This window comes from Lycium barbarum, chromosome 9 (genome assembly GCF_019175385.1).
Source record: "Lycium barbarum isolate Lr01 chromosome 9, ASM1917538v2, whole genome shotgun sequence".
Taxonomy (NCBI): Eukaryota; Viridiplantae; Streptophyta; class Magnoliopsida; order Solanales; family Solanaceae; genus Lycium; species Lycium barbarum.
Window position 1 is genome coordinate 33,828,379 of NC_083345.1, and position 144,179 is coordinate 33,972,557.

The window sequence follows — 144,179 nt, forward strand, 5'->3', positions numbered from 1 at the left end:
CATTGCTTAGCAATATTATTACGTAAAAATTGCATGTCAGGTAAACCATACGTAAATTTTCCAATAACTGCATATTGGAGATTTTCCTGCATAATCATACTATTAATTTCATCCATGTTGTATTGGATTGTAGGTTCCCCATGAATATAAATTATTGGCTTCAATGGAATTTGAGGAACAGTGATCGTTTCACCACTGTTGCATATGCCGCAGCCTGTGGATCATCATTTGCATTCAAAGTTGCTGGTTTTAGAATTTTGGAATAGTCTAAGATGGGTTGTGGTTGGTTGGGGTGGAGCAACCTCAGAAGGAGGCTGTTCCATGGCCGGAGTTGCCATTAATGGCCAGAAAAAGCTAGGTTTAGGCGTGAGGCGTGGGAGAGAAGAGAGCGTTATGGTTTCCGGAAGTCATCGTACAATGACTCTAACATAACTATCTAAGAAAGAACCACTGTCTAAAAATAACATAAATGTTTGAAATGAAATAGACATCTAAAATAGGAAAGATCTTTAGGCGGCCTGGCATGGATAATAGCTCACCCTCGAATCTGTCAGAAACTGGCCTCAAGCTAAATATGAGGTCTCGTAGAAGTCTCTGGATCACAATCTGCACTCAAAAGAATGCAGCAAAGTAGTATCAGTACAAACACTATGTACCGGTAGATATCATAGGCCGACTAAGATTAGTATCATGCATACAATCACAAAATTAATAAAATAGACAGATAGGCACAACAACACATAACCACACAAAACCATCAACAAGAATCATCCAATCACCGAGATATCAGCCAACACAGGGATAGATAAATCCACACAAATAGAAATCAATAAGAGTAACTCAACCCACGTAATCACTAAACACAATTGTAAAACACAAACTATCTCAACTCTGTCACATATCCGTACGCACATGCTAAATGGTAGTGTTTGACCCATTAGCCATGACCTTCAGGGGATCCATGGTGTCCATGTACCCTCGCTCCGAAATCTTACCTTGAATCACGAGCCTTTAACTTAGGCCACATCCTCACCCCCTGTCAAATGTGCCTTTTCATATTTATATATCTTTCTCATCACAATGTATTTTCGTTCCACAATCAATAAGGAATGTGAACAATCAAGAATCAATATCAGGGAACATAAGTCACCATATCACAAGTCATATCAATACTAAAATCAATTCATCAATAATCATGAATAAGGGATTACTCCAAGTCAACAAGAAGAGTATATATGAACTCCTTCTTTATGATTTCATATCAATTCATCATATAATTAATCAATCTATATCAAATTGTAGGAATGATCAACCACACTTTATGTCCGAAGCCCTAATCATGCTTCTCCTATCAATTTCGTTTCACATATAATCAACTAATCAAAGTCTAACTCAAGTAGACCGTAACCTACCTCAAAGCAAAGTTGGAACAATGTAATCACTCCGTGATAGCTTTCCCCGCAAAGCTTTCGAACGTTCAAAGTCTAGAAATATAGAGCTATATGAGTATTCAAGTCATCTACTCAAACAATACAACACCTTGGGGAAAAGAACCCAATTACATTTTACACTTTTTAGTGGGTGAACTATCACTAAGTGTGAATTTATCATAACATCAACCCCAAACCATCACACTATTCCCATTCATGGGTTCTCTAATCAGTTCAACCCTTTTTTTCTAGCAGTTTTTATGCTAAAGTTATCATCTTTATAAAACCCTAGGTTTCAATCAACAAGTTCCACCATTAATAGACAAGTTCTCATCCTAGAAAGCGGTAATATATACTCCTAGATGAATAAACAAAAATAAAATCAACAACCCATTTATTAATCAAGGGTTTTCTTAAGTTCTAGGGTTTTAGCCCTTTCATTCACTATTAATGGACCTTTTACACCAGTTTTCACCCAAAAATTCCAACACCAATCCAAGGCCCTACAGACGCAAACAAAATATGTATAGATACATAAAAACATGCTACGGACTCACCTGCAACCTCGAAATTCCCAACGGAGGTCTAGTTTTCTAAGTCACCCCCCATAACGACGTAGCAGTCGTTACATCTGGTTGGTCGGTACCAGGCCAGCCGGTCGGTACCGGGCCTGAACGATTCGGAATTTTCCCCCATGTCTGTCCCACGTCCCATCCCCAACCCCCTAAAACCCATCCCCTATAAACCAACGGGACCGGGATAGTATGGTACCATATGTGGAAAGCAAATAAAAAATAAAATATGTTAACAAATCACGTCCAAAGATAGTGCACTGAAGCTGCAAAGTTACTATCTTTACCCCATACATATCAATGGAATTTTAAGAAAATATCAAAAGATAAGAACAAGTAATTAAAAAGAAGACAAAATTAAAATAGTTTCAATTTTTGCTCTGATACCAACAATACAGAGCCAAAATATTTTTCTTAGATCAAATAAATTGACTCTGATACATATAAGTATCTATTTCTATTATATAAAAAAGGCATAATGGTCGTTCAAGAGTAAAATAGAAATTTTATAGCTAACTTAATGATATTCTACATATTTTTCCTATAAGTCATGTTTCACGGTACATGCTCATTCCTTTTCTCTTCTGCGTGAGTTGATTTAAAAAATAAGAACCAACCAGATTTCTCTAAATTTTCAACGTGAATCCCACAGTCCCCCGCCCATAATTATCCTTTAAGTTTTTTCACTCTTCTGTAAATGCACAATGTCTATGTTGACTAATCTGTTAATAATATAAGAATACGAGACTATCTGGAAATACTCATTTTTGTTTATTTTATTTTGTCCACTCAAAAGGTAACTCAAATGATGAGTCTTTTTAGCTACAATATACACTTAACTATTGTGAACATATAATTATTGAACATATAATTAAAATAATATACATAGTTAGTGTAATTATTTTTTACTATATGTTACATAATGATATCTATAAGTAAGCCTTCACAGTCACAAATTGAATAAATACATTTTATTTCTACATCATTTTTTCACGACTAATTTTCAAACATCAATAAATTATCTTAAAATTTATTTTTGTAATCTTATATTGTTTTATTTGAAAATAAACAATCACGACCCTAATTACCGATCGTGCAGGCACCTCCCTTATTATCACTAGTAGGCGAACCCTTACCCGTTAACCCATTAATCACAGCCAATTTCAACCTCTTTAATCATTTATACTCTAACAATCAATAAATAAGTGAATGAATAAATAGTCTAACCAAGTCATAAATGATAAATAATATAAGTGCGGAAGTCTAACTATTAAATTCCCAAAATCTGAAAGTCATCGTACAAGGACTCTAACTAATAATGTCTAAAGAATGAAATATCTGTCAAATAAAATAATAAATAATGTACGAAATGAAAGTAGACATCTAGAAAGAAAGATCTTCAGGCGGCATGGCATGGGTAGAAGCTCACCCTCGGATCTAATCAAGCAAACTAGCTTCAAGCTAGAGATGTGATTTGGGTGATGTCACGACCCGACTAGGGGCCATGACGGGTACCCGGGGCTAACCACCGAGCACCACTCATACTACTAGTAATCATATTCATCCTGCGATCATTCATTTATCTCATGCTTATACTCATAGAAGAACCATTTTCACTTGAAACATATTTACTTTTATATACATAAGCCCTTCGGCTATCAAAATAATATACATACAATAAGGACGTCGTGAGACCATACTACCCACACATATGTATCTACGAGCCTCTACTAGAATACTAGACATATGGACGGGACAAGACCCCGTTGTGCCCAAAACATAAAAGTGGTATCAGAGCGCTTCAGTCCTTGGAAGTGTCTACGAACCGTGTCTAGTAGAGTCTTGTTTATGGTGTGTTGCGCGCCACATTAATAAACAGGAGGCTACAGGGCATTTAGGAAAAATGACCGTTCTTCTCCTTATGAGATCGTGCGATAGAGCTGTGTTATAAGATTTTTTCCTCCCTAATACTGTGTTATGATTTCAGAGATGCCGGTAAAGAGAAAAGCTAAACTCGCCCAGAAGGGCAAGACTACGATAGAAAGGCGGGTAGAAAGGGAGCCGCCAATGAATGTACACGAGGGTGAATCACATAATGAGGCTCCATCTAATACCTCTCCTACTCCGCCTAATTTAGAATAACAAGAGGGAGGCTTCAGCTCCAGCTACTATGCCTCCACTTCCTCCCCTGGCTACTTCGGGTCAACAAATGACCGAGGCTATCCATTTATTGGCGCAGTTAATTGCTGCCCAGGCATAGTGGCAAGGTACAAGTTCAAGTGACAGGGCAGTTAGTACTAGAGCCCGTGATTTTATGAGTTTGAATCCTCCGGAGCTTTTCGAGTCAAAGCAGATGAAGACCCGTAGAGTTTTATTGATGAAATGTTGAGAACATTGAAAATTATTCATGCCTCCGAAACTGAATCTGTGGAGTTGGCATCTTATAGACTCCGGGATGTGGTGGTCTTATGGTATAATAATTGGATATCATCAAGAAAAGAGAATGCACCTCCTCCAGTTTGGCAAGAATTCGTAGATGCCTTTATCCGCCACTATTTGCCACCCGAGGTCCGCCGAGCTAGAGCGGATAGATTCTTAAATTTGAAACAAGGAAATATGAGTGCCCGAGAGTATAGCCTTCAGTTTAATTCATTGGCTAGATATGCTCCGACTATGGTGGCCGACATGGGAGATAGAGCGCACAGATTTATGAGTGGCTTAGGGCCACATTTGTTCAAGGACTGCTTGACATCTTCATTACAAGATGGGATGGATATTTCTCGCATTCAGGCCCATGCCCAGAACTTAGAAGGGCAACAACACCCACAAAGGGGTGAGCGTGATAATGATAGAGGGCAAAGCAAGAGGGCCAGATCTATGGGTGCAGGTAGCGACTATATAGGGGGATCGAGGCAGTCATATCCTAGACACTCAGGCCAGTCAGCGACTAGTGCACCTCCACAATTTGCAGGTAGGAGATTTGATAGATCCATTCATTCAGGGCAGGGTCAGAGCTCGAGAGCTTTAGGTTCCCAGTTTGGGGGTGATTATAGTCAGAGGAGACCACCAGTACCACGATGTAGCCAGTGCGGTAGATTATATTCTGGACAGTGTCACCGAGGTTCAGATGCTTGCTATGCCAGTGGCCAGGTTGGGCACATAATGCAAGATTGCCCGTCGATGAGTGGTAGAGTTGGGGTTCAGCCCACAGGATCAGCGGCTAGTTCTTCTTCTGTACGCCTGACAGGGCAGACTCCCCAAATTCCAGCAGGTCGAGGTAGAGGCAAAGGGGGAGCATCTAATTCAGGTGCTACTCAGCCCCGTATCTATGCTTTAGCCGGACGACAGGATCTTGAGTCCTCCCCGGATGTGGTTACAAGTATATATCCGTATTTTCCCATGACGTATATGCATTGATAGATCCGGATTTCACTTTATCTTATATTACTCTATATGTTGTTGGTCATATTGGGGTGAAACCCGAGCTAATTAAACCTTTTGAGGTATCTACTCCGGTTGGTGATCCCGTGATAGCTAGACAAATATACAAAAATTGTGTAATTGTGATATGCGACCGCCAGACTGAAGTTGATTTAGTTGAGCTGGAAATGCTAGATTTCGATGTGATTATGGGTATGGATTGGTTGGCCTCATGTTATGCTAATGTTGATTGCCGAATGAAGGTAATTCGATTTCAATTTCCGGGAGAGCCCGTGCTTGAATGGAAAGGTAATACAGCATCTCCAAGGGACGGGTTTATTTCCTACCTTAAGGCAAGAAAGATGATAGCTAAAGGCTATATTTATCACTTAGTCCGAGTTCATGACACCAACTTTCTAGTCCGTTCCGGCGGCAAATGAATTTCCGGATGTATTTCTAGATAAACTCCCAGGTCTTCCTCCGGAAAGAGAGATTGATTTCGCTATTGATGTGTTATCGAACACCAAGCCTATTTCTATTCCTCCTTACCGAATGGCTCCTGCAGAATTGAAAGAGCTAAAGGCACAATTGAAGGATTTGCTTGAGAAGGGGTTTATTAGGCCCAGTTCATCACCGTGGGGAGCACCAGTCCTATTTGTGAGAAAGAAAGATGGTTCCCTACGGATGTGCATTGATTATAGGCAATTGAATAAGGTAACGATAAAGAATAAATAACCTCTTCCGAGAATTGATGATTTGTTTGATCAATTACAGGGTGCCAAGTGGTTTTCCAAAATAGATCTAAGGTCCAGTTATCATCAAGTGAGAGTTAAAGAAGAAGATGTTCCCAAAATAGCTTTCTAAACGAGATATGGGGCCATTATGAATTCCGGGTGATGTCATTTGGGTTAACTAATGCCCCGGCAGTGTTTATGAATTTGATGAATAATGTATTTAGGCCTCTTTTGGACCTGTTCGTGATAGTGTTCATTGATGATATTCTGGTATACTCTCGAACAGAATCAGAACATGCAGACCATTCACGTATTGCCCTTGGAATTCTTCAAACTCAAGAATTGTATGCAAAATTTTCAAAGTGCGAGTTTTGGCTGAATTTTGTGACATTTTTGGGTCATGTTATTTTAGATGATGGCATCCAAGTGGATACTCAAAAAATTAAAGCTGTGAAAACTTGTCCAAGGCCTACAACGCCTACAGAAGTTCGTAGTTTTCTGGGGTTGGCAAGTTACTATAGGAGATTCGTAGAAAGATTTTCCTCTATTTCAGCCCCATTGACGAAGCTAACCCAGAAGTCAGCTAAATTTTAGTGGAATGATTCTTGTGAACGCAACTTCCAAGAGTTGAAGGACAGATTAACTTCGGCCCCGGCCTTGACACTCCCAGAAGGACCAGATGGTTATGTTGTATATTGTGATGGGTCTGGCGTTAGGTTAGGATGTGTATTGATGCAGCATGGTAAAGTCATTGCTTATGCTTCGAGACAGCTGCGGAAACATGAAAAGAACTACCCAACTCGTGATCTTAAATTGGCTGCAGTTATCCATGCACTAAAGATGTGGAGTCATTACTTGTATGGTGTTCACGTTGATATTTACACAGATCACAAGGGTCTTCAATATATTTTCAAACAGAAGGAGTTAAATATACGGCAGAGGCGGTGGTTAGAATTACTGAAAGATTATGATGCGAGTATTTTATACCACCCCGGGAAGGCAAATGTAGTAGCTGATGCGCTTAGCCGCAGATCAATGGGTATCCTATGTGAAGCTCCTCCGGAGAACAAGGAATTCATTTGTGAGCTCCACCAGCTAGCTAGCCTTGGGGTTCGTCTAATTGATTCAGGCAGTGCAGGAATTGCTATCAATAATCCAACTGTTTCATCCTTGGACAAGGAGGTGAAAGAGTGTCAATATGAAGATCCTCAGTTGAGCCACTGTAGAGACACATTTCATGAAAAAGAGAAGTCTCCATTTGAAACCTCTATAGATGAAGTTCTAAGATACCGAGGCAGGCTATGTGTCCCGAACGTTGCAGAATTACGTCGTCGAATTCTAGAAGAAGCTCATTATTCTCGGTATTCTATTCATCCAGGAACGACAAAGATGTATCTTGATCTCAAGTTAATGTATTGCTGGGATGGAATGAAGAAACACATAGCAGAATTTGTAGCTCAATGTCCAAACTGTCAACAAGTAAAAATCGAGCATCAAAAGCCAGGAGGGTTATTACAAGCAATAGAAATTCCAACCTGGAAATGGGAAGTGATCAACATGGATTTTATTGTAGGGTTACCTCATTCCCGAAGCAAATATGATTCCACATGGGTGATCGTGGACAGACTCACGAAAACAGCTCATTTTCTTCCAGTCAGAACCATGTACTCAGCAGAAGATTATGCAAGGCTATATCTTAAGGAGATTCTACGACTTCATGGTGTCTCGGTGTCCATTATTACTGACAGAGGAGCAGAATTTACAACCAAGTTCTGGAAATCCTTCCAAGAAGGTTTGGGTACTCAAGTAAAGCTTAGCACGGCATTTCATCCGCAAACTGATGGGCAAGCCGAACGTACCATTCAGACCTTGGAAGATATGCTAAGAGCATGTGTTCTAGATTTTGGTGGTAGTTGGGATGACCACTTACCCCTTATTGAGTTTGCATATAACAATAGCTACCATTCCAGTATCCAAATAGCTCCATATGAAGCTCTATATAGAAGGAAGTGTAGATATCCAATTGGGTGGTTTGAAGTAGGAGAAGTGCAGCTAATAGGCCCTGAGTTGATTCAACAAGCAATAGAAAAGGTCAAGGTAATCCGAGATCGGTTGTTGATAGCCCAAAGTCGCCAGAAATCTTATGCGGACAACCGTCGACGAGACTTAGAATTTCAAGTTGATGATTGGGTATTCTTAAAGGTGTCGCCAATGAAAAGAGTGATGAGATTTGGTAAGAAAGGGAAGTTGAGTACTCGATATATAGGACCTTATAAGATTGTCCGCAAGGTGGGCCAAGTAGCCTATGAATTTGACTTACCCTCAGAACTTGAATCAGTTCATCCATTTTTCCATGTCTCAATGCTCTGTAAGTGTGTTGGAGATCCTACGAGGATTGTTCCAGTAGATGATATTCAAGTGACAGAGAGGTTGGCTTATGAAGAAGTACCTGTTGCCTTACTCGGTAGGCAAGGACGGAAACTTAGAAATAAAGAAGTAGCCTCAGTTAAGGTCTTATGGAGAAATAACAACCGAGAAGAAATGACTTGGGAAGTGGAAGAGAATATGAAATCCAAGTACCCACACTTATTTCAGCCCTCGGAAGAGGTCCAAGATGAAATGTCAAGATTATGAGGTATGTATGTTTTCTTTTATGCTTTTGGGTCGTGTGTGGCCAAACTTTATTTCTATTATGTTGTAGTCCTGTGAGGCATTGTTATTATGGGTTGTTGTGACAGGATGGTAGTGTCATATTACAGGGGAAACTCTGGCAAAATTTTTGTAGGATTCCCGAGTGCTTAACATTCGAGGACGAATGTTCCAAAAGGGGGAAGAATGTTACACCTCGGAAAATCTTCCGTTGATGCACAATGAATAGACTAACAAAGGGAACGAAGTATATGATGTTTCAATGAGTAAGAAATAACATTTGATGATCCTAATTTATATTTCAAAGACATTCGAGGTAAGAGAAGAAAGTTTGCCAACAAAGGTAAGGTGTACGTTATGTATCGGAACAGATTTATGAGTAACCAGTTAATGATGACTTAATAATATCTTGGAGAAGAGATATAATGTCCCGTAGATTGTTAATGAGGTGTTAAACAAGTGTTAAAAAGGTTCCATAAGGATTGGAGATCAAACGAGTCGACGCGAATGAATTTCGCAAAGCTGGGCAACATACGGACCGTATAAAACATACTGGTCGTATGTTAGGCCGAATGTTCTGCCCAGAATAGCAACCCTCACTGGACCAAATGTACGGCCAGACATACGGTCCATATAAATTATACAGACCGTATGTTAGTCTGTAGAACTGAGTCGGGACAGATTTTAAAAATTGATATAAGGGACTCAATCTCATTTATTTCATTTCATTTTCTCACTCCACACTTCAAGAACACTCTAGAAAGCTCTCCATCCTTCTTCCACAAGAACTCTAGAGAAATTTATGATCAACTTCATCAAACCAAGAAATCAAGTGTAAGAAACTCATTGGAGTTCATCCAAGGCAAGAAATCCCATTGGAAGTGAACTAGGGTTTTGGCTCAAGTGAAGTATTTCCACTCAAGGCTTATTACCACACTATCTAAGGTAAGTTTTATGATCATTTCATGTTGTTTAAGGTATTGAGAGGTTGAAAGACTTGGATTGTAGAAGGAGATAGAAAATAGGTCATGAATGTGAGAATAGAGGCATTTTTGAGTAGTAGTTTGAAATGAGTCATGATATGTTGCGATTATAAATATGTTATAAATGACATTAAGAACATGGGATAAGCATTATATGTGAGAAAACATACTAGTATACTACGACCATGATATGTATTGAAGTGAAATTGTGAAATTGTGAAATGTGGATAAGGTAGATGAATGAAGATTGTTGGTTATGATATTGTGAATGTATTATAGACGTTTAGGAGTTGATATATGATATGGGGAAAGTTGCATAAACAAAGGAAATGCTGCCCAATTTTCTCTAGCTTTAGTTGGGCATGTTCATGTGATTGATTAGCTAATGTTAATACGAACTCTCATGAAGGTAGAAACGTGAGCATTGAAGGGGAACGATCAGGCAATAGAATAGCTAAACAAAAAGGTATGTAAGGATAGTCCTTTCCTTCCAAGGCATGAATCTTCCTATCTTTCTACGACTTCTCTAAATACATGTATACAATGGAAATTATGAGTCTATGTTCATGAAAAGCCTTATATGAGATGAAGTAAGATAATGACGATGATGAGCTTAAGTCTAAAGATTCTAAAGTTCATGATATGATGCTCCTATAAAGCTAATGATCCAAATTATGATTTATTGATGTTGTTCTTTGTGCCACACTCACCTTATATGCTAATTCCTTCAAGGTGAGGCAGAATGCTTATGAATGCTCCATAATGGAATCGGGGGTTCACGACCTTATGTCACCCCGGTAAAGTATAGTTGTCCTTGAGTTTTTATGCATTCATTATGATGAGTACATGATGATAATATTACACCGCGCCTATATGGCTGGGCAAACACCGCTAAAGCGGGCAGCATATACACCATGTCTAGATGGCATGGGCAGACACCACTGGTGGGCGACATGAGATGGTTACCCCGGACGCGGAAGGCCTGGACGCAGGCTAATGATGATCACACCGTACATATATGGTCGGGAAGCTTATACATATATATGTGCATACATGATATGATGATGATGTTTATGAAGTAAGTCAGCATACATTATTTCTATTAAAACTGACAGTCAGTCACAGATTGTTCTTCATTTGATATCCCTCTATTTCATTGATGTATCGTTATTGTATATGCCTTACATATTCAATACAATATTCGTACTGACGTCCCTTTCCTTGGACGCTGTGTTCATGCCCACAGGTAGATAGGGAGGTGATCCAGATTCATAGGAGCTATCAGCAGACTTTGAGAGCACTCCTTTGTTCCGGAGGTGCCATTGCTCATTATTTTGTGTACATATGTTTTGGGCACAACGGGGTCCTGTCCTGTCCATATGTCTAGTACTCTAGTAGAGGCTCGTAGATACGTATGTGTGGGTAGTATGGTCTCACGACGTCCTTATTGTATGTATATTATTTTGATAGCCGAAGGGCTTATGTATATAAAGGTAAATATGTTTCAAGTGAAAATGGTTCTTCTATGATTATAAGCATGAGATAAATGAATGATCGCAGGATGAATATGATTACTAGTAGTATGAGTGTGCTCGATGGTTAGCCCCGGGTACCCGTCATGGCCCCTAGTCAGGTCGTGACAGGTGAAATCTCTAGAACACATTCTGCACTAAAAAAAAAGGTGCAGCAAGGTAGTATCAACACAAAAACTATGTACCAGTAAGCATCATAGGCTGACTAAGATTAGTTCACACATATAAATATAAAATCAACAAGATAAACAGATAGGCATATAATTGTAACGACCCTCCAAGTCGTTAGGCAAAATCTTGGATCACCCTACTAAATAGAACCTTCCCAAGGGTAGAACAAGCTAATAGAAACTCGAATGTACAAGTCTAAGAACTGAAAACTTGACTTGTTGTGATTATTGTTTGGTTGTGTCGAGTCCATTGGGGGGGGGGGTGATGTAGGAAATTAGACCTCCGTTGGGAATTCCGAGGCCACGGGTGAGTCCATATAGTGTTTTTTATATTAATGTGCATGTTTTGTTTGTGTTTGTGAGGCCTCGATGAAATGTTGCATGGTAGAGTGAAAAACTTTGGAAATTAGTGAGCTCACTGGTTCAGTGGTACCGCTGCAGCGAAAGAATTACCGCTGCGACGGGACCACAACAGCGGCTGGCCTCTCGCCGCCGCGGTCATCGGGGAAACAGGGTGTCCGCTATGGCTGACACTGAACCGCTGTAGCGGGACCAGGCTCGCCACAGTGGAGGGACAATTTTGTTATGGTCCGCTACGGCGGGCACTTGCCTGCTATAGCGGGACCGCTGTAGTGACGGGTGGACCGCCACAGCGGTCGACAGGGACAGAATCTTGATTTTTAAACACTTGTTCCAAATCCTTTATTCATAAAAACTCCAAAACAGTTCCCAACAAGCACCTAGGGCGAAATTTTAAGCTAGGGCAAGAATATCCTTGAGAGGTAAGTCTCAACCATTCCTTTCATCATTACACTTTCATCTCTATGATTATCATCCCTTTTATAAGTCTATAATGGTGCATTGGGAATAGTAACCTTAGAACTTATAACCTTAGAACTTAATAGACTTTCAATAATTGATGGGGTATGATTGATATTGTGTGTTTATCATCTAATGGCTTGGGTTATCACTTTTTAATCAATAATTGAACCATTAGAGACATGAACTAAGTGAATTGAGACTTATGTTTCATAAAAATGGTAGCTTGACTATGGAAACTGTTTGTAAGAGGTAATTTGATTAAATAGCCTTGTAAATTGATAGTTCGTGGTTGTAAGGCCAATGTTAGATTGATTTACACCTAGTAATCATTCACCCATTACAAGAGGGTAAGGTGGAAGGGTATTCATTGAATTGATATTGTTGACTAGAGTAATTGTGACTTATTTAGCATCTTAATTGCTAGACTTTGAGCGTTCCGAGGCTTTACGGAAGGGAAAGGCTATGGCGGAGTAATCTGTATTGTTCCAGCTCTATAGTTGAGGAAGGGTACGGTCTACTTGAGTTAGATTTTGATTAGTTGATTGTATGTGTTGTGAAATTGATAGGAGAAAGCATGTGTAGTTTTCAAGCATAATGTGTGGTTGAAATTCTTATATGTTATTGATCGAGTGACTATGTGGGCTTAGTGCCACTATTCGATATGTTGGGACCTACAGGTTGATGATATTGTGGTGAGAAGTTACTATGATCTTCTTAGTGAAATTGAGGTACAAAATGACAAATCGATCATTGAAAGCGATGTGACAATAAATATGTATTTATATACGAAAAGGCTCATTTGATTGGGGATGAGGATGAGACCTGGATATGAACAGGCACATTTGACCAGGGCTGAGGATGTGGCCTAGTTTTAAGCTCGGGTCCGACGAGTGAATCTAGAACGGGTGGTACATGGACACCATGGATCCTTTGCAGGTCATGACTACTGAGCAATGACATCAGTTAGCATGTATGTACAGCGTTATTTGGTCGTTGTCAGTAGACTTCTTTCCATTGTTTGCTTCCGTTGATTTGATTGGATATCATTGGGTAACTTGCTTGTTATTATCATTGGTTGACTTGTTGTTGGGCTATTTGATTATGTTTTGTTGACTGGTCTGTCTATTTTATTGATTTTATGAGTCATGCATGATACTAATCTTAGTCGGCCTATGATATCTACCAGTACATAGTGTTTGTACTGATACTACCTTGTTCCATTATTTTGAGTGCAGATTGTGATCCAGAGACTGCTACCCGACCTCACATTTAGCGTTGAGGCCATTTGCTGATAGATTTAGGGTGAGCTTTTATCCATGCTAGGCCACCCGAAGATCTTCTTTTCCTAACGTCTATTTCCACTCCAGACATTGATGGTTATTTATTTCAGACAGTATACATTCCTTAAACATGTTTTGGATTAGAGTCCTTGTACGGTGACTTTCGGATTTTGGGATTGTAATAGTTAGGACTTCCGCATTTCCGTTATTAATGTATGGCATGACTATTTATTGAATTATCTTGTGTTTATCTGTTATGAATTGGTTAAATAAAAATGGACTTGAATGAGTAGTTGGTTAGACGTATTGGTTCGCCCACTAGGAGTTAGCGTAGGTGCTAGTCATGGCGGGTTAGGTCGTGACAATAATACTCATATCCAAGTCACAGAATATCCCATAACTAAATCACAGCCATAACTAAATCACAGCCTAAGATGAAGCTTTTAAACCACAAGTCTGTCCAGTCTCAATAATCTCACCCGATAATCACAAGTCCAAGTTCCGACCCTAGGTAGAGTCACTAATCCACAATTTCACTCAGTCAATGATCATATCTATACCACAATAGCCGTTTCAACAAACCATACCAAAATCAGAACTAAACGAGTCATATAATAATGCAGAATAAAATGTAATGAAGTGCAATGCAAAATATAATGATGTGCAATGCAATGCACTGGCTGGCCAAATACTCCAAACCTGTACACACATGCTAAATGGTAATGTTTTCCTCAAATAGTCATGACCTGCAGAGGATCCATGGTGTCTATGTACCACTCGTTCCGGAACGAACCTCGGACCACGAGCTCACAACTAGGCCACATCGTCACCCCCTGTCAAATGTTCCTTAATAAATGTATATGTTCTATCTCAAAATCTCATCAACAATGCCTCCTAATCGAATCACAATGAATAACTCAAGAACACATATCAAAGCCAGAACAATGAAGTACAGTCATAGTAACCCAATTCATAACAAGAATCACCAATAACTCTGCTAAACCATAGCCTAATTATACAACTATCTCAATAAATCAGTGAAGGGTATATATGAACACCTTCCTTTCAACAATTCCAAACCATTTCCATAATGTATGAATGCAGAAATGGGTGTAAATATGGTAAATCAATGCACTAAAATAATGATAAAGGTACTAGAAGTCATAATGCCATAAGTCATATTAAGACTTAGATAAATCGACTCAACTATATGCATGATCAATCAATGAAATCAAGTGCAAATAAAAGTGCAAGTCACAATGCTATAAGCCTTTCCAAAACTTTAGATAAGTCAGCTCAACCATGGAATGAATCATTCAAACCATCTCGATCAACATAAAGAGTCTATGTCCCTCTTTACTTCCAAATATAATTAATACACATCACAACTATGTCTTGTGTCACCGAGGTGCTCCATTTTCTCATATATCATCATCAATATCAAGTTATAATTCAATATCAATATACATATGGAATGAGAATGCATGCCAAGTATAATATCACCATCAACCGTAATCCATACGGTAAGTTTTCATCTGCGTATTATGATAAGTTTATATCACAATTCAAGTCTAAACTCATTATCCTTCCTTTCTCTGATGATATGTGTCACAATAAAAGAGAATTGGGTACAACATGTATCACAACACAACCATTCAACTAGTAAGTCTAATCACAATAATAGGGTAGCAAGCCACCATCAACAATAACCAAGCTAATAGAATTCCATCCCGAATCGCCACAGTATGAATACAACTACACCTTCAAAATGCGTAAATAACGGTAACAAGCCCACATAATCAGAAGTCATACCAACCTAGCTAATATTCAACCAAACACTATGCCTGAAGACTTAATTATGCTTTCTGTCGTCAGTTCTACACAATATATACGTTTCGCTAATCAAAGTCTAACTGAAGTAAGCCGTAACCTACCTCGAATGCAGAACAGGAGCCACGAACTTCTCCATACAAGCCATCTGTTTCTGAAGCGCCTCAAAGCAGTCAAAGTCTAGCAATATGATGCTAAGTAAGCGATAAACCTTCTATTCAAACAAGAACAACAATTTGGGAAAGAAGACCCAACTACTTCTACCCTTTTCAGTTCGTTAATTAGTCTTTAAGACCATAATCATCCTAATTATAGTCTCAATCATCATATTGAACCAGTTAATGGGTTTTCTAATCGATTTAACCCTCCTCACATAGCTTTTAGGTCAAAGATTCCATTTTTATGAGAACCCTAGGTTTCAATTCAACAATTTCACCATTTAATATCAAATTATCATCCTAGGAAGTGATTATATAAACTCCTAGATGAACAATTATCAATAATCCATTCATTATTCTTAGGGTTTTATAAACTTAGGTGTTCTAACCTTTCAATTCTCCATTAATAAGCTTTTAATGATGCTAGAAGTTATCATGATTGAAGAACGAATAAAATTAATGGTGGAAAGTTACCTTGATGAAGGAGTAGTGACCCAGCCTTAGAAAATTCGCCTCAAGGGTTCTTGGGAACTGTTCTTGGAGTTATGTGGGGAGTGGGGTCAAAATAAAGTATATAAACAGGGTTTCTGATTTAATGAGGACCGCTTCGCTGCAACGAGAACCACTTCCGCTGTAGCTTTCGACCTTTTGCTGCAGCGGCTTGGTTACAGCGGGAATCCTTCCACTGCAGCGACGCCCCTTAGGCAGTGAACACGGAAATTTTACTAACCTTTCACCCGACTTCTCACAATCAATCTGAGGTCCTAATAACACAAGCTAATCATGTAAACCAATGTAAAAATATGCTACGGACTCACCCACAGCCTCGGGATTCCCAACAGAGGTCAGAATTATTAAGTTAACACCCAAATGAACACACAACAAGTTCAAACAAAACACATAGTTAACCGAATCAAGTTTTAAACCTTTAATTTATACTTTGTGAGTCGTTGTTAGCTCATTCCTAGCCTCGGGAAGATACTAGTGAGGGTAAAAGGGTCAAAACTCTCCATAATGATCGAGCGGGTCGTTACATAGACATAAAAATAAATACAATTTTCTTATCTCCTAATCTCTTTCATTAATATATATTATGCTATTTATTTTTACTTATATATTATACTAGTATAGTATACGCGCTTTGCGCATAAATTTTGCATTTATTAATAAAAAGCGTATAGAATATTCTTGTAATTATAAATAATATCTATTTAACTTAATAGAAAGGAACTATCAAGATTGATGAGATATAACCAAATAACGTTTCTGTACTTTATAAAAAAAAATGATGCAATCATAAATATATCTAATTGTTCATATTTATGTTTCAGACCATACCCAGTCACTCCAATTCAAATATTATGAAACCATCAAAGTTCACATGTTCTAACTTTTAAATAACCAGTGGATTTTCTTGTATGCTTTAACACTTTTTGTAACTCAAATAATTATGCAACTTTTGAGTAAAATGGAATGCACTTACGAATTATATATATATATAAAAAAAAAAAAAAGGGAACAAATAGAGTGTATATTCCTATTCTGTCTTTTCATTTGCACTTATCAATAAAACCCCAATATTTATTTATTTTAAAAATGTTTTTTAAAAATTGTATATATCTTAGCTATTATTATAAAAATATAAAAGTAACAATTAAAATATTACTTATAAAAAACTTTTACATGTTTAATTTTTTGAATATAAGCATGAAATATTAAATGTATTAGGGATTTTTAGTCGAACTAAGTCTATCATGAAATCAACGGATGTCAAAAATTAATGGCATATACTCACCAGCCACACCAAAATAGACGGAGGACTCTAGGGGCCTTTTATTTTAATTTTTTTTTATGATTTTCTTTCCACCTAAATTCAGATGTGTGTAAATAGGAAAAATAGACGGATAATTTTTTAATTTGATAATTAATACTCTTCCGAATAGTAGTCATTTTCGTTGAAAAGAAAAAGTGAAAATAGCATATGTTAATCTCTCGTTTCAAATGGCTCAGTAGAATGCCCACCATAACTTGAATTTATTATTTGCATTTGCTTTATTTTCTATTATTACTTTTGTACTTTCAACTCACATATTCCATTCATGATGCATTCAATGATAAATTCGGTACTTGCCTTAATAGTTGATATAAGGTAAATCAACATTCTTCGCGTAGCGTCGACGAAAGAAAATTCAAACAAGGAAGAATTTATACGAACAACTATTTTAGTTGTAGTGTTAGGACTCCAACAACTTTGCCAAAAATAAGTAGGGTTTTTATTATTTCGGTAAACTTTTTTTTTTTTTTTGTTGCTAAAAATAAGGCAAGTTTATATTTCAGTTTTTATGTTGAAAGGAAATATATATTATTAGTGTTTAGTAATAATAATATATATATCTATATATATATATATATATAAGAAAATAGTAAATGTCGATTTTGTCTATTGTAGAGTCTTTTAATGAAGGACAAAAAGTTCAAACAATATTTCGAAAGTCCTTCGTGCTTTTAATATAATATAGATAGACCGATGAGGTAAAGAAGACTATATTTTTTTTATATATAAAAAAAATAGAATACTTATAATTTATGTAGACTTATATTTCAAATGTTTATTATTTTATCACCGGTTTGTTTCATTTTAAACGAATTAAATAAAATATTGAATTACTAAGTTTATCATTGATAGTATTTATTAGCATCTTTTGGTTCTCTTTATTTGGGGTAATATATAGTCTCATCAGGTATGCAAATTTCGTTGAAACTTTTCTTTGCTTAAAACATGAAGTAAAGTCATATTTAGCATGTTGTAAGAATAATATGATTCATTTCAACTTTCACTAAGTATGCGGTTATTTTCATTAGTTAAACACCTGCAAGACGACTTTAGATGCATTCAAAATTAGTTTATAGATAGATTTGTATGCCTTTAGCTTCGACCAATTCTAGAAAATTTGTTAATATATTTGATATTTTTAGCTTTAGTGTATTTTCTTGTAGATTTTTCAGATGCAATGTGAAAAGAATACCATTAAAATTAGTTGCTCAATTCGACGTATAAATTTGAATTGATGTTAAAATAAGTAATAGAGCATATAATATCTATTTATTAATATGGCAACTTAAACAAGTTATAAATTATTATTGAATCATATAAAAATAGAAAAAACAAATTTTTGTAGTGTTATCCCTATTATCATTATCATTCTCTATTGTTCTTCAGTGAAAATATTGATGATTAATTTATTTCTTAAAAGATAATTAAACACCTATAAATATAATTTAAAATTATAATGTTGGACTCCCTCGGTTTTAACCGACAGAGTCCGTCGATTTTTGTGTTCCGAGATACTATTTTCTGACATTATCAAGTTTGTTGGTTTTTCCTAAGTTTTACCTATAACCGACGGACGTCCACCAGTTTTGTCCCAAGGTATTTGACTTTTTCTTTAATAATTTGTAACTCTAAATATGAGTTCTCGTAAAAAAAATAAAAATTCTCATAGCTCTCGTCAAATCTAAAAAACAAAATTTGGAGAATATTTTTTTCAAAGGCTAAAATTTATAACTTTTGGCGAATTTAAAGGACCAAAACTATTAAGTACATAGTTAAGGGACTATTTTGAACCTACCCTCGTACTAAGGGACCATTTATGTCGTTTTGTCTTGTTTTTTAATAAAATATAGTGTCATATGTTTGGTAGATAGTCGAAATTATCTCGAGATTATAATCTCGGAACTAATTTATCTCATCTACTGAGATTACTAAAAGATGGTATAAAATAATCACAGTATAAATAGGATAAAAAGGTATAAACTGGATATCCAGCACTAATTTTTGTATCATATTTGGTCATAAAAAAAAATTAGTGCTGGATATACGTTCTACCAAACGACCCCAAAGTGTGGAACGTCAATGGAGACACTAAAATCAACAGTTCCCAACACCCTTAAGCAGCAAATATCCAAAAGCACACCCACTGAGCTTCCATCAACATGCTCTTCCCTTCTTGATTTTTTCCATCATTTGCCTCAATTTCATCAGGTTCTATACTCATACCTCTCTGGGTTTTCTTCTACTCCTGTTTCAAATTATCCGTCCTGGTTACTAAAATAAGTTGTTTTAAATTATTTATCATTTTAAAAGTTCAAGACAAAATTAATTATTTACTATCTATTCTAGCCTTAATGGAACTAATGAAGCTGACACTATTTACATTTAAGGGAGAAAGATTATAACTTCCACGTAAGTAAGAGTAAGATAGTCAAAGATTCCCCTAATGAATATTTTTCAAAGGTGTGTAAAACAAACAAAAAAAAAACAACAGATAATTTGAGGGGGGGGGGGGGGTGTATTTCTCTCTTCTGTGTTGCTGTTGTTCTCGTTTGAATTCAAATTGTTATATAATGGAACTACATTCATAAGGCCCATGTTTGAACCATGTTCTTTTTATTCTTATCTTTTGGATACCACTTGTACACCAGGATTATTAATCTATTCCATTGTAGTCCCTCCGTCTCAAATTATCTGTAGTGATTTCTAAAAATAGTTATCAAATTATTTGTTGTTTTATAAGTTCAAGACAAAACTAATTATTCCATTTACGTGACACACTTTACTTTTTAGTTTGTCTCAAAAAGAATGTCACATTTCTATATTTAGAAATATTTTAACTTTACGAGATGATTTACCGCAACACAAATATCTAATACTTGTTTTGGAGCATAAGTTTCAAAAGTTTTCATTTCTTTCTTAAACGCCGTGCCTAGTTAACTGACGTTACATAAATTGGGACGGAGGGAGTATGTTTTTTCCATTTCACCCGTAGTAGCTGTTGTTCTTGAAGACTACAAACACCTCAATTATGGGGTGATGTTATGATTGTTCAAATCCTAATGAAGGGTAAAGTAGTTAAAAACGCATGTAAAAGAGAATGACGACAGATAATTTGAGATGGAGGGAGTATGTGTCTCTTTGTTTCCTTGTAATTACATAATACTTGTCTGCATGTGTCTACACGATTTGGAGAAAACAGTGCCCTTTTTGTTCTTGGTAATGCTCTAATACTAATGCTTCATCATTTACATTATGGTTTTTTTTTTTTTTTTTTTTTTTTTTTTTTTTTTTTTTTTTTGGTTTTCTTGCTGTTCCCAGATGATTAAAGATTTGACAGACCCTACTATGGCTCTATGTTGCAAGGACCGGAGTGCTGCTTTGGAAGCAAAGCTTAAGGGCAATGAATGCTTCTCCAAAGGAGAGTATCCTAACGCATTGCTTTTCTATTCCCAGGTCTGACAATTTTGGTTTTTCTAAATTGTATAATTGATGTAGATAGGACAATTGGACAAGCTTTTCCTAAATTTATTATCAAATTGATTCTCTGATTTCATAACCAACTAGAGTGTAAGGCAGACATCTCCTCAATCACAACTTGTTGACAGCCTAGATGAGAAAGAGCTTCACCTCTAGTCTTAGGAATAGAAACAAATCACTGTGATGATACAAACGCAAAATGAGTCGGTGACAAATGGTGATAGTGGAATCCCCAAAGGAAATCAACACCTAATTCCGTTGGGATTCCGCATTTTGGAAATCAATACCTAATTTACTTGCTACCTAACATATTACAAATATTCTAGAATATTCACAAGGATTCTAAAAAGGTTCAAGGGACTAAAGCTTTTCTTAGTAGGAATCCCTTTCTATAATCGAGTTAAAGGCACCTATATACTCACTCATAAAGGAACTCATCAAGTATGTATTTCTAGTCAATGCATGTAGGACTAGCTAATTTACTGCAAGAGAGAAAGGAATTACAAAACAGGAATCTTTCCTATCACCAGGTACGATTGATGAAACATTATTGACATTCTATTCGAATCATAAACTTTTTGTTGTTTCAGAAGCTCTAGCCATTAGGAGATCTCAGTTTTATAAGTGAAATATTAGATGCTTCATGTCTGTATTGCAAAGGAAAATTAAGAGAAGGTCTGTATTGCAAAGGAAAATTAAGAGAAGACTTAAAGTCATCTAATATTCCCTCCAATGCCTTGTTCATGTGACCACTGGTAAGTGAAAGAAGCAGGCAGTGGAGTGAGACTAGTTAGAGGTGGAGAGAACTTGTCGTCACCCTTATGAAATTTCTAGTGATGGACTATCGCTCTTCTTATTTGGGGTGCTTAGCTGTGGGGAATGAACATGCACAAATATGTCAATTGACCTTCATCCACAACACATTTCAAGAACTGCATTCCTTTCACAGTCTTTCCTACTTTCCTTCTCTTATTTCTTTTGCATTTTAATTATCACTCTTCTTCTGATAAGTATTGGACAATTCCTAATAGAAGATTGTTTTTGCCACTTTTGTGGATGGGATAGGCACTGCGTCTTGCTCCAGTAGATTTGGATGATTTGGAGATAAATCTGGTAGCGCTACTGTATGTGAACCGCGCTTCTACTTTGCAGGTGAATCCTAAATTTCATTTACTTGCAGGCTGTTTGATGCTATTCATTCATTTGTTTTTAAATTGGTTCAATGGTAAGGACGCAACAGGTAACTGTGGTATGGGCGCATGTCACAAGTTCAAACTTTGTAGCAATTGACGCGAAAAATGATAGGAAATCTGGTATTTAAGTGACAGTAGGGTAGAGGGATGGGCCCATACTCCTCCGAGTATCGAAACCTATGGGCCAACTAACTCACATGGAATTTCTCAGTTATTAAAAAAATATTTATTTTTTAGATTGGTTTTTGTTTTTGTTATTTTTTTTTTCCATTTAGCAAACTATTCTCGTATGATTTCATTGGCACAATATATTGATCATTAAGGTAAAAATAAAAAATTGGATTTGTTGACGACTTGACGGTAGTTTGATGAATTCTGGTGGGACTTTAAGTAAAAGACGGTCTGAACTATGTTCTCGCTGAGAAGTTAAAATTGGCCAAATATAATCTGAAGGACCGGAAATAAAACTCTTTAGAGAATTTAGAGAATAAGCAAATAGTTCTGCTGGATAAACTGTTGGAGTTTGATAGACTTTCAGAGGGCAGGTATCACACGGGTAAAGAAATGTCAAAGGAGATAAGAGGCATTTATGGAGATATAGGAAGAGGCAGAAAACCAGGAAATATTCTTAGCTAGAGAAGTTCAGGTGCTAGTGGCTGAAATTTGGAGAAAAAACTGTCAAGTTCTTTTAGAAGATAACTAATGCTCATAAAAGGTATAACCTTATATTGACTGAATTTAAGTTGAGAAATCGTAGAAGATCAGGAAGTTATCAAGGAAGAGATAATCAGATCTTACAGTTATATAAAGAATGTGAGAGCTGTTGGATGGAACAGAGATGCAGGAAGGAACTAAAGACTTTGTTGAAAGAAGTCCCTGCCAGTGTATGCTAGGTGATACGAAAAGAAAGAAACCCAAGATGTTTTGAAGGAAGAGCCACTGCTGTACATATGTTGAAGTATAGATGTCCAAATCTGTTAGCTCTCAGGTGAAGATTGCATGATGTATATGTGGACTAGAAATTATGGACTTTTATCAGCTATACTACAGTGAACAGTTCTTTTGTAAATGGGTAGACTGAATCTGTAATGACCAGCACTAACTTAGTGCTTAGCTGATTAGATTAATAAAATCTTACTTATCCAAAAGAATAAAAGTAAAGGAAGTTCTATCAGTAAGGGCACAGGGAACTGCAAGGTTTTGCTTTCGTCCACTTTAGAGGTTTTGGAGTTGCAAGTGTCTCATGGCCGTTGAATGTGAAGTGTAAAAATGAGAATTAAAAGCTAGTGCGTGGTTGCTAACTATCTTTTTCTAATTCGTGTTACCATCTGACATGGATTGGAAAAATTGAATTATCTTTTCTGCACGTATCGGTTCCTTGTGATCTACCCCTAGCAACTTTTTGCTCTCACTTCTTACTGTTTCTTATTAGTATTCCCCTATTACAAAGTAAATGACGAAAAGATTTTTCTGGTCGCAGCTCAATTGCAAGATGACGCTGCTTTGTTTAACTTATATCATTTTGCACCTTTCATTCATTTGAGGGTGAATATCTTTTCTCTTTACCGTCATTTATAATTTGGTGTCAGTCTGTTCTTTAATAGGTTTACTTTGTTACCTACAGTTGTCCTTCAAGTTTTCATTCTCACAGTTAATACCTTCTTCAAGTTTTGATTCTCAGAGTTAATATTTCTCTGCTCATTCTTTTGAGGATGAATCTCGAAATTAGCTGCTAATTAATTCCTCATTTCTGATTACCTAAGCAAGAGAAGTATCCAAAAAGTGTCTAGAGTCTCCAGCCTCTAGACTTTCTTCTATTTGATGATCGCGAGTCACCTGTGACGTGGGGTTGCTTTTACCTGGACATACTCTCGTTTTGAACTAATTGATTTCTTACTGAAAATAAGCATTTCATGGTAGGAGGTTCTTAATTTGATAGTTCCAAACAATCAATATCCTAACCTGTTTTTCAGGATTAATTATAAAGTCACCTTGTATTCTGAAATCTGAATATTTTGTTTCTTGTTTCATTAGCAATCAATACTTTGCATTCTTTTATTTACCAAACCGAATGTTTATGGTCTTCAGAAAATGGGCTTGCTTTTGGAGTGTTTACGAGATTGCAGCAGGGCCCTTAGAGTATCTCCACGCTACGCAAAGGTGAATGCAGTTGTACTCGCTTTGCTCCTTTTTTCTTGTGGTCCGGCCCTTCCCCGGACCCCGCGCATAGCGGGAGCTTAGTGCACCGGGCTGCCCTTTTAAAGTGCTCAAAGTTTTCCATTCTACTACTGTATATTGTCTTTATCTCCTTTTTCTCATTTGAATGAAGAAATATACAACCTCTTTTTGGTCACAGCGAGCAGTTGATCCTTTACAGTAAGAAGAGTTTGGAATGTCAGGGCTGTTTATTCAAAAGGAAAACTAATTTAGTTTTTGCGGTCCTTGCTCTGTTTCTTTTTGACTAATAAATAATTGGCTTCTTAAAGCTGATCTCAGATAACTCCAGTGAGTGCTTCATATTACATTTGGCAGAACATTCATTTTTTTCCTGTCAAGCATCATACTCCATCCTATTCCATATAATCTTCATGTTATTTATAGTATTTACTGCTGACAGAGGATCAATGTATAGAACGGTTAAATACCATTTTTTGGGGATTTAAATCTAATATTTATTTACTGTCTTTAGTTGCTCGATCAACTCTCTCTTTCACATCTCAACCAAGTGTAACTGTTGACTTTCAATTATACTTTACTTTAGGCATGGTTCCGGAGAGGTAAAGCAAATATTTCTTTGGGTAAGTTTGAGGATGCAATTCGAGATCTGAATATCTCATTGAAGGTAGAAATCTCTTCAAGTGGAAAAAGACAGATTGAAGTAGAACTAAAGATTGCTCTAGATAAATTCAAAGGAATGGGGAGCTCAGGGAAAAAAACCAACCAGAATCAGTCTAGAAGTTCCTGGTAAGAATCTATTGGTGACAAGTTAACGACATTTAATGTTTGTTTCTTCTTAGAAGACCAGCTGTTAATCCTGTAACTGACTAATTATGTTTTTTCTTCCCAAATAGAAAGGACTAGCTTTTAATCCTTGAAACCTTCCTAAATAGTACCCAGTGGCAATTTCGCTGTCTGTTGTATAATATGTTTCTTTTGAATGTAAAAAGTTATGCTTGCACCTTCATCATACTTCACTCCTTCATATTCAAGGTTACATGTATTAAGCTGGTCTCATTAGTATAATTATTTGATGTGCTTGAAGATACACTCTGATGCTGAACAGCAGATATCTGTTTTATTAGAGCTTAGGTCTTACACTTGAGGAAGCAATCTTCATTCTGTTTCCTTTGTTCTACTCCAGCATTAGATGTGATCTTTAGATCAGCAAACTATGCTTTTTCTGCAGTGACTCATTTATCAATTTTTTTTTTATTTTTTTTTGATCCATGAGCATTTAATTCAAAGAAAAGTGCACCCAAAAAGTGCATGAATATGTACAAGCAAAAATTAGTAACCCTTTATAAACGCAGGGAACTAGAAATACAAGGTGTTAGTATCATGAACATTTAGCATCTCACACCATAGTCCACTATATCAAACTTAAGGTGGACTTGATCTTTAATTACCTGCCAGTATTCAACTTATAGATTATGGTGACTCCATTTCCACCATGTTTATGCCTACTATCTGTTGTCTTATCTTTGAACAATGAAGAAAGTATATAAATCTTGCCTTATCAAAATAAAATTAAAAAAACAATAAACATAGTATACTGTTGCACTCTTTTCTTGGCATCTTAAAGTACAATTATCTTTCTTTATTTTACTCAATTTGTTGGTAAAGTTTGTGCACATTCTAGTATGAAACACCCGGATTCTAATGCTGATTGAGCACCATCAAATCATCATTCTCTTCATCATGTATTGTTGTGCATGGCGTTATGTTTACCGAAAACAGGCAGCTCTTGATTTTCTTTGCTATATGGTGACATGCTGCTCTTCTCTTTTGATTTCTTATAATGTAGGTCTTATGTGACAGATGAGCCAGACCAAGTAAAACTTCAGTGTTTGCTTACTACAACCAAGGGGAGGGGAATGTTTTTTGTGGAGGATGTTTCTGAAGCCTCCTTAGTTCATAAAGAAGATCCTTATGCTGCGGTATAAGCCAAACCCTTCGCCTTTCACAATGTCAATAACACCCCCACCCCCTTTTTTTCTGATAACGGCAGTGGTTGGGCTAGCTTGCGCACACCTCGACCAATTTCATGCGGTACCTCCTACCTCCCGCTAGCACAAGTAACGGGTAACTCTGTCCACTAAGACTTGGATAGATGTGAAGAATTCACCTAGTATTTTTTGCCTCTGCTAGAATTTGAACTTGAGACCTCAGGGTTCTTAACCTACTTCATTGACCACTAGGCCACATCCTTGGGTGCAATGTCAACTGCTCTTCTCTTTTTCTTGATGAGTTTAATTTTGCCAGAGGGGTCCATAATCTTTTATAATATTCTTGGCATCCAAATAATCATTTGCTCCTTCTACTCCCCCTTTATCTTTATAGGGACTCTGATAAAGCTCTCACTGTGAGAATTTTTTTGTTTGTCACAGACCAGTAATAGACATAAAATTATGAAGCACTAACCATTTGCTCCAAGACTATTTGGTTCTTACCATGTTGAGTTTAATGCAGATTATCTTGAAGAAATGTCGGGAGACTCACTGCCATTTTTGCTTCAATGAACTGCCAGCAGATGCCATTTCTTGTGCGTCTTGTTCTATTCCATTATACTGCAGTGACCGATGTCAAATACAAGCTGGCGGGCAAAAGTTTGATAGGAGCTCGAAGAGTTTTAATGGTCTTGAGGGCTTAGCAGATGATCTCAAGAACTATATGTCAGATGTTCTAGCAGGCATTTCAACTCTAGATACTGGGCATATTGCTGAGCACAGGCATGAATGTCAAGGTTTTCATTGGCCTCTGATATTGCCGTCGGAAGTAGTTTTGGCTGGCAGAATCCTTGTGAAAGTCATCGAGCAAAAGAAACGCACAAGTGCTGATTCTAACCTTATTGGGTTCCTGGTAAATGCTCAAATGCTGGAGCTTTGTTTTTCTTGTCTCTGTGTCTGTGTTTCCAAGAAGCATCTAATTTCATAGCTGATGACTGGATTTTGTAGGATCTTTCTCACAATTATATACAGCTCCCTCCTGAAAGCAAATTGGAGATGCATATCTACTCGATCATTCTATTGCACTGTCTTCAGCATTTTTACAGAACTGAACTGCCCATTAGTGGGATAATCGTTTCAAAGGCAAGATCCATTCTCCAGAAATTCCTTGCATTCTGAATGAAGAAATTGCATGTAGGTCTTGTGCTGATTGTATAATGATATTAAACTGCACATCTCTGTAACTAGCAAATATTCTACATTAATCATGCTCTAGGTTCCAGAGAGGAAAAAGAAAACAAGAAGAAAAGAAAAGCATAGGCCCATGAAGATGAACTGATTGTTTCTAAATATGCAGTTATTACCCAAAATTCCATTAGGTTCACTCTGGACAAGCTTGCTTTGTTATTAAATTTGCTTTTGTGGATTCGTAAAGTTATGTTAACGTTATGTCTCCATATACATTGCTTTTGATCTATTCCTAAAGATTGCTGCCTTTTCTGTTTACATTGTATAGAGGTCAAAATTTTGGCACGGATTGATAAAGAGAATATACATCTTATTTCCCTTCTGTTTTAGAGTACTTTTTGTTTCGGCTTAGGATGGTCCTCAATTATTTTTGTTATTGGTTTCGTGGTACTGGTGAATCTTTTTCATTTAAAAAAAAAAAAAATCCCTTAGGAAGGAGAGATACATTAATATCTTTTTGAGAACCAGAATATGCTGTACTACTTTATACATTGCCATATGTCTTGGTGGCTTTCCTACATATTTACTGTTTGACCTTCGGATGCAGCAGTATAACTCAGGCTGAATGCCCTCCTTTGAATCCGTGAAAATTATGTGGAAAAATCACTCTAGCATTAGATTTTGGTTGATTCTCACATCCATTGTTTTCCTTGCAGCTGGTTATCCTTCTTTCTCAAATCCAAGTAAATTCCATGGCAGTTGTCCGTATGCAAGCTCCAGAGGTAAAAGGGCCTGCATACAAGCCTGGGAATGCTTTAACCAGTAGTTTAGAACAAGTATGTACTTTCTACCACACATTTTCAATGTATGCATTAGTTTACTACACTTCTTAGCTTCAAGTGGGACTTGCAGGTCATTGCAGAGAGCATAGAATACCATTGACTAGTTCGATGTTATTTTCGGAAATTTGAGTTTGGTTAAAGCTTCAAGTTGTGGTTTTAATGTTTCTTTCTACAGGTTAAAGTTGGTCAAGCGGTTCATGTAGCTGGTAGTTTTTTCAACCACTCTTGCCAGCCAAACATCCACGCATATTTTCTTTCACGCACCCTCTATGTACGAGCCACAGAATACATTTTAGCTGGCTCTGAATTGGAGCTATCTTATGGTCCACAGGTACCAATGTTTAATTATAGCCTCTCTGTCTTGATATTTCAGATTTAGGATTTCCGTGTCTAACATAGCACCGTTATCTTGCTTTCCGAGGTTTTAATATCAGATCTTCAGATTTTCCTGTGAATGCTAAATAGAAGTAGTCAGCAATGGTCCCGCACAAGTTCCTAGGTCATTGCTCTTATTGTGATTTGGTAACTGAAGAAAGAATTCTGAGCACTAGATTAAGATTTCAGGAATGATCAAGAGACAAATGTATCATAGATTTCAAGATCTCTCCTGTAACCTTTTAAAAGAAAAAAAAAATGGAGGAAGAGGAGCGGGAGAGGGGAGGGGGAGGGGCAGGGGACGGGAGGGAGACAGAGAGGTGTTCTAGTTCATGCAACTGCAGCTTCTGGCCCTTTATTTTGTTTATGATCTTTCAACTGTCTAATGTTTTGTCAATTTGGGATGTGGTTGCTTTACAGGTAGGGCAGTGGGACTGCAAAGATCGTCAAAGGCTCTTGGAAGACCGCTACTCATTCACATGTCAATGTACTGCTTGCTCTGAGTTGAATGTTCCTGACCTTGTCATCAATGCTTATAGGTGCACTAAACTAAATTGTTTAGGAGTGATCCTGGATCGTACTGTTACTAGATGTGAGAAACAAAAACTGAAGCTCCTCCTTGATGCCCCTACAGTTTACAGTTCCAGCCCACATAAGCAGGTATTTTAGTGATGCAATTGTTTCTAGGACAAATTATTTCAATTATATTGTTTATTCAGCAAATTACACAAATAGTCGGCTGAATTCACTGGTTACTTTTCCTAGCTGCTATACATATATTACACACGGTTATACATATATTATACATGGATTGTACATATATTATACATCGGCCGGATTCACTGGTTACTTTTCCTAGCCGGTATAATGAATGCTTGTTATTGTTATTACTAGTGTGTGTACACTTCTAAGAATAACATTATTCACTTGCCTAACTTGAGCATTCTTAACATTGAAGGTTGAGAAGCTCAAAGATGCTAATATTAGTGAAGTGGCTCGCCGTGTTTTTGAATCTGATTATAAGTTGGAACCTCAACATTGCTTGGTTTGTGATTCATATAGAGATCTGGAAGCTTCATGTGCTGCAACCAGTCAAGCTGAGAGTTGTTATAAGAGGTACAGTAGACCTTCTCATTTATCGTGCTGTTCACATTAACTTAAAAAAATGTACTTCAAAATTAGAAAACACACATTAAGAAGTCATTGCGTTAGGGCACAGGTTTATTTGTATATGTTGTGTCTAAAAGTTGTCACAGCACTCTCCAAGTTTGACAAATTCATTGCCATGTCGATTTAATGCCAGCACTAGTTTAGCACATTGAAATGGATGTGTCCTTTAACATCACAGAACTGCTCTGGTGAAATTTGCCCTTTATTTTTATTGCTAAGTAGCTCTGATCCTTACTTGCCAAACAGACTGCAAGATGCAATAGCATCAAATGAAGTCCCAACCAATATCCTTCTAGATGCTGTGAGGTGTACGGATCTTCTCAGAAAAATATTCCATCCTTATAACAAGAGAATTGCAGAGGTAAATACTGGGGTCTACTCTATTCTGTCCTCTGTTTCAATGAGCAAAAGTTTGCTTGAGGTATTCACTGCATTGCCTGATGATTACTGTGAAACTAATATTTTATTCTGTTTATATTTTTCAGGTGGAGGACAATCTTGCTCAGGCATTTTCTTTGGTTGGAGAACTACAAGCTGCAATTGATCACTGTAAAGCATCTATACAGGTTAGCTTAGTACTCCCTTTTGATGCACATATGCGATCGATCATCTGTACATTTATTGGTTCCTGACGTATAATTATCATCTCATTCTAATTTACTGGAGATTCTGGGGGAATATTTTTCGCATTGGTTTCATCTTGGGGAAAAATTATTCACCATCATTTCCATTAAACAGAGTACTTTCATATGCTAGTGTTAATAGACTATTGAGTAAATGCTAATATAGGAAACTGGGCTCTTGAATGAGTAGCTGTAAGCTATTACTATGTGGATTGCACAGGAACATTATAATGGAAGTTCTTACTTTCAGAATAGAGTAGAGACTTTAGTTTTATCATCTTATCAGGACACAGACTTTTAGTTTACAGTCAATCAGTTATCATTATTACCAGAGTTTCATTTCTTAAATAAAAATCTGATGGATGTTTTATGAGTTGTAAGCAGATCTTGGAAAAGCTCTATGGTGCCAACCACGTTGCCATTGGAAACGAATTGATCAAGCTTGCCTCCCTTCAGATACTGGTGGGTGACACTGCTGCTTCCGGTAGCATAAGCAGAATCACTGCAATATTTTCACGATATTATGGATCACATGCAGATGACGTATATCCATATTTGCGACATCTTAAAGGTAGCGGAGATGTTGAAAAGAGTTAACATTTTATCCCGTTGAGTGCTCAAATAACTAAGCTGTGAAAAAAATTGCTTGTACTGGCATTCTCTATCTCCTTCATAGTATTTACAATATAGAGGAAGACAGTGACGGTATCGTTAAACAAATATCGAGCTTCTGTTTTATTCCAGCGGACCAATATTCTGTGAAATATTATGAATAACCTCAAGACAGCTGTATTACCTCTTGACATTACAGTCTGATTTCTGGTTAAAGAAACTAGTCAGAATGAAGCTTAAAGTGGGATTAAATATTTTTTAGTTTTGAATTTTGATATTAATTACTGGATTGTCGCGTATATCTGATGATCATTGTATACTGGGCCTGATATTTTCATTTTTTTGCGCGGATTGCCCTTCTTTTGGGGTGGTCTTTAAATTTTGCCCCTCATATTTGTGGTCTTTAAATTATGCCGCTCATATTGCTGGTCTTTAATTTTTGCCCTTCGCATTGCAACTCTGAGCGTTCACGCAGAAATCATGAGGTTCTGAGTTCGAATCCCCGCTCAAGCATAAATTTAAAAAAAATAAAAATTGCAAGGCAAGGTTTGGGTAGCCGGCATACACTTGTTAAGGAATTACCAAATTTATGTCGGACCCGGCATACTCATGCCTTATGGGCAGACTTGGCATAAGTATGCAGGTGGGGGCATACTTTTAATGGGAAAACTTTTATGCCGGACCCGGCATAAACTAGTGAAGGAATTATCAAAGTTATGTCGGATCCGGCATACTTATGCCAAGTCTGGCCATAAGGTATAAGTATGTCGGATCCGGCATAACTTTGGTAATTCCTTCACAAGTGTATGCTGGTGGGGGCATAGCGAAATTTAAATTCTGCCATGCGATTTTTTTTTTTTTTAAATTTTGACTGTGTGGGGGTTCGAACCTGGAACCCATGAGTTTTAGCCGAAGGGCAAAATTTAAAGATTTCAAATATTAGGGGCAAAATTTAATGACCACCCCAAAAGAAGGGCAATTCGCATTTTCAACACTTAGGAAACAACTAGTGGGGAAGTGCCTGTGCCTAGAACAGGCCCAACGACTCATTGCTAAAATGAATAAAATTTTGATAAACTCAAAATATTTTTATCTTAAGAAATATTTTTCTATCTCAAAAGAAATATGCTCACTCTTTCATATGTAGAAATAATTTATCTTTAAAATTCTTATTTTATTCTTAATGAGATGATTTATAATCGTATAAATTTGTATGACATGTTTCGAATTTTATTTTCCAAATTCTACACAAATCGGTGCAAGTTTTCAAGCATAGCCTAAATTTAATTTTCTTAAAGAAATGAACACGCAAAAATAACAAATGACATTTGATGTGATATGCTATACTTACAGTTAAGCATATTAGTTAGGTTAGCTTTTTACTAAACTATACACTTAGCTAATATGCAACGAAAAAGAGAAGCCCAGAATTATTCTTCTTTTTATTTCAATATGTTTTCCATTACATGGTATATATATATATATATATATATATATATATATATATATATATATATATTGGCTATTAACAAATATAAAACCACATTATAAATATAGCAAAACGTGGCAAGCACATACATATGCACTCAAGTAGTGATGTATCGGTGTCCAAATAACTGGGCTGATGATTGGGCCCACAAAGGACAAAAGAGTCTTCACAGCCAAATATAACAAAGCAGTTATTATAATTGCACATATCAAACCAATCAGAATAACTTGTAAAGTTGATGATAATTTGTTAAAATTTAAAAGATAAACACAAAATGAATTGAAAAGACAATAATACCCTGGGATAACAGGCAGGCATGTTGACCTGCTGCCTGCTTATCCGCCTTTATTAGATAGTAATATGTCAAAAGTATTAAACCAGTCAACAAATGAAAATGAGAGTAGTTTACGAGTAAAAGGCAGCTACTTCAGCGTTTGTCCCATGCTCAGAGCAAAAATTCCATGTGGCCTTGACATAACATCCAAGATATTATAATCCTGGTTATAATCCCAGGATAACCTGGTTTTGAACCAGACGACTCCTAAGAGTAATTCCCTGATGACATGCTTCCAGTTGTGGATTTGAAGCTTCATATATATGATTTAGACAAACTTTAATCATTTTACGAGAATGCTAAATTACTGAAATAGATTACATTGTTTTTGAGATCTTGTTTATCGCTTTTTTGATCCAATTCCAATTGACTTGAGCCAACTGTTATGTCGCTAGGGTTTTTGTAATTGGAATCGTATTAAGAGAATTGGGGAATTAGGAGAATTAGGGATTTAGGTGAATTGGGGGTTAAATCTGAAGGGCCACGTGTAGTAAATTGAAGGGGGACGGCTCATTAATGAGGCTCACATCCTACGGTGCAGATGAGAAGGGAAATAAATAAGGTGAACGGTGGAGATTAGTTCCTCAATAAGTGACAGCTGAGATGGCCAGCTGGTGCCAACTGTCAGGAAGTGGGACCCAACCAAATAAATAAATATCTCAACTGAAACAGGAAGAAGGCAGTTAACCATTTGATGGTATTTTCTTTCCCTCTCAAATTCTCTTCCTTCTCTCTTCAATCTTCACTCTTTCTCTCTCTAAAATTCTCTTATCTTCTCCACAGGAATCCAATCACGTTACAAGCCTTTGGCTATGGCGATTATAGCTTAGTTCATCGGGTTATCGTTGTGACTTGTAATCATTTGGTGATTGTATTTGATCAATTTGGTTGAGTATATAATAAATTCCCTGATTTGGCCCTAATTTTGGTTTAATTACTTCCGCACACTACTAGAATATTACAATTGGCATCAGAGCTCTATCATGTCCCATAAGAAGTTTACAAATATGACAATTACAGAAACGAGATCGAAATCTATGGAAGAAAATGTAAAAAAATTGGAAACGCAGTTACAAAATCACATCACAGAACCAGGTCGTAAATCTGAGTTCACAGATGCCAAAATTGATGACTTAGGGAAGAAACTGGATCTGGTGATTGAAAGATTTATGTCGGTACATGATGGTATACTTGGTAGCCCACCTAGGGCAACTGCACCATCAACTGCTGGGCAAACAAGTGGTAATGGAAACTCTGGCAACAAGAACAGAGACAATCAAACGATGGCACCTGCAGTAAGAGCACAAGTGAATCAATTTCATCACAAAGTATAATTTCCATATTTTGAAGATGGTGACTCTCAAGCATGGCTGAGAAAATGCAAACGATATTTCCACTACAATAACATAGTTGACCCTCAGGAGAAACTAGAAATGGCAGTTTTACACTTAAATGGTAGAGCAGAAGCATGGTACTTCTCTTATCACTTGAGTAAGGGGAATGTGGAGTGGGCAGAGTTTACTGAAGAACTCTGCAAGAGATTTGCTGAAGGAAGTAATATCATACTCAATCTCTTAGGTGAATTCAAAAGGGTGGAACAAAGAGGGTCAGTTAATGATTACTTGGAGAAGTTTGAAGACCTCAAAGCTTGGGTGCTTATGAGAAACCCAACTATTCCTGAGGAGTTCTTCTTAGGATTCTTTGTGAAAGGATTAAAGGAGGATATTAGGCCCATGGTGAAGATGCTTGACCCATACACACTAAGTCAAGCTGTAGATAAGGCCATACACTATGAAAAGCTGTTAGATACAGCTAATAAAATGAGTAAGGTGACTTGGGGCAAAGGACCATGACAAGCTAATAATTCCACCTACAGTGCTAACAGTAAGAGTGCACCAACAGGGGGAATGAATAATAGGTCCATGGAGACAAGGATTATGCTATAAGTGTGGGGATAAGTACTTCTATGGTCATCAATGCAAAAACAAGCAGTTGAATGCTATTTCTGCAGATGAAGGACAACAAGAAGAAGAGACAGAAAAGGAGTCGATAGTCACAGGAGAGGAAGATTCAACACCTTTCAATGAACAAGAGCTAGTGGAAGAGGCCATACGTTTGCATGCATTATCAGGGACTGAGGTTCCAAACACTATCAGCCTTATAGGAAAAGTTAAGAAGCAATTGGTGAGTGTATTACTAGACTCAGGCAGTACTCATAGTTTCCTAGATATGAAGACCGCTAAGGAAATAGGAAGTGCAATTAGGCAAGTGAACCCAATGAGAGTAACAGTAGCAGATGGCAACCAAGTTATGAGCCATCATAGTTGCCTAAGGTTCAAATGGAAAATTAATGGGATTGAATTTGAGGACTATGTTAGGCTGATTAATCTGGGTGCATCTGACATGATATTGGGGGGTGACTGGATGAAGAAGCACAACCCTGTGCTACTAGATTTTGAAGCCTATGAGGCCCAAGTCACTTACAAGGGGAAAGGGTCAGGCTGAGGGGTATGCATCATCAAGCTACTCTTAAAAGCATGACTTCTACCAGTGTTAAGCAACTCTTGAAGAAAAGTAAAGTGTTCTGGGGTCATCTATTTACTATCACTACAGAGGAAGTTAAAGAGATAAAGGAATTACCTCAGGAAATCACTGCTACATTGGAGTTGTTTGCTGATGTGTTCAGTGAACCCAAGTCTCTCCCTCCCATGAGACAACATGATCACTTCATACCACTGAAACCTAAAGCAGCACCAGTTAGTATAAGGCCCTACAGGTACAATTGTTTTTTCAAAAGAATGAGATAGAAAAACAGGTGAAAGACATGATGCGCAATGGGATTATTCAGCCTAGTCATTCTCCATTCTCTTCCCCTGTGCTATTGGTTAAAAAGAAGGATAGCACTTGGAGATTTTGTGTAGATTACAGGGAGTTAAACAAGATGACTGTCAAGGATAAATTTCCAATTCCCTTGGTAGATGATCTACTAGATGAGCTAAATGGGGCTGCTTTTTTTTCTAAAATTGATCTTAGGGCTGGTTATCATCAAATTAGGATGAATGTGGATGATATATACAAGACAGCCTTCAGGACACACTTGGGGCATTATGAGTTCAAAGTCATGTCATTTGGCCTAACTAATGCACCAGCCACTTTCCAAAGCTTAATGAATCATGTATTCAAGGATTACATTAGGCAGTTTGTACTTGTGTTCTTTGATGATATATTGGTGTATAGTGTCACAGTGCAGGAGCATGTGGGGCACTTAAAGAAGGTGATGTACATTCTGAAGAAGTAACAGCTATATGCAAAGAGGTCAAAATGTTCCTTTTGCCAAGAAAAAGTTGAGTATTTGGGGCATGTAATCACTGGGGAAGGGGTGTCTACAGATTCTGCTAAGATTGAAGCCATGTTAACCTGTCCTATCCCCAAGACCCTTAAAGCCTTGAGGGGATTTTTAGGCCTCACGGGGTACTATAGGAGATTTATCAGAAATTATGGGTGGATTAGCAAGCCTCTGACTGCACTACTAAAGAAGAACTCATTCAAATGGAGTTCTGAACCACAGGCAGCCTTTGAAGAGCTGAAGAAGGCTACGACTTCTGCCCCAGTTTTGGCTTAGCTGACTTTACTAAAGCTTTTATTGTGGAAACTGATGCTTGCTCAAAGGGGATTGGTGTTGTGTTAATGCAGGATGGAAGACCTATAGCATTTTTTAGCAAAACTTTAGCACCGAGGCACTGGGGCCTATCAACCTATGAAAGGAGTACTTAGCGGTTTTGTCTGCTGTAGATAGGTGGAGGCATTACTTAATGGTAGGGCATTTTATTATTAGGACTGATCATCACAGTCTTAAGTATCTGCTGGAACAAAAGGTTACTACAGCACTACAACAAAAGGGCTTGACTAAACTATTGGGCCTTAACTATGAGGTGCAGTATAAAAAGGGGACTGAGAACAGGGTGGCTGATGTCATTTCCAGGAAGAATGAAGAGGATTCTATGTTGAGTGCTATTACAGTGACTAAGCCTACTTGGATGCAAGAGGTGTGCACAAGTTAATGAACATGACCCTGTAGCTTTACAGTTGTTAACTGAATTGATCACCAATCCCTTTGGTCATGACAAATACTCACTACATCAAGGTATCATCAGATATGAGCAGAAACTCTATGTGGGCAAGGGAACTGATCTCTGATTGACTATATTTGCTGCCTTACATCACTCTCCTGTGGGGGGTCACTCAGGGCAACAAGCAACTTTTAAAAGAATCAGGATAATTTTCTATTGGCCTAGTATGAGAAAGGACATATTCAAGTGGGTGGCTGAATGTGATGTGTGTCAAAGGGTCAAGTCTGAAAATGTGCACTATCTTGGGCTGTTGCAGCCTTTGCCAATTCCCAATCTTCTTTGGCAGGATATTGGTATGGATTTTATTGAGGGGTTGCCAATTTCACACCACAGGAACTCTATACTGGTGGTGGTGGATAGATTTACCAAATATGGGCATTTTCTAGCCCTCAAACACCCCTACACTGCTCAAGATGTTGCTGAACTGTTCCTAAGAGAGATTTACAAACTACATGGGCTACCTAAGTCTATTGTCACTGACAGGGACTCCATTTTTACCAGTCAGTTTTGGCAGCAGCTCTTCAAATCCTTAGGTACAAAACTGAATATGACTACTGCCTATCACCCACAGTCGGATGGGCAAACGGAGAGGCTCAATAGGTGTTTGGAAACCTATCTGCGAGCCATGGTGCTCTCTAATCCTAAACAATAGTTCAAATGGCTACATTTGACTGAATGGTGGTATAATACTAACCACCATAGTGCCATTAACAAGACCCCATTTGAGGCTCTCTATGGATTTTGTCCTCCACATATTCCCATAGGGTCGTTACCCCGGCCAATTAACAGTCAGGTGAGCACATGCATGGTCCAGAGGCAACAATTACTACAGAGCCTCAAGGATAATCTTCAAGTAGCTCAAGCACGTATGAAATACTTTGCGGATCGCAATAGATCAAAGAGGGTTCTACAACCAGGGTCCCTAGTCTATCTTAAGTTACAACCTTATCGACAGTCATCAGTCCAGGTGGGACGGAATCTTAAACTAAGTGCGAAGTACTACGGGCCCTACAAGATATTAGAGAGAGTGGGTGCAGTAGCTTATCGTTTGGAGCTGCCGCCGGGGTCTCAAATCCACCCGGTGTTTCACGTCTCACAGGTGAAGCTTCGTGTGGGTCCTGCCATTACGCCTCAATCACAACCCCCGTCATGTGATGTAGAGGGTCGCGTCTTGGTGGAACCCTTGGCTATATTACGTCGGCGTATCGTAAAGGTCAACAATGCGGCATCGGTGCAGGTGTTAGTGCAGTGGTCGAACCTAGGTGCCAACGAGGCTACGTGGGAGGATTGGTCGTATATTAGCAGCTGGTTCCCTCAATTTGTGGCTCATTATCAACCTCGAGGACAAGGTTTTTTCGATGGGGGTGGAATTTGTTATGTCGCTAGGGTTTTTGTAATTGGAATCGTATTAAGAGAATTGTGGAATTAGGAGAATTAAGGATTTAGGTGAATTGGGGGTTAAATCTGAAGGGCCACGTGTAGTAAATTGAAGGGGGACAGCTCATTAATGAGGCTCACATCCTACGGTGCAGATGAGAAGGGAAATAAATAAGGTGAACGGTGGAGATTAGTTCCTCAATAAGTGACAGCTGAGATGGCCAACTGGTGCCAACTGTCAGGAAATGGGACCCAACCAAATAAATAAATATCTCAACTGAAACGGGAAGAAGGCAGTTAATCATTTGATGGTATTTTCTTTCCCTCTCAAATTCTCTTCCTTCTCTCTTCGATCTTCACTCTTTCTCTCTCTAAAATTCTCTTATCTTCTCCACAGGAATCCAATCACGTTACAAGCCTTTGGCTATGGCGATTATAGCTTAGTTCATCGGGTTATCATTGTGACTTGTCATCATTTGGTGATTGTATTTGATCAATTTGGTTGAGTATATAATAAATTCCCTGATTTGGCCCTAATTTTGGTTTAATTACTTCCGCGCACTACTAGAATATTACACCAACAGGCATCGTATTAAGAAATGATGGGTTAGTGACCTTGTCACTAGTTACTTGATAATCATCATAATTAAGCAACCACAAATGCAGATTTATTGGATAATCGAAGTGCATCTTGACTGAAACCACTTTGTGTTACTGGTTCCAATAAATGCCAGTGGCTTAATCGTAGTGTTGGTCGAGAAGAATTGATTATGGCCGGACTAGTCGTTTAAACTTAGTTTTTTTAACAAAAAATAAAACTATCCTGATATACCAACTTCGCATAAAACCTCAAAGTTTATGATCAAGATCTTCCCCTTCCGACTAGAAATTCTAATAAAGCTTCAAACCAAGTGCCAAATGCATCAAGAAACTAATTATGGATGACTAAATAGTACAAGGGAATGTAAGAAGGTCTAATTTGTCATTTGCATTTATTGACTTGGAAAAGACGTATCTTCAGCAAAACAAGGATCACGAAAATACCATAATTCATTCACATCTCACTTAAAAGACCCAAAAATAACTAGTAACATCCTCAAACAATCTAGCAGTATTCAGGCAAGAATCTAACAACTATGCACTAGAAAAGGACTAACAACCTAATGCATAGTTCAGTGGACTTAATGTCACAGCCCATTTCGCTAGTCATAATGCCACCCACACTACCCCTGGTGGGCGAACCATCCCCTTAATCACATTCACTGAAAGAAAGGCATGCGGAAGTAAAGGCGGAAATTATACTAAAAGTCTCAACAGATATTTATATCTATGACATAAGTGCGGAAATACTAAAACAATTACAACCCCATAACCTGGTCTAAACTCACACAAAAGCTTCTAATACTTAATACAACATCTGAAATACGGGGATACAAGTCTCAAAATACAAAGAAAAAAACTATTTGTGGAATCAGAAATAGACAGATAATCACAAGAAGTGACCCAGGACCACAGATCCGGCAAATGGCTCACCCTAAGATCTCCTAATGGAAAGCCTCGGATCAGTCTCGAGGTCGCGAACTGAATCCTGGATCAAACTCTGCACTCAACAAAAAGAGCAGCAAAAGTAGTATGAGTACAACACTAGTACTCGTAGGCATCATAGGCCGACAACAATTAGATAATGCATATAAGATGAAGAAATCAACAAGTAAGCAGATAAGACAATCAAGTACAGTCACAAAAGCATACTTCAAGTATAAGTTCAGAATGAGTCTACAAAACGCCAAATAAGCAGTCATGAGTAAATGAATAAATGTAATGCAATGCAATGGAACGCAGTGCCACACGAGCTAACTCTCCACTCTCGTACACACATGCTAAGGGCTATGCCTCAAAGTCATGACCCATAGGGGACCCACGAAGTCCATATACCAATTGCCACACAGGCCATCATTCTTACCAATTTCCACACAGACTATCATTCTTACCAATTGCCACACAGGCTATCATTCTTACCAATTGCTACACTGGCTATCATTCTTACCAATTGCCACATAAGCCATCACTCTAGCTCTCCGGCAAAGTCTTCGGAGGCTATCAATCACTTTCTCACCATCGTAACCAATCATGTATGTAAATGGAAGGCATGTCAATGCATGAAATCAAATTCAACAACATCACAAACCATAGAACCAATAGATGCATGTCATGAATGCTGAACACAACTCAAGTCATTAATATTATCCTTCCTTTTTTCATGAGATAAGTGAGATATCGAGTGACAAGGTAAATCAATCAATAATCACAACATATTAGCAAGGATGGCGACAAGCCCACATAACAACATCCATACCAAGCCAGTGGGTTAATGACCACAACCATGCCCGAAGGCCTATCATGTTTTCCCCGTCAATATCTACCATCTACATACTATTCTCTAATCGGAGTCTAACAAAGCTAAGCCATAACCTACCTCGAAGGCCAAGCGGGAGTCACGAGCAATCAAGCCAACACCTTCCCCTTGTGGAGAACCTCTGAACGATCGAAGTCTATCAAATAAGTACTCTACATTAGTATACGGATCTAAGGATACCCATATGCCACACTTCTAATTTGAACTAAAAAACGACCTTAAAAAGTGACCCGAGCCCACTAAGGCAAAACTGAAATTTTATTTGAAAACTAGTTTACCCAAAGCCTTACTAGTCTAAATCTAAAAGACCCTTTTAAAAAGCGGTCAAATTGCTCTTCAATTTCAATAAAACCCTCTCTTAGGATTTAGGGCTAAAATCCCTAATTTCACCAACCCAACATAAGTACAAGGTTAAATAAGGGATTAGACTAGTGGAAAAATACAAATTAGAGCTTAGAATCTTACCCCAAGAAGAGTTGAAGCCTAAACATCTGAATTCCCCTCCAAAAGAGCTCTCAACCCAAAATATGAACTTATGAATTCTAGGTTCGTTTTTAGGAAATAAAAGGGTTTCTGATCTCAGCTATTTCCGCTTCTGCGGACCTTTCCTCAGCAGGTGCGGGCTCGCACCTGCTGAGAAAAGGCCGCAGGAGCGATCTCCACTTAAAGTCTCACACGCGCAGGGGCAGGAAAGAATCCACAGATGTGCCCCCCCCCCCCCCTCCCCCACACACACACATATAAAAATCCCACGATTTCTCGCACCTGCGGACCAAACCCCGGAGAGGCGGGCCCGCAGGTGTGGTCCCCAACCCGTAGGTGCGGTTACACCAGCACCAGAAAAATCTAGTTTTTCACTAAGTCCGGTCCAACACTCGAAACTCATTCGGACCCCCCGAACACAAGCCAAATATGCTAACTCATCAGAAATCACGCTACGAACTCACTCACGCACTCATATTTCCAAAAGAGATCGCCTTGACCCAACCACACCAAAACCAACCTTTCCAACCAATGACCTAAAACGCAACCGGACACCTCGGGACCCGAACCAAAAGCCTAACTAAGTCAAAAATCACGTTCCCGACCTAACAGAGCTATCAGAATTCGATTCCCGACGCAATTACCCAAAAGTAAACTATTGGTCAACCCTTTCTCACTTATTAAACTTAGAAGACTCTAAAATCCTCAAAATCAACCAAGGCCCGCTTGATTGCCTCGGGAACCGCGCCACCCATTCCCACAAGTCATAAACTCTGAAATCAAGCTACGAGAAGGGTAATTTGGGGAAAAGGAGTAACATGTCTAATACGACCAAACGGGTGGTTACACTTAATAGATAGTTATGAACCCCTCACTATGTATGATTGTAAGCAAGTGTCAATGTAGGTTGATAAATTCTGGTCTAAATGGTAGGTTTTAAGAGGCCATGGAAGCTACTCTTATCTATGATAAATCAGAAGTAAATCAACAAGGAAACAATATTTGAAAAGGCAGGAATAGAACAAATTATAAAGGAACAGTTTGAACATCATTTGAAGTTCATTATGGAACTAATTGCAAGGTCACTAGGTAGTAGGAGTAACTAACATATGCCAAAACAGCAAGGATGACATATGAAGTAACCAGCTCAAGAAAGGTAAAAACTCACCTCTATTTGATGTTTACGCTAAGTCTTTGAATGCTATTCATGTATCTCATGCATAAATTTATGGTTAAGTAATATGTATTCTCACTTTGATTTTTAACTGCTAAGGTTGAATTGTTTGTTTTGGTGTAAACACTACTTCTCTCCACAAGAAATCTATTTGATCACTCGCCTTGTCTATTTGAAGCAGCGAGAGATTTGCTTGGGAAAGGTCAGACGATTTAATCCTCCAATTTCTAGTGTTAGCTAATTGTAACTGTGTGAAGTTCTTTCCTAATGAAAAGCCAACAATGCTGGCAAACTCTAGACAAAATCTCAGGATCGAAGGGACTGGGTACAAGGGTACAAAAGATAACCTTCCCAACTGACATTTCACGACGATATGTTGTTTATCTGGTTACTAGTAGAAGCACACAAAGTTAAAGCATGAAGGCCATTATTTGTCTGTAAGCTGTTAGCTACAACCTTTTTTTTTTTTCCAGAAAAAGTACCATATTAGTAATCTCCTTAGAATAAGGATTCTATAACATCTAAGATTTATTCCACTAAGCGGATAGCTACCGTTGCAACTGTAATATCTATTTCAAGGATTCTATAAATCTTAGATGAGAAGGTGACAAGGTAGTAGGAGTAACTAACATATGGCAACAAGGCAAGGGTGACACAGTCGTTCTACATGCTAATATGAGTTGATAAAAGATTAAACTCTAAAAACGTGTCTGACATAAGTTTTCAAAGAAAGCTACCAGGATTTGAGCTTCACAGTTAGTCATAAACACATGGAGACTAGAACATAAGGCTAATTAATCACAGAAACATATTCCAATACCAGCGCTTCAGCAGCTCTATCTCATTGAGGCTTTACCCCAGTTGGCTCACGAGAATTAGATGAATCAGCTATAGACCCACTGCTTCTATCAAGCAAGACAAGACTCTCAATATAGCTGCTCAAGAAAAATGGGTCCTTCTCACCGTCTTTAAATTCCTTCTTCTCGGGATCATAAAAAAGAACCCCACCAAAATTACGTAACGGATTCCAATAATTGTCTTCAGAACTTACCACGAACGCAAAACTATATTCAAACTCAGACTTGAACATCGCAGTATATATTTTCCTCCAAGACTTCTTGTTTCCATACTGGTTCATAACAGAAACAACACAACTTTCAAGCGTTACTTCACAACTCTTTCTGTACTGAAACACGGAAATGCGATCCCCACATAAGCTTACAGACAAAACCGAAGGAGAAACATGCACTAGCCAACGTGGCAGACCCATTTCACTAAATGTCTCATCACTTAGGTCAAAAACCAACAGGCTATTAGTAAATTTTCCATTTTTTTTCTTGCGATAAGAAACCCAATGAATAGCCCCATTTAAATAGGTAGTAGTGTAGAAATACTTAACCAGTTTACCATTGATTCCCTTCGAGTTAACTGTTTTCCATACACCAGTACTCAAACTATAGACCTCAACTTCAGCATTAGTCCCTTGCAGATAGGCTATCCTGCCCACCTTAAAATCTTGAGTTTTCAGATCAAAACCAAAACCAAGGCAAAAGTACATTTTAGGGGAAGAGATAACAATACAAGGTTTGGGGAGGGAGAGGGTTTTGCGGATGGTGGGGTTCCAGAGAATGATAGTATCTGTATAACCGAAGAGATCATCAGAGAGGCAAAACAGACCATTACAGTAACCCACAACTCTAAAGTGGATCCCAGTAGTGGTGTTCAAGGGAAACTTGACTTCTTTAACGAGGGGGGGATCTTCAAGTTGTGTTTTTGAAGGGTCATCAAGGTAGATAGAGTAGCGTTCTTGTTTCTTGGGTTTGGTCTTGGTGGACATGTGGCGGAAGAGGAGAAGCGGAGTACTTGCCATTGTAGTGGAGCAGAGAGGGTGAGCTGAGATGAAATCAGGTGAGGATATGAGGGAACACCGCTGCTTTGATACACACTTCAATGGTAACAGGTTTTCAGCAGGCAACCTGTAAAGGATTTTGGTTAGCAAGCAATTAGGCAGATAGTCAGACAATGTTTCAAGACTTTCTTTTTCTTCTTTCTGGTAGAATTTGGCAAGGAAGAAAGGATTATAAGGGCAACGTTAGAATCTTTAGAGGGACATTTCTTCATGTTTCAGCATATGATATGCATGGAGTACTAGTACTAAACGAAAAGTAATCATTTGCATTGGCATCCAGGTATTAGTACCACATAACTCATCAATTTTCTAAAGTTGAAAGAATATTTTATAAAATAGTGAAAGATAAGTTCTAAATAGAGTAAATCCTTTTGTTTTTCTATTTGAAACCATATGTTGATGTTCAACTAATTACAGTCTTCAGTAGATTAAGTAGAGTAAGTGCTATGCTCTGTCTCTGTTAATCTTTGATCAATCCAAGCCTATATGGAATTTCAGAATTTATTTTGTTTGACGTCCTGTACTCCCCCGGGCGGGAATAGATAATTGTTTTAAAAAAATAGCTTTCCGGCCCAGTACACCCACAAGGGGTGCTAGCTAATTAGACGGTCCATTACCAACTCTAAATCCTAACACTGTCTATATAAACACTTTATGTGTGTTGTGATAAAACCTTCGGAAACGACTAGAATTAGGGTTAATTCTTTGCATCTGTTAGAGGGATCTTTAGGCTAAGGAGAAACCCGTAAGTCTCCTAAACTAATTAAGATCCTCGTGGAGAAAAAACTAAAATCAACTTAAACGGAATGCTATATTTCAAATTTTGAGTTTTACTTATGATGTAGACGGAGAGAGTGAGACAGTATTGTTAAAAGTAACAAAAACATTGAGCTGCCATTTTATCTTAAGAGGACCAATACCTTGTGCCTAAGTACTATTGATAGCTTCAAGTGCTAGTGAATATGTACTCAAAATTACCTGCACTTTGGTCTATACCTTCTATACTTCTACAATATTGACACAGTTACTATCTATAAATAAATGACAATTTCGTGATCCCTTCTCATCCTCACTTTGAAATGGTGTTAAGCTATCTGACATTATTAATTTAAAACCCACACCTTAGATCAGTCGTACTTTCATTCTTTACGAATTTAAGCGGCCCCTGGTGCAGTTCTTAATAAAATGATTTATTTAATTACTGCATGTTTGTTGATCTTGATGATTGACTTTCTGAACATATTTCTTCACTTGGAAATGTGTATTTTATTGACATAAATATGATAAAGGCTTTTGATCTAAGTTGTCAGAACAGAGTGTGAGCGTGTCACGGGTTTGAATTCTATTGTTGACCCGAGCTTGATATTTAAGTGGAAAAGGATAGAGAGACATGCCTATTTTCCATCATGTTCCATACACCATAATTCATCAATGCTGATTTCACATGCCACCATCACTGCCGCTCAACTAAAGGGTATTTTAGTCAGAAATTATTTCATTAAACTTAAAAAGGCCATTTCCACAGAAGTATAAGAACTAAGGACCATTTAAATAGCAGCACAAAAGTATCTTTTTCTGTCAATGTCCTAGCAAAAACCCATCCATTGGTCATCAATGTACAGGGAACGAAATTCAAGCGTCTGAATCTTTGAGCAAGCTAGAAAAAGCACAACAAACCAGTTCAATAGTAAAATAAGCAAAGAGCTAAATGTCTTACAAGTAATATTTGCAAAATTTTGAGTCAGACACAGCAACATGCTCTGTGCAAAGATAACAAATTGAATTTGGTTAATCATCCTACAAAAGAAACTACATTTCTAACAGTGAATTTACAAAGTACAGAGACAAATGTAACCCCTCCCTACTTGTGAGGTATTCCTAAGTGTACAGCGTATCCGAAGGAAAATAAAGCACCAAAACAGAAAAAAGAAACATACACCCCCAGCCACTGTCAGAAGCAACAGCTGCAAGTCCCAATATTAAGACTCGAGGGGTTGGTCTGCTGTTGCTTTCTCATCGGAACTTAGAATCTTTTATTTACTTCCCTTGAATGCTGAAAGAGAAAAGAACGATCTTGATGCTGAAACACAAAACACCAAAACACCAAAACATTAAGGATATGAAGGACATATACATCACTAGAAGTTAAATTTTCAAGAACACGGGAAACCAAGACGGAAGTTAAAACTTAAAAGAAAAGAAAACCTTTTGTTGTACTTGCTGGAGCTGAAAGCCGGCTCGCTTGCAATTTCTGAGCAGCAATTTTGCCTATACTTGTTTGAGCTGCAAGTATGAATGTCCAGTCTATGTAAGGTTGATCGATACTAGAATTATGAAACAGAGCTCAAACACAAGCAAGATATACGTTAACAGAAAACTAAAACAGTCTACTAGAATACAAAAATAGAATGTGTGCTGTGGAGGGCAAAGAAATACCGGATAGCTCATAGTCTTCAGAAGACAACTTTGGTTGTCCAGAATGCTTAGCATGAAGTGTAGCCTTCTTCAGTAGATTGTCAGAACTACTTTTCGTGAGAAGTTTAGAATCCTCTGGATCATCCTCGCCTTCAGAGAAAAATGACGGGCTTGAAACACCAGTTAAATTTAAATCAGTCTTACCCTTACGAGCAAACTTTAGAAGCCGCTTCAATCCTTTTGGCACATCCTTCTGATATACCATAGTAGGAGGATTCTCAGCATTACCCCAGTCAATAACATCTTCACTGCTCTCTTCAAGCAACATTTGGGACAGAGAATGACGAACTCGTGGACTTGAGATTCTTACAGTTGCAACATCAGCCACAGATTCATTAGGACCAAAATCATCATTACATGGAAGGGCTTGATCCTCCTGCTCCTCTATTACCACCCAGGCGCTAGGGGAAATGTTCGATTCCTCTTCAACCTCTCTTTTCAGTGGAGATGGAGACTCTTCTTCCATCCTTCCAATATCATCTTCATTATCTGGCGTAACCTTATTGCAGCTCTCTCTATCTTCATATTCTTGAGGGCTGTTTAACTGAATTACAGAGTCTTCATCTTCATGGATCTTGACCTCCTCAAGACCCCTGTTGTCCAGTTGATTAAGAGGACGAGGACCAGAAGCAACAGAGGCCATCTCGTTCTCCTCAACTTGAACAAGGTCCGTAGATTCCCTCAAAGATTTTTCAGGCTGAGATGAAACTTTGGCTTTTATGACTGGTCCGGTACCCGAGCCCTTACGAAGAAAAGGCTTTGCCTCCTTTGATTCCAGAGGTACCACACTACTTTTCTTGGTTACCTTGTTGAGTCTAGATTTAGCAGAGGATGCAGAATCTGCAGGGGTAGGCTGAATCCTGGCTTTTGTAGGTTTGCTAGCTTTTGTCAGAGTCTGCTGCTTCTTGTCATTCCCATTTGTAACATTTTTTCTGATATTATTCTGGGGTGTTTTCACAGATTTTGCTTGGGGTTGTAACTTCTCAACCTTTTGGCTTGTCTGAGGAACTGCTGGTGTTGGCTGTGATCTTCTGCGGGTAGGTGTAGTACCTGGAGAATTTGTTACAGGAGGAGTTTTAGCAGTTGATGTCCCTGCAACTCTTGGTGACGGCAAAGATGGCCATGACTTCCGTGTCGCTGGCAGTTGCGATGCTTTTGATGAAGCTTTCTTTACAACAGTAGGTTTAGGAGTTCCATCTTTGGTCTTTGCAGATTCAGGGGATTTCTTGACTGTTCTCTGGGTTCTCTTAATATTTGGTTTTTTGCTAACATTACTTGCATTTCCTGTGACAATTTCAGCTTTTCTTTCATCAAGAATTTGTTGCATTGCTTTCAATTGTTTATCCTTCCTAGAAGTTTCACCACGAAGTTTCTCATCCCTCTTTTCTTTGTAATCATCATAGAACCCACCTCGACGCTCAGCGGGACGACTTTGGTTTTTTCTATCAGTTGCTGCCACGTTCTGATATTTGCTAGGCTTGGTTTCCATCATTTTTGTGAGCAATTGGTTTAGCTCTGCTTCTTTTTGTCGAGTCCATTCGACTGAGGCATTTAACTTTTCACCTATTTCTTCACTTTGGTTAGGGAAAGATTCCTCTCTTGCAACCTTTGGACTATATGCTTCTTCTTCAGGTAAGTTTTGTTTGAAATCAGCAGCAGCAGCCTCGGCGTCATGGCTTTTGGGAGGAGGATATGAATCAGGTTTCATGCCCAAAGTACTTTCAGTTTCTTGATTTTCCAATTTATTGGTAGCCTCAGAAACTGGATCATCAGAAGCAACATCAACAGAGCCTCTAGAACTTTCACACACGCCTGAACTCCATCTTCTCAATACCGCTTTATTAGCACCAACTGAGGCACTTAATAGTGACTTTGTCCTTTGATAATCAACACCTTGGCCTTTTTGTTTGCTTTCAAAGAGACTGATTGCATCTTGCACACTCATTCTACACGCATCCTTCTCAGCCTTTTTTGAGATTTGCTCAGAGTCTTCCTCATCACTATCGCTGGCAGCTGCATCGTTATGAGAGATTGACCTTTCTCTGGCAGGAAAGTAATTTAGACTCTTAATAGTTAAAGCAGTGGATCTTCGTGACCCAGAGCGCCCAATTTGGACTCTTCGCATTGGAGATGCAGACCTTCTCGGAGATGCAGATCTTATTAGAGTTCGACTTCTTTCCCCTGATGGTTGTTCCTCTTCACTTGTACAGGAAGATTCTTCGCTTCCTGATGAGTTTTGCCTCTCCATCTGTGCAGCTTTTGCAGGGGAAGCACTATATTTCACTGTTGTATCTAACTTTGATGGTCCAGATGTTTGAGATTTGCCCCTTTCTGAACCAACTTTGTCATTTCTAACATCAGTTTTTGAAAGAGACAACTCTTTACCCGGAAAACCACTAGCCCTGTTCTGCTGGCTCGATGAAATAAACTTCTGCAGACAGTTCCTGAAACGGACAACATACAATGCAGTCATTAACCTGTTGCACACATCTTCCAGAAGAATTAGGTTCAACTAGTTGAAAAGTGAAAGAAGAGTATCACTAACTTAACCACAATTTTAAAAGAAATGAATCTGCAACTGAAGTGTTAGCTTCCAAAGTCATGAAGAAAATGACCCAACCCCTAAAATTAAACAAAAAAAAAAAAAAAAGAGCAAAAAAGTTTACCAGATTTTCTTTGCCCGGATTATTAGGGCTATTTCATTGAGATTTGGAAAACGGTAATTACTAATTGAAATGAGTGATCATTAGATCACTAACAGAAACAATTCAGTTGGAGTAAGGTGACGCTTGAATTGGAATGTCTTTTTGCTTTTGGGAAAAAAATGGGCATTTATTTTGGTTTCTGGAGAACAATGTGCATGCATATGCAGGAGATATCATCACTAAAGCCCTAAAACATTTTGGTTGCTTTCACATTAGTGAGAAATAAAATGTTAGAACCAAACAAACAGTTTTATTTGCTACAAAACTTATTCTGCTGGGAAAATGGTTAAAAGAAAAATAAGGGACAAATTAAAGGGAAAAACATTTTCGGCTTTGGCTAAAATAGCCGTTTTCACTGGTATTTAGAATGTAATGAACAAGTAATGTTTGATTTCAGAAACAAAACGAGTACCGAGAATTGATTAATTAAATAACTGTATTAGTCAAATACTAAAATCAGCTGATCTAATCCAAACCTGAGACCTTCAAACTCTGCTAGGTGATAGATGAATCAAGGGTGGAAAAGTTTCCTCATTTTTTCCTTTTTGATATGGTAAACCCAACCCCCAGAATCCCCCTGCCAATTAGCACCCTTGGTAACTCAAAAACTCCCATCTCTTGGCCAGAAGTTGAGAGTTTTTGTCTCACTTGCTGAAAGGTTTTCCTCCCCGTTTACGATAAGTCAAAGCACAAAAAGAAACTAGGGTAAAAAGAAAAGGATATAGAATGTCGATATAGAGCACAGAAACTGCTGAAAAATGATTTGAAGGGATTAGACCCTAGTACTCCTATGACTTACCTCAATTCAACAGCTCCAAAATAGTAAGAGAACTTCTCTATGTTAATAGTATCCTCAAAAGAGCATGTAGTGCCAGCAGCTTGGTCAAAAGCAGCAGCTAATTCCCCTTTTAAAGCAGTCAACCTCAAATCCATCGCCCTCAGCAATTCATTCCTGTTGAACATTAGATTATTCGGAGATGGTAGATTAATTTTCTGAAATTTAGAATTGTAAGAGGCATAGGGACATACTTGGAAGCATCTGATGACGGGTTATCTTCTTCCTGTAGTGGTATCAAAGATCATGTTATCTTTCAATGGGTATATGCAATAACTCCAGAAAAAGAAAAAAAAAATCCAGGAATAGAGATGGATAATTTACTTGCTGAGATGATGACACTGCACCACTTGAGTACTCGCATTCTGCTAGAAGTAAGAAAAACAATATTAGTTGTTATTTTTTATTTCCTTTTTCTTCTGATTGAGACTAATCTAGGCCATATTGTCTAGCAGGAACGGTAAGACTGTATCACTAACCTTCTTCCCCGCTCCCAATACGATCCTGAGGACCCTAAAGGTATAACAAGCCCATTATTATTCTTCTTGTTACAGTTCAATAGATTAATTGAAGGGTCAGAACAATTATATAGAAAGATAAAAAGCACCTTTGAATATAAAGAATTATGAAACTTCCGAGCTTCTTCAAGCTGAGATATCTCATTTACCATAGCCTTGGCCATATCAATTGTAGACGATGAGCTGATAATATGAAGAAACCTGGAAATACAGGGATTGGAGTATGGGGATACAGAAAAATATTTAAAAGACAATTTGAGGTAAATGATGAGTTGATGACTGCGGGACTGATCAAAAAAAGTAAATGACGACGGAGTGTACCTGATCAATGTGGATTTTGTGAACCATTTAGCGTCATTAAGATTCCCTAGAGGTCTAAATCTAAAATTGGCATCTGATCCCTTAGAGTGCAAAGATTTGATTTTGGGCGAATGAAGTATCAACTGCTCCAGAAGTCCAGAGGCTGCTGTTTCTAACTTGTTTCTGTAGCAGATATGTGACTCGTACCTGCTCCAAAATACAGTAAAAATAGGAAGAAGTATTATCAGGAGAACCGTGACCCACAGTAGAATTCATGTCCAGTGCACCAATTGTTGGGCTTTAAGTAACCAAAGAGAACCCAACTGGTCTATTATCCTGCTACACTAGGTACAAAATAAATCGCGGTCCTAAATTTGTTTTCATAGTTATATTGGTATACCAGAGAATTATATGTCAAACATTCATCAAACCTCTTAAGGAAACCATTGCGAACTACCCGTTTCAAGAAGGGAGAAACAAAAAGTTAATGAGGTCCTCATGAAGCCACAAAAAAATCATTTCACAAAAATTATGAAATCAACTGCAACTAGAATACAACCAATGGAACTGAAAACAAAAGTCTGACCTGTTCTGGCTTGGGAAAATCTGAAATTCAACATAGTCCATCAAGACATCAGCATCTATTGGACCCTCCATCATTGGTCTCTTAAAAGCCTAAGCCTGGTGAAAGGAAACTGGTTAATTAGCTCAATGTGAAAATGGCTTGATTACTCTCAACCGTTTTAGCAGTAGCAGTTATGCAAGAGGAAGTCATTTTGATCGAAGAAGACTGAAAAAAAAAAAAAAAAAAATTTACACTAAAGATAGCAGTAAAGTAGCTACCAAGTCAAATACATCGCCAGGTCAAGATTTAAGGGAACATATTATAGTCTTTTTTTAATCAAGGGGAACATAATACAGCCTCAAGGGCCCAAAATCAAGCAAGTTGACCTTAAAAATGAACCAACCCCACATTGCCAAAAAAAAAATTCCTGACCAAACAATATGGAAATACTCAAATCACAACTGTCCATAAACAAAAGCAATGAAGAGCCAACATAATCACATTCAAAATCAGATCTACCATCAAACAACATCCATCTTTTCAATTTATCATTTCTTTTCAACTTCCTTTCAGAAGAAAAAAGATACAAACTTGGCAACCATTTAGAAAAGTACCACCAACCAGAAATGCCTGGTCCAAGAACTCAATGCAAAACATAAAGAATATCAAGTTTCAAGCTTTTAGACATTTACATGTACTTAGACTGTCTAATATCTACTTGGGTTTCTGCAAAAGAACAAAATGCAGGTGGAAAAAAGGAGACTTACAGGAAATAGAGCACAGCCCTCAAAGTTGGAGAACTTGTTAGTAAAGATCTCAACTGTGGTTCAAATCAAGAAAATAAAAAAGCTACAGTGTTTATGTTCTTTTCACTTTTTTCTTTGATAAAAGTTGTGGTCACAGCCCCAGTTGGAGAAAAAGCAAAGAAAGAAGAGAACTTTGAGCGTAAGGAAGAAGATAAAAAGAAAGGGGCAAAAAACTTACTTACAGACACACTGTGTGACTGTGTTTTTTAGAGAGGTTTGTTCAGTTGAGTGAGGGTGGGTGGGTGGGGTTGGGGGTAAAAGGGGGGTGGGGTAGTGGAGATTGGAGAGTGGGGATGAAAAGAGCTGATTGCGTTTGAGGAAAGCCCATTACTACAACAGTCACTATATGATGATGTGTTTATTATTTGCATCCAACGCTTATTTCTCTTCTCTTCCTTTTTCTTTATTTTATTATTCTTAGGTACTACTTTTCTTTATGAATTCAAACTTAGGTGGGTGGTCCTCTTTTGAAAAATTGACAAAAATGGTCCCTTATGATTTAGATAGGTTTAAAATGATCCTTTTAGATTATACTGTTGAGCTATTTAGTTAGTTAAATTTGTCAAAAATGATCATTTGTGTTTTTCGTCAAAAATATTTAACAAACTTTAATGTTAAATTTAACAGGAACTATGAAGAAAAATAAAGATTTTTACATTTGGAGGTGCAATTTTTACTATCTTTGTCTATTTCTAGAGTATGATATAGTCTTTTAAGATACAAATCGTGTAGTTTTTCATTACTTTTTAGTATTCTTTTTTTGTGTTTTGTGTGGCATTGTGATTTTTGAGATTTATAAGAACTTTTTGGTGTTTTATGTTAAAAGTAAGTCACAATTCCAATATATCTAACACCGAAAGTTTGTAAATGTTCGATTGTGACCAAAAGTGCTTACTTTGCAAATTTAAAGGACCAACACTGAATTTAAATATACTTAAAGAATTATTTTTAACCTAAACACAAGAGACAATTATTATCATTTTATTGACCACTCTTCTTTCCCCAATTTGATTTTTCCTTTTTCTCTATACAAAACCCCGCTACTCTTATGTTCTTCTTCTTCTTTTTCAAGATTTCTTTTTGAATATCTGTTAAAAAGAAAAAGAAAAAAAAACGAAAGCCAAAGTGCATATATCCTTTCTACTTTGCGTGTGTAAATAAGGCTTGTTAATTTCTTGGGTATTTTGCAAAATAAACGTAACAAAATTCCATGAGGATACCTCATTTAATTTCTGCACCGTCCATTAAAAGATGAAAGGCACACATATAATAGGTTACCCATATAAATATCTCTCAGGAAAAGTCCTCTTGGTATTTTGGCAAGTGCTTAAGGAAGTCAAACTAAGTAACTAACTGACGCATTCTGTTTAAATAAATACAAGCACCCATGTTCCACGCACCAGAATGTGCATTTTGAAATGTAAACGATACCTTGATAATGACTAATGACTTTTGTTTTATTCTTTTAAGTAAAAAAAAATGAAGATTTGGGGGAAGAGAAAGTCCAACGTAAGAATGAGAATAGTTGCAAACTTGCAACTCTTGACAGAATGATTCTTTTACCCAATGATAAAAGCTAAATCTTTTGATTACTGAAGTAGATCCTTTTGGGAAATTGCTACATCTTTTAGTAGGAGCAAATTGTAACCAAAAGTAAAATAGATCTTAATTAATTGAGATTCTCTTTTTCTTCTCATAATTACAGTATTCAGATCAAATTGTCGATGGTTACTTGCATGGCAGTCAGTCTATCTGCCTCCTGAGTCCTATGGGCTAGGTCCTCATCCCTTTGTGTGGTGGCCGCCTGTGCGGCTGCATCAGTGTCAGTAGCAATGTTTACAATGTCTTGTTCGGCCTGCCGCATCCTGCGGTCCAGGTCCTCCACCCTTTCAGTCACGGGTCGAAATCTGTTGACCGTCGTTTCCAAAATCAAGAGGCGGTCTCCATGGTTCACCATGGTCAGAAAATGATGACAATAGCAACGTGTTCCCTCGTCCGATGTCGAGCCTAAGCTCTGATACCAACTGTTACGCGGAGCCTTCCTGAGACTTCTTGGAAGGGCGACGTAAGGCTAAGCAACCGAAGATTCCAAAGTTGTTGTCCGCCAACCGGGGTCCCCTCCGCACGCTAGACGAGACTGTCAGTGCCGTGCGGGAAAACCAATGTCAAGAGCACTTGAGAGAACAGAAAAGTGAATTGAGAATGAGAAAGAAAGAGAGCTTGTTTGCATTAATGAAAATTGATTACAATGAGAGCAAGCGGTGTCGAGGGGGAGAGACACCAGTACAGAGAATTGATTGCTTGCTTGAAAGTTTTGATTGCTTGATCCCCCCTAATAATGCTTTAAAAATAAAAACCCAAGTCATAGAACTAGACATGGTTTTGCTAGAGAAACACAACCAAAAATACATAAAGTAAACTACTCTATAATTACAACAAAAGAGACCTAACTAGAGCAGGTCCATGTGCACCCTCGGTCGGGGCACTGTCATGCGCGCAGGGCACGGTGCGCGCGCGCACTGGGGCGCGGGCGCTAGGCGCTGGGCGCTGGCACTGTAGCTGGGCTGCACTGACACTGGGCGCTGGGCACGCGTTGGGGCACGGCCAGCACAGGGGCGCGCGCGAGGGACATTGATGGGGCGACATAGGCAGAAGCAACCTTGTCACTTGGGGCGTCCGAGACCACGGGGTCGTCCATGGCGCTAGGCGCTGAGAGGCTTGCCATGGCGCCATGGGGCGCGCCCAAGGGGTCATGGGGCATGGCTGGAAAGCCGCCCATGACATTCTCCCCCACCTGAGTTGGCGACGTCCTCGGCGCCTTGTTTGCAAGATAGTCATCGATCAGGTGCTTGTAGGCTTTGAGGCTGGTGCCCCTCTCCCATGTATTCTCTTCGGCATCACATCCCAACCATTTCACCAGGAATTCTTGGTGATCTTTTCTTGAGGCATGTATGACTCGATCGTTGAGGATGGCTTCTACTATCCTTTTTCCGGTTGCTTGTGGGCCTCGAATACTGGGTATTGTGAGCTGGCTGCGTGAAGGGTCTTCTGCGTCTTCTCGAAAAGGCTTTAGAAGACTGACATGGAACACAGGATGAATCTTCCACCAAGCTGGGGTATCCACCCGGTATGCTACCTTCCCAATGCGCCTCTCAATGGACAGAGGGCCAATGTATTTTTGCAACAGGCGGGGGTCATGGACCCCTGCAAATAGGTATCTCTTTGGGATCTTCACCATCACCTTGTCCCCAACCTGATATTCCACAAAGCGGCGATTTTGATCTGCATGCCTCTTCATCCGCTTTTGTGCCTTCACTAGATAGCTCCGCACTATCTCTAAATTCTGCTTCCATTCCTTCGAGAAGCTAGCTGCTCGTGGAGATTTGGTCATGTTTGGGGCATTCACAGTGTGTGGGAGTAGCGGTTGCTGCCCGGTAACAATTTCAAAAGTGCTCCTGTTTGTGCTAGAGCTCTTTTGTGAGTTGAAACACAGTTGGGCCGCATCCAACAACTTCACCCAATTCTTCTGCGAACCGGTGACAAAGTGTCGCAAGTATTCCTCCAACATGCCATTGAACCGCTCCGTCTGACCATCGGATTGCGGGTGAAAACTCGAGCTGTGACTCAATTTAGACCCCAAGCACTTAAAGAGCTGGGTCCAAAAGTTGCTGGTGAAGCGAGAGTCGCGGTCACTAACAATATCTTTGGGCAGACCCCAATATTTGACAACATGGGTGAAGAAGAGTCGAGCTGTCTCCTCTGCTGATATATACTTGGGTGCTGCAATGAAGGTGGCATATTTAGAAAACCGATCAACCACGACCAAGATAGTCGTGAGATCTCCGACCTTGGGCAAGCCGGTGATGAAATCCAATGAGACGCTTTCCCAAGGCCTCTTTGGGACCGGCAATGGCTCCAACAAGCCCGCTTGTGTCAAGCGATCAGACTTGTCTTTCTGGCATACTAGGCAAGTCTTCACATACTGAGCGACATCATCTGCCATCTGGGGCCAATAATATGCACGGCGTAGCAGTGCCATGGTAAGTTCTTCTCCTGGGTGGCCTGCCCATAGAGTATCGTGACATTCCATTAGGAGAGTTCTCCGCAAATCTCCTCCTTTAGGAACATAAAGGCGGTTTCCTTTTGCCTTCAAGAACCCGTCCTCCATGTAGAACTGGCGAGTTCTTCCTTGACCTGCTAGGTCGACCAAATACTGTGCCGAAGGGTCTTTGGTGAGAAGATCCTGGATTTGATCTTTTATGGTGGTACCTACTTCGCTCCCCCTGAGGGTGGCGAGCAAGCATACCGATGCTAGATCGGCCCTTCGGCTCAGTGCATCCGCAACATGGTTGGTCTTCCCACTTCGGTATTCCAGATTGAAGTGAAATTCCGCTAGGAGTTCCTGCCATCTGGCCTGGCGGCCATTTAGGCTTGGCTGGGTCATGAAGTGACTGACAGCCGTGTTATCTGTCTTCACCACGAATGGGGATCCCAGAAGATAGTGCCTCCAAAGGCGCAAGCAGTGAACGACAGCCAATAATTCTTTCTCGTGAGCCGCATAGCGCTGTTCTGCATCCTTCAACTTTCGACTCTCGTAGGCCACCGGGTGCCCCTCTTGTAGCAAGACTCCGCCCAAGGCGTAATCGGAGGCATCCGTTTCCACCTCGAAGGGTTTGGTCAAGTCGGGCAAGGCCAAGACAGGGCTACTAGACATAGCCGCTTTTAGTGAGTTGAAAGTGTCTGCTCTCTTTGGCGACCAGTCCCAAGGTGTGATCTTCTTGAGGAGTTCTGTCAGTGGTAATGCAATGAGGGAGTAGTTCTTGACGAACCGCCGATAAAAGTTGCATAGGCCAAGGAACGCCCTCAAGGCATGGATATCCTTGGGTGGTGGCCAGTCTGTGACAGCCTTGATCTTTTGTTGGTCCATCTTGATGCGACCTTCTTCAACAACATGCCCGAGGAAGTCAATCTGTTTTTGGGCAAAAGAGCATTTGGACAGCTTTACGTACAATTCATGCTCTCGCAACCGAGTTAGGACTTTCCTCAGGTGCTCCAGGTGTTCGCCTAACGTTTTGCTGTACACCACAATGTCGTCCAGGTATACTACCACAAATTCGTCAATGTATTCTCGAAAGACCTGGTTCATTAGGGTGCAAAACGTGGCCGGAGCATTGGTCAAGCCGAACGGCATGACCAGGAAGTCGAACGAGCCATATCTGGTTACACATGTCGTCTTGGACTCGTCTCCTTCAGCAATGCGGACTTGCCAATAACCTGTCCTCAGGTCTACTTTGGTGAACACTGTGGCGTCGCCCAGTCTATCAAACAAGTCCGCCATTAGTGGTATGGGATACTTGTTCTTCACGGTGATCTTGTTGAGAGCTCGATAGTCAACACAGAGCCTTAGGGTACCATTATGTTTCTTTTGGAATAGTACAGGTGACCCATAAGGTGATTTGGAGGGCACGATGATCCCCGTGTCCAGCATCTCTGTCAATTGTCTCCGAAGCTCGGTGAGTTCGGGTTGTGACATTCTGTAGGGTGCGCGGGCAGGTGGCTTCGTGCCAGGCACCAATTCAATTTCATGATCGACCGTCCGCCTAGGGGGGAGTCGCTTCGGCATGTCTTGTGGCATGACATCCTCAAACTCCTTCATGAGCTCCTTCACAGGCGTTGGAATGGGGCCTGAAGAAGACTCAATCTCTTCAATGCAAAGGGTAGCCAGGAACGTGGGTTCTTGTCGATGGACCCCCTTCTTCAGTTGCAATGCAGAGATATTTCCTGATGCCATCTTTATGGTTGTGCACGGGACCATGCAAGGTTTGGCCCCGTTTGCTCCCATCATCAGAAGCATGTCCGCATAGGGTATGGGGATGATGTTAGTTTGCCTCATGAATTCCAACCCCACTATCAAATCGAAATCGTCAATGATCACTACTCGCAAGTCGAACTTGCCTTCATAAGGACCCATCTTTACCGGCACTCCTTTGGCTATTCCGCCCACCAGTTGGGGTGGCGAGTTGATAGCTTTGACACGACCCTTACCCTTTCCAACAACTAGGCCAAGGCGTTCTACTTCTGTGGTGGCCAGGTAGTTGTGCGTAGCACCTGTGTCTATCATGGCCTTAATAGGCTTGCCATTTACTGTCAAGTCGACAAACATCAGGGTCTTCTCCTTTCTGGGAGGAGGCCCGTTGCCTGCCTTTGCCTTTCCCTTCTTGGCAGTTGAGCTTGGGTCTTTCTTTTTGCATATGCCGGCACTGGTGCCTTCTACAGTGTTGGAAATGGAACAAACAAGTGCATTGAAGGCACCTATTGGTTCTGTCTGATCCGCATCATCCTCATCATCATCCGTCCCATCATCCAAAATTCGATGGGCGTTCATCTGTGCCTGTGGGCATTCATTGTTCCAATGTGGTCCGCCGCAATGGTGACATCCTGAGGGGGGCTTCCGCCCCCGATCATTATTATGAGATGCAGCACTATTGCTGCCTAAGGAAGAACCTTTTGATTTGGTTTCACTACGATCTCCCCCACTTCTGCTGGGGCCGGCATTGTAGGATTGGCCCCCTTTGAATCCCCCACGGGCTGGTGGTTGAGGTTTATCCTTTCGAGCATCCACTTGATAGTCACTGAGGCATTCCGCAGCTTGGATGGCCTTGGGCAAGGTATCCACCCTCTGTCTTTGTATTTCCATGCGGGCATAGGGTTTCAAGCCTTCCATGAACGTGAAAAGTTTGTCCTTGTCGCCCATGTCCCTTATGTTCAGCATGAGGGCAGAGAACTCGCAGACATAATCTCGGACTGACTTCTTTTTCCTGAGTTCCCGAAGTTTCCTCCGTGCATTATACTCGACGTTCTCGGGGAAGAACTGTAAGCGGATGGCTGCTTTTAGTTCTTCCCATGTCTCAAGAGCATCCTCGCCCGCTTTTATGGCTTCATATTTAACACGCCACCAGAGTTTGGCGTTGCCCTGTAGATACATGGCAGCAGTTGCGACCTTCTTGGGCTCTTCCAGTTCACCCACAGCGTCAAAGTACTACTCGATGTCAAAGATAAAATTTTCCACTTCTTTGGCATTTCGAGAACCCTGGTAGGGCTTTGGTTCAGGAATCTTGAGTTTCTGGGGTGCCAGGGCAATGTTTGTCGCGCCCCCGATGGGATTGCCCCCTCCTCGGAGTAGGCCTTGTAAGGCAGCATTGACAACATTGAGCTGATTAGTCAAATTGTCGATGGTTACTTGCATGGCAGTCAGTCTATCTGCCTCCTGAGTCCTATGGGCTAGGTCCTCATCCCTTTGTGTGGCGGCCGCCTGTGCGGCTGCATCAGTGTCAGTAGCAATGTTTACAATGTCTTGTTCGGCCTGCCGCATCCTGCGGTCCAGGTCCTCCACCCTTTCAGTCACGGGTCGAAATCTGTTGACCGTCGTTTCCAAAATCAAGAGGCGGTCTCCATGGTTCACCATGGTCAGAAAATGATGACAATAGCAACGTGTTCCCTCGTCCGATGTCGAGCCTAAGCTCTGATACCAACTGTTACGCGGAGCCTTCCTGAGACTTCTTGGAAGGGCGACGTAAGGCTAAGCAACCGAAGATTCCAAAGTTGCTGTCCGCCAACCGGGGTCCCCTCCGCACGCTAGACGAGACTGTCAGTGCCGTGCGGGAAAACCAATGTCAAGAGCACTTGAGAGAACAGAAAAGTGAATTGAGAATGAGAAAGAAAGAGAGCTTGTTTGCATTAATGAAAATTGATTACAATGAGAGCAAGCGGTGTCGAGGGGGAGAGACACCAGTACAGAGAATTGATTGCTTGCTTGAAAGTTTTGATTGCTTGATCCCCCCTAATAATGCTTTAAAAATAAAAACCCAAGTCATAGAACTAGACATGGTTTTGCTAGAGAAACACAACCAAAAATACATAAAGTAAACTACTCTATAATTACAACAAAAGAGACCTAACTAGAGCAGGTCCATGTGCACCCTCGGTCGGGGCACTGTCATGCGCGCAGGGCACGGTGCGCGCGCACACTGGGGCGCGGGCGCTAGGCGCTGGGCGCTGGCACTGCAGCTGGGCTGCACTGACACTGGGCGCTGGGCACGCGTTGGGGCACGGCCAGCACAGGGGCGCGCGCGAGGGACATTGATGGGGCGACATAGGCAGAAGCAACCTTGTCACTTGGGGCGTCCGAGACCACGGGGCCGTCCATGGCGCTAGGCGCTGAGAGGCTTGCCATGGCGCCATGGGGCGCGCCCAAGGGGTCATGGGGCATGGCTGGAAAGCCGCCCATGACAATACTCATGTCAAACTAATCAAAATTTAAGAGAGGACTTTAATACGATAGGAATAATGGAAGCAAATAGAGAGACAGCTGCATGGGAATGGTGGGCCTGTAGCTTGACTTGGAAGAAAACAACACACAGGCAAAAACATAGCCACCACTTCTTTTTTTAGTAAATCTTGAAGCAACAGTAATTTGTATCGTAGAAGAAGCCTAATTTTCAATTTGCGATTCCACCATCCATGTGGTTTATGGTGATAATTTCAGACCCCAGACAGCAGATTCGATCCACTACAAATAAAAATCAATCATGTCTTGTCTTGTCCATAGCACCCCACTATATCTCCTTCCTTCTTGTCTCCATTCATCCAAGAACATCCGGTGTTTTAAAAAGCGGGAGCGCGAGGCGAGACGCTTTACACAATACGGGGTGAGACGTAAGTCCTATGAATTTACGGGGCGTATGTCTCATGTATCCTCAATTTTATAAAATTATTATTAGAAAAATAAGCAAAAGTAAAATTTTCATGAAAATTCTACACACAAATCACCAATAATATAAAACATTTATTACAATTATTATTTGAGAAAAGTAACAACACCAAAAATGATAATAGCCTAAATCAACATCAAAAATGATAATAGTCTAGATAATCTTTAAAATGAAATGTTTATCATCAATCTCTACATCTATTTGTCTTTCCCACCTTAAATTAATATTTGCACTGATTTTTATTTATATGTTTCAAGTAGAAGAAGGGTAAAAAGTATAAGAGTAATGACAAAAAATGGTCAAAGTTGTTTCAGGAACACAGTGGTATGAAATCTCTATCCTATCAATTTCAGACATAATCATCTAAAAAGACTATTTATGACAACGTTATTTTCTATGAGAATTGCTTTTTGTATTTATATATATTAGGAAAATCACTAATATGAAAACATGAAATATAAATATCATAAATATAAATATCATCACACCAATAATAAACATCATAATCTATAGCAAAAATACTTTTAAAACGGAAAAAATCAAATTAACGCCCGAGTGTACGCTTTTACGCCCGGGGCTTACGCTTTTACCCCCGGGACTTACGCCCTATGGATCTACGTTTTTCAATTACGCACTTGAGCGTTTTTGGTACACCCCACCCTGAAAACGCCTCCGAAAACACTGAGAACACCAACTTTGCTCCTTTATTTAATATTTGATGTACTCCCTTTTATGTCTAGATGAGAATGAGATTGCGCACATTTCCTTGCCTCCACCGATCATTGAACCCGAGACCTTATAGTTCTCAACTCACATCATTGAGCACACCTTAGTTGTATGCATTCTCTCTTTAATAACTCAATTGACCCTCAAGTTAACCGCAATCTTTAAATGTTAGAGTTGATTCGCTTGGCGCAAGGCTCAAACCTATGACCTAGCATAAGACCAAAAAAAAAAAAATTGAATTCGAAATTACTTTATGTGTCACGGCTATTCATACCACTTTTCCCATGTTACGATTCAAACTCCAGTATTTCTATGAAAATACTGGTTTCCAAAACCGCCCTTTTCGACACCGTAGACATCAGTTTCCTTCGCTCTTTGCTAGCTCTGTGACCATTTCGTCTTAGCAGGTAGTAGCTTATCTATGTGGTTCAAAACTGGACTGCTAGTATATCATGTTTAACGTGTTAAAACTGAACAGTATGCTTAACAAATTGTACCGATACCAACTCAGACACAAAAAGATATAAACATTAGGAGGATGGGCAAAAGAGAATTGTAAATTAAAGCCTTTTCCAGAGGGAATGACAGTAGAGTGCTAATGTTAAAGCCAAAAAGTAGTGAACAGCAAAGACATATATAGCACATACTGCAAAAACTATGTAACTTACTTGAACGGTAGATTTTTAACTCTAGGTGAACTTGGAGAGCGTACAGCGTCAAAATATGGTCTTAAGCAATGTGGCATTTCTCTTCCTCAATTGGTTTAACTTCGCACATTGTACAACCGAGAAAAAAGATAAGCCTGACCTCAGGGTTGATTTAAGTACCGATAAAACTTGTTTAGTCATGAAAGATGGATGATTTCCCTTCTATCTCATAGCAAAAAATTACAGTTGCAACCAACCCAACCAAAGTCTTACGCACAACTAGGGGTGTCAAATATGACTTTGACCCAAAAGATGATGACCCGTCCAACCCGCCCAAAATTTTATGGGTTGGGCTCAAGATGATTTCATATTGGGCTAATTTTAGCCCAACCCAACATAGCTCATTTTAAAGTGATCTCCAACTTCATTTTTTTGCACGGATTGCCCTTCTTTTGGGGTGGTCTTTAAATTTTGCCCCTCATATTTGAGGTCTTTAAATTATGCCCCTCATATTGCTGGTCTTTAATTTTTGCCCTTCGCATTGCAACACTGAGCGTTTACGCAGAAATCATGAGGTTGTGAGTTCGAATCTCCGCTCAAGCATAAATTAAAAAAGAAAACTAGAAGGCAAGATTTGGGTCGCGTGTATGCCGGACCCGGCATAAACTTATGAAGGAATTATCAAAGTTATGCCGGACCCGGCATACTCATGCCTTATGGGCAGACTTGGCATAAGTATGCCGAATCCGACATAACTTTAATAATTTCTTTATAAGTTTATGCCGGATCCGGCATAACAACCTAATAAGCTTCGGTATTTTTTTTCCCACTTTTCACGTTTGATAAAGCTGGATATCGTGAGGTGATGTGAGATAGTTCAAACATTTAGTTCAGTTCAATCTTTTCTTAGTCGAATTGTGCTTCACTACTTGGTTATATCTCTTTTGTTGTTGCGCATATGACCTAGATTTTGCTATATTTTTTAGGATTGATTTAAAAACGGGTCGAAATAGTTGAATAGGAGCAGGTGGATCCGCCATTAAGAGTTAGTCGGTTCAAAGGAGGTGTGTTCTAATGCATACAAACACACACACATATCTACGTGAAGATTCTGTAGTTCTATGCATTATATTGATATCAATTCATGGATGTTCGTGAGGAGTGGAATAGGAAACAATTTTTAGAACCGTTAAAAGTTTCTACTGACTCATATTTACTTCATTCTGCAGCTCTTTGTTCATGGTGAAATATTAAATCAACCAATATTCTCTTGTAAAAACATTTCTGGATATGTAAATCCTCATCCGGTGGGGGCATACTTTTAATGGGCAAACTTTTATGCCGGACCAGACATAAACTTGTGAAGGAATTACCAAAGTTATGCCGGACCAGGCATACTTATGCCAAGTCTGCCCATAAGGCATAAGTATGCCGGGACCGGCATAAGTTTGGTAATTCCTTAACAAGTTTATGTCGTTGGGGGCATACTTTTAATGGACAAAATTTATGCCGGATCCGGCATAAACTTGTGAAGGAATCACCAAAGTTATGCCGGACCCGGCATACTTATGCCAAGTCTGCCCATAAGGCATAAGTATGCCGGGTCCAGCATAACTTTGGTAATTCCTTCACAAGTGTATGCCGGTGGGGGCATAGCGAATTTAAATTTTGCCTTGCGAATTTTTTTAAATTTTTTGACTGTGTGGGGATTCGAACCTGGAACCCATGGGGTTTAGCCGAAGGGAAAAACTTAAAGATTTCAAATATGAGGGGCAAAATTTAAAGACCACCCCAAAAGAAGGGCAATTCTGCGAATTGGCCCTCCAACTTAGCCTAATATTAGCCCAATTCTAGCCCATTTTTTAGATTTACTTAAATTTGAGCTTATTACTTGAGATTTACTTTATTTTTTTTCTATGTATTCACTTTTTTGTATCCTATATCTTATAAGTTTGTGGTGTGTTTGATATAAAGAAACTATTTTTCACAAAATATGTTTTCCTCATAAATATTTTCCACGAAAAATCATTTTTCGCAAAAAATGTATATTTAGAAAATATTTTTCACAAAAAATGTTTTTTTTAGAAAATAGACCCTTCAAAAGAACTGGGTCAAATTGGCCTGGGTGATACTCATTTCAGCCCAAGTAACTTTTGAGTCAATGTTAGCCCAATCCATTTATTACCTCAGCTCATTTTGATTGGGCCAATTTCAGCTCAACCCGCCCATTTGACACCCCTAGGCACAACTTAGCAAACTCTGTCGTCCACGAGTTGGACAGGGCAACTCCGAGCTCATAATTCAAATTGCTTAACGAGTTACAATAAATAAAAGGGAGAATAACCTATATGTACATAAGAATAGAGTATATCTATGAAACATGACGATATTTTTCAGTTTACAAAACATATATAAAATGTGTATATCTTGCTCAAAGCTTAAAATTTTCGCGCATAATTTTGTATATGAAAACTGTATGAAATATGTATATCTCATTCACGGCTTAAAAATTCCGCTCATTTTTTTGTGTATGAAAATTGTATGAAATATATATATCTCGCGCAAGGCTTAGAATTCTCATATTTTTCGTGTATGAAAACTGTATAGAAATAGTATGACTTTTGTATATAACTGTAAAAAGTTCATGTTAGATTTTTAAAAATTTAATACAACTACAACAACATTGTATACAACTTTCATACAATTTTTGTGTATGAGGCTGTTCTCTTGATGACTGTGATTTTGATCTCCATCTTCTTTCATGTGAATTTTTCAGATGCATAAAACTAAATGTTGATTCACTTATTTTCCATCAGGAAAGTCCCGCTAGGGCCAATGGTCATAAATCTTAGGGGTGTTCATGGTCCGGTTTGACTCGGTTTTTGGTTAAAACCAAACCAAACCAAACCAATTAAGTCGGTTTTTTCTAATATTCAAACCAAACCATTAAAGTATAAATTCTATCGGTTTCGGTTTTATCGGTTTTATCGTTTTGATTCGATTTTTTCGGATTTTAAGAATGTATTAATACAAAGAACCTTTGAATCAAATGGTAACTAAATACGGCTTTGACAGTGATCCATTCAAATCTAAGAATCTTCTTAATTAGTTCATTAACTTTATTTAGGTATAGGCCTATGGCTACGGGTATAGGAATTATAGAAGCATAACATTTACTTTTCATGATTGTAGTTACCTCCCTATATATAGCTTTTTGATATTACGCAGCCCCTCTGAAATTTTTGTTATCTAGATTCATCGTGTTTATGAAGCATTGAGAAGAAAACACAAAAGTTAAAACAAAAAATGATAAACAGAAAGACAAAGTCATCTACCAAATCTTTTTAAATTCCAATTGTGTCGTTTTCTTCCCTTTAATTTGTTACGGATAAAATGCTAGCTTATTAGTAGTAATTCAGATGCCATGTAAATGAGGGAACCGTAAAACTGAATAAGGGAGAAATTCTATTTTACCTTTAGCAAATTTCTTTTTATTTTACCTTAAACTTAAATGGGCTACACTTTTCTTACTAATTATTTGAATTTGTATTGGACACACACACACACACACATATATATATATATATATATGTCTGTATCGGTTGGTTCGGTTTTGATTCGGGTTTTTTTGGTTTAACACCAAACCAAACCAAATGTTATCGATTTTTTAAAATTTAAAACCAAATCAAGTCAAACCAAGCCGATTTTTAGTTTATCAAGTCGGTTTGATTCGGTTTACCGGTTCGGATCGATTTTTCGGTCTCATTTGAACACCCCTAGTCATAATTTTAATGCGGGCAATCCTAACAATGAAGTTACCGTGCACCAGCTATCACCCATGTTCCAAAATTCAATTTTGAACAAAACCCAAATATTTTTCTGCCTAATTATGATCGAAAATTGACGAAGCAAGACAGTGAAAGCCTAAAATACAATAAATTGCACAAGATCCAGAAACTATTTTGCCCAAAAGAAGCATAAAATCTACAAAATCGGCACCGTAAATGGAGTTCCAGGTTCTTTGTATGACTGAAAATGGAAACGCAAATTCATGATATACTATGAAAATCTCACCATAAACACAAATTAACAACTATTGTTTTGTAAAAAAAATGGAATGAAATTGGGAAAAGGGGAAGGGAAGGGTGGCGCCTGGGAAAAGTCGAAGGGGAGGGGAAGGGTGGGCAAGAAAAGAGGGAAGGGAAAGGTGGACTTTTATTTTTTCCAGATCCATTATGTTTTGTAATTAAGTTGGTGTGTTTTGTAAATACGAAAAAATATCCTTATATTTTGTAATATAGAATCTTAAGTAGTCTTATTAAGAGTCTGTTTGGATGGGCTTATGCCTACAAGCTGCAAACAACTTATAAGCTAAAAAAAATAAGTTGGGGTAGTCTAACTTATTTTTTTTGACTTACAAGCTGTTTTCAGCTTATAAGCTGCTTTAGATAAGCTAAAGTCAAATAGGCCCAATTATTTTTTGAGCTTATTTTAAGCACAAAATGACTTTAAGCTGGCCAGCCAAACACTCAAAAAAGCTGAAAACGCAACTTATAAGCAACTTATAAGCCAATCCAAACGGGCTCTAAGTCATTTCCCTAAATAAAAACCATATGCAAATAAAGGGAGAGAAACCTTTATAACTAAAGAGAAGTCCGAAAATCATCCACTCAAGGAAACCACAAGCAGCCTCAGTTAAAACATTACAATGTGCTCTCAACCATTTAAAGCATCAGAACGGCTGAATCAAATGAGACTTAGTGGTTAACTAGCTCAGCCTACGCCTCAGTAGACAGCCCTAAGTTACAAAAGTATTAGCAGTACGCTAGGAATCATCTAGAATACCTCATCTAAATGGGCAATCACCCAAGCAACAACATTACAAACAGACAGTACAGTATAAAGTAAATAGAGATGACACAACTCAAACCATTCCTTAACAAGACTAAAAAACACCATACCAATGGTACAATGTTACCTGAGGCATTCTTCCATCAGTAATAATCTAGACATATCAGGGGAGCAGGAGAATTAGTCAGTTAGACCATACATGGACCAGTCCAAGCCTGTTCCCAGTATAGATCTCATTGCGCTCTTCGTCATAGAAAAGGGCAGTAATATCTTCTAGGGCTTCTGCAACAGTGCTCCTAATACTGGAAGCTTGGACCCGCTTTTTTGAGTTGCAACTTCTGCCACCAGGCCCACTGCAACTAGCACTACAATCATCAGTGGCCTTGCCACTGGTTGCTTTTATTTTAGCAAGGCATTTGCCAGTCAGAATATTGCTGATATTAATAGATCCCGCTGCCAAACCAGAATACTCATACTCAGAAATCCATAAATGAAATACACAACAGCAAAAATAAACGTAGAGATACCATCAAATCTGCAAATAACCCCACTAGTTCAGCCATCCAGGTTATAACAAGATTACTTACTCCCTAGCTCTATGCTTACTAATGTATGTTGAGGCAAATTGTAATACAGGATACGTATGCGGCACGTTGATCATATTTATCATGATATACAGCCAAATCGAAACGCCAATTAACTTCTTGCCATTTTGATTGACCTACTCTAAATGGAGTAGGTCCCAAAATTCTGGCCTCTTTTATTAAACAGCAAGTTTGTTTTTAATTCCAACAAATTATATAAACTAATACTACTATAAGTTATTTCAAACAATGTACATGTTTCTGACAAGCCTCTTTATTTTCACAATTCAAACTAATTATTTAGACTCTTCTATACCATAGTAAACAACAACAACAACAACAATAACGTGTCAATTCCAAGCTAGCCGGAGTGGGCTATATATGAATCCTCACTAAACATGCCAATCCATTTAGACCGGTATCATCCAATATTTGAAGACGATGATGATAATAACAAAAGAAAAAAAAAAGGAACTTCAATAAAAAAACATTATAGCTTAACCAATAATGATGATGCTAAGTAAAAGTAACAACAGCAGCAGCAGCAGCAGCAGTAACAATAATATCCATTCAAAGAGTTTACTCTTAAAACAGCATGAAATTCAGCCCTCACTTAAAATGGATTTAAGGAAGTATTGTTGTTTCCAATCATCAAGTAAGACTTGAGGAATTCTCGAAATCCAACATACCTTTTCCTTCAGATAAGGGATCATCAGAATCAGCTTTGCAGTATGAAATAATTAGGTCCTGATCACTAGTTATGTAAATGTTGTTAGTATTGCAATCAGGATGCCATAAAAGGTGATCATTAAATGAAGTAACAAGCTCCCCGCGGAAGTTCCAAACAGCTACTGTTCTATTTCTGAATGTCAAGAACAACTGGTTCTCATACAGAAATATGAATGCTGAGGGGGTCATGAACTCAGTCCTGCTAACTTCTGTCAACTCAGAATTGCGTACCTGCATCCACTAGTCATTAGATATTATAAAGATAAAGGAACACAAATGAACTGTGGAACATAGATAGTTACTCACATCCAGAATCTGAAGATTCTCGTTCTCTTGCTTGACAAGAAGCTTTTCATTAAACTGTTCAATGAAATCCACCTTCTTATTTCGGTGAAGAAGATGGTTGAAAGATTTAAGAACAGTACCGTCCTCAATGGACAGAATCTTCAGAGGCACGTGGCCACTAGCTTTCGTAAATATCAACAACATGATTCCTGGGCTGCTTGAAAGAAAAGGGAGAAACGATTAAGAAAAAATATACGACAAGATATCCAGGTCTTGCCGAGCCAAATCACAGTTATGAAAAATACAATTGTTTAACACAATAGACCAGAATTTTATTTAGTGTAATGAACCCACATTACTTAAATCATCCATTCTTCACTTGGTCATAATCTTTCAAACGTGAGATCTTGAAAGATTTATGTTGTTCCCACAACTAAACAGAATCTTAAAAAGCACTATTACACAACCAAACAAAAGCTCTTATGAAACATCTGGACACAGAGAAGAGAACAGAAAGACAGAGAATTAGAAAGGGAGCAATACATAAGATTGAGGATATCATAAAAACCTCAAAAATGGCAGCGACTCAAGCAAACAAGAAATGGTGCATAAGTAATAGGCTTTAGGCCATTCACAAGAAAAGCTAATTTGAATACTAGCTGAAGTATTTATATGGTAGCCTAACCGGGATCACGTAATGATTGCAATAGCTTATTGACTTGGAATGACACCTGAAGGAGCAAGACAATAATGTAGACAAGTTTCCACACAATTACTTATGCAATAATTCAAGTGTGTCTATCCATACATGCAAAAGTAACGAGTTTACCTGATTTTAATCTCTTGAACATTTTTGTCCGAGATTGAATATAACATTGTGTAGTTCTTCAGGTCAAACACCTTGTATATGCTGATGAAAGAGAAAAGACTTCCTTAAGTACAAAAACAACTTTACAAGAATAAAAAACATTGGACCTTTTTTTTTGTCTCTTTGACACTAAAAACAGGACTTTATAACAGCACAGTTACCTATCCTGGGCAGAGTAAGTAAGTACTTTCCCATTGACATCATCGAACTCCACAAAACCAGGCCATTTTAATGACTCTGACTCGAATAAAGCGAAGCCAGCATCTGGTTTACCCCTCCGAATGTATCTAATTTCATCAACTATATCAGATTAGAACATGATAAAAAAGAACAAATGAAAGAGAGCAACCAAGATGTAGTAGCTGTCAGTGTCACATACTCAATCCTTGTGGTTCTGCATTTCAAGGAACTGAAATTATCTGATGCATACACGGAAACCGTGATGAGCGAGTCATTGTTTTTATTGTAAAACAAACTTCGTATAACTTCATCTGGACTGACGTTCAGAAAGCATATTCTCTCATTTTTCTCTGCATTATTAGTAACAATATATATCAATTTACTTAGTCACAGCAGATGCACAAATGTGTTAAATAGAAGGAGCGGGAATGCGAATATGCAGGAAAAAGATATCGACAATTTGCTTTACCTCGACTAAATGCTGCACAGATGCCAGATTGTGCAAGGGCAAAGACAATATCACGTGCAGCAACTATCTCAATTATCTTTGATCTTTTCTTAAGAAAAGGAAGCACCATGGCACAGTGTCCTTTAGGGTCATGGGTGTCATATTCCTCCTACAATCATACGTAAATTACAAAAAAGTGTCACCAGAATGAAATTAACAAGAATAGATAGATATGTAACAAAAATAGAATTTCAACTAACTGAATATTAATTTTTTGAGAAAACAACAATTAGTAAGTGGTAAATCATTTCAAGAAAATACATATATTTAAAAAACAATGAAATTCTTCTCGCATAAACCAACCCTCAAAGGCCACAATCTGTAAATGCTGTTCTTTTTTCTTCAGCTTTATAACTCATGCACATTCTAGAAACACAAAAGAGAGAATTCCCACTGAATTTGGCCAACTCAGTAATGGAAATATTAAATTCCCGGAATCTAAAAGGTAGAATTAAAAAAATAAATCTATACATTAGTCAGACGTTAATGATAGAACAAATCACAAATAACATTAACGGATCTGCTATCTGGACAATGAACATTATACATGTAATCAGCAAACGACTACTCTTCATAGAACATGAAGTCCATGAATAAATGTGCAAAAGGCATCCATTACTTAGATATAAACTATCAGCTCTCAAGTATTACCTGCTCTAACAATGCATCACTTTGACAAAGCAATAATAACTCTGTTTCATGTATTACTTTGCATTTAAAACTGGACATTCATTAGTTCAATTAAAATGTTACACAAATTTCAAGTCAAACAACTTGAGAACAGATGTACCATCAAATTGTAGACACTGAATATCACAAAGCTAATTGAAAAAAAAAAATCTCTTTCGTGAGTAATAGCATGTAGCAACTATCATGATTTTGCCTATAAAATGAGAAATTAGCTATAATTACATGTAGTCATAGTATTGCAGTTTGTGGAAAGACTGCTATACTAAAATTCTAAAACAGACATTCCATAGTAAAACAAAGAGCTTTATATTTGTGCTCCGCCATAACACGGAACATGAAAACTCAAACCCCTATCTGATGCAACAAAAATTACAGCGTATACACTGAAGTACTCCAATACAGCAACTCATGCCATGTTTTCTCAACAATGACAGAGGAATGAGCTGGTTAAATTATTTCACCTACATTAAGGATCTATCCTACCCAGCTTCCTGCTATGTGCAGCATGAGCAGATAGGAACTGGGAGAGATTCTATTAAGCTTCTGGAGGACAGACATATCAAGGTTCAAAGCAATTCATCCAGGATGAGGAACAAAGTGGGACTTCTTAGCATTAAAAAAAAAAATTCAAGAAAAAAAACTAAGAATAATTACTTAATTAGAACTGTCTGAACACAGAAGAAATGATTTCAACCGTTAGACGTGGAAACCCCAAAAGAAAATTGCAGTTCTTAAAACTGCATGCATATCCAATTCAGGGAGACTCATGTTAATCCTCAATGTCCAACAATCTTAGGATAACCGTTTCTTAGTCTGAATTTAGTTTAGACCAAATTTCAATAATTGTAAAGAGATAGAACCTCTTATATACAACTAGAACGCATAAGAAATAACTGAACAACCCATTCACCATAAAGAACTAATTATCAAACCCACTACATTAGGTCAAAAGCACTCAACTTCTGTCTGAACTATAACTCGGTCCCAACAGAAACACCAAAAAGAATAGTCCCTAAGACTGCCATCTGTGACAACTCAACCACTTCTATCTCCAGCTTCCATGTAACACCCAAACAGAACATCCACTTCATCATCTACAAGGATTTCCCAATTAAAAGTCCAAACAAGGGGAATTTCCTATATATCTTCTTTTTTTTTCCCCATTTTCCCAAAAGAAGGTCAACAACTTTTAGCTCTACTTCTATATCCACTCTTACAACTGTTCAGTGACAAGATTGTCAATGAACATACACCTCATCAACCACAGCCTTAATCAATTCTCCAACATATTTAGAAGTCTATTTGGCAAAATCCTAATTTCTTCACATAAAACCGATCAGGTGGAGACAAACAGTTACTTTCCCAGACAACAACAAGAAGAAAAAAAGCTGCACTATAAACCTATCTATGCGCCTCTTGGGATCACCCATCGAAGGATCAAGCACAAATTAATCAAGTTTTAGGTCATAAACTCAAGAAATGACTTGTTTTGGTATCCCAAATTCCTCTCAACCAACATAAACCAATTTTCTGTCCCACTTCATTCAATTGTATCTTATGAAATCTAACTATATACAAAATCTAAGCAGTAAATTAGTTCAAAACCAAGAATTGAGAAAAAAGATCCATTCAAACCTGTCTGGCGACAAGATTGCCAATGAACATACACTTCATCAACCACAGCCTTACATCAATTCTAAAATATACTTACAAGTCCATTTGGCAAAATCCTCATTTCTTCACATAAAAACACTCAAGTGGACACGCACAGAGTAAATCTCCCTGCACCATAAACCTATCTATGCACCTCTAGCGGTGATATCAAGCGAATTAATCAAGTTTTAGGTCATAAGCTCAAGAAGAAACTTGTTTTAGCATCCCCAATTCCTCTCAACCAACATAAACCCAAATTTCTAAGCAATAAATTAATTCAAAACACAAGAATTGAGAAAAAGATCCATACAAACCTGTAATCGAATGTTCCGAAAACGCTCCTGAGCATCACTCATACTGAAAGAACGGTCACGCTTTGAAGAAATCTCTCTCCTTTGTAGCTTCTTGACGCTATTCAAGAACTCATCAACCCCTCCACGTGTACGCTTCTTTGCCACCACTCTCTTACCTGAACATGGACGAGGACTAGCACATATTCTACGCCCATCCATTTCTAAATCAACACACAAAATCTAAACCCTAATACAACTAATTATCTATACAGCATAACACCTTCAATACACACTACTTTCTATGTTTAAAGAGGGAAAAAAACAGATATGGGTTTCGATTCAAACACCAAATCTCAATGACCCAGATGGAAATTTTCGATTAAAACACTAAATCTTGATGACCCAGATGGGAAATTTCGATTAAAACCCTAAATCTTGATGACCCAGATTGGAAAATTTAGGGCTTTGCCAACCCCCACAACAAAGAGGTCTAATCAAGAACACTTTTTTGTGAAATGTCTTTTGTTTCGTTAATAAAAAGGCATACTCAACAAAAGTTAAAATCTTCACTGGGATTACAAAATTAAAAAAAAAAAAAAAAAAATGAGTGAAGACAGACAGTGGGGGGATTTGGCAAAGAGGAAGGATAGGCCAAGAAAAGGAAGAGGGGCCGACATGAAAGAGAGATAGAAAAACAATGTGTAGGATTTTAAATTAGCTTCACGTCCGTCTTACATTTTTCAAAAATACATCTTCAAAGGCATTCATTTTCTCTCAATTATATATGAGCTTTTAGTGCCATGTACTTTCTAAATTAATTGAAAATATATGTTACTGCTTGAAATCAGTGATTTGAAGCTACGATTATTTGAATTTGAAGTTTTATTTGAACATGCAATTTAAATTTTTTAAGTTATATTTTTTTATAGACATAAAAGAAATCATCAAAAATTTTTAAATTCTTATACAATCTTATCAAATGAGTAAATCATAGTTCATAATAACAAAATTAATACGCTACTAGAAGACCTTTCTAAAAAAATATAACATTAAGTGATCGAACTTTAGTTCAATAAAAACGAAAATTGAATATGAGTTGTATAAGTAAATGCAATTGGTAATGGTAAATTTGTTATAAATATACTACCAACTTGTAGATCTTTTAATATTTCATATAAATGATTGGTAAATCTACCAACTTATGGATCTTCTTTTTACAAAATATAAACGTATGAGTCAAGTTTTACATTTAAAATAATTGAAAATGATGATTTGGAATCCTAAATCATACCTTTTTGAAGAATTTGGGATTTGAAATCATGATATGAACTTGAAGTTAAAATTTTGTGCAAACTGCATAAATAAACGCTGATTTGAAATCAAAATCATGATTTCATATCGCGTGGCCAAACACCTAATTAGTGTATCACATATCAAAATTTTAAGCAATGAAGGATTGATCTAGTTAGTTACCTTTTGTGAATTCAAACCTTAGTATGAGTAAATTAAAAAAAAAAAAATCAAATTACTTAGATTAGTATTAAAAAAAAAGTTAGTTTTGGAATGGATCTACAACAAATGAAGCCTCCGGAGGTATGGCAGCTTGTTTTTTACCATCATCTTAGATTCGACTCAATTTTGAATCAACTGCTAGATCATCGACTTTGAATCTTCATATGAAAATCAAAATAGAAAAGTTGAATTTAAATTACCTAAATTAGTTTAAAATTTTACTTTTAGAGTGGATCTGGGCCAAAGAGGATCTCATGATGTATGACACCTTGTGTTGTGCCGTAAATTTTGAATTTCCAACCAGTTTTAGCGAAATCTTGAATCAAGGAGTAGATCATCAAAATTGAATTCAAATCTTGGTATGAAAAAACAGAAATGGAAAGGAATTATCTTGAACTCAAATTACTTAAATTAGAAGGAAAAAAGTTACTTTGGAGTAGATCTGCGACAAAGAAGAATCTCTGTAGGTATGGTGACTAGTGTTGTGCCGTCATTCTGGATTTCCAACTAAGTTCGGTGCCTTGAATCAACTAGTAGATCGTAAACATAGAGGCACAATTCACTTTCCAGATGGGTTGAGAGATGAGTCAAACCTGTGTATACCCATACCGATCTCACACTCCTTTTATTGTTCTTTTGCCTCTTCTTGATAATCACGAAGAGAATCTTTAGACTGAACTAAGTAGGAGAGGGGCTGGTGTCAGTATATTATTTGTAAACCTAGTTTTTTTTTTTATTATTATTATTATGTAAAAAGTACTTTTAAAAGTTTTTAAAACTCAAATATTTCAAAAGCTCCAACACTAGTTTTGGAAGTTTTCAGATATTTGAAGAATTAATTCTGGAAGTATAAAAAACATGTTTATTTTTTCTATTACAAATCAAACAAAAATTATTATGTACTTAAGTTTTGAAAAACATTCAAACAAACGATTGAGTTACTTCGAGATTAAAAAGTTAATCAAAGCAATAATATATTGAAAATATTATTTAGGCAACAAAATTTGGTCAATGACATAAGTCACTTTTCCCTTTTCTTTTTGAAAAAATATTTTTCAAAAACATAAGACTTCCCCCTTAACAAACGAGACTAAACACCTCAAGGCGAGATGTTCGCTCTAAGAAACTCTCAAGTTAATGTGTAACTGTTACTTTCAGCTCTTTAACTCCACAAAGTCATATTAAGTATATTGAGTCATTGGCAATGGATCAATGCCAAAATCCACTTCCAAAGAAAATGAAGTATCTGGTAAATCCTCAAGAAACACGTCTTGAAACTTATTAACAGTTGAAGTTGATCCAAGGGTCGATTACTCTACTCTGGTGTCCTAAAGCATAGTTATATACGTCAAACACCCTTTGTTTCACTTATACGAAACTGTCCTAAAAGGAGTAACCATGCACTTAATCAACTAAGTGATTCTTCCCATTCAATATTATGTTCATTAAGAATGATAAGTTTGAGTCATCCAACCCTCTCGGCATACCAAACGATCATATATCGTCTCAAATCTGGCAAATCGATACTCAAGATGACCTTGATGTCACCTTTCTCAAGCAATAACTAACCCGCAAGTGTATCTAAGTCCCTATACTGTAACCACGCATGCCCATAAGCCCGATCATCAATGATAGACTCCCCAACTTAATTAAAAACCATGAGCTAATTAAGAACTTTAGACTACTTGTTCTCGCTTAACTACTATGTCATCAAATTGGCGCTCGACGTTATTTCTAATGAGCTCATGTGGTACTAAATATACAAAATCTTGTGACATCGATGATATAAACACTTTATTTGATGACAATCCGGTCACCTTGCTTGAATATTAAAACTTTCATTTTTGCACATTCATTTTCCTAAATAGAAGGAAACTCTTCATAAGAAGTCGTACAACCTCAAACCTCATCACATGAGGTAACCTTACCTTTCTCAGTCATGATCCAATGTCTCATAGTTTCTTATCATGACTGTTAATTAGTAGGTGATCAACTGATCTTTATGAGTTTGCATAGTCCATAGGATGTAAGAATTTGTTTCATCCCATTAATAATGTACTGAAAGTCTATTAATATATCTATATCCTATGAAAGTAGTAAAATTTGAGACGGTATTGGGGCTTTTAAGATCCCACATTCTATCTCAAACAACTCTTTCTTGTTATGCCCATACTTTCTAAGTATAATCCTTGAACATAAGACACTTACTACATAGTTTTCTCACTAACTATACCTATTCAAATTGGAAACACTTCATTCCATTACTTTTCATGGCTGATGAGGCACTCGTTCAATCATTGAGCATATAACTAAGAAAATATAGTTTTCACATAGCTTACTATACCATCACTCCCATTAGCAGGGGCATGCTCGATTAAATGGCCTTGAATCATGACCTCATCTGATAGGGTCCCTGAGGCTATGTTGTGATTTGTATCAGGATAGTTTTATCCCCACATCATGGAAAAAACTCTACACCTCATTTATAGCATCACTTGTCGTTAGTGCCCAAAATGAGAACCGTACTCCCATCATCGCATAGGAAAGAAAAGAAAGAATATCGAAGTTTCTACTTCAAGCTGCTCTATAGTATGAGGAAAGAAAAGGGGAATATTTTCTTAAATGCCTCTGTATCTGTCATGACCCAAATTCACTAAGTCGGGGCACCTACTGTTTCCACCTCGTAGGCGAACCTTTCATAAATCATCTATTCAAACCACAATAAAGCGAATAGAGCAAAAATAAGTAGAAGCCTAAATCATAAATAATCATAAGTGCGGCATATAATGTTATGCCTCTCGTTTTCGTCGTAGGAGAACCTATGGTTTTCTAGTCGGGTATGCCTTTGGAATAGAGACCCGAGCTTGAGTTTTAGAGATAGAAAGTGTCTTATCCTGTGTACAAAGGTACCAACAGGTATTCCTGGAAATTTACAAGATTAGAAGTTGAACGAATCGAATCGATGCAACCTGAACTGATTCAGGAAAATCTGTAGACACCAGTCATCGTTGACGGGCTGTCGACATGTCGACGGACCGTCGTTGTGCGGCATTTTTATGTTTCCCAGCCTTGAATCTACAGGCGCAGGTCGACGGACCGTCGACACGTCGACGGGTCGTCGACCAGCTCGTCGAACCGCACCGCTAGAACTTTTTAGTTCCAAGTATAAATATATGACCCCATGACTTTATTTCTCATTTTCTCTCTTCCAAGTCAGAGAAAACCTTAGTATATTTACTCCCAATATTTTCTATCATTATAGTGGAGATTTGGTAAGGTCCGAGCCCCGTAAACCCGAGCTTGTGAAGAAGAAGGTTATTTCTAGGGTTTCTTCAAAGTTGTGAAGCTTAGGAAATTGGAGTTGAAGTTGATCCTTGGAATCTTAGGCCCCTCAAGGTATGTAAATAATTTCTACCCTTGTATTTAAGTTAATTATCAAGAGTTTTAGTGGTTTTAAGTGAAGAGAGGATACTTATGGAAGTGATAAATGGATGGAGGGTAAGATAGTGACTTGGGGCTATTTTAAGAGATGATTGGGAATGGATTCGAGTATATTTTTTATATGTAAGTGTTGTCATTGTAGTTACAGATATTGTGGTTGATGTTGGATGGAATGAGAAGTTGAAGGGTTGTAAACTTACAAGGGAAATGTTGTCCACAATACGTAAGCTCTATTATATTTAAAAATGGTTAGTAAGCAAGGTAAATAGTCTAATTAAGGCCTAGGTTATCTTGATTGTATACCTACGAGTTCGAGAAGTAGAATTTGGACGATTGGATAAACTTCCAGGTATGTTACAATTTTTTTTTTTTTGGCATAATCTTATGATATGAATCTACAAGTGAGTAAACGAGCTTCCATATTACTGTACTCTTAGAAGCACTAGGAGTACTTCAGTCTTTGATGTTCCTATACCCCGTATGATTGTTCCTTCTGTTCATGGGTCTTGAGATTTCTTATGATGATGATGTTAGTTCAAAGGTTGTCCATCGGAGGTAATATGGCTTTATGTCACTCCGAGCGTTCTATGTACACATTTCAGTTATGCATTGCATCCATATACACATGCATATTGACCCGTGACCAGAAGGCGTTATATATGCGTGTATTATATATATATGGGGTATGCTGGTGCACCTTGATGACGATATATGGATCGGGGCATATGTTCCTCAACATTATTATATGATACATGGATCGGGCCGTACGTTCCTCGACACTATTGTATGAGATATGGATCAGGCTGAATGTTCCTCAGCACTATGACATACATATATATACATGAGCACGATTATTATTGAGAGCATGCATATTATACACCCACAGCGGCATTGTCAGTTATACAGATTTATGCTGGTACATACAGATACTAGTTCATACAATTACATGCAGATAGTCATTCCAGCTTATGAGTTCAGATTTTATTCATGATTCTTATATATAAATGTTGTTCTTGTGCCTTACATACTCAGTACATTATCCGTACTGACTCCCCATTGCTCGTGGGGCTGCGTTCATGCCCGCAGGTTCAGGTAGACCGACAGGTGGTCCAGCTCAGTAGAACCTCTATATCCAGTGATGGTCAGCACGCTCCATTTGATCCGGAGTTGTAGCTTATGAGTTCAGATTTTATTCATGATTCTTATATATAAATGTTGTTCTTGTGCCTTACATACTCAGTACATTATCCGTACTGACTCCCCATTGCTCGTGGGGCTGCGTTCATGCCCGCAGGTTCAGGTAGACCGACAGGTGCTCCAGCTCAGTAGAACCTCTATATCCAGTGATGGTCAGCACGCTCCATTTGATCCGGAGTTGTAATTAGTTTTGGTATGCCATTTTGAGATGTATATGCATATGGGTATAACGGGGCCCTGTCCCATCCTTTCTACAGCTTTATTCCAGTAGAGGTCTGTAGACAGTTGTATGCATATGTCAGATGATGTAGCCTTGTCGGCTTCCATTCTTTTGTGTACAGTATATGTAGCGGCCTAGTTGGCTTGCACTGTTATTTCAGTATGTGTATATATATATATATATATTCAGATGGTACAGAGTTTATGATATCACCCTCTTCATGAGGCAGTATGAGATTAGTTTAGGTCACTTATGGGCCCTTGATGTTCAGTAATGTTCAAATATGTGTATAGAGGTGTTTGTCACTAGTGGTCAGATATTCGTCACGACTCATCGATTTGGGTCGTGACAGAAGTGGTATCAGAGCAGTTTCGTCCTAGGGATGTCTACAGACCGTATCTAGTAGAGTCTTGTTTATAGGTGTGATGTGCACCACACTTATAAACAGGAGACTACAGGACATTTAGGATAATGCCATTCTTTCGCTCCTAGATCGTGCAATAGAGCCATGTGTTAAGCGTTCGCTTTCTAATGAATTGTTCTAATTTCAGCGATGCCCTGCAAGAAAGCTACAGCTGCCTAGAAGGGCAAGAGAGCGTTAGGTGAGGCCACTAGCCCTACTCGGCAGGCTACTAGGGCTCAGGATGAGATTCAGAGTGAGAGCCCGTCTGAGACATCTCATACCCCGCCTCCAGCACCTGCCTCAGTGCCCCCAGTTCCTCAGCTAGATGCACCAGGCCAAGACGTGCGAGATGTCGTACGGTTATTGACTAGATTGGAAGCCGCCCAGGCTCAACGACATGGAGCTTGTGCTGACCAGGTAGACCGAGCTGGTAGTTCGAGGGTTAAGACTTTTCTCGGATTAGATCCTTTAGATTTTTCTGTGATAAAGAAAAATATGGACCCCCAGGATTTCATTGATGCTATGCAGAGGACCTTGAGTGTTATGCACGCGGATGAGGTCGAGTCTCTAGAGTTGGCTTCGTATAGGCTTCGTGATATTATGGTACAGTGGTATCAGACTTGGGAGCTCTCTAGGGGAGAGAATGCCCCTCTAGGTGTTTGGCGAGAGTTTTCAGATACTTTTATTCGCCATTATTTACCTCCAGAAGTCCAACGAGCCCGAGCAGATAGGTTTCTGCGTATTGAGCAGGGCAGTATGAGTGTTCAGGAGTATTGTGTGTATTTTGATTTTATGGCTAGATATAGTGGCTGAGATGGAGGACATAGTTCATCGTTTTGTGACTGGTCTAGGGCCACATTTGATAGATGCTTATACGACTGTTGCATTATAGCCGGGCATGAATATCTCCCGTATACAGGCATATGCACAGAATTTGGAGGACTGCAAGCGTCAGCAGAGGATAGAGCGTGACCGTGACCGGGGCTATGGCAAGAGGTCCAGATCTTTAGATATCGGGGATGAGTCCAGGGAAGGACAAAGACAGCATTATCCCCGATATCCATTCCATTCGGTAGGGAGTGCACCTCTGCGGTTTTCAGGTCTGAGATTTGATCGGTCTTTTTATTCTAGATCGGGCCAGAGTTCTAGAGCATCGAGCTCTCAGCACAAACTAGAGTCGGGCCAGATAAGGCCTATTTTTTCGCGGTGTGCCCAGTGTGGCAAGTTACATGCCGGTCAGTGTCGGCGGGGATCAGATGCAGTGTCCGATGAGAGAGAGTGGGGGTATGGTTCAGCCTAGAGGATCTGTGGCTGGTTCTTCTTCTGCAGTGCGCCCTTCAGGGCAAGCTTTCTAGACACCAGCAGGACGACATAGAGGGAGGAGTGAAGCATCCAGCTCGAGCGATCCTCAGCACCACGTATATGCACTAGCCGGTAGGCAGGATCGTGAGCCGTCTCCTAATGTCATCACTGGTATATTATCAGTCTCCTCCTATGATGTGTATACACTGATTGACCCAGGTTCTACCTTATCATATGTTACTCCATTTGTTGCTAGCAAGTTTAGGATAGAGCCTGAATCGATTAAACCATTTGAGGTGTCCATGCCAGTTGGTGATCCAGTCAAAGCTAGGCAATTATACCGGGGTTGTGTAGTGATAGTTTACAATTGCCATACCTTAGCAGATTTGATTGAGTTAGACATGATTGATTTCGATGTTATTATGGGTATGGATTGGTTTGCTTCTTGTTATGCTAACGTTGATTGCAGAGCAAAGATAGTTCGATCTCAGTTCCCAGGCGAGCCAGTCCTAGAGTTGAAGGGCAACCGAGGGGTAGGTTTATTTCCTAACTTAAAGCAAGGAAGATGATCAGAAAAGGGTACATTTATCACCTGGTTTGGGTTCAAGACGTACAAATAGAGTCACCGACCCTTTAGTCTGTCCATGTGGTTAATGAATTCCCAAAGGTGTTTCCAGATGAGCTTCCAGGCATTCTGCCAGAGCGACAGATTGATTTTACTATCGATCTATTGCTAGATACTCGTCCAATATCTGTTCCTCCTTATAGGATGACACTTACAGAGTTGAAAGCATTAAAGGAACAGTTGAGGGATTTACTTGAGAAGGGTTTTATCAGGCCCAGTACATCGCCGTGGGGAGCACCGGTACTATTTGTAAGAAAGAAGGATGGCTCTTTGCGAAAGTGTATTGATTATAGGCAATTGAATAAAGTGACTGTGAAGAATAAGTATCCGCTTCTGAGAATTGATGACCTATTTGATCAGCTACGAGGCGCCAAATATTTCTCAAAAATAGACTTGAGATCAACGTATCTCCAGGCTAGGGTGAAGGAGGAAGATATTCCGAAGATGGCATTTCGGACTAGACATGGCCACTATGAGTTCCATGTTATGTCGTTCGGGCTAACTAATGCTCCACCTGTATTCATGGACTTGATGAATCGTGTATTCAGGACCTTCTTAAATCTGTTCGTGATCGTGTTTATAGATGATATTCTGGTTTATTCGCTGTTAGAGGCTGATCATGCAGAGCATCTACGAGCAGTGCTTGGAATTCTTCGAGGTAGAGAGTGGTATGCCAAGTTCTCCAACTGTGAGTTCTGGTTGAACTCTGTGGCTTTTCTGGGTCACATTATTTCAAATGAGGGCATTAGAGTGGACACTCAAAAGATTGAGGCTGTAAAGAATTGGCCAAGGTCCACGACACCAACGAAGATACGTAGTTTCTCGGGCTTGGCAGGTTATTATAGAAGGTTTGTGGATGGATTTTCCTCTTTGTCAGCCCCGTTGACTAAGCTAACTCAGAAATCAACTAAGTTTCAGTGGACGGATGCTTGTGAGCAGAGTTTTCAGATATTGAAGGACAAATTGACTTCAGCACCCGTTTTGACTCTTCCAGAGGGATCAGACGACTATGTGGTATATTGTGATGCTTCAGGTATTGGTTTGGGCTGTGTGTTAATGCAACACGATAAGGTTGTCGCTTATGCTTCTAGATAGCTGAAGCAGCACGAGAAGAATTATCTAACTCATGATCTTAAGTTAGTTGCAGTGATTCATGCCTTGAAAATGTGGAGGCACTATTTATACGGTGTTCATGTTGATATCTATACTGATCATATGAGTCTCCGGTACATCTTTAAGTAGAAGGACTTGAACTTACGTCAAAGGCGATGGCTAGAGTTGCTAAAGGATTATGATGTTGATATTCGGTACCACCCTGGAAAAGCTAATGTGGTAGCCGATGCTCTTAGTTATAAATCCATAGGCAACCTGGAATATGTGCAACCAGAGAAAAAGGAGATAGTCTGCGAAGTTCGTCAATTAGCTAGCCTCGGAGTCCGATTGATATACTCAGGCGATGTAAGAGTCACAGTTCAGAACACAGTGGTGTCGTCTTTGGCATCAAAGATAAACGAGCATCAGTATGAAGATCCTGTTCTAGCCCATTACCGAGATACATCACCTCAGAAATAAAAGACACCCTTTTTTATTACAAGAGATGAAGTACTCCGATATAGAGGTAGATTGTGTGTCTCTAATGTTGCAGGGCTTCGTCAGCAGGTTATGGGGGAAGCTTATTATTCTCGCTACTCTATTCATCCAGGCACAACAAAGATGTACCATGATCTCAAGGAAGTTTATTGCTGGGATGTATGAAAAAAGATATAGCAGAAAAGAGATATAGCAGAATTTGTTGCTCAATGTCTGAATTGCCAGAAAGTTAAGATAGAGCACCAAAAGCCTGGAGGTTTATTACAAGCTATGGAGCTCTCGACATGGAAATGATAAGTGATTAATATGGATTTCAGTATAGGCTTGCCCCGTACCTAGCGGATTTCATTAATATGGATTTTATTGCAAGCTATGGATTCCATATAGGTTGTAGTTGATAGGCTCACAAAGTCATCCCACTTTCTGCCTGTCAGAACAACTTACGCAGTCGAAGATTATACGAAGCTTTATCTCAAAGAGATTATACTTTACGGTGTTCCTACAACCATTATTTCAGATAGAGGAGCACAGTTCATAGCTAACTTCTGGAAGTCTTTTCAGAATGGATTGGGGACTCAGGTGAGTCTCAGTACTGCATTTCACCCGCAGATAGATTGACAGGCGGAGTGTACTATACAGACCCTTGAGGATATGCTTAGAGCTTGTGTACTTGATTTTCAAGGCAGTTGGGATGACCATTTGCCTCTTATCGAGTTTACCTACAATAACAGTTATCATTCTAGTAGCCAGATGGCTCCTTATGAAGCTTTATATGGGCGAAAATGTAGGTCGCCTATAGGATGGTTTGATGTTGGAGAAAATCAGCTAGTCGGCCCAGATTTGATATAGCAAGCAGTTGACTAGGTGAAAGTCATTCAGGAAAGGTTGCTAACAGCTCAGAGTCGACAAAAATCCTATGCGGATAATCGGCGACGCAAGTTAGAGTTAGAGGTAGGCGATTGAGTTTTCCTGAAAGTTTCACCTATGAAAGGAGTGATGAGATTTGATAAGAACGGTAAGTTGAGCCCTCGATATATTAGGCCATATAAGATCATTCATACGATGGGTAAGGTGGCATATGAGCTAGAATTTCCTCCAGAGTTGGGGTCTGTACATCCGGTATTTCATGTGTCTATGCTTCATAAATGCATCGGAGATCCTTCAAGAGTTGTACCAGTAGATAATATCCATGTGACCGAGCAGTTATCATACGAAGAGGTTCCAGTGGCTATATTGGACAGACAGGTTCGTCGGTTGCGAACCAAGGATGTAGATTCCGTTAACATTTTATGGAGGAATAATAATGTTGAGGAAGAGACCTGGGAAGCGGAAGAGGCAATGAAGATTAAGTACCTGTATTTGTTTCCAGCATTTTAGGAGGTCCAATCTGAGGCATCATCTCCCCCAGGTTTTATTTCATTTTCAGTTATCGTCATTGGTCGTGTGAGGCCAAGGTATTGTATATTGTAGTATGTGTCATGACCCACCCGGAGGGCCTTGACGGGCACTCGGAGCTAACCCACCCGGACACCTCTCGTCGTACATTCACATTCGTATCTAGGTGAGCCACATGGCTTATCAACAAACTTTATGCCTTAACAGTACCATTCCCAACGGTTGTAACACTTTTATATCAACATCAATAACTACACCCATATACATATACACAAATCGACAAGGCTTGACAAAATAGTATACCAAAAGTATGAGCCGACAGGGCAAAAGACATCTACTATACATGACTGTCTATGAGCCTCTAAGAAGAGTATGAAACATCATCACAAGGACGGGACAGGGCACCGCCATGCCCATATGTATATACACAAAAGAATAGTACCCACAAGTGTAGCTCCGGATCAAATAGAGCTCCCTTATGCAATCTCTGAACAAGTAATCTACGGATCAAGTCTATCTCTCTATCCACCTGCGGGCATGACGCAACATCCACAGATAAAAGGACATCAGTACGAATAATTTACTGAGTATGTAAAGAAAGCATAATCAATAGCATAATGGAAGCATGAGAAAATAACATAAGGTAGAAGAGTCATGGGAGGATAAAGCCATTTATACCTCTAGCGTCGTTCATTGTATTACTTACCCTCTTTCTAATGGGAACCTTCCATTTCATATATTTATACTTATAGCAGTATCATACCCGACTATAGAGGTTCGGTGTCTTATGTACCCGACCATAATAAAGCTCGGTGTTATACGTACCTGGCCCTACCAAGGCTCAGTGTTATTCGTACCCAACTGTAGTGGTGTGCGTGCAATAGATATCATACCCGGCCACATAAGCTCGGTGTTCTTAATAGTCATACTTTGATGCATATATATATATATATAGGTACATACGTTATGTCTCCTCGAAGTCATCATCGTCATCATTACTTCATTATATCCTTCCTTAGAGGATCAACTATTATAGGATGAGACCAATCGTATCATGAGATTATCAAGAATCATGACCCTTAGTGATTCTAAGAATGGAGTCATCTTGGAAGACAATATGGAATTCACATGAGGGTATACAACGCTGGGATCATGCCTTAAGAAAGAAAGGTTAGCCTTACATACCTCTTTGTCTTCTTAACTACTTAACTTTCACCGCCCAAGCTTGAGAAATCTACATTTAAAAGGATTCATACCTTGGTTAAGTCTTAAAGACACTCTTGAATTCAAACTAGAGCAATTCATGAGCTATCGAAAATTGGGCAGCATTTCCCCTATTTCATCGACTTCTACCATATTGCGAAACAACTCCCAAACAACTATAACAACATCCACAATATCATAATCAAGTAGTCATATTCCATTAAGTCTCAAAATTCATACTCGTGTTCAACTTATAATTACAACTTCACACCAACCCTTTTCACATTTTCATACAACGCTTCCTCATCACCATTATTACCTTCTATAACAAGATTATAACCATATCATTCTAAGAATCATGACTCAAGTTAGCTTACTATTCAAAATATCATAAAAACTACATTTAGACCTCATCTTCTACTTTCTCCTTCTACCCAAGTTGTTCAACAACTAAGCATTCTTGATAACATAAAATAAGCATGAAAGCTAACCTCTTATCTCACAAGAATGAGCTTTGGAGCAAGCTATCAACTTATATGGAAACCCTAGCTTCACTACCCAAAGAATTCTTGAAGTCTACTAACCCTAACAAGACTTCTAACACATGGATACCTTGATTCTTGCCTCTTGATCTTTAATCTCTCTTGGTCATGTTGACGAGGTGTGTGGAATATTCTACAGCTCTCAGAAGTTGTGGAGAAGATGGGAAATGAAAAATAGAACTTGGGTCACCTATTTAAAACAAGAAAATAAAGTTACCGTCGGGATTTATACGGACACCTATACGGTCCGTATAAGTGACCGCATAATATCACCAGTGATGACCCTTCACTGTAACTATTATACGGACCCTTATACGGACCGTATAAGTGGTCGTATAACTCGCCTTTTTCCAAAATCATTTTCGTTGATTCGTTTGACCTCCAATCCTTGTGGAACCTTCTTGGCACTTATATAAAACTTCATTAACCAATACAATAAGCCCTATAGCATCCCTTCAAGATAACGCTAAATACGTATCAAATCAACTATCGCGAAAACCCTTCCAAACATAACTTATATTCACTTCCTTCAACAAACTTAGTCTCACATATCCATATGACTTCGAAATCTTATGGTACGCACTTTAAGCTATCTGATACTCTCCTTAATCTCGTAAGGACTTCATGTTCATCTTAAGCTCACATTAGTCTTCTAACAAGGCCACAAATTCAGAATTTCCGAGATGTAACAGTATGTGGCCCTGTGTGGCATTATTTTGGGTCGCTGTGTGCAGATTGGGTTGGTATAATTACAGGGAAAATTCTGCCGAAATTCCTATAGCTCATGATTTGTTTGAACATTCAAGGACGAATGTTTCTATGGGGGGAAAAATGTTACGCCTCTCGTTTTCATCGTACGAGAACCTATTGTTTCCTAGTCGGGTATGCCATGGAATAGAGACTCGAGCCCAAGTTTTAAAGATAGAAAGTGTATTACCCCGTGTACAAAGTTACTAGCAGGTATTCCTGGCTATTTACAGGATTAGAATTTAAATGAATCGAATCGACACAACTTGAACTGATTCAGGAAAATCTGCAAACACCAGTCATTGTCGACGGGCCGTCGACATGTTGAAAGACCGTTATTGTGCGGCATCATTATGTTTCCTCTGCCTTGAATCTACAGGTGCAGGTCGACGGAGTAAGTCGATGGACCGTTGACACGTCGACGGGTCGTCGACTCGCTGGTCGAACCGCACCGCTGGAACGTTTTAGTTCCTAGCATAAATATATGACCCCACGACTTTATTTCTCATTTTCACTCTTCCAAGTCAGAGAAAACCCTATTATATTTACTCCCAACATTTTCTATCATTATAGTGGAGATTTGGTAAGGTCCGATCCCTTTAAACCCGGGCTTATGAAGAAAAAGGTTGTTTCTAGGGTTTCTTCAAAGTTGTGAAGCTTAGGAAGTTGGAGTTGAAGTTGATCCTTGGAATATTAGGCCCCTCAAGGTAAGTAAATGATTTCTATCCTTGTATTTAAGTTAATTATTAAGAGTTTTAGTGGTTTTAAGTGAAGAAATGATACTTATGGAAGTGGTAAATGGATGGAGGGTAAGATAGTGACTTGGGGATATTTTAAGAGATGATTGGAAATGGATTCGAGTATATTTTTGATATGTAAGTGTTGTCATTGTAGTTGCGGATATTGTGGTTGATGTTGGATGGAATGGGAAGTTGAAAAGTTGTAAGCTTACAAGGGAAATGTTGTCCACAATGCGTTAAGCTCTTTTATATATAAAAATGGTTAGTAAACAAGGTAAACAGTCTAATTAAGGCCTATCTTATCTTGATTGTAGACCTATGAGTTCGAGAAGTAGAAGTTGTACAATTGGATATACTTCAAGGTATGTTAATGTTATCCTTTATTTCTCTTGGCATGATCTTATGATATGAATCTACAAGTGAGTAAACGAGCTTCCATATTACTCTACTCTTAGAAGCATTAGCAGTACTTCAGTCTTTGATGTTCCTATACCCCGTATGAATATTCCTTCTGTTCATGGGTTTTGAGGTTTCTTATGATGATGATGTTAGTTCAAAGGTTGTCCATCGGAGGTAATATGGATTTATGTCACTTCGAGCGTTCTATGTACACATTTCAGTTATGCATTGCATCCATATACAAATGCATATTGACCTATGACTAGAAGGCGTTATATACGCGTGTTTTATATGTATATGGGGTATGGGGGAAAAGGGATAGGCGTTATATACGCATTACAACATGATCAGCTGGTTGTCACGACCCAAATACCGCTAAGTCATGCGGGCACCTACCATATCCCACCTCGGTACGAGAACCCTTCCCTTAATTTGTTATACAACAAGAATTACTATATAATGCGGAATTAATGAAGAGTCTAACATATACTACAAATACCAAGTGCGGAATTCCCAATTCTAAGTACAACCCAAGGAAAATGGTCAGAAATAGTACAAGAGCCACTAATCAACGTGTCTGAATAATACATGAGTCTCAAAACTAGAAATACTGTCTAAGGATCAAAGTAAGACAAGTAGTAAAGAAGGAGTCCCAGGGGCGGCAGACTCGTCCAATAAACTCACCGTAGCAAACTCCGTAGATAGCCTCGGGATCAGTGTCGAGGTGCTGAAGTGGTACCAATCTCGTACTCTGCACTAAAAAAGAATGCAGCAAGGTAGGGTCAGTACAAACACAAGTACTGGTAGGTATCATAGGCCGACAACAATTAGCTAACATATACACAGGAAGAAACTGAAGAATAGACATGCTCGCAATCAAGTATAAGTAAAAATCACAATCCAATATATCAGTCCAAATATAGAAAGACATATACAGAATCCAAGGCATAAAAGGATGATACGAAGAATGAATACGCAACGCAAGCCAATACAATACAATGCCCGTACACACATGCTATGGCGGTGTAGATTGTCGCCTAACAGCCATGACCCATGGGGGACCCGCAAAGTTCATGTACCACTCTCACGATCCCGGTAAGGACCTCGGGCCTCGTTTACTCTCACGATCCCGGTAAGGACCTCGAGCCTCTTTTACTCTCACGATCCCGGTAAGGACCTCGGGCCTAGTATACTCTTTTCTTTATCATCACTTACAATCAATTCACAACACAACCATATAAGGCTACAAGCCCACAAATCAGTCAACAATACCAACCTAGTCCATCCCAACTTCATACACGAAAACGTACATGCTTTCTTCGACAGATATAACTATACATATGTTTCACTAATCGAAGTCTAACCAAAAAGGTAAGCCGTAACCTACCTCAATGCTGAGCGAGTGCCACGAACAATCAAACCAATGCCTTTCCTTTGCGTAGAGTCTCTGAACAATCAAAATCTATCAAATATGCGATCTACGTTAGAATATGAATCTAAAGACACCCATATTGCTATACTTATATCCAAAACCTAAAAGTACACCCCAAAAAGTGACCACGGACCCACAAGGGGTAAAACTAGAATTTTCTTAAAAAAATAATTTCATTCATAACTTAAGGGTCATAAATTCTCAATTCATAAGACTAGGACTCGAAACCTTTAATTACCCCAAAATCTTAACTTCGGATTAAAATCTAACTTCGGATTAAAATCTAACTTCCATAACTCAAATACCATGAATTTAAACGTATACTTATAATTCAATACATCTAGTATTTAGTTTCATAAACCCAATATGCTACAGTAACCAAAATAATAAATAAGAACTTTGGAGATTCAAGAATTCTAAAGAAGATAATTGTGTAGTATAATTAAAGTTAGTCATGATATCAAAATTGTTTCCACAACACAGAGAGTTGGTATATACTCCTATACACTCTCATTAGCAGCGTGTAATCACACAAGCACGAAAAATAAAACAACAACATAAGGAATACATGTGAGATGGAACAAATAATAAAGAGATAAAGTAAATAATCAATGTTCACATTATGGTTTCCTCTAAACCATTGAATAACGAAACTAGAATAACCAATTCAAAAACACTGCTAAACCCTTACAAATGCTAAGGAACATATTTAGTCATTACCCATGAATCATTACGTAATGATTACGGTGAAATATCAAGAACAAAATGTAAAGGCCATTTACCTAATGCCTCTTAACTGTTGTTCACGAAGAAGTTCGTGGTGGTTTTCTTCCGCTATTGTGCCAAAGCGTTTCTATTTTTTTTCTTTGCCCAAAGTAAATGAATTATTTTTAAACCCTAGGCTTCTAAGATATATGGTTCATAAGAAGTGGGTTAAGCCCCATAACTTAGCTCAATAATTTCTACAATTTACTTATTCACTTAACCATATGTATAAAATATAATAATTCCGTCAAATACCTTATTTACCAACTTATACCATATATGTGTGAAACTCATATTCCTATAAATAAACTATTCACACACATTAAATAAATAAATGTTCAAAAATTTACCCGTCAATTAAATCACCATGCCACCAATTCCCGCACGTCAAGAATACCTTTTAAAATTACGGAAAGAGTATTTTAGCGGGAATGAGTTCGAACGTGTTAAACGACTAAACGGGTCGTTACACTGGCGCACCTTGATGACGATATATGGATCGGGCCGTAAGTTCCTCGGCATTATTATATGATATATGGATCGGGCCGTACGTTGCTCAGCACTATTATATGGGATATGGATCGAGCTGAATGTTCCTCAGCACTATGACATACATACATATACATGAGCACGATTATCATTGAGAGCATGCATATTATGCACCCACCGCAGCGTAGTCAGTTATACAGATTTATGTAGGTACATGCAGATACTAGTTCATACAATTACATGCAGATAGTCATTCCAGCTTATGGGTTCAAATTTTATTCATGATTCTTATATATACATGTTTTTCTTGTGCCTTATATACTCAGTACATTATCCGTACTGACTCCCCATTGCTCGGAGGGCTGCGTTCATGGCCGCAGGTTTAGGCAGACTGACAGGTGGTCCAAGTAGGACCATTATATCCAGCAGTAGTCAGTACGCTCCATTTGATCCGAAGCTACAGTTAGTTTTGGTATGCCCTTTTGAGATGTATATGCATATGGGTATGACGGGGCCCTGTCCTGTCCTTTCTACAGTTTTATTCCTGTAGAGGTCTTTAGACTATTGTATGTATATGTCAGATGATGTAGCCTTGTCGGCTTCTATTCTTTTGTGTACAGTATATATAGGGGCCTAGTTGGCTTGCACTGTTATTTTAGTATATATATATATATATATATATATATATATATATATATATATATATATATATATTCAGATTGTACAGAGTTTATGATGTCACCCCCCTTCATGAGACAGTATGAGATCAGTTTAGGTCACTTGTGGGCCCTTGATGTTCAGTATGGTTTAGATATGTGTATAGGGGTGTTTTGTCACTAGCGGTCAGACACTCGTCACGACTTATCGGTTTGGGTCGTGGCATATAATACAATCCCCAAGGAACTGATCTGACTCGTACAAAAGCAACTATAAGAATGTCTAATATACAAGTCCGAAAGGCAAATAAAAAGTTGTCTGAATGATGGAATATAAAGACAGGATAGATGAGCCTCCAGGCAGCGACTCATCAGATGCTCACCTTAGACACTCTAAAATTAGCCTCGAGAAGTGGAAGTGGAACCTATCTCAAACTCTACACCCCGAAAAGGAGTGTAGCAAGGTAGCATCAGTACAAACAACACGTACTGAGTAGGCATCATAGGCCGACAACAGTTAGTTAACATATACAAAGGGAGAGACTGAAGAATAGACATGCTCACTATCAGGTATAAACACCACACAGTCCAAGAATAACAACTCAAGTACATAAAGATCAATTGGCCAAATCATAGCCTATGGTGAAGCACCTAAACACAAGTCTTGCCAATTTTCCCACGATTCCACAGAATAACCATAAACACTAGTAAAACCAACAATGTCACTCCGTAAACTCAAGTCTCAACTTAGGAGAAAGCCTCTACTCCTCGAATCCATCAATTCCTAAATATATACTAATTAGACACATAGCGATCTCAAATTAGTAAACAACTAGAAAGTCAATATTCACGAGCACCGTACAGTATGATAAATAACCACTATCAGAAATCAGATGAATGAAATATGAATGCAATGCAATGATACACACATGCTCCAGGTGGATGATATCTACGCCTAGATAGTCATGACCCACGGGGGACTCGCGAAGTCCATGTACTTGCTGCAGTGCACAGCCCGATCCAAGTCAGTGTTACGAAATGTGCAACCCGATCCCAGTTAGTGTTGCAGTACATGCAATCCAATCCAAGTAAGTATATATATAAATATATATATATTTGTTGCGGCGCGCAACCCAATCCAAATATATAATTATAAATGCATGCATGATATCAATGCCAACACGAGTATATATGTCACGACCTAGCTAGGGGCCGTGACGGGTACCCCGGGCTAACCACCGAGCACCGCTCGTGCCATCACTTACTAAGCTTATTTAGCAATCATTTATCCGATTCATGCTTAATTTATAATAAAATCCATTTTCATTTAGAAACGAAATGCTTTTATACATACGAGCCCTTAGGCAAGAAAAATAATATACACACACATATATATATATATACATAATGACCATGCCATAAGACCACACGACCCACGTCGAGTATCTACGAGCCTCTAAGAGATGACATCTACAACTGTACAAAAAAGAATCATCATAGGCACCTCCGGGACAATGGAGGGCTTCCAATCAGCTAGCAGCCTCTAAGAATCCGGAGCAAGATCTCCTCCCTATCTACCTGTGGGCATGAACACAGTGTCCATAGAAAAAGGACGTCAGTACGAATATTGTACTGAGTATGTAAGGCAGGAATGAAATAAACAAACATAACAGAAAGATCATGAGTCATGGGACAAAGATATAACCTGCACACATGTCATAGGCAATCGTATTACTATCATATTTCACATTTTACACAATCATAGTACCCATGTTATCACATCCCATACATCATCACGTACGTCGTCGTATACATCATCACATCATAATCTGTATCGTTACCCGCGTCCGGGTAACCCTCATATGCCGCCCACTAATGGTGATCATGCCCGGCCCTCTCGGCTCGGTGTAAACATCGCAGCCCGCTTTAGCGGTGACTTGCCCGGCCATATAGGCGTGGTGGAATCATACACAGCCCGCATTAGCGGTGACATGCCCGGCCATATAAGCACGGTGGAATCTTATCATCACAACACCAATCATAACACGTCATTATTATACATCTCAAGCCATAGCATCATGTTATCATTTCTTAGTGTTCCATGTATCCCATAGTGTTACAAGTAAGCATTACTTATCATCTTATTGTCATAACATACAATAGCATTAAGAGCATTCATTAGGCTTTAAGACAACCATACTATGTCGGGGTGACGTAAGGTCGTGAACCCCCGATTGTATTATGGACATTTATGAGTATCATGCCTCGCCTTGAAGGGAAGAAAAAGTAAGGCGAGTGTTAACAATAATAGCATCATTAGCATTGTAGGAACATCATGCCACAATTTCTTGAGTCTCTAGACTCTAGCTCATTGTCATCACTATCATGCTCATAGGGGATTTAATATATAGAAGGACTCTTAAGCTTCATCTTATAGAAGGATTTGTGGAAATCTTGAAGGATTCATGCCTTTTGAAAGAAGAGTTAAGCCTCACATACCTTTGTCGTTTAAGCAATTTAGCGTCTGCTTATTCTCCTTCAATGTCACGCCTCTACCTTCAAAAAGAGGATTCGTACGATCGTTAGTTAACCAACTACAAGAACGCACTATTATTTCTAGAGAAAATTAGGCAGCACTTCCTTTGTTTATACTACTTTTCCCGTATTCCATATCAACTCCCAATCACCCACAATAACAATCACAATATAGCAAATCACAATTATCATTCATATAAAATGGCCATGATCCACCATTTCTCTTCATTTTCCCCACATTTATGGTTTTGGGTTCGCTATCGTATTTTCCCATGTATCACACTTATCTCATGGTCTACATGTCATTTATAACATATTCATACTCACAACACACTAACATTCATGATTCAATTCAACTACCACTCACTCATGACACTATTCACTCTTGAATGACCCATTTGCTATGTTCTTCTACAATTCGGGTACCTTAACCTTCCAATACCTTAAACAACATAAAATGGTCATGAAACTTACCTTGGATGATGGTTGAACAAGTCTTGAGTGGAGTTTCTGCTCTAGCAACAAAACCCTATCTCTCCTCTTTTGGTTTTCTTGAGGAGGATGAACTTTACTTGGGTTTCACACTCTTGTTTTCATGAACTTGGTGTGGTTGATCTTGATTTTCACTTGGATTCTTGTATTGGAAGAGTTTTGGAAGGTTCTAGAGAGATGTTGGGTCGTGGAGAGAGAAGATGAAATAAAATAAAATGAACTTGGGTCCTTATTTAAAAAAATTGAAATCTGACCCGACATCATTATACGGTCCGTATAATCGACCGTAAAACTGCTCCAATGACTACCCTTTTCTATGTCAACTTGACGGTACATTATACGGGTCGTATAATTTTATACGGTCCGTATAATTGATCGTAAAATCATCCCTTCAGCAACCTCATTCTGCCTCATTTTGTGGCTCTTTTACGGTCCATTATATGGCCGTATAATGTTATACGGTCCGTATAATTGACCGTATAACCCATCAGTTCACTGAGTCTTATCCTCGTCATTTCGTTTGATCTCCGATCCTTATGGAACCTTCTTAACAATTATTTAGCACCTCAATACCAGTCTAAAGGACGTTGTCCCTCGTCAAAACACCATATACGTCATACCCCTCACTGGCCTAATCACTGTACGCTAGCGGGGGAAATTTCCAAGGTGTAACATTCTTCCCCCCTTTGGAACATTCGTCCCCGAATGTTAAACACTCGGGATTCTAAAAAAATTTTGCCAGAGTTTCCCCTGTAATTTGGTACTACCAACCTCTCACAACAACCCATAATATCATTGCCTCACGGGGCTACATTACAATATCAACATATCTATGGCCACACTCGACCCAAAGAGTAAAATAAAGCATACATACCTTATACCATTGACGTCTCAGCTTGAAACTCCTCTGGGGGTTGGAACAAATGAGGGTACTCGGATCTCATCTTCTCTTTCGCCTCCCACGTCATTTCTTCCCGATTGTTGTTTCGCCATAAAACTTTGACTGAAGCTACCTCTTTATTTTGAAGCTTTCGCACTTTCCTATCCAAGATTGCAATAGGCACCTCTTCATAAGTTAGCCTTTCTGTTATCTGCATATCGTTTATCGGGACAATCTTTGTGGGATCTCCAACACACTTGCAGAGCATCGAAACATGAAAGACTGGATAGACTGATTCAAGCTCCGAAGGAAATTCCAATTCATATGCTACCTGTCCCACCTTGCGAATGACTTTGTAGGGTCCGATGTACCTAGGACTTAGCTTCCCCTTCTTCCCAAATCTCATTATCCCTTTCATTGGTGACACTTTCAAAAATACCCAATCGTTAGTTTGAAATTCCAAGTCTCGCTGGCGGTTATCCGCGTAAGACTTTTGGCGACTTTAGGCTGTTAACAACCGATCTCGAATCACCTTGACCTTTTCCACTGCTTGTTGGATCTATTCAGGGCCCACTAATTGTGCTTCTCCTATTTCGAACCATCCGATTGGAGATCTACACTTCCTTCCATATAAGGCTTCATATGGAGCCATTTGAATGCTGGAATGATAGCTGTTGTTATACGCAAATTCAACTAGCGGTAAGTGATCGTCCCAACTTCCACCGAAATCTAGCACGCATGCTCGCAGCATATCTTCTAAGGTCTGAATAGTACGCTCGGCTTGTCCATCAGTCTGCGGATGAAATGCTGTGCTAAGCTTCACTTGTGCACCTAGGCCCTCTTGGAAAGACTTCCAAAACTTGGACGTGAACTGTGCTCCTCTATCAGTAATAATAGACAATGGAATACCATGAAGTCGCACAATTTCCTTGAGATATAACCTCGCATAATCTTCGGCTGAGTATGTAGTCCTAACTGGGAGAAAATGGGCTGCTTTTGTCAATCTATCCACGATCACCCATAGAGAATCATACATGCCACGGGAACGAGGTAATCCCATGATAAAATCCATGTTGATCACTTCCCATTTCCAAGTGGGTATTTCTATCGCTTGCAATAAGCCTCCTGGATTTTGATGTTCTGCTTTTACTTGTTGGCAATTTGGACATTGTGCTACAAATTCTGCTATGTCTCTCTTCATGCCATCCCACCAGTATATCAATTTGAGATCATGGTACATTTTGGTTGCACCTGGATGAATAGAATACCGGGAATAATGGGCTTCCTCTAATATTCGACGGCGCAATTCTGCCACATTCGGCACACATAACCTGCTTCGGTACCTAAGAACCCCATCCATAGAAACATCAAATGAAGACTTCTCTTTTTCATGAGATGCGTCTCTGTAATGACACAATTGAGGGTCTTCATATTGCCGCTCTTTCACTTCTAGATCCAAGGACGAAATTGTGGAATCTTTGATACTAATACCTGCATCACCTGAATCAATTACACGCACTCCAAGATTAGCCAATCGATGAAGTTCTTGAACCATCTCTTTCCTTTCCGGAGGGATTTCACATAAACTGCCCATTGATCGGCGGCTAAGTGCATCGGCTACTACATTCGCCTTCCCAGGGTGGTATAAAATGTTAACATCATAATCTTTTAATAATTCTAACCACCGCCTCTACCGCAGGTTCAACTCCCTTTGCTTGAAAATGTACTGGAGGCTCTTGTGATCTGTATAGATATTAACATGCACACCATACAAATAATGCCTCCACATTTTCAGGGCATGAATAACCGCAGCCAATTCAAGATCATGCGTCGGATAGTTCTTTTCATGTTTCCGCAATTGTCTCGAAGCATATGCAATAACTTTACCATGCTGCATCAACACACATCCTAATCCCACACCGGAAGCATCACAATACACAATGTAGCCATCTGGCCCTTCTAGAAGTGTTAAGACTGGAGCTGAGGTTAATCTGTTTTTCAACTCTTGGAAACTACGTTCACAAGCGTCATTCCATTGGAATTTAGCCGACTTCTGCGTTAACTTCGTCAATGGGGCTGAAATGGATGAAAAGCCTTCTACAAACCTTCTATAATAGCCTGCTAAACCCAGAAAACTACGAACTTCTGTAGGCGTCGTAGGCCTTGGCGAAGTCTTCACTGCTTCAATTTTCTTAGTGTCGACTCGAATACCATCATTGGAAATAACATGGCCCAGAAATGTCACAGAATTCAACGAAAACTCGCATTTCAAAAATTTTGCATATAGCTCCCGGGCTCGAAGAATACCAAGAACGATCCTCAAATGATCTGTATGTTATGATTCTGTGCGAGAGTACACCAGAATATCATCAATAAACACTATCACAAACAAGTCCAAAAGTGACCTGAACACAATGTTCATTAAATTCATGAACACTGCCGGAGCGTTAGTCAACCCAAACGACATCACCCGGAATTCATAGTGGCCATATCTCGTTTTGAAAGCTGTTTTGGGAATATCTGCTTCTCTAACTCTCACTTGATGGTAACCCGACCTCAGATCTATTTTAGAAAACCACTTGGCACCTTGTAGTTGATCGAATAAGTCATCAATCCTTGGAAGAGGATATCTGTTCTTTATCGTCACTTTGTTCAATTGCTTATAATCGATACACATTCATAGACAACCGTCTTTCTTCCTCACGAACAGGACCGGTGCTCCCCACGGTGATGAACTGGGTCTGATGAATCCCTTCTTAAGCAAGTCTTTCAGCTGCGCCTTTAGCTCTTTTAATTCTGCCGGAGCCATTTGATAAGGGGGAATAGAAATAGGCTTTGTGTCCGGCAATACATCAATAGCGAAATCAATTTCCCTTTCTGGTGGTAGGCCTGGAAGTTCATCTAGAAATATGTTTGGAACCTCATTCACCACCGGGACTGACTGGAAAATTGGTGGCTTTGCCTCGGTATCATGAACCCGAACTAAGTGGTAAATATAGCCCTTGGCTATCATCTTCCTTGCCTTGAGGTAGGAAATAAACCTACCCTTCGGAGATGCTGTATTACCCTGCCATTCAAGCATGGGATTTCCTGGAAATTGGAATCGAACCACTTTTGTGCGACAATCAACATTTGCATAACACGAAGCCAACCAATCCATACCCATAATTACATCGAAATCTACCATTTCTAACTCAATCAAGTCAGCCTTGGTCTGTCGATCGCATATCACAATAACACAATTTTTGTACACTTGTCTTGCTATCACAGGATCACCAACTAGAGTGAGTACCTCAAAGGGTTTAATTGACTCAGGTTTTACCCCGATACAACCAGCAACGTATGGAGTAATATAAGAAAATATAGAACCCGGATCTATCAACGCATACACATCACGGGAGAATATAGACAATATACCTGTGACTACATCCGGAGAGGACTCGAGATCCTGTCGTCCCGCTAAAGTATATACTCGGGGCTGAGTGGCACCCGAAGTAGATGCTGCCCCTCGGCCTCTGCCTCGGCCTGCTATTATCTGGGAAGTATGCCCTGCGGGGCGTGTTGATGAGGAACCCGCTGCTGAGCCTGTGGGCTGAACCCCACCTCTACCATACTGCGAGGGACAATCTCGCATCAAATGTCCGGTCTGCCCACAAACATAACAACCATCAGTGTCCTGACGACATGACCCTGAATGTAATTTGCGGCACTGACTACATCATGGAACTGGCGGTCGTCTCTGACTGTAATCACCCCCAAACTGAGAACCCGGAGCTCTGACCCTGTCCCGACGGAAAAGAGCGATCAAATTCCCTGTCCGCGAACCGGGGAGATGCACTAGTCGCTGACTGGCCTGAATGTCGGGAATAAGCTTGCCTCGATCCCCCTCTATAATCACCACATGTGCCCTCAGATCTAGCCATTTTGTTTTGCCTCTTATCATTGTCGCGATCGCCCCTTTGTTGTCGTTGTCGCCCCTCTAAATTCTAAGCATGGGCCTGTATCCGGGAAATATCCATCCCGTCTTGCAAGGAAGCCGTCAGACAATCTCTAAATAAATGCGGTCCCAGACCACTCACAAATCTATGTACCCGATCTCCCATGTCGGCCTCCATAGTCGGAGCATATCTAGCCAAAGAATTGAATTGCATGCTATACTCCCGGGCACTCATGCTTCCCTGTCTCAGATTCAGAAATCTATCCGCTCTAGCTCGGCGGATCTCGCGTGGAAAATAGTGGTGGATGAAAACATCTACGAACTCTTGCCAAACCGGAGGAGGCGCATTTTACCCTCTTGATAACACCCAATTGTTGTACCATAACACCGCCACATCCCGGAGTCTATAGGATGCCAACTCCACGGATTCGGTTTCGGAGGCATGGACAATCTTCAATGTCCTCAATATTTCATCAATAAAACCTTGTGGGTCTTCCTCCGGCTTTGACCCGAAGAATTCTGGGGGATTTAGACTCATAAAATCACGGGCCTTTGTACTTGCTGCCCGGTCACTTGAACCCACATTTTGTCGTTGTGCTTGTGCGGCAACCAATTGGGTCAATAACTGAATAGCGTCGGTCATTTGTTGACCCGAAGCAGCCGGCAGAGGAATTGGAGCTGGGCTCCTCCTTGCTCTTCCACATTAGGCGGGGTAGAAGAAGTATTTGACAAGGCCTCGTTGTGCGATTCGCCTTCCTCTATATTCATCGGAGGCTCTATTTCTACCCGTCTCTTTGTTGTAGGCTTGCCCTTCTGGGCGGCTATAGCTTTTCCCTTTGGCGGCATTCTGAAATCATAACACACTATTAGGGAGCATAACATCTTATACACGGCTCTATCGCACGATCTCATAGAAGAAAAATGGTCATTTTTCCTAAATGCCCCGTAGCCCCTTGTTTATTGATGTGGCGCACTACACACCATAAACAAGACTCTACTAGGCACGGCTCGTAGACACTTCCTAGGACCGAACTGCTCTGATACCACTTTTGTCTCGACCCAGCTAAGGGCCGTGACGGGTACCCGGGGCTAACCACCGAGCACTGCTCGTGCCATCACTTACTAAGCTTATTTAGCAAACATTTATCCGATTCATGCTTAATTTATAATAAAATCCATTTTCATTTAGAAACGAAATGCTTTTATACATACGAGCCCTTAGGCTAGCAAAATAATATACACAGATATATATATATATATACACAATGACCATGCCATAAGACCACACGACCCACGTCGAGTATCTACGAGACTCTAAGAGATGACATCTACAACTGTACACAAAAGAATCATCATAGGCACCTCCGGGACAATGACGGGCTTCCAATCAGCTAGCAGCCTCTAAGAATCCGGAGCAAGATCTCCTCCCTGTCTACCTGTGGGCATGAACACAGCGTCCATAGAAAAAGGACATCAGTACGAATATTGTACTGAGTATGTAAGGCAGGAATGAAATAAACAAACATAATAGAAAGATCATGAGTCATGGGACAAAGATATAACCTACACACATGTCATAGGCAATCGTATTACTATCATATTTCACATTTTACACAATCGTAGTACACATGTTATCACATCCCATACATCATCACGTACGCCGTTATATACATCATCACATCATAATCTGTATCGTTACCGGCGTCCGGGTAACCCTCATATGCCGCCCACTAGTGGTGATCATGCCCAGCCCTCTCGGCTCGGTGTAAACATCGCAGCCCGCATTAGCGGTGACATGCCCGGCTATATAGGCACGGTGGAATCTTATCATCACAACACCAATCATAACACGTCATTATTATACATCTCAAGCCATAGCATCATGTTATCATTTCTTAGTGTTCCATGTATCCCATAGTGTTACAAGTTAGCATTACTTATCATCTTATTGTCATAACATACAATAGCATTAAGAGCACCCATTAGGCTTTAAGACAACTATACTATGTCGGGGTGACGTAAGGTCGTGAACCCCCGATTGTATTATGGACATTTATGAGTATCATGCCTCGCCTTGAAGGGAAGAAAAAGTAAGGCGAGTGTTAACAATAATAGCATCATTAGCATTGTAGGAACATCATGCCACAATTTCTTGAGTCTCTAGACTCTAGCTCATTGTCATCACTATCATGATCATAGGGGATTTAATATATAGAAGGACTCTTAAGCTTCATCTTATAGAAGGATTTGTGGAAAGCTTGAAGGATTCATGCCTTTTGAAAGGAGAGTTAAGCCTCACATACCTTTGTCGTTTAAGCAATTTAGCGTCTGCTTATTCTCCTTCAATGTCACGCCTCTACCTTTAAAAAAAGGATTCGTATGATCGTTAGTTAACCAACTACAAGAACGCACTATTATCTCTAGAGAAAATTGGGCAGCACTTCCTTTGTTTATACTACTTTTCCCGTATTCCATATCAACTCCCATTCACCCACAATAACAATCACAATATAGCAAATCACAATTATCATTCATATATAATGGCCATGATCCACCATTTCTCTTCATTTTCCCCACATTTATGGTTTTGGGTTCGCTATCGTATTTTCCCATGTATCACACTTATCTCATGGTCTACATGTCATTTATAACATATTCATACTAACAACACACTAACATTCATGATTCAATTCAACTACCACTCACTCATGACACTATTCACTCTTGAATGACCCATTTGCTATGTTCTTCTACAATTCGGGTACCTTAACCTTCCAATACCTTAAACAACATAAAATTGTCATGAAACTTACCTTGGATGATGGTTGAACAAGTCTTGAGTGGAGTTTCTGCTCTAGCAACAAAACCCTATCTCTCCTCTTTTGGTTTTCTTTGAGGAGGATGAACTTTACTTGTGTTTCACACTCTTGTTTTCATGAACTTGGTGTGGTTGATCTTGATTTTCACTTGGATTCTTGTATTGGAAGGGTTTTGGAAGGTTCTAGAGAGATGTTGGGTCGTGGAGAGAGAAGATGAAATAAAATAAAATGAACTTGGGTCCTTATTTAAAAAAATTTAAATCTGACCCAACATCATTATACGGTCCGTATAATCGACCGTAAAACTGCTCCAATGACTACCCTTTTTCTGTGTCAACTTGACGGTACATTATACGAGCCGTATAATTTTATACGGTCCGTATAATTGACCGTAAAATCATCCCTTCAGCAACCTCATTTTGTGGCTCTTTTACGGTCCATTATACGGCCGTATAATGTTATACGGTTCGTATAATTGACCGTATAACCCATCAGTTCACTGAGTCTTATCCTCGTCATTTCGTTTGATCTCCGATCTTTATGGAACCTTCTTAACAATTATTTAGCACCTCAATACCAGTCTAAAGGACGTTGTCCCTCGTCAAAACACCATATACATCATACCTCTCATTGGCCTAATCACTGTACGCTAGCGGGGGAAATTTCCAAGGTGTAACAATATCAATGACAATCGTGGCACACATGGACACACATCACAATAATATTCTTAGTATCATAGCTTTCCCTTCCTTCCCAAAAACATCAACACATGATAAAATACGATCTCCAATTCATAAAGTAAATCATTAAGCAATAAGTTTAGAATCACTCACATGGCTACAAGCCAATAAATCATAATAAGACAACAACTCAATAGATCACAACAAGGCGACAAGCCATAATCAACAATAATACCAACCTGAGTAATCCATCCCAACTTCATACTCTAAGGCGTAACATGCTTTCTCCGACAATCACTAACTCTACATATGCTTTGATAACCGAAATCCAACCAGAAGTTAAGCCATAACCTATCTGGAATGCCGAACAAGAGCCTCGAACCAATCCGCCTGAGCCGTGCCTTTCTTCTTCGGAGAGCCTTGGAATGATTAACGTCTATCAAGTACGAATTCTACATTAAAATACAAATTTAAAGATACTCATAATGCCATAGTTTACCCAAAACCCAAAAATGGACCCAAATTGCGAAATTCGAGCCACAAGGGCAAAACTATAATTTCTTGAAAAATCAGGTTCAATATAGTCAAAATAGAACCCTACGAGTCTAGACGAGTCCAATGATACTCATATTGCTATACTTTAATTCGAAATTCAAAATGAACCCAAAAAGATTACCCCGAGCCCCAAAGAGCAAAACTAAAGTTTTAGTTTAACAAAAGTCTACCCATAGTCTAATTAGTCTAGATCCAGAAAACCCATTCTAAATGTCATCATCTTGATCTTCAAACCGATAATTTACCATTTTTCAACTTTTGGGTTCGAAACCCCAATTTTCCCCAATCAAACTTGGATAAAATCAATAACCAATGAAAATAAACTTGAGGAAACATCAAAATAAAGGTTAGATACTTACCCCCCATTGAGACTAGAATAACCCTGCAAAAATCACTTCAAACCTGTACATATATGCTAATGGTATTGTTTGCCCAATAGTCAATTATTTTTCAATTTAAGACTTTAGATTCCACAAATCCTTCTGAAACTCGCTCGACAACCTCGGGAATCATGTCGCCCATCCATGCGGGTCAAAATCATACTAACGGAACTCGGGGAAGGGTCAACAAGGGTAAATGGGTCAAAAAGACTATAACGACCAAACAGGTCGTTACAGTATCCTTTCGCTTATAGATTTGAAGCTCTACATATCCATTACAAAACTCTAATAAGACACTGGCATGACTTATATAACCTCAAATAAGGCTTTAATACTAAGTTTGTCATGATCCAATATCTCAAAGCTTTGTGACCATCACCCAACAACCTTCGATCAAGTAACCATAACAAAAACATACCAAACAAAATCTTCTAAGAATAAGAAGTACTTCAACTGTTTGAATAGAAAGTACAATAAAAACATAAAAGACCCTGATGTGTTACCGTTTGAGATGGTATAGATTGATCAGAATTTGACGTTTCAGGATGAGTGGGAAGCTATTTTGGATAGATATGTCCAAAAGATGAGGTCAAAGAAATAATTTCGATGAAAGTGCAAAGGAGACATTGTCCAATTGAGAAGACTGCTTGGGAGACTGAGTCAGACATGTGGAGAATATATGAATAACTATTTGACATCTCAAGTATAATTCTAAACCCGTTCAAGAATGAACATTTATTTATGTTGGAAAAGATGTAATGACCCGTTAGGTCATTTTGAGTTTTAGAACCCCTTTCCCCTATTTAAGAATTCATGTATGTTCCTTTGATCTTTCATGACTTATGGATGTGGGTGGAAAAGGTACCAAGGAGCTCGGGTGCGTTCTGGAACACAAAAACAAAAATAAAAACCAATGATTTGGAAAGTTGAATTGACCAAAGTCAAAAATGTGATTGAACGGATTTGGATTCGTGATTTGAAGGTATGTTCCTTTGATGTTTCATGACTTATGGATGTGGGTGGCACTAGTGCCAAGGGACTCGGGTGCGTTCTGGAGCACAAAACAAAAGTAAAAACTAATGATTTAGTAAGTTGAATTGACCAAAGTCAAAAACGTGATTGAATGGATTTGGGTTCGTGATTTGAAGGTGTCAATAGGTTCATGTAATGATTTTGGACTTGTACGTATAATTATATTACAACCCGAGTAGTTTTGGTGAGTTTCGAGGGCTAAACCAAGAAGTGGCTACACCAAATTTTATTTTTTCTGGTGCAGTAGGTGTTCATCGGAATTGCGGAAGGAAAGATCGCATTCACAAGGTTGAGGGTCCGGGTCAGTGGGATTGCCCGCAATCTTGAGAGGTCCATCAGACTATTCATCTGGATCTCGAGAGTGCTTGTCGCATTCGTTTAAAGTGTGTCCCTATAATGTTTAAATTTTTTATTCGGAGCTCATTTGTTCAAAACTAATTTTGGGAGTTGGGGACTCGATTTTGAGGCGATCCAAAGAGGATTCGCAGATATTCTCCGCCCATATATTTCTAAATCAAACACAAGTATAGAAAAATTTCACAAATCTATAGACTAATACAAGTAATTGCATGTGATATATACAATGTTATGGTTCAGTTTTAAACTTGTCTATAAAAGCTTCACATAACTTGGCTCTTTGTTGATCGAATATTGGAGCCGCCACTTAGTTTTTTTTATCTCGGAATTAGGAAGCCATATTAAGACCTTTAAAGTACCAGAGAACTGGTAAGAGTTCTGGTAATATCTTGGGGAAGGTGTTAGGTACCTCGGGAAATCCACTAAATGCGGTTGACCAGTGGATTTGAATTTTTGTGGCTAAAAAGGGTGTATCTTATTTGTATAAGGAGTAACGGATGGTTTTAGTTTGAAAATTATTTTTAGCATCTTAATCACGTCATTAACTCGATGAGTGAATTGACTCATAATCCGGCTAATATGAAAGAATAAATCTCTTCAAAACGTGTATGGTTTATTAAGAATTTTAATTATACATATAACTCAACTTCGCTGTCTGTTAATGAATTTACTTGTTTATAACTCAAAAGATCTGAAAAATCTTTAATTTAACAGGCAAGAGTGTTTTTTAACTTGGGAAAAATTTCAAAAAATCCTCAGTCTTTTTTGTATTTGGCCAAAAATAAAATCAAACCATTTTGATAACTTTTTCCGTTTACTTTATGAAATTTAGTCTTTTTAACCAAGTAAATTGATTTGGTTTTCTCCCAAATTTTCCTTAAACTGTTTCGTGGGAAATGAAAGCTGAAAAATTCATTATCTAAAAGCCAAGCCCAGTTGATCCGTTTTTTATTTCAAAGGAGAGATCCAATTGTCTTGAAATAAAGTCCATTTATAAATACAGTTTTGGCCCGCAAAGGGTCCAATTGTTTTGGGTTTCTTTAAAATACTCATGGCCTTAAACAACTTAAATGAGGACTTGCTAGTTTCCCAATTTATTTTTTTTAAATATTGTTTTTGGTAATCTTAAGAGAAAAAGCCGGTTTCTACATTATAAAAGGGGAAAAGCTCAAAACCGTTTTTATTAAAAAATAATTTAATAAGTCATTAAAAGAGATAAAAACTATTCTAACGATTCCGACATCGTTTGCCTACTCGGGATTTATCCTATAATCCCAAAAGGGTTTCAAAAGTTAATTCTACGTACAATATACAAGTATATATGCAGAAAGTATATAAAAAATGCGATAAAATGGGTCTTCAATCAAACCAAACGAGCTCCCACTTCTTTTTTCTGTTTGTGTGACGAGAACTGGGTCTTCAATACAACATTTTTGGCCCATTTATCTTCTCTGTTTGGCTGTTCAGGAGAGATGGGTCCTTGTAAGCTCACGTAGACTCGATATATTGAAGTTTTATGCAAGTAAGGTGAGGATTGAGTCCATTTAGACTTCATACGTAATTTCATGCAATTAAACTAAATAGAGAAGCGTAAATACATGCTCAAGAAGTAATAAATGCAGTACTAAGATGAAATCACAAGATTTGGCATAAGTCATTCAATGCTTAGCAACTTTTATGCACAAAAATGTATAAAAAGAAAAAAAAGGAAAAAGCAGTAGTTGGTTCAAAATAGGGAAAAACTAGGAATATATTTAAATAGTAAATACATTATATGTTCAATTATAAGCGAAGAACACTTAGGATGGACCATACACTGATTTAAAAGGAAGAAGGTACTAAGATATACATGATATACGGAAATATACTGAATATGAAATGCCATATTCCAGAGATGCCAAACCATTCAAATAGGATTCTTAGCATCGCAACTTAGTAGCTATTCCCTTTCTCATTTCTAATAGTTTCAATTTTAACAGAGGTATAACAGCTATATTAAAACAGTGACCAAGTTTCAAGCATACGATTAGAACACTTTAAGCATAAATAGGGGAATACCACAAACTAGGATGAACTTGCACAAACTTCTTCCTAAAAAACATAAACAGTAAACAAAAGGAATATGCCAAGTAAACACAACTTATCATAGTAGTTCTAGTTTACAAGAAAGGATTGTACAAGACAACTTTGAAAACACATCTTATAAACTTAAGAAAATAATTATTAACTCTTATGGATTATGTTTCTTGTTAACTCAAATGAGAGATAGTGAGGGACAAGACTACTTTATAAAAGTAGAGCATGGTTCATATGGATCTAAATTTTAATATGATTAAGTTAAAAGAAGTTTAAATCAAACATTTCCTTTAAATCAAACATTTCCCCAGTTTCCCGTTAAAAATAGTTCAACATATATACAAGTTACCCCTCAGCTAAATTTCTCACCAAAAGGGAATGATACAAAGAATTGAATATAATCACAAGCTTGAAAGGCAGCTTGGAAATAATGGAAGAGGGGCATGGAACATGTACATACATGATTAATGAAAATAAGACTTGTTTTTGACATATACATGACCATGGGAACAATACATATCCATTCAATATTTTAAGCTTCATGCTTAATTTCAAAATAATCATAAAAAATGCCACATAAGATTAACCGTTATTAAGGGATGAAGGAAGGAATATTGAACTCTGTTTATGGGCAAAGACAAGGTAAGAAAGGTATGGACATCATAAGAAATCCACCCTCTTCCTAATGTACTCATAAGAACACCTCTTTGCTCTCAAAACCATTTACTATTCAGCCCGACTCAACAGCACAACACTCATTTACTCAACACTTGAATCAACAAATACTAAGCAAGACTACTGGATACTCAAGTACCCAGCAAAATCAATGAACCTTAAAATCTAAGGCAGCAATCAATCCATAGAAGAGAAGTCAAACTTGAAAACAGTTTCAACAACAAATTATACTTCACTTGAATGTAAACTACAAAAAGGAAGCTAACTGTAGTAATAACTACATAAAGATCATGTTACAATGTCTCATCCTTAATCAACTATCCCCAAAGTTTTAACTAGAACCGAGTTTGAAGTTCGAATTCAGTTCCACATTAAACAAACTTACACTAATCTTAATGAGAAAAGCTAAAACTAATTACAACTTAACAACTATTCAAAATAGTGTTTAAGACTAAACCTATGGCATTGCTAAGAGAAAAGGATAAAAATGGTCCCTTAACTATGATAGTAGGTTTAAAATAGTCCCTTAACTATGCACTTAACGGTTTTAGTCCTTTAAGTTTGTTACAAGTTAACAAAAACGGTCTCTTAACTATGAGAGTAGGTTCAAAATAGTCCCTTAACTATGCACTTAACGGTTTTGGTCCTTTAAGCTTGCCATAAGTTGACAGTTTTAGTCTCGACAAAATATTCATCGAACTCTATTTGTTAGATTTGACGAGAACTATGAAAAAAAGGGAAAAATTAGTGAGAACTCTAGATCGGTCAAATAACTCGGGACAAAACCGACGGACGTTAGTCGGTTATAGATTCGCGCATTTTTCCTCTAGATCCGCGCATTTTTCCTCAAAAATAACCGATGGACTTCCGTTGGTTTTCATAAAAAACAATAAAAATTAAAAAAAAAATAGTGTCCCTCGATTTTATCCATCGTTTTCCGTCCATCGTTTTTTTCGCTTGTTTTTTGTAGTGACAACTTTTTTAGTTTTCGCTATTTCTAATTTATTTCTAAAGTCTAGTGTATTTTATTTAGTCGATGGATTCCCTCAGTTTTAATCGATAGAGTCTGTCGGTCTTTGTGTTTCGAGACACCATTTTCTGACATTATCAAACCGTTAAGTGCATACTTAAGGGACTATTTTTAACCAACCCTCATAGTTAAAGGATCATTTTGTCAACTTATGGCAAACTTAAAGGACCAAAACCGTTAAGTGCATAGTTAAGGGACTATTTTGAACCTACTCTCATAGTTAAGGGACCATTTTTGTTAACTTGTAACAAACTTAAAGGACTAAAACCGTTAAGTGCATAGTTAAGAGACTATTTTGAACTTACTATCATAGTTAAGGGACCATTTTTATCCTTTTCTCGCATTGCTAACCCGCAACTCTTAAGCCAAAATAGCCCTGAACAAAATTACTGCTACTTTAAATAATCTATTTAACTAAAACCAGTACAATCAAGCGAAATGCTCAATAACCACGTAATTTATACTAAGGTAGAATTTAAATGAGGGAAAAAGAAAAAAGGGGAACTCGAATGTTACCTTTTGTCGAGTAGCCGATTCAAATCTTGAATTGAAAATGTTTTCACCACCTTAGTCCACCTTGGCCTCTGGCCGGTGACCAATGAAGCAATGAAAAGTTTTAGAACCCCCGAAAGAACTTCAAAAATAACTACGCAAAAGCTATGTTAAATTGGAGCAAAAGCACTAGTTCTCTAAAAATTTCCCAAGTATGGATGAATTTTGTCGTGTGCAGCAGTGTGGAGTGTGTTACGATTCACTATTACACGAGACATAAAAGCTAATTCGAAGTTGTGGACTCTTTTGGATTTTTTTAGAGTCGCCACCTAATTTATAAGGGAAATTAAGAAAACCTTGTTAGAAGGTTTAGATAAACAAGAGGTAAATCCTTTTAAACCAGAGGTCGAGGTTCATGTAATGGTGATTCCTTGCTCAATAAATCCTATAACTGCTCCTTAAGCTCTCTCAACTCGGCATGTGCCATCCGATATGGCGGAATAGAGATAGGGCGAGTGCCCGGATCCAAGTCAATACAGAAATCAATGTCACGACTGGGCGTTATACCCGGTAGATCAGATGGAAATACCTTTGCGAACTCGCTCACAATAGGGATAGACTCAAGGGGTGGAGATAAAACAGTCGTGTCTCGCACATGAGCCAAATAGGCTAAACACTCTTTATTGACTAACTTCTTTGCCTGAAGGAAGGAAATGATCTTCTTTGGAGCGGTACTAGAGTACCCCTCCACTCAAGCCTGAGAATGCCCGACATAGCTAAGGTGACTGTCTTGGCATGACAGTCCAATATCGCGTGATAAGAAGAGAGCCAGGACGTCCCCAATATAACATCAAAGTCAACCATATCGAGAATCATCAAAGCTACCCAAGTGTCATACCCCATAAAAGTAACCAAACAAGACCGGTAAACTCGATCAACAATCACAAAATCTCCAACCGGAGTAGACACATGAACAAGTATATCTGTGCTATCACAAGGCAAATCGCAACCAACGGCAAGATATGCAGATACATACGAATAGGTGGATCCAGGATCAAATAACACAGATGCTGCTCTATGACAGACAGAAATGGTACTTGCAATAACAGCATTTGAGGCCTCTACCTCGGGCCTACCCGAGAACGAGTCGTAATGGGCCCCACCACATCCAGTCTGGGATCCTCCTCTCGTACTCTGGGACCTACCTCTAGCTTTCTGGGATCCACCTTTGGAACCCTAAGAACCACCACGGCCTAATTGAGCGCCGTCCCTCTGAGAAGCACCACCTCGACCACTAGACGATGTCGGAGTCCTCTATGGCTGATAATCCCGTCTGGGCCTGGAACACCTTCTAGCAATATGTCCAACCTCTCTACAAGAAAAACAGATCAGAGGGGACGAAGGCTGATACTCTAAAGCTAAGGACCCAGATGAAACAACCCTGTTTACTGGTCTAGAAAATGAACTCTCAGGAGCTCTCTATATGGGTGACTCACTGGGGTAGCCTGCAAAGCTGAGTACACATGGTGGCCGGAATATGGCCGAAACTGCCTAGAAGACTGACCAGTGCCCCTCGAACTAGAACCACCATAACTCCCAATCTGACGCGGTCTTTTGTTACCACCACCTCCAAATGCACGGGCCTTAGCGACCTTAACAAAAGAAGCATGCTTGACGATAGACTGGAAGGAAGCCCCCATGGCCTCCATTTGATGGCAATGAATCTGAAGGGGACCGAACAACCCACTAATAAAATGCCTAATCTTATCAAGCTCGGTAGGGATCAAGGGGTGGAATAACGAGCTAGATATAAATAATGAGTCACGTAGGCCTCCATAGTCATACCTCTATGCTATAGATGTAGAAACTCCTCCCTACACGCCTCTCTCAACGACCGGGGCACATACTTCTCAAGGAAGGCCCGGTGGAACAGAGTCCAAGTCAGGGAAGGGGAACCCTCATGTCTGTAAGCAACAAAATACCTCCACCAAGTCTTCACATTGCTGTAAAACTGGTAGGACACATAGTCAACTCCATGGGTCTCTACAATCTCCATCCTATGCAGCAGCTCATGCATGTCCAGGATGAACTCATAAGCGTTCTCAGAAGAAGTACCCGAAAACCTCGGTGGCTCTAACTTCCTGAACCTCCTAACAAGATTGTCAGGACCCAACCCCATGGGCCGCGACCAGTGCCCTAGCTGGGCACCTATACGTACCCGATACCCAAATTAGCATATTAACGAAATAATATAATAATAATATTAGTGGACGCTACAGAATTTAGCATAAAAAGCAGACTTGGCACACATAGGCCGATAAGGCCATCATAGAACAAAGTATCCCAAACATATGTACAGAACCCACACAGATATATCCACAGACCTCTACAGAACATAACATAATCATAAGATGGGACAGGGCCCCGTCATACCCAGAACAATGTACATATCCAGATAGTAGTGACAGACTGTACCAAAAAGTGGGCTCTGAAGAAGAGAGCGCCCCAAAATAGCAGAAGTGGGATCCTAAACAGATGGATCAGCGAACCTGTCGTCTGTACCTGCGCGGCATGAAAACGCAGCCCCCCCGAAGAAAGGGGGTCAGTACGAAATATGTACTGAATATGTAAAGCGGAATCACAGAAGTCAAATCATAATGATTTCAGAAAATGAGTACAAAATCCAGAGTATCAAATGCATATTTCCAAAACAGACAGAATGTGTACAGAAACATATGTCATATCATATCCGGCCCCTGCCACGGGACTCGGCAGACAGAACGTGGTCACCCTCCCGACACTGGTGCCACAATACAGAGAAATCAGAAAAAGGGGCGTGGCCCCGTATCATAAAATGTCATATCAGAATGGCCATAACAGATCAGATCAGAATAGGCGGACATGGCACATCATACTCCACAGACCCATGTACGCGTATACCTGCCCCCTTACATCGGGACGCGGCGAACAATGCAGAGAGTCACGCTTGACAACATATCCTGGCCCGGGCTCAGTGTGGGAAACATTGGGACATCCACGAATGGAGTAGTGAGAGATTAATGCAATTTAAAAATATCATAAATGTTTTCAAAGACTCAATGAAGCGTATCAAAGCCAAACAAATCCAATGGAGTCGGACGGAATCATAATAAATGTATCTCAGATATCATAATAATTTACAGAAACATAACCTTCCTGAAGTCATTCCGAGTGTCAAAATAATTTATAATATTTAATAGAATATTTAAAACAATATTCGTTAAGCGATTAGTAGGGTAATCAAAACATTTCTTTCAAAAATCGCTTAAAAAGGAAGCTTTAGTACATTAAGGGCGAAACCGGAAATAGTGGGCCCGCCTCGGGACAAATAAGGCGGCGGGGTCAAATCATGCCCTCTAAGCTTATGGTACCACCTAAAAAGGTTATACAGACATTCTATGACTTTCCAAGTAATTTGGAGCAAAGTTGCATAATTTCAAGAAATAGCGTATCAAAGATGGTTCAATTCTACTGAAGGAAAAACTGAAATTTTCTCTTGCGGATTTCGAGGGCCAAGAAGTCTTTCGAGGCCCGGATCCGACCCTAACACACTAAGGGCATGCCAAGGGAAGAATCGGGGTTGCTTTACATACCTTTCACGCTCCTTAAGCCTTTCCAAACTCACTTCCCGTTTCGTCGAAAAACTGCAATTGGTCAAGTTTACCAATTGTAAGCTATGAATACCAAAGTTCCAACTTAATGCATATTTGGCTACCGAAATTTCGGCAGCACTTCCCCTATACATATAGCACCCCGAGAATTCAACTCGGCTATAAATCATCAACAACAACCCAAACGACAACATCAATATCAACAATGAACATTAAAAACACAAATATCCTTCAACTAGTCATTTTTCTCACAAGTTGACATAATCTTCAATTCAACCCAAACTTTCGAACTAACATCATGATTTCACATCCATTATCACTCAAGATCATCACAATATAGATTTAGAGACATTTCATTTCATTTTCCTTAAGGTATACACTCGATATACATAATATACAACTTTCCGCCAAAGTCTTAACTTATGCAAAACATCAAATCTTTGGCATACAATTTCATAACAAATTTCCAACTTCCAAATTCATCAATGATCATCATAATTCACAACCAAACGACTTCATTTCCTTAATGTCGGAAAATCATACTAAAACGACATAAGTGTCTACATTTCGATTCAATACAAACTTATATCATTCTAACTTCATTCACATATCAAGCATTACAACAACACTCCAATACACTAAGCAAACTTAATCCATTTCATTCCCAAGCCAAATACACCACACGGCCAAGTGCTATTTTTAGCAATTCAATCAAATTTATTCCACTTTCATTCTCAACATGAATTCCATCACATTCACAACTAGAATACAACATAATTTCAACACGTTTTGGCTATACAACATATGTATACTCACGACTACAAGCCATATTCCAAACCCACATTGCAAACTTCCATTTTTCCATACAATCAACACATTTCTATATACCACAACACAATCAAAACTTCATAACACAATAAAAAGGTAGAAATTCTTACCTTTTCTTCAAGTTTTCTTCACTTGGAGATGTAGTCACTTTGATGATTCTAATGCTCCCCACTCCAATCCAACTATACCAAGTTACAAAGGAACCTTATCTTAGTAGGAAAACCACAAGACATGAATTTTTTGAACAATATTTTTGGGGGTTAATTTTTGCCCTCAAGGCCGAGAGCCTCACTTTCTCTATCTCTTGTTCTTGATTTGTTTTGTGTTATGCTTATCCAAGTATTCATCTTCTAGTTATATAATTGTAGTGCTTGGTCACATGACCAAGCACATGACCAACTAAATTGGGCTTGGATCATGGCCTTAAGTGGCCGGCCATGTCCCTTAACTTGGGCCTAAATTTCAATTCAATTTTTGAGCCCAATAACTTGTGAATCATATTTTGTAATTCTCGAAACTAATTCCCAAAATTCCAAAATTACCCTTAACCTTGTCCCACACTTTCATGACTCTATTCTTTCATGCATAACTCCTATGTTCAACAAAATATCAAATTTGACCTCGTATCTCAAGAATCCATTATTTATCGAATTTTTCCAAACGTGTGAAAACACGGGTTATAACAAAGATCCCGATCAAACACGGTCATAACAGCCCCCTCATGGGCCTAAGATCATCACCAGGAGCGGGTACCGCATCAATACGGGGAGGCATAGCTGCAGCGGGGTGTACTATCTGAGTAGGTCGTTGCTCAGGGGTATGCGCCCCAACTCAGGTCTAGGAACCTCCGCCAGGAGTAGTAACACCAGCGACAGCCTGCTGGGTATCTAGATGAAGTAAGACCCTGGTCATAGTATCCTGTATGGCCTGATCAGAAGTAACCTAAGGCTGTGTCCGTGCTGGGGCCACACCATCCTCTGCGGCCTGGTCTTGATCCTGCTAATACTCAGGTGCTGGAGACGGAGATCTCTCACGCCGCTGCCCTACCGAAGGAGCGCTGCCCCTGGCTGGGGAAACCCCGCAGCCTTTAGCTTTGCCGAGTCCTCGGGCCGTCGCTCGCCCTCGGGTGCCAGCCGCGGCTGTGGGCTCTGGCACCTAACCTCAGGCTATAGTAGCTCGAGTCCTCACCATCTATGAGAGAAGAGATAAGAGTCAAATACCAATTTGATTGTTCCAGATAACAATTAGAATAAAGTAGCACGAAAGAATGAAAGAAAGTGAGATTTCCTAAATGCCCTGTTGCCTCTTATAGATAAATACGGAGCTCATCGTACTAATCCATGAGACTCTACTAGACACGCTCTTGTATTATAGACCGGTTAACTTAGGGCTCTGATACCAACTTGTCACAACCCAATTTGGCTAAGTCGTGCGGGCACTTACCTTTCCCACCTCGGTAAGCGAACCCTCAACCCAACAAAAATAAAGACAAATAAATAAATCAATCAAGAAAAAGATAATAATCACATAATTCTTACAGTAATATATAGTAGAATAGTGCGGAAATAAGAAAATACCCCGAGGGTCTGATCTATGCCATACAAGAACATCTAAGTGAAAATATACAAGTCTGGAATATAAATATACATCAAATCTGTCTATGTCTCAGAATAGAAAAGTACGACATAATAAGAGGAGTCTTTAAGGCAGCGAACGTCTCATGCTCACCCTGTAGACTTAAAGCAGTCCGGATAGTGACTATCACCACGGAAGACGGAGGAAGACCCAACCTGGTACTCTGCATTCATAAGAGAATGCAACAAGTGCAGATCAGTACAAATCCACAGTACTGGTAGGTATCATAGGCCGAGTAAGTATAGCTAACATAATCCAGACAATAAAGCAAGATAGGCATATAAATCAACAAGTATAAGTAAAACATAATCGGAACCAAGTACACGTCATCACCTAGGTAGAGCATTTAAACCCAAATGTGCCAAGTCTCAATATGTCCAATCCGAATCCAATATCACAAGTAAAACACCAACTCATATCAATATAAACCATGATGCAATGCAATGCAATAATGTATGAATGCAAATACAATGCCATGCAATGCTGTGTACACATGTACTCGGGACAGAATACCTCTATGTTTCGGTAGCACAACCCAAGGTGACTCGCGAAGTCTAAGTGCCACTCATCCCTGATCTTTGCCCAACAGACAGACGAGACTCCAGATCTTTGCCACAGAGGGTTCTCACTGGTACCACCCTAGGGGACCTGAGAAGTCCATGCACTCACTCAATCCACGATTTCGGGACTAACATCGGATATCGGACTCTCATTTAAAAATCGAGCCCAGCTCATCACAATGTTTCATCAATGTCACGACCCGATTTGGGGGCTATGACGGGTATCCGGAGCTGAATACCGAGCACCGCATATCATTCTAGCCTTCATACTTATCTCAAACAACTAATCTCTCAAAATAAACTTACTATGAAATGATCACCAACATCTCCCAAATTATACATATAAATACGCATAGGCCCACAAGGCTACAAAATGATATACAGAATATACACTGATAAGATCACATAACACCTACTACCCACACATATGTATTCACAGGCCTCTACTAGAATACTAAGATCATGAGGATGGGATAGGACCCCGCCATGCCCCAAATGTGTACACAAAAGAATGTACCAATGAGCAGCAACTCCGAAGTAGTGGAGAGCTCCTGTACAACTTATACTTCACTTTCCTTTGACGAACTTATGCTCACCAATTCATATAACTTCAAAATCTTATCGTATGCACTTTAAAACTACCAAATATCCTTCTTATGGTCATAAGAGATCCATGTTCACCTTATGCTTACATTAGTCTACTCACAGTACGACAACCTAAACTTTCGAGGTGTAACAATCAAGTACCAACAATGGATCAACAGTATATCATGAGAATGTGTGCAATGCATGTGTCAACGTCAAGAATCAGATTAATATCACAAGTACTAACATGGGTACGCCTACAACATTCACCCGTAAAATACTATGATATCATAATCACGATGGAACAATAAATTCCAATATCTACTAACAACACGTGGCATCAACCCAACACAGTAGAATAATCAAGTCACAACACAACGAGGTGGCTAGCCCCAATCACGCAACAGGGCCCAACCTAAGACAATATCCAACCCAACTTCATACCCGAAAGTTTACATGCTGTCTCCGACAATATTATCTAAATATATGCTTCGCTATACGAAGTCTCACCAAGGGTAAGCCATAAACTACCTGGATGGCCGAACAACAACACTAACAATCACTAATTCGTTTTCCCCTTCCGCTGAACCTCAAGATCAAAGAAGTCTATGCATATTCGAAATCTAGATTAGAAATTATGAAGAATCATACCTATATTGCTGTTATTCAAACTAGGTCAAAACCAACCCTAGAATTTGGGAAACGGGGCCCACAAGGTCAAAACGAGAAATTCGGGAGTAGAATATCAAATTAAGCACTAGATGATCAAAACCCAACAACTAATTGCTAAATTAACTCAAGGATTCACCTAATTTCAAGTTTCAAGTAAAACCCCCAATTTTGGGTATAAACTGTTATATCCTGCATTTTTGAACGTCGAATTATTTGTAAGTTGAGGTGGGGCCCACACGTCAAGATTTTTTTTGGGACATGTGACAAATTATATGAATCACATATGTGAAGTTAAACACAACTCAAGAAGGACCCTTGGGCCAAATCAAAGTGGAAGCCCTCCAAAAGGACAATTTAAGGAAGCATTTTCGGATGATCTGACTTCTAGGGGTAAAATCGGTATTATAAGTTTGAAATTTGGGAAAACGTCCAGAAATAAAAGTTGTAGATAATTGAATTATCTTTCCATCCATAGGTCGTAGGCCCTCATACGATATCGGGATCAAAGGTTATGACCGTTTTACTGAACGAACATCCAGTCAGAAATTTTAACCCTGCGCGAACGCGCAGAAGGAAATCATTTAACTCTACGCGATCGCGCCAGAAGGAAGCGCGATCGCGATGAGCACTTTTCCAGCTGCTTCTGGCAGCTTCCAAAACAATTATAAAGAGGGGGAGACCCCCTCATTTTCAGTCCAAAACCACGAACACCACCCCAAAAATCCCAGAAAATTTCCCAACTTTCCACCACCAAATTTTAGCCCAAACCAGGTATAATTTCCCAATTTCAGTCCGGATAGCGTATAGTTTTCACTGCAGAATCGTATGGCAGTGCGTTGTGGCATAAAACTAAGGTGAAAAAGGGAAGATACCACAATATTAAAAGGAGAAAGGTATGAATCTCTTCCTATTTGTGTTAATACTAGTTTATTTACGAAGAAGACGCGATTAAATAATTGTATACTGAGTTAATTACTTATAAAAGTTGGAAAACAGCGTGTGGGCTGTTTTATGGAATATGTTGATATGAAAAAGGATATTATTGATGTTGGTATTGTTGTTGTGTTGTTGACTGCTGAATTAAAAATTCGGGCTAGGCATATAAGCAGGGGAGATGCTGCCCAAATTTCTGTAGACAAATAGTGAATTAAAGAATTCCTAAAGTCTTACTATTGACAATTGGTAAATGTGACCATTTGTAGATTTTGAGCGAAACGGGAATTGAATTTGGACAAGCGTAAGACGCAGCTAAGGTATGTAAAGTCTTTCCCTTCATTCTTAGGCATGTTCTGAACATAATAGGCTCGGCCGCGAGCCTTAAATAAGACTCCGTTCCTCGGAATTCGATATGGAAATCTGCTCCAATTCCTTCAGTAAGATTGAAACTATGTCCTTATAAAATATCTTTAAAGTATGCTTTTGTACGAAACCTTCCTAAACGGAGTCGGAATACTTTCGAATGATTATGGATGACCTCATAAGGTCTTTTATCAGTAATTTATGTATCTTGCCTCGAGTTGGTCCGAGGTGGGCCCACGGAGCCCCGATACCCCGTGAATGATCTAAATTGCCTCATTTCCGTCCGTTTTTCACAGGCAACATCTGAACTATCATTTTGAACATAATATGACTGTTTTTATATAAATCTCACAATATGGTTTTGATATCTGAAAATCTAGTTTGGGTTATGATCTGTCGTGCCTCCCCAAGTGACGTGTAGGTGCGTAGTTTGAAAACTATCTGAATACTTTGATTCGATCTGCCAGTTGGCCTATTTCTGTTCCGTTGAATCTGTACGACGATCTGTACGTATGTGGTTTTTCATTAATCAGTTCGTGCATGTGCTATGATTCCTTTCACCGGATCCCGGGCCGGTATGTATATCGTGCGGATGGGCCGCCGAGCCCCATATGTGAATTCCGAAGTATGATGTGTCCGGTTTCGGGGTACTGTGGTATATGTCCGTCCCCGATTACCGAGGATATATTATGAAGTATGATGTGTCCGGGCTCGGGGTGCTGTGTTATCTGTCCGCCCCCGGGTACCGTGGTTATGTTATGATGTATGACGGAGATCGGAGAAGAATTTCTGATATATGTTGTGTTGTGGTGTCAATGGCAGGAGTGGCGACCACGTTCCTGTACCCTATATACGATTCTGTCTGTCCGTCTGGATTATCTGTCCGACCGGTTATGATTCTGTCTGTCCGTCTGGATTATCTGTCCGACCGGTTATGATTCTGTCTATCCGTCTGGATTATCTGTCCGACCGGTTATGATTCTGTCTATCCGTCTGGATTATTTGTCCGACCGGTTATGATTCTGTCTGTCCGTCTGGATTATCTGTCTGACCGGTTATGATTGTGTCTGTCCGTCTGGATTATCTGTCCGACTGGTTATGATTCTGTCTGTCCGTCTGGATTATCTGTCCGACTGGTTATGATACTGTCTGTCCGTCTGGATTATCTGTCCGACTGGTTATGATACTGTCTGTCCGTCTGGATTATCTGTCCGACTGGTTATGATTCTGTCTGTCCATCTGGATTATCTGTCCGACTGGTTATGATTCTGTCTGTCCGTATGAGTTTGGATTCTGTATGTCCGTATGGATTTTGATTCTGTCTGTCTGGACCATGATTCTGTCCGTCTGTCGGGACTATGGCTCTGTCCGTCCGGCTTATGATTCTGCCTATTATATTTCTATGCTTCTGGTCCAGATCATGATTATGTTTGATATATTTCTGCTTTACATACTCGGTATATTTTTGTACTGACCCCCGGTTCTTCGGGGGCTGCGTTACATGCCCGCAGGTACAGACACACCTGGAGATACGCCGCCAGTTTAGGGCATCGGTTCTGCAGTTTGGAAGAGCTCCCTTTGATCCGGAGCGTGTACTTTTGGTATATATCTTTTGTCTTATGTATTTTCTGTATGTATGGTTACTCTGGGTACGGCGGGGCCCTGTCCCGTCATCTGATTCTGTATGTCTGTAGAGGCCTGTAGATAGATATGTGGGTTACGGGTTACATCTGTTCAGGTAGGTACGAACGATCTTGCGACTCCGTATGTATGTTAGCCTCATCGGCTTATCTGTGGATTTCAGTATGTTCAGGTTTGCACATGTGTACGCGTGCCGTATCTGTATTAGCTCGAATCTGTAAACATTTATTTTGAAAACATTTTTTTTTTGTATAATACGCCAATTCTGATAAGTAGGTACGTATGGGTATCCAGTTAGGATACTAATCGCGGCCCACGGGGTTGGGTCGTGACATAAACCCTAACTCTTAGATTTAAGGATTCAACACTAATAATGGAAGATATATGATTTATAACCTTAGATACATCATAATCTAGCATAAACCCAATCGATTTCGTCATTTGAAGCCTAAGTAAAATATCCATTAAAGCCCACTTATAATTTTCCATTACTAATGAACTAATAAGGAAAGAGGAATCCTAAGATGATTAGGAACAATGGAATAGCAAAAGGGTTAGGAGAACTTACCACTAAGAATTTTGACCAAGAATCCTCTAGCACAGTCCCCAAGAGCTCAAATTTCGGAATAGTATTAAATGATAGATTAAGGGCTTTTTAATACACATTTAATGAAATAACAGGCCTGATACTGCCACCACGACATCGACGCTGCTACGGCGCCACCGCCCTGGTGCCTTTCCAGACCACGCCCCAGCGGCCATCCCACCGCAACAGCGGTGCCGCTCTGGAGGACACCAGGTACCAGAATCCCAAATAATTTTCTACATTTCAATCGAAATCCCGGCCCACTCCCAAGGCCATCTGCTCACAAACCACATACACAGACCCACATAAAAACACGCTACGAATGCGCTCGTGGCCTCAGAATTTTCGATGGAGGTCTCATTGACCGAGTCAACCCACGATACCTCATTTCCAATTTCTCAACCCAAGTCCCAAAATGCATCTGAGTTCTTTGGGAACAAAACCAGATATACACACAAGTTCTAAATGATCGTTCGGACCTCTCAGAATCGACGAATTCTAAAACAAGATCTGTTTACCCAAAAGTGAACTTGGAGTCAACTCTTTTTTGCTTAAAGCCCAAATTTCACAAAAAGTCATTCGGATCAAACATAGACACCTCAGGAAGCGTGTCAACGGGTCCCCTCGGGTAAAAAATGAGCTAACAAAGCTTGAAAGAAGGGAAAATACTGAAAAGACTATATTTGGTCATTACACACTCTTATGTGTGTGTACGCGCCACATATATAAACCATTGACCACCAAGACATTTAGGATTGTCTCACTTCTTTCATACTCTAGATCGTGCTGTTAGAGCTATGCTTTCAAGAATCCCTCTAACTCGTGCATGTGTAACGACCTATTTGGCCGTTACCAAACTTTTCGCAATGTGTGACATGAAACCAAATTGATCAGTTGTACCGTTAGTTGCTCGGGTTTTTTTCTATTTAAATTGATCCGTAGTTGTACTGGTAAGAGTTTGAGTCATGTGGGGTCATTGGTATCAATGCATCGCCACAGTGAGTTGGAGGACCGCCGCAGCGGGTCTACTTCCACAATGATAGGCTCGCTACAATGAGATAGCCGGGTCTTGGAGTTTCCACCCCAGCGGACCTCACTATCGCTACTGTGGATAGGTCTTTCCTTCGAAGACTGCTATCGCGGCACATTTACCACCGCAGCGGTATCGCTACCGCGGACTCGTAGTTGCTATAGCAGCCATGGCTGACCAAACCTAGTATTTAAACCTCATTTCGAGATTGGACCTTATTTTTCCACCAACCCTTCATCTAGGCTCCATTGGGGCATTTTCTGAGGACAACACTTGGAGACTTCGGAAAGGTACCCATAAACCCTTTTTATTCCATCTCCTTTAACTCTATTAATTCATTTATTAAGCTTTGCCTATAAGGATTATTAAAAATGGAGTTTTCCCATTAATTTACACCCTAGGAAGGGGAAATTGGTTTTTTTGACTATAAATCTTGGCATTTTTGAAAGCATCACCTAGATTCTTACTCTAAGGTAAATTAACTAACCCAAATGTTGAATCTTTCTCTATTTTAAAGAGAGTTAAGACTTGATTTCTTAAAATGGGAGATTTTAAGGGAAGGGCTATTCTATATGACTTGTGTGGGTTATTTAACAATGGAATCTCGATTAGTAGACCCTGGAAACCTAGAAAAAATGTAGTTTGGGGAAGGGTTTTAATGTTACCCTTGTGGACTCAAAATTGATGTGTAGATTTTCTTTAATCTTAGCTCCTACAAATACCTTAGCTTTGACTCTTGCTTACTAGTATACATTGATATTCTTAGACCCTTCTGTCACAGTTCCCGATTCGAAAATGGGAAGATAAAAACCTTATGGATGTCCGTGGCACCTACTTAGCATACATGTAGGTTACAGTTTACATTAGTTAGACTTTAATTAGTGAAATGCATGTATAATAGAATTGGCGGGAGTGATTAGGTCTTCAGACGCGATGTTAGGATAGATGTACTCTTAGGTTGGTATGACTTCTGATTATGTGGGCTTGTCGCCATTACTTTACGCATTGAATAATGAGGTGTATATGTGATATTTGGAAAAAAAGGGTGATATAAACTCTTTATATTGATTGAGATGGTTTGATTGATTCATACTATTGAGCTGATTTATCTAAGTCTTGTTGGGGCATATGACATCGTGATTTCGTACTTTCATTGGCGTATGATTTCATTAATTTACCAGGTTTATGTTTATCCGCTCTTTCGTGGTAAATATATGGTTGATGAAAGCCGTATGATGATTATGAAAGGAACTGCGACACCTTTGAGGTATTTATTGTATATGAATCCGTGTTCGAGGTTTTTTTCGAAACAGAGGGTGTGTGAATCCGGGTCCGAGGCCCTTTCCGGAGGAATGGTATGTGAATTCGGGTCCGAGACCCTTTATGGACAGATGGTAAATAGACACCATGGGTCCCCCGCGGGTCATGACTATTGTATGAACGAAGCCCTTAGCATGTGTGTACAGTGAAGTCACTTATCATTGTTTGCATTGCATTGGATATCATCTTATTACTGTGATTCATTGTTGATATTGTTGTTGCTGTTATCGTTATGCCTACTTGCTTATCCTATAAAATGCTTAATTGTTCAGACGAGATAATAGGTTAGTGGCCACACCTAGGTTCGTCCTTGGAGTGGGCATTCCTAATTGTCATTCATTGAGAATTGGGAGACCACTGTCTAGAAATTTCCCTTTAGTTATGATAGAGCATAGTATAACTAGCTGCCTATCCCCGTTATTACACTTGGGATTGTAGTATCTGGTCGGTAACTTTAATGGGTAGGGTAATTATGAATGCATGCTTGTTGTAGGTTGAATTATTGTTTCTTTCACTAGTACAAGAAAAGTTTGGTATTGTGTGCGTAGAGGCGTCACTATAGGTTAGATTGTATGTGTGAACGATTGTACCTATCTGTTTATCTTGATTGATTCTATGAGTATACACGTGAACTTATCTTTGTCAGCCTATGATATCTACCGGTACATAGTGTTTGTACTGATACTACTCTTGCTACACCTTTTTCGGGGAGGAGATTTGTTGCAGGATGAGTTTGTGGTTTAGTAGCTTCCGAGGACTTCGTTGGTGGCTATCTTGAAGACTCTGTTTAATTTATTCCAAACAGAGATTGTACTTTATTTTCATTGTCTCATTTCAGTTGTATCTTAGAAGCTCTTGTACTTGTCTAGACCCGATTTTGGGAAATAGTTGTATAAATGTTCTTATTCTACATTTATGTCTTATTAATGGGAAATGATTTATTGTTGAGTCTTCCAAATGGTGTTCAATTTGGGTAAAGGGTTCGCCTACTAGGTGGGATTATGTAGGTGCCTGCACGATCCTGATTTGGGTCATGACAACGCATTACATATTACAGAAAAATGCCTGGAAAAAGAAATTACACCAAAAGGACTTTAGCTACTAGCAGAGAGATACAAATAATGTTACTCTAGAAGTGGAGCCTTAGACTCAGAGGACTGCATCATATTCTGCACCCCCACCTACCGAAAGTCCTGTGGAGGTCACTCCCACAGTTACTCCGCAGCCAATGCCTCAGACATGGATGTTAGGAGAGCTAGCCTATTGCTCACCCAAATTGTTGCTACCTAAGCACAACGTTTGGAAATGGCTGCTCGCGCAGGTGCCAGTTGAGGAAAGGGTATCCCTTATGCGGGAATGCCTTTGCAGTGTGTACCTGACCGATTGCAGGATTTTTTAAAAAGAAAGAAAAATAAATTGAAATGTCAAAAATAATTTTGTGTGGCTGAGCACAGTGTAGAGAGATATTTCAATTCCTGGCCAGACAACTTGACTCTTGTTGGCACACTATCTCGACCGACTGTGTAACAAAAAGTTCCACGTTTGCTACGCATGCATCTGGATCTAGTTTGATTAGTCTGCTTTTCTCTTTGGCAGCAACGAACCTACTTCCATTTGCTGGGTAGCATTGCGGTTGACCTCTTAGTCCCTGTTTTTGCTTTTACCACCCTTGCGTGGCTTTGTAACTATACCCTCTTGGCACCATTTGAAGTGAATGAGCATCTTGGTCTTATGTATTTATTTTGAATGCATGGCCTTTTTGGCACTTATTTTGAATGAATTACTTTCTCGACAATGTTTGATAGGATGGCCTTCTCGGCAATGTTTAATATGAATGACCCTCTCGACAATGTTTGATGTGAATGGCCCTCTAGGAAAGGTTTGATATTGATGGCCCTCTCAGCATGTTTGTATGAATGACCCTCTAGGCATGTCAGTATGTACGTCTTTCTCGGCAATGTGTATGAATGGCCCTCTCGGCATGTTTTTATGAATGGCCCTCTCGGCAATATTTGTGTGAATGGCCCTCTCGATATGTTTGTATGAATGGTCCTCTCAGTAATGTTTGTATGAATGGCCCTCTCGGCATATTTGTGTGAATAACCCTCTCGACATGTTTGTGTGAATGCCCTCTCGGTAATGTTTGTGTGAATGACCTTCTCGGTAATGTTTGTATGAATGACCCTCTCGGCAATGTTTGTATGAGTGGCCCTCTCGACAATATTTGTGTGAATGACCCTCTCAGCATGTTTGTATGGATTTCCCTCTCGGCATGTAAATATTTGAATGAATGACAGATATGACCCTTTTGGCTAGGTTGTCTTTCTTTCGTCCTTTATGTCGGTTGTGACCCTCTTGGCCTGATATGCTGCTCTAACCATCGTGTGGCCCTTTTGGCCTGATAACATTTTCCTTGTGACATTTCATCCCTTATTGACCTTTCGACTAAGTTATGTTGCCCTTGTGGCGCTTCCCCCTTTTTATAGCCCTCTTGGCTCGATTGTGCCGCCCTTTTGGTGTTTGTCTTTTTTATAGCCCTTTTAGATAGATCGTGCCTCCTTCGCGGTGTTTTTTTTTTTTTTTTTGTTATATCCCTTATGGCCAGATGGTGTTGCCGTTGTGGCATTTTGTCCAATGCGCCGCTTCTTACCTGTTCTATCATTATGAATAAACACGGTTAGCATAATAAACGATCGTCCTCGTGACGATACTAGGGAACCTGCATCCAAAGAGAGAGTGTTAGTTCCTATGAGGCCAACCCGTGTCATCGACTCATGCTGTGTTGTTTACTTGCTTGCTTGGCTGCATTCTTGGCTCCAATCCTTTTGGATTCGGTAGTTCGAGATATAAATTTATCTTAAAGTAAAAACAAAATCTACTTTGATCATTAGTTTTTTTTTAAAACATTTTATTGCAAAAAGTGGAATATAATTTTTGAGAACTAATATGTTGTCGTCATGACATGTGCATTTAAGTGAGAATCCTCACTAATTTGTCACATCTTACGGAAACATCCGCCTTCTTCTTGTGGAATTTTTGAGATCCTCTCAAACATTCTGCCTTAGTTTAATGCTTTATTTCGGTGAACACTCGTGCCGAACTTTAGCGAAGGAATGTTTGAGATCCTTCAAAAAATTCTTCCCCATTTTGAGGTTCTGTTTCGGCGAACTTTCTAGCCGAACTTTAGCGAAGGAATTTTTGAGATCCTCTAAATATTTCTGCTCCAGTTGAATACGTGTCGGCGAACTCCCGTGCCAATTCTGAATGTATTTCAAAATCCTATTCATGTGGCTTCCTTGGGTTTTTTAATTGGTACGACTGTAGCTCAAAAAGCATCTACATATCCTGTCTTAGCAGGAATCAGGTCGAATGTAGTTCAGAACAAAAGTAATTGATGTTTTTCCAATAATGCGACCGAGTTCTATATAGACTGCCTACGTATCCCACCTTGGGAAATTAGGTCATAGTGTAGATCATGTTACAAGAAAATAATTTGGTTTTTCTATCTATTACAAAGGGAAGACCAAATCCGATATGGATTTTCTACTTTTCTCTGCCATAAGAGATAGGTCTTAAATGTAGTGATTATAAGCAAAAGTACTATTACAAATTGAAAAGCGTGTCTTCACGGGTGACACCGTTTGATTGCGTCTGAATTGATTTCCTTGGGCCATTCTTGGCCTTCCATTTCATCTAAGGTCATACTCCTCCAGAGAGTACCTTACGGACCATGTATGGGCCTTGCCAATTGGGTGCGAACTTTTCTTTGTATTCTTTTTAGTGTGGAAACACTCGCTTGAGTACCATTTTTCCCTATTTGAAAGAGTAGAGTTCTGACTCATTTGTTGAAAACACGAGTCATTCTCTGTTGGTGTAAGTGGCCATGACATACGATGATCATCCTTTTCTTGTCGATCAAAGCCAGTTGCTCGTATCGGTCTTGGACCCATTCCGCATTGTCCAACTCGACTTCTTGAATGATTCTGAGTGATTGTTTTTCCACTTTGGCTAGTATGATGGCTTCGGTACCATAAACAAGTAAGTACGAAATTGTACATGTTGAGGTCCGAGCTGTTGTTCGGTATCCTAGCATTGCATAGGGTAACTGTTCGTGCCAACATTTGTAGTTATCTATCATTTTCCTTAGTATCCTCCAGATATTATTATTGGTTGCTTCTACAACTCCGTTCATTTGTGCCCGGTAGGCAGTGGAATTCTAATGAGTTATTCAAAATTGTTCGCCGATGTCCTTCATTAGATAACTATTCAAATTTTCTCCATTGTCCGTTATGATGGACTGTGGCACGCCGAATCGGCATATGATGTTGTTTCGCACGAAATCAGCTACTGCTTTCTTTGTCACTTACTTGTGTGATGTGGCTTTCACCCATGTGGTGAAGTAATCTATGGCAACCAGAATGAATCAATGTCCATTAGATGTGGCCGGTTCTGTGGGTTTAATGACATCCATACCCCAAGCGACAAATGGCCAAGGTTAGCTCATGACATTAAGTTCACTTGGTAGGACTCTGATTAGGTCTCTATGGATTTGGCATTGATGGCATCTCTGCACGAACTTACAACAATCGGTTTCCCTTGTCATCCAGTAGTAGCCTGCTCGTAAGAAGAATCCATTAGCCATTCGCCGGATAGTTTTCCTTTGATTTCTTATGGTGCTTTCGGGATATTCTTCCTTCTCCAAGTATGTCTTTATATCAGTATACCAAGACTTGCCATCGGGTTCTACCTCCAATTGAGAACAGTAAGCATGCTCTTCTCTCAAGCTTATCTCAAGTGGGTCAATATGGCTGCTTTCAGGATGCTGTATCATGGATGCTATGGTAGCGAGCCCATCGGCGAATTCATTTTGAGCCCTCGGTGTGTGCTTGAACTCAATCTCCTTGAACGTTTTGTACAATCTTTGTGCAAGATTCACATATGGCAAGATTTTGGCATTCTTAGTGGCCCACTCTCCTTGTACTTGGTGAATTAGCAGATCTGAGTCGCCTATCACCAATAACTCGTGAATCTCCATGTCAAGGGTCATTCGAAGCCCTAGGATGCATGGTTCGTATTCTGCCATAGTGTTGGTGCAACAGAACTTAAACTTTTTGACCATTGGATATGTTGTCATGTTTCTAATGTCAAAGCTGCTCTAATACCCGAACCTTTGTAGTTGACTGCTCTAACAAAAAATAATCTTCGGCCTGAATAGGGTTCGGCTATGTCTTCATCCATTGTTAATAGTTCTTCATCTGGGAAGTAGGTTCGAAGCGGCTCAAAGTCCTTGTCAATCGGGCTTCCCTCCAATAGGTTAGCCAATGCTTGTCCTTTGACAACCTTCTGCACCACATAGATGATGTCGAATTCATTCAATAACAACTGCCATTTGGCCAATATCCCTATGGGAATGGGTTGGCGGGAGATTGGGGATTTATCTTGGATATGATATGTGTGGTGTATGATGACAAGTAGTGTCTCAACTTTTGGGCTACCCATGTCAAAGCGTAGCATGTATACTCTACCAGAGTATACCTCGTCTCGCAGGCGGTGATCTTCTTGCTCAGGTAGGAAATTGCACGCTTTTTCTTGCCTTTCTCGTCGTGTTGTCCTAACACGCATCCAAAAGCATTGTCTGATACCGACATGTATAGCAATAACAGGCTTCCCGTCCTAGAAGGTACCAAAACTAGGGATTGAAAAGATATCTCTTTATCGTGTCGAATTCTTTTTGACACTCTTCAGTCCATCCAATGGTGCATCCTTCTTCAGCAGTTTGAGTATGGGCTCAACAATCACAGTAGATTGAGTTAAGAACTGACTAATATAATTTACTCTTCCCAGGAAACTCATGACCTCTTTCTTGGTTTTTGGAGGAAGTAGTTCTTAGATAGATTTGATTTTGGAGGGTTTAGTTCTATGCCTCTCCGGCTTAATATGAACCCAAGTAGTTTTTCGACGCATACTCGAATGGGCACTTGGTCGGATTCAGCTTCAGATTGAACTTCTGAAGTCTGTCAAAGAACTTCCGTAAGTGCATGGTCTGCTCCAAAATTTCTCTTGACTTGATAATGATGTCGTCCACGAATACTTCAATTTCTTTATGGATCATGTCATGAAAAATGGTAGTCATAGCTCTCATGTAAGTGGCACCAGCGTTTTTGAGGTCGAACGACATTACTCGATAATGGTGCACTCCCCATGAAGTGATAAAAGCTATTTTTTCTGCATCTTGCTCACTCATTAAGATCTAATGGTATCTCGCGAAGAAATTCATGAATGATTGCAACTCATGTTCGCGCAGTTGTCGATGAGTATATGGATGTTTAAGAGTGAAAAGTTATCCTTGGGACTAGCTCAGTTGAGGTCACGGTAGTCCATATTGATTTGAATTTTTTTGTCCTTCTTTGGTACTGGCACGATGTTGGCCAACCATGTTGGATATGAAGTTACTTCGACTACTCCAGATTTGATTTGTTTTTCCACTTCGTCTTCGAAGCGGATAATCAAATCTGATTTAAACTGCCTGGCTTTTTGTTTAACAGGGGAAAAACTCTCACACCCTAATCTTGCTAGGGTGTGATGGGCACCCGACCCTTACTTAGGGCCGAGCGAACCATCTGACTCTTATTACATACATAACCTTTTGGACTCCTTGAATCAAACAAAAATGAAATACGTAGTAAGGCTTTCAGAAACTTTCTTTTCATCGTGCTCAAATCAAATATAATCTATCATCACATGAAACTTGTAACATGAAACATAATAACACATCGGCTGGTGAAGCCGCTTACAATACTGACATTCTATACCCACGACTCTGTCTGCAAAGTCTCTAACATCAATCAGAAATCATAACGTATACACTCTGACTCGGCAACACTCCAGGAGCAAATGGAGCTTGCCAACTCCGCTGGAACATCTTCCATAATGTCTTCCACTCACCTGGGTGTACCTGCGCGGCATGAAACGCATCCCCCGAAGAAAGGGGGTCAGTACGGAATATGTACTGAGTATGTAAGGCATGGAATACAGAAAACAGAACCATAATCGGAACAACTGTACAAAGAGTAAGTACATTAACCAGAATACCAAGGTACTTATTTTCCGAACGCAAATCTTGCATACCGATGTCATATGTCAGAAGAAGTACAGAAAATGGGTAAATCATCCAGAGTACCAAAATACTTACTTTCCAAACACAGATCATGCGTACCGACATCATATGTCATCATATACATATACATATAACAGATCCCGGCCCTCTAGTGAGGGACGAGGTGGATGGAGTCATCATGTATGCTGACATCATATATCATATACACATATAACAGATCCCGGCCCTCTAGTGAGGGACGCGGTGAATGGAGTCATCATATATGCCGACATCATATATCATATATGCATATAACAGATCCCGGCCCTCTAGGGAGAGACGTGGTGAATAAGATCATCATATGCCATCTTGGCCGCCATCCCCATATCATCATATACATATAACAGATCCCGTCCCTCTAGTGAGGGACGCGGTGGATGGAGTCATCATGTATGCTGACATCATATATCATATACACACATAACAGATCCCGGCCCTCTAGTGAGGGACGCGGTGGATGGAGTCATCATGTATGCTGACATCATATATCATATACAATATAACAGATCCCAGCCCTCTAGTGAGGGACGCAGTGAATGGAGTCATCATATATGCCGACATCATATATCATATATGCATATAACAAAGCCCGACTCTCCAATGAGGGACGCGGTGAACAATGTAGAGAAGATGCACGATAACAGAACCTGGCCCGGGGCGCAGTGAAGGACATACTGAGGCTTGCACGAACAGAATAGTGCGGAACCATATGCACATAAATCAAGACTCGATAAACAAGTATACTTACCGACACCTGAAGGCTCAGAAACAAGTTTCGGGTCAATCCGATTTAGTATAAGAATGTTATGAGCGTTTGAAGTACAGAACCTTCTACGAACGTTTCAGAAGACATTTTTGGAAAATCAAAGCAACAATCATATCAAGTACCTTTCGGATATCGTTACGGATCAAATCAAATAGAGCTTTTGGAACCATATGTAAGTATCAAAATATATCAAAGACTTAATGGAATAATCGAACGTTCTAGCATTTGAAAATCAAAACTTTAGTCATAACAACTATCTTTCGAATGCCATTCGGAAACATATCAAATAGGTCTTCGGACATCATAGATACGCATTAAAATCATATGAAATAGCTTATGGAAATCAAGAACGTTAGCCATCCTAGTGGCTCTAAGAATAGGAGTTTCTTTGAAATCATACATATACGTCGTCTGCTCGTTTCATAAGGATCATGCCAAAAGAAAGAAAGGATAAGCCTTACATACCTGGAAGATGATTCTCGACTTTCAACTTACTTCCCGTCTTGCAACTCGCGTAAGAATTATTCGTAGCCTCGTACTCTACATATGGAATCATTCATAATATCATTAGGATCATCGTCGTACGTTCGTCTCGAGACTTTAATTAAAACCCTTTTAAATTCTGCCGAAATTCGGGCAGCATTTCCCCTGTTTATATGCCTAGCCCGAAATTCCAATTCAACAACCAACAACATCAACAACAATACCAATAGTATTAACATCATTTCCAATACCGACGTATGCCATAAAACAGCCCGCGCTCTGTTTTCTAAATTTCTCAACCAACCAAATTTGCGATATAACTATTTAATAATTTTATTTCCGTAAAGAAGCTGAAATTAATACCAATAACATTAATAACAACATCCTCCACATTTTACAAGTTAAATACATTTATTATCATCCAAAATTTTCTTCAAGTTTCATTCCATAATTCACAACACTAACAAACGAATTTATCAGGCTATTCTCTCAGCGCTAATCCGTCGAAACTCTAAATACACTCGTTAACAATGAAAAGGAACCTTTTTCATACCTTAAGCATGCAGCCACCACGTTATCACTCTTCTCCTTGGTTGAGTTTTAGCTCAAATTGAAGACAACGCAACGTACAACACTTTTCCCTTCATGGGCTTTGGGATTCGGGGCTCAGATTTCGATCAAAATTGGTTTTTCTTCTCTAAGACTCTTTTTCTCTCTCTCCCCAGAATTTTCTGGGCGTTCCTGGTCTTAAAATGAGGAAGAAGGCCGAAATTTGCACTTATAAAGACATGGGTAATGGGCCTAACCCGGTTGGGCTCGGATTGGGCCTAGCCCACTGACCTTTCTGCCTTAAAACGTCCATATCTCCCTATTCCGACGTCACCTGTGGACCCACGACCTATGGTTGGAAACATAAGTCAATTATCTACAACTTCTATTTCTTGGCATTGTTCCAAATTCCAATCTTATAATACCGTTTGTGCCCCTCGAATTCAGATCACCCAAAAACGTTACTTAAAAATATTTGTTTGGAGGACTTCCACTTTGATTCGGCTCAAGGGTCCTTCTTGAGTTATGTTCAACTTCACATATGTGCTTCATATAACTTGTCATGTTTCCTAAAAAAATCTCGACGTGTGGGCCCCATCTCAACTTATGAATAATCCGACGTATAAAAGTACGGAATACAACATTATCAATGTGATTTTAAATTATGTGGCAACAACATGATTGTCAATTTTGAGGAAGCGCGTGTCACGATCATGCTCTGAAAATGCGGGGTATAACAAAAACCAGCCTTGATGAGTAACCTGTGGGCTACTATGTCAGTGCTTAATCTGGGCATGTCAGTGTATGACCAGGCGATGATGTCCACATCCTCCTTTAGCAATTCTATTAATTCTTCTTTTTGGGGCGCTTCCAAATGCGCGCTTATCTTGGTTTCCTTGACCTTTTACTCGTATCCTCGATTAATCACTTCGGTTTCATCTAGGTTGGGTTTTTTCTCATTCTCAAATTGTTCTACCTCTTCAACTAGACCCTCTGGTAGCATATATTCCTTATCGTATTCTTCGTATTTTTTTCGTTTATGTTACTTGTGTCACTTGGTTTGTGACATGTCATAATATTTAGGGTTGTTTTATCATTATTATTATAAAGATCCAAGAGCGGGGTAGAGGTCCAGTTGGATAGTTGGTCGCCCGAATCAGCATCGCAGATAGTGGGTGCTTCGGTGAACTCTTTCACTATCACCAGGAAATCTTCCTCTTGGAACAACATCTCTGATATTTCCTCAGTGTTTCCATTATCAGGCATTGGCATTCGAGCTTGGAATGACTAGTACAGGTTTAGAATTGGCCTGCGCAAGTTCGAAGGACTCCTCCTCTTCCTGTTAGCTTCAGAGGCCTCATTATCATTGTTAACATATCCGATCTCAAAGTGAAAGTTGTCTTGAGGGATTGGGATTGGCTCCACTATGCCATGCAGATTCCTTCCCAAACCTCGCCTGAGTTCAAACCCGTTTTGGACCATGGTGGATGCAATCATCTTGTAGACTGCCGACATGGGAACTTGTGCATCGTGTTTTTCATGAGCGTCCCCCACTAGTTCCACCACATAGAAATCTGTGCCTTTTGGAGTTTCTTCGATTATCGGCACATAATTGTTTGGGTAGTTGTGAATACTACCTTCTCCATGGATTATGACCTCATGGCCTCCCCATATGAATTTCATAGATTGGTGAAGAGATAACGGTCTAGCTCCAGCCATGTGGATCCATGACTTTCCCAGTAACATATTATAGTTGGCAGCGATCTTAATGACTTGATCATTGGTGAACTCAGTAGGTCCCATTTAGACACATAGATCGACTTCTCCAACGGGACCACGTTGGGATCTATCAAACGCTCTTACATTAGTGCGGCTTTGACGGATTTTTCAAATGTTATAACCCGGTTGACTGAGGAAAGACTCAGGATTGATGACGAGGCCAGCCCCATTATCGACAAACACTCCGGTCACGATCTTGTCTCGACACTTCACCGTTATGTATAGTGCCTTTTTGTGTGTTGTTCCCTCTTTGGGTAACTCTTCATTGGTGAAGGAGATTTGATACTCTTCTATGACATGGGGTACCATATCAGCCAGGTTCTCACTACTCATGCCTACGGGGACTTGAGCTTCATCCAGCACCCTAATCAGAGCTTGAAGGTGTTACAGAGAGCTTAGTAGCAATGCTCATACAGATATTTTGGCTGATATCTTCTTCAGATGTTCAATGATGGAATATTCTTTTGGTCACACTCTGCGCCAAAATTCTTTGGCTTTACCTTCAGTGATGGGCCTCCTTTGATTTCCATCTCTTGGTGCTCCTTGGGCCAATTCTTCTTGAGTGTAGCATCTCCCAGATCAAGTCATACTATGGGAGTCCGCCGCTTGGACTATAAATTCTTTCTTTGGGGCAAACACTATCTCTTATGATATTGGCGCCACGACAGGAGCAGGGTTCAGTACCTTGAATTGTGGGCGCTCTTGAATTGTGAGCGAGGCCACCATTTTCTCAAGTGTTTGACAGGGTCTTGGACCAATGGTGTGCATACATCCCAATCCTCTTTTCGTTCAATCATGTGAATAGTATCATTGCCGTTATTAGGCAAGTTATTAGTATTCACATTCGGTGCTGCGACTTGAAGAGCGATCTTCCTCTTATTGATCAGATCTTTTATCTTATGCTTCAAGTTGATACAGTCCTCGGTAGTGCGTCCATTCCTGCCGGAATGGTATGCACATGTCTGATCAACTCGGTAGAAGCAATTTTCGAGATTGGCAGGTTTTGGGGGAACAATATGGATTAAACCGGTGACACTCAACCTTTCAAATAGTCTAGTTTATATTTCCATCAATAGGGTGAATACATGGGGTGGCTTCTTTTTGAAGTTGGTATGTGATGGTTTATATACGGTAGAAGGTAGTTGGTTTTGATAGTTTGGTGTTAGGCTATTTCGTGGAGCTCGGTAAACATGTGTGAGTTCTAGGCAATCTAGATGTGGAGCTTGGTAAGTAGGGGCAAGTGTTTGGAAGATTGTTTGTGGAGCTTAGTAGGTTGGCGCGGGTGTTTGAAAGTTGGGTTGTGCATAAAAGACAAGACAAGCATATGATTGTACGATGTTGGTAAGTAGCTACCAGGAGGTGGTGATTGATATATTTCGAGGGTAGAACGTGACTCCTCTCGTCTTCTAGCTTTTAGGCTAGGTATATAGGAAACATTTGGCACATCCTCCTTTTTCTTCTTAGCAGGCCCCACAGTATTTTGATGGGCCTCTTTGTTGGCTACACTGATGATTCTTCCAGATTTGAGGTCGTCTTCTATAGCCTCTCCCATCTCAACAAGTTCCTAGAATAGCCTTCCAGCCATAGACAACATTCGGTCATAGAAGTCCCATTCTTGTGATCGGATAGAAAAAAACTAGCTCTTCTATGCTCATGGGCGGTTATACTCAGGCGGTTTTGGCCCTCTACCTTGTTGCGCACTCGAAGTAATTCTCGCTGGATTTTTGTTTGACATTTTCTAGGTAGTAATGGTCGATCATGATTTTCTACGTTGAATCGGAACCTTTCCCTGCAGGATTCTGCCATATCTTTCGATATGGCCCAGCGGTGCATGTTTTGCTCGGTAAACCATTCAGAGGCTTCTCCGGTTAGACTTCGGCTAAATAGCCTCTTGATTAATGTTCACGCTGACTAATTGGTCACAGTGGGACCGCAAGTGAGCTTTGGGATTACCCGTCCCACTGAACATTTCAAATTTGGCCACTTTAACGGCCTCGGATAAATCCATGTTAGGGTGCGTGCAGCGATCGTCATAACTTTGGCCAGTTGCCTTTCCAGAGGCCTTTGTAGATTGTTCGAGCATCTCCGCCATCTTGCACTCTATGTCTTTCTCATTTTTGTCTTGCTCGACTTTCCAAGCCTTTTCCATCTTCTCATAATGGTCGAATTTGTTATTCTCTGGAGAAAAGTCATTTGGAGTGAGAGGGGTGTGAAATGATACAGTTGGGTGTGCAGGGCGTTTTCTGGGTGTATAGGCAGTTTACAGAGTAAGTAAGGTGATCGTGCTTGGACGAATAATGGAATTGGTGTGAGCAGGTTGTGGTGCTTGGTATGAGGGCACATAATGAGTAGTTTCGGGGATTTGGGTAATGTCTACGGGTGGTAGAGTGTGGTATGGTGTACCAATATGGAGAAAGTGGGAAAGTGGTGGGGAACTCAGAGACGGAAATGGCGGAGGAGGCCTTTTTGCTTCAGCAGACATTTCTTTGGCCGCTCACTACCTTCTCTTGAAGGTCAGCAACTTTCTCAAATAACATGGCGATTACATATCTTCAGAATGTAGTGCCTCCTTTGGGTCTGGGGATTCGGAAGACCTTAGGACGAGTTCGTTCTTATCGCATTCATTTTCCGAAGTACCAGTCATTTTTTCTTTGCCTTTGTCTTGTTCGGAAAGAGATGCTGTCGCAGTTTTGGATCTAGTGAAGTAGGCCAACATGACACGACACAGATCAACCCTTTTTATAAGAAAAAGAAAAACTCAGATGCAAGTAACGTTAGTACGATAAGTAATAATAAACAATACAAGATATCACACATAATTTGCAAGTAAGCTTACAAAGCATAGAAAAAATTCATGTATTCGATCCAAATACTTGATTGATCCTCCATTTTGAGGTTTTGGTATTTTGGCCCTTTGAATGTTTTGGGGATTTGGTTTGGGAGTCTATGGTTGACTAGCTTCTTGCAATGTCATCGGGACTTTTCTCTTTGAGTGATCCTCTTGATACTCTCTTTCCGTTAAGCTGGGAATATATATTTTATATAATATAGGGACCGAGTCTTACGTAGACTACCAACGTATCCCTTCATGGGAAATCAGGCCCTTTCATAGTTTGGTTTACATAAAATATTTCCTAATTTTGTTCGACCCAAAAGCTTTCCCGGACCAGGCCCGATAAAGGCTTCCTATGTATCTCTTCTTGGGACATCAGGTCGGACGTAGTTTCTTTACATATAAATAGGGAAGATAACATTTGATTCAATGAAAAGGGACGTCTAAATCTACCCAAAAGATGACCTCTCCTCGAAGTCATGGCGGGTTGTCGTCCTTACAACCATGCATTTTGCTATTGCCTTTACACCTAGTAACGAGGAGGGAGCACTACCCGAATTTCCTCAGTGTGGACTAGATGCTCCAATTCAAACTTGAAGGCTTCGTATTCTTAAATGTAGTGCCTTAGTGCTCCAGAAGAGTAGATTCCCCTTCGGCTTGGTCCTTTAGACGAGGGTTTCCAAGTAGCCTTGATTGGGCGGGCTTTTCCAGTGCTTGCCAGCTTCTGAAAAATGCTTGCGTGCTAGTCTTTGAAGATAGTGAAGTCATAACACCATACTCGAGTGTCCAGCGTGATCCCTTCACTAAGGATGATTAGATCGTGGACCAATAATGAGTGTGGTCCCCATATGTTGCAAATTATCTTGTCGTCAATCAGTCTTATGATCCTCTTTTTGAGGGCCACACATTCATTGATGGTGTGGCCAGGTTGATTTTTTTTGGAATGGGCACCTTTTGTGCGTGTAAATTAGAGTGCATGGTGGGAGCCTCTCGTGATTAGAGCATACATCCACATAGGTGTCATTTTTCGTAGATTACCTCGTATCGTACAGGTCTTGGTTTGACATTTTAGGGGCATGCATGGGCTTTAAGGGCAATTGCGTAATTCTCATCTTCAGCAACTGAGGCAGCGGTGGTGGCCTTCTTGGACGGCCAATTTTGTTCTTCCTCGTAAGGTTTGGACTTCTCCTTGGGAGTCTCAATTTCTTGTTTGGGTGTTTCGGATTTGCTGAGAAGCGGTATATAGCTTCGTACCGTTCCATCGACCTCATCTGATAGGTTCTCTGGGTATCATTCCATTTCATAGCCTCTTTTGGTGGACTTCCGGCCAGGTCTAAGATTTGATCGGCCTCTTTGATCTTTTCCTTGGCCAAATTGATCTTTCCTTCCAGTCTACGGGTCTTCTCATTGAGCGAGCCTTCACTTTTTTCCTCACTAACCAATTTGTCAATAGGGGTAGTGGCACTTTGGCTATCTTGAGCATCCACGGTAGCAAGTCAACCTTTTTGTAGAGCTGCAAATGGTTAGTCATTTGGCATGTGGTGCTCTTCGGCTGTTTTGGTATTTTTTTTGTGTTTTTCTTTTAGGAAGTGGTCGAAATGTAGCATCAATCAATCATTTAGACGGAACATAAAAGCATAGAGGCATGTAATCACATAAATCATATAATTGCAACAAATTATGCTACGCCATTCTTAAGACCTTCGAACAAGGCCCTTCTAGTCGTTTGAAACATGATTGTGTCATTTGTTGAGTCGAACCATTGCTCCCCATAAATCATAGTTTTCATTAATAATATTTTCCCCAAAGGGGTTACAAAATGTGACAAAGCCGATAAGGGGCTATAAAAGTAAAAATAAGCAGAATGGCCTCCAATGGAAGACGATGATGCTCTATCAGTCCGAGTTTTCTTAGCCCTTCGAAGGGCGGTCTGAATCCACGATGAGTCAATGTAAGCAATGGCTCCATCAAGAACCCTCTCTCTGTTAATGTCATGGAGGTGGTCTCATCCATCGCCTTCTTCATGCGATCATCGAGATCCTCTAAGCACTCACGTGTGAATCCCAGCTCATGTGTCAAGCTAGCTATGATGGCTTAATCATGTTCAATCTTCTCTAAATATTTGGCATCCCTATCATCCGCTCGCCTCTGGGTTAGCCTCCTCTTGATCTCGACTTCAGAAGGCTTGTCTTGGACACAGTAGTATAGGTTGGGTCTGGGAGTGGGGGCGCCTTACAAATGTGCCCTCAACCAATCTTTATATCCTTTTTCGCATCCAGGATGAAACCTAACTTGAGCTAAAGTCTCGAGACCCCCAATGATTCTGCTGTTCCATTCCCGGATGAGGTCCCCCACACCTTAAATCTTGTCTTCTTCATAATCGATCACATATTGACCCATGTTTCCTACTTGGGGTATCAATTGGGTTCTACCAAATTGTTTCAAGACTCTACAGGCGTATAAGGGAGGATCCCTCGAATTCCCATGAGTAGTAGGAATGGGCATTTCCTTCCTCTAACCATAACATAGTTGGAAATGAAGTCGGGGAACATCTATCGCACGTTGTCTTCCCCAAGTCTCAAGAAGATGAAGGCCCAACCCCGTTTGGTCTGATACCTAAAATTTGCACAGTGGGATTTGAGTCTATCCTTTCTATTTTGGTTGCTTTGGTATTAGGACCCTCAAATCTGTTCAGATGTTTGATGATCCACCAGTGTAACACTAGTTTGCACCCTTGGAAGTACCTATGATGGTTTTGGTATTGGCCTAAGGCTCGATATATGTCGGCAAGTATCAGGGGACCAAGTCAAAGTATTTGGTTTCTTTATTTGTGGTTATGCCATGAAAGATAGCATGGGTGATAGAGATGACTCGACTGTCTATGGATTGGTGTCTATCTTTGGGAAAGACCATGAGTCCCAATAGGCATATGTCAAAGGCTACGGATCGAATAGCTTCCCAATCGGCAAAGGCTTGGAATTCTGTGAAGTAGTCGAAGAATACCCTTTTGGTTTCGAATTGGTAACACAAATCCTTAAAGGCTATGGTTGGTCCGAAGATCTAATTGGCATAGGCTAAGGATAGTAGTTTTAATATTTCATCGGGGTAGGCTTATGTGGGATTAAAAGGTTATTGTCAAGTTTTATCTTCCTTTTTAAGACGGTTCCGTTGCTATCCTTTCAATCTGAGATTTCTTCCAAAGTTGGGGTCATTTCTACATCACCAAATCTAACACCATTCTATCACAGTCCCAACATCTGGTAATTACTTCGATTAGCTCTCTACATCTAAACAGTTGGTGACTTTATTTTGTTGTGCTTCATCTAACCAGTCCCACCAAATTCTCGACATCTATGATGCCTCAAGGACTATGTCGAACTTTAGGTTGGTTGGAATCTACAAAACAGAACACAGTTAATCCCCCCCCCCCTCCAGGGACAATGAGCTAACAAATATCTCATAATCGTGTTCCAATTAGCACATAGTGGGATGCGGTGTCTTCGTGTCATAGACCATCTTGAAACAAGTAGTCTCTTAATGGGATTAGAGATGTCTCAAATATCTAAGCCCGTCTAGGTAAGCATGCGCTAGTCCGTTGGGATTTGGCTTCACTCTATCCTAGGCAATACTAGAGTGAGCTTTTCAAATGACTTTGGGACTTGAGCGGACTACTCAAGGTGAACCATTGTCGGCTTTTGGATTACCGCGAACCAACTCCGTCTTCAACATGCTCCAAGGAAATAATTTGGATTTCTAGCAGAGGATCAACCGCGAACCCGCTTGTCACCTTTTGAAACCATGCAGTTTTTTGCCAGTGTTGGCGAAATTTATGATATGCATGCAACGATAGTTATATATGCAAGAAGGAAAAAATTAAGCAAATAATCACATGATATTGAAACCCTAATCGTTAGAACCTAATAAAAAATCCCCATCGGAGTCGCCATTTGTTACGGTTCACTTTTACGCTAGGCATAAAAGCTACTTCGAAGTTGTGACTCTTTTGGATTTATTATTTTTTAGAGTCGCCACCTCATTTGTAAGGGTAATTAGAAAAAGGAAGTTAAAGGGTTTAGTCAAACAAGAGGTAAATCCTTTTAAACTAGAGTTCGAGATAAGGGTTTTGGTGATTTCTCGGGGAAGGCATTAGATACTCCGATATTTAGAATTTGTAGAATACGGTTGACCTTCGTGCTTCAATGTGTGGTTTGTGATTATTTGGTTAAAATGGTTTAAAATCTTGTATGTCATGTCATTGTATATCATTTTGAAACAATTTGGCAAAAACAATTTATTTGAGAGGAAGTTGAATCCTTTTGGAAAATGCACATAAAGTCTAAAAAAGTCATTCCATTTCTGGACCAAAACACGCTCAAGACTTTTCTTGACTAGAGTTCCACTTAAATTTGGTCCAAATGTTATGTCCTTTTTATCTTTTAGTTTTTCATAAAAATTGGTTCCAAATATATGTCCTTTACAAAAGATGTCATGTAATTTATACAAGTTTATTGAAATATCCTTTTTCAATTACACGTCATTTATCCATGTCACTTATACTTGAAGGCCAACCATATCCTACTTAGAACCCTTTCCTCTAACTTAGGTCCAAATAGATTTTCCTTTGTTTTAATTCAAAGTGGGCCTGGCCCATAGAGTTAAAAAAATGGAATAATTACGGCCCAATACCCATAAGCTATCTAGTTTACCAAAATTAGCCCAACAATCCACTTCTTACCCTAAATATCCCTTCGCCAATCTAGTTTGCAGCCAGACCACCGTTTCATACCTTTCTCTCTTCCTTCTCTTCTCTTTTCCTTCTCTTCTCTCTCTCACCACTCGCCTTTCTTCTCTCTTCCGTCTTCATTCTACACCATTCAGACCACACAAAATCACTATAAACAGAAGAACCACCAAATCGAAACCCATATTGTTCTTTGTAACCCAGTTGCTTCAATCAATTAGAGCTCACCAAAAATGTTAGAATTTGAACCACATACTCTATACAATTTTCTTAGGTTTTCATATGTGAAATTGAAAAAATGCAATTGGGTTCTAATTTTGCTTCACTTTTGTCTTTCATTCAATATTTGAAGTTTCTCGCATAACCAGGTGGAAATAAAGAGGTGTTAAAGTGGATTTTGTTAGTCATCTAAGGAGATGCATATATATTGTATAAAAATGTATAAAAGGTGCATACATGCACCATTATACACTGATATACATTATATATACATCTTTTATACAATGCTTATACACCTTTATAGAATACGAGGTAGCATAATACTGTGTGTAACACTATATAAGAGATGTATATGCACCTTTATACGATATTATATTTATACACTATATTTATGTATATTTATACATTGTATATAGATATTGGTTTGTGATGGATTTATAATTGGTTCTTTATCTCTTCTTCTCTATCTAGATTTTCCTTTTTTCCCTTGTTATTCGAGATTTTTCACATTAATTATTGTAAGTCGTGAAGGTGAATTATGGTGTTTTCTGGTGGTAGTTGGGTAGACCTTTTCTTTTATTTTTATTGCGGATTGGGGTTGTTGCTTTGGTGTTGTTGTTCTTTTGGAGATGAAAATTGTTATGTTGTTGGGTATACCTAAGAGGTCTTCTTATGCTTGATTAAAAAAAGACGCTGGATAAAATCGATCTTTTCAGAAAAAAGGTTCATAACAAGTTAAATCGGTCTTTTCAGAAATATATATATATATATATATATATATATATATATATATATATATATATATATATATATATACACACACACACACACACACACACAAACACACACACTACACTGCTTCCATTTGTTTACAGAAGTAAATGAAAATTACTTTCCTTTAGCATATCTTTGAAAGAATGTCATATTTATCTTTCGTTGGGTCCGATTTTTGAAATAGTGATGGGTTCCTATTCGTTCTAAACAATATACGCATCGTTTTGCCTATTTCGTCTAAGTTCTAACCAAATGGGTTCCAATATTTTCAATCATCCTCTACAAGTATATATTTACATATGCAAAAATAAAAGAGGAAGAGCGGCTGGTGGGCCTACCAAGCCCACCAGTTAACCATTTTCACCCATGGTTGGGCCTTCAAAGATTCTATTCGGACTCAATGGAAAGAAAAGGATGTTGGGGCCAGAGGCCCAAAACTGTGGCTCGTGATAATTTGGCCCAAATGGTCCACATTGTAAAGTTCCATGCAAATAGGAGAGATGAAAAGGAAAGATGCGGTTAGAGAGAATCTATGCTTAATAATTAACTTAACAAGAAATTAAAGAGAAATCAACTAAGCATGATCACACATAAGGGTACCTTTATCGAGTATAATTCAGTGTTTATGCTGAAGTAACATAAGAGGAATCAAACAAGCAGATGGAGAGACAGGCCCATACATAACAACAATAATAGCAACAAGCCCATTAGAATCCCACCATATGGGGTATGGGGAGGGTAGAGTGTACGCAGACAGGCCCATACATGCTAATAAGAAAAAGAAATCAGCAAGCCCAATATGATGTTGTGTGCAAATAATGACCGGAAGGCCCAAATTAGTTATTAAAGAGATAGCGTTTGTAAGGATAGGCCCGATTCAGCTAGTATCTATTCCAATTCATGAGTAAAACATGATATACCCTGGGTATACACGATATACAATCCAATATGCTTGGTATATATGGAGCATATATATTGTATGCCTGATGTATATTCAACCACAACAATACCAGACACGAAGGGAAGAGAAGAGGAGAGGCAATAAGTGCAAGTATGGTATAGCATTCCCCTTAAATCAGTCTCAGACACTCATGTATACACATATATATAGATG

The 144,179-nt window shown here is 39.2% G+C and overlaps 5 protein-coding genes across 13 annotated transcripts; 1 reads left to right on the plus strand and 4 right to left on the minus strand.

The window, feature by feature from the left end:
• Nucleotides 1–19,453: 19,453 nt before the first annotated feature.
• On the plus strand, nucleotides 19,454–31,379 carry LOC132611178 (uncharacterized). Of its 3 annotated transcripts, none has more exons than XM_060325583.1 (15): nucleotides 19,455–19,622; nucleotides 20,733–20,867; nucleotides 21,957–22,043; nucleotides 24,173–24,244; nucleotides 24,846–25,048; nucleotides 26,109–26,241; nucleotides 26,774–27,163; nucleotides 27,259–27,393; nucleotides 28,155–28,274; nucleotides 28,456–28,611; nucleotides 29,076–29,315; nucleotides 29,614–29,771; nucleotides 30,072–30,186; nucleotides 30,311–30,391; nucleotides 30,833–31,379. In XM_060325583.1, the coding sequence occupies exons 1-15, from the start codon at nucleotides 19,494–19,496 to the stop codon at nucleotides 31,043–31,045; spliced, it is 2,367 nt and encodes a 788-aa protein (XP_060181566.1). In that variant the 5' UTR covers nucleotides 19,455–19,493; the 3' UTR covers nucleotides 31,046–31,379. The 3 variants fall into 3 exon arrangements, with proteins under 3 accessions (XP_060181568.1, XP_060181566.1, XP_060181567.1); XM_060325584.1 differs by lacking the exon at nucleotides 19,455–19,622 and adding an exon at nucleotides 19,956–20,630 and having other exon boundaries at nucleotides 20,778–20,867; XM_060325585.1 differs by lacking the exons at nucleotides 24,846–25,048; nucleotides 26,109–26,241 and having other exon boundaries at nucleotides 19,454–19,622.
• Nucleotides 31,380–43,304: 11,925 nt separating this feature from the next.
• Nucleotides 43,305–44,333, minus strand: LOC132611852 (F-box protein At3g07870-like). The gene has a single exon (XM_060326216.1). It carries the CDS (start codon nucleotides 44,331–44,333, stop codon nucleotides 43,305–43,307), a length of 1,029 nt encoding a protein of 342 aa, XP_060182199.1.
• A 1,702-nt stretch (nucleotides 44,334–46,035) lies between these two features.
• LOC132611179 (uncharacterized) lies at nucleotides 46,036–52,748 on the minus strand. Of its 5 annotated transcripts, none has more exons than XM_060325591.1 (11): nucleotides 52,538–52,748; nucleotides 51,792–51,886; nucleotides 51,227–51,412; nucleotides 50,995–51,106; nucleotides 50,867–50,891; nucleotides 50,712–50,752; nucleotides 50,582–50,613; nucleotides 50,352–50,504; nucleotides 46,809–49,291; nucleotides 46,578–46,655; nucleotides 46,036–46,452 (listed from the first exon to the last, which is right to left on the minus strand). In XM_060325591.1, the coding sequence occupies exons 2-11, from the start codon at nucleotides 51,863–51,865 to the stop codon at nucleotides 46,406–46,408; spliced, it is 3,231 nt and encodes a 1,076-aa protein (XP_060181574.1). In that variant the 5' UTR covers nucleotides 51,866–51,886; nucleotides 52,538–52,748; the 3' UTR covers nucleotides 46,036–46,405. The 5 variants fall into 5 exon arrangements, with proteins under 5 accessions (XP_060181574.1, XP_060181573.1, XP_060181572.1 ...); XM_060325590.1 differs by having other exon boundaries at nucleotides 50,712–50,755; XM_060325589.1 differs by having other exon boundaries at nucleotides 50,867–50,900.
• Nucleotides 52,749–67,356: 14,608 nt separating this feature from the next.
• Nucleotides 67,357–75,553, minus strand: LOC132611181 (uncharacterized). 3 transcript variants are annotated; one of them, XM_060325596.1, is made up of 9 exons: nucleotides 75,304–75,553; nucleotides 73,383–73,537; nucleotides 70,687–70,834; nucleotides 70,417–70,567; nucleotides 70,199–70,324; nucleotides 69,999–70,079; nucleotides 69,191–69,383; nucleotides 68,845–69,115; nucleotides 67,357–68,024 (listed from the first exon to the last, which is right to left on the minus strand). In XM_060325596.1, the coding sequence occupies exons 2-9, from the start codon at nucleotides 73,422–73,424 to the stop codon at nucleotides 67,756–67,758; spliced, it is 1,281 nt and encodes a 426-aa protein (XP_060181579.1). In that variant the 5' UTR covers nucleotides 73,425–73,537; nucleotides 75,304–75,553; the 3' UTR covers nucleotides 67,357–67,755. The 3 variants fall into 3 exon arrangements, with proteins under 3 accessions (XP_060181579.1, XP_060181578.1, XP_060181577.1); XM_060325595.1 differs by having other exon boundaries at nucleotides 73,383–73,566; XM_060325594.1 differs by lacking the exon at nucleotides 75,304–75,553 and having other exon boundaries at nucleotides 73,383–74,241.
• Nucleotides 75,554–128,260: 52,707 nt separating this feature from the next.
• Nucleotides 128,261–128,899, minus strand: LOC132611853 (uncharacterized). Its single transcript, XM_060326217.1, has one exon. It carries the CDS (start codon nucleotides 128,897–128,899, stop codon nucleotides 128,261–128,263), a length of 639 nt encoding a protein of 212 aa, XP_060182200.1.
• Nucleotides 128,900–144,179: the final 15,280 nt, after the last annotated feature.

Excerpts from the sequence above, each read along its gene's own strand:
- LOC132611178 (XM_060325583.1), top strand. The coding sequence starts at position 19,494 with ATGGAGACACTAAAATCAACAGTTCCCAACACCCTTAAGCAGCAAATA. Across the intron at positions 19,623-20,732 it reads ATTTGCCTCAATTTCATCAG|ATGATTAAAGATTTGACAGA; the intron begins GTTCTATACTCA and ends TGCTGTTCCCAG. Across the intron at positions 29,316-29,613 it reads GTTCCAGCCCACATAAGCAG|GTTGAGAAGCTCAAAGATGC; the intron begins GTATTTTAGTGA and ends TTAACATTGAAG.
- LOC132611852 (XM_060326216.1), bottom strand. The coding sequence starts at position 44,333 with ATGGCAAGTACTCCGCTTCTCCTCTTCCGCCACATGTCCACCAAGACC.
- LOC132611179 (XM_060325586.1), bottom strand. The coding sequence starts at position 51,865 with ATGATGGAGGGTCCAATAGATGCTGATGTCTTGATGGACTATGTTGAA. Across the intron at positions 51,413-51,791 it reads ATTTTCCCAAGCCAGAACAG|GTACGAGTCACATATCTGCT; the intron begins GTCAGACTTTTG and ends ATTTTGGAGCAG. Across the intron at positions 50,505-50,581 it reads CCGTCATCAGATGCTTCCAA|GAATGAATTGCTGAGGGCGA; the intron begins GTATGTCCCTAT and ends AATGTTCAACAG.
- LOC132611181 (XM_060325594.1), bottom strand. The coding sequence starts at position 73,580 with ATGGATGGGCGTAGAATATGTGCTAGTCCTCGTCCATGTTCAGGTAAG. Across the intron at positions 70,568-70,686 it reads CTGTGCAGCATTTAGTCGAG|AGAAAAATGAGAGAATATGC; the intron begins GTAAAGCAAATT and ends CTAATAATGCAG. Across the intron at positions 68,025-68,844 it reads TCCCTTATCTGAAGGAAAAG|CGGGATCTATTAATATCAGC; the intron begins GTATGTTGGATT and ends CTGGTTTGGCAG.
- LOC132611853 (XM_060326217.1), bottom strand. The coding sequence starts at position 128,899 with ATGACAACATATCCAATGGTCAAAAAGTTTAAGTTCTGTTGCACCAAC.